Below are 144,179 nucleotides of genomic sequence, written 5' to 3'. Positions count from 1 at the left end.
TACCTAGCAAGTTGTCAAACAAAAAATTCAATTCAATTTGAAATACAATATATTCAATTTTAAACATCTAATTCAAAATAATATATTCAAATCTAAAAATATATAATTAGTTTACTCAACATTTAGTTATACACCTAGTTAATCACTCACATTGTCCTAATCACTAATTAATATGAGCAATGTTCCTGTATAGGCCAAATTTATTTAATTTTAAATATATTTTTTTTAATATACAATTTTCTTATTGAAAATAAATAAACTAAAATTACATTTGTATACCTAGCAAAATCATGTAGTTGATCAAAAAAAATTCAATTCAATTTGAAATACAATATATTCAATTTTAAACATCTAATTCAAAATAATATATTCAAATCTAAAAATATATAATTAGTTTACTCAACATTTAGTTATATACCTAGTTAATCACTCACATTGTCCTAATCACTAATTAATATGAGCAATGTTCCTGCTCAAATTCATTGTACCAAACATTAATAGTAAAATTAACTTTAAATTTAAAAATAATAGTAAATTAATATTAATGCATACCTAGCTTGTCTTTATCAAGATTGGAAAAGTTTGCTATGATTCTAAACTTAGGTCTTGATCCAACTCATGCTTAAGTTGCTCTAGTTTTCAATCAATTTATGGATCAAAAACATGATCTTAAATTTTAAATATTTAATTCAAGATACTAATTAATTCAACATGATCTAAACATAAAATTAATTTACTTAAATATATACATAGGAAATGCTCAGGAACTATCTCAATCACTAATTAATAGGAGCAATTTCTTTCATCCATTTTACACCTAACATTAAATAATAAAGTTATGAATAGTGGTGAAAAATGTCATTAAATTTAAAAGTAATATTAGATTTGGATGATAAATGGCCTAGTATTTGAGATTTTACTGGGTCATCTTTGAGATTTTATTTTATTGTACGCTGATGATGTTATAAATGTTTGGATTTATGTATTTTATTAAATGAAGTTATGGTATCCTTGGTTGAATTGAGTGGGTTTTTAGCATTCACGATATTACTTACTAATAAGTGCTTTGGCAATGATCTAAAACATCCAAAATAATCCAATCTAACACGATCAAACTGACTTGAGTAATACATAATTCTTCCTGTGGTTTGATGTCTAATTTTCTTGATCCTAAAAAATTTGAGATAGAACAATTATTACCAAGAAGACTACCACTACGGCATCACCTCATAATCTATCAAATGAAAACAAGGCCTCTCCAATTTTGCCAACCCCTTTGCAAAAAAATTGCCTGCCTGATCCATTCTAACACACCATGCTTAAACTGTATGATCTTAATTTTCGTTGTCAATTAGATGGTCATGGAGTTGTTGGGATGACAGATTCCACCTTTTGCTGTAGAGATCTGTATAAGCCCATTAATTTGAATAATATTTTTTTTCTTAATATATATTTTTTTAGTGAAAATAAGTATACTTAATACATAAAAAACACTAAAATTACATATCCAATGCAATACCTAGTACAATTTTACAAGTTTTTCAAAATAAACTAAGTTCAATTAAAGTTTACACAACATTTTATTAGTTTTTGGTTGAAGATAACTATACTAAAGTTATATGGTTAATGCATACCTTGACTAAAATTAAAGATAACATTTCAATGTATACCTAACAAAAAAATTCAATCCACAATATATTCAATTTTAAAAATCTAATTCAAAATAATATATTCAAATCTAAAGATATATAATTAGAAATTTTTAAAGGTCAATAGAAAACAGTAGCGAAGGGTGTAACTAAATTTAAAATAACATTTCATGCACAACTATCATATAAAGGTCAATAGAAAAATTGATCGAATTAAAACCAATTTAGTATAATAATGGCCTATTAGCTCAGTTGGTTAGAGCGTCGTGCTAATAACGCGAAGGTCACAGGTTCGAGACCTGTATAGGCCAAATTTATTAATGTGTATTTTTTTAACATACAATTTTCTTATTAAAAATAAGTATACTAAAATTACATCTCAATGTATACCTAGCAAAAACATGTAGTTGATCAACAAAAAACTCAATCCAATTTGAAATACAATATATTCAATTTTAAACATCTAATTCAAAATAATATATTCAAATCTTACTCAATATTTAATTATATACACAGTTAATCATTCATATTATCCTAATCATTGATTAATATGAGCAATGTCCCTGCTCAAATTCATTGTACCTAACATTAATAGTACTTAAAGATTAGCTTTAAATTTAAAAATAATAGTAAATTAATATTAATGCATACCTAGCTTGTCTTTATCAAGATTGGAAAAGTTTGCTGTGATTCTAAACTTAGGTCTTGATCCAACTCAAAACTTAAGTTGCTCTAGTTTTCAATCAATTTATGGATCAAAAACATGATCTTAAAGTTTAAATATTTAATTCAAGATACTAATTAATTCAAATGATCCAAACATATAATTAATTTACTTAATTATATACATAGGAAAGTGCTCAGGGACTATCTCAATCACTAATTAATAGGAGCAATTTCTTTCATCCATTTTACACCTAACATGAAATAATAAAGATATGAATAGTAGTGAAAAGTGCCATTAGATTTAAAAGTAATATTACATTTGGATGATAAATGGCCTAGTTTTTGAGATTTTATTTTATTGTACGCTTATGATGTTATCATTTGTTTGGATTTATGTATTTTATTAAGTGAATTTATGGTATCCTTAGTTGAATTGAGTGGATTATTAGCATTCACGATATTACTTACTAATAAGTGCTTTGGCTATGATCTAAAACATCCAAATTAATCCAATCTAACACGATCAGACTGACTTGAGTAATACATAATTCTTCCTGTGGTTTGAAGTCTTATTTTCTTGATCCTAAAAAAATTTGAGATAGAACAATTATTACCAAGAAGACAACCACTACGACATCACATCATAATCTATCAAATGAAAACCAGGCCTCTCCAATTTTGCCAATCCCTTTGCAAAAAAATTATCGAAACTGTTATTGATCTTCTTCAACCTATCAGCCTCAATTAGTCTCTATTCTCTCTTCGAAATCACAGTCACAGTATCGATTCTAAGCAACGCCTGCCTGATCCATTCTAACACGAGCACACCATGCTTAAACTGTATGATCTTCAATTTTCGTTGTCATTTCTTAGCATGATCAAGCAATCAAATCAAAGAGTACTCAAATAGAAGAAACCAGAGATTAGAAGACAGTACTAAGATCAGATCCAAGCTGAGTATACTAAAGAGGCACAGAAGAGCATCTCATCTAAATCACACTCACAGATACATTCTAAGCAATACCTGATCCATTCTAATATGAGTACGCATGATTAAATTCTGAGATCTTCAATTTTCGTTGTCATTTCTTAGGGTGATCGAGCAACAAAAACAAAGAGTACTCATATAAGAAAGTAGAAAGAACAGATCCAAGGGGTTATACTGAAGAGGCAGAGAAGGTCATGTCATCTATAAGATCTAAAGGATAGTTACTCACCTATTAAAATTTTCCGCCGATCTAAGCAACATCTACATCTTCTCTTCCATCAGATCGCCGGTGCCAACTCTAGGAATCTGCAACTCCACCATCATCACCGTCGCCACGCATTCCTCCTCGAGCAGTGTCGGCATCAGGAAATCGATCAGAAATGGGAAAGACTTGCGGAAGTGTCCTTTCAAATTCGAATGGGTAAAAAAGGGGAAGGCGAAAGGCGGCAAATGAAAAATGCAGTGGGAACGTTTAATTAAGTGGGCCAGCCATTCTATTGGCCCACCAGTATTGGATGGGCTCTTTTTTGGGCTTTATTCAATTCTATTTCGGCCGATAGAATTGTTGAATCATTATGAATTAATTAGTATCTTGAATTAAATATTTAAACTTTAAGATCATGTTTTTGATCCATAAATTGATTGAAAACTAGAGCAACTTAAGTTTTGAGTTGGATGAAGACCTAAGTTAAGAATCCTAGCAAACTTTTTTCCAATCTTGATAAAGACAAGCTAGGTATGCATTAATATTAATTAACTATTATTTTTAAATTTAAAGCTAATCTTTAAGTACTATTAATGTTAGGTACAATGAATTTGACCAGGGGTATTGTTCATATTAATCAATGATTAGGACAATATGAATGATTAACTGAGTATATAATTAAATATTAAGTAAGATTTGAATATATTATTTTGAATTAGATGTTTAAAATTGAATATATTGTATTTCAAATTGGATTGAATTTTTTGTTGATCAACTACATGTTTTTGCTAGGTATACATTGAGAAGTAATTTTAGTATACTTATTTTTAATAAGAAAATTGTATGTTAGAAAAACACATATTTAAAATTAAATAAATTTGGCCTATACAGGTCTTGAACCTGTGACCTTCGCGTTATTAGCACGACACTCTAACTAACTGAGCTAATAGGCCATTATTATACTTTGTTTAAATTTGTTTTAATTCGATCAATTTCTATATTTATTAATTCTTTTCTAAGTCATTGACTGAAGAGTCATTTTAAGGGCATGTGAAATCGTTGAAACTTTGTAAAATGTAATATATTATAAACACAATTGGATATTGAGAGATGTTTGATTATGGAATGTCATAGACAATCATCACTTGTTAAGTGTAAATAGAGATAAGATAATTACTTATAGGACAATTAATGAAATATATGAATGGAGACATATATGTAAGTTGAGGTCGCCTTGACAGTAGTATCAAGATGAGATCAATTGTAAATTGATAAATTATCGAAGTAAATATATCCACCATTTACTAAATTTACTGGAATCCAAATAAGAATTTATAAGTTGAATTGAGGATTAGATATTGGATATGTCTAGATCAAAATGTATATGATATTAAATCTATGAAAAATATATATGTGTTTTTTAATTAATAAAGAAAATAACATCGTAACATGTAATTCACAATGCATATGCTATAGCGACTATAAGGATAGTAGAGATTGAATCTCTGCTTATCTACTATGTGAAAGCCTTAATAATTTTAATTTTATCATTAGTGACTTTTTAGTTGTCTATTTGAAATTTTATCAATGTATGTTACTTTATCATGTATCTTAATAATTATAATTAATTTAATTTATAGAGCATGATTAAAAAATAACTAATTAAAATGAATAGATTCTAGAGTTAGAAAGGAAGATTAAAATTGATTTATATCTTTTTATATTTACTTATTGATCGACCAATTATATTTTTTATTTTGTACTAAAAATATGATTATAAATAATTATAATAATTGAAAATATTGAATATGTTCTTGATTTAATAGTCATTAGGAGGAATTAGAAATGTTCATATTGATGTAAATGATTTAATCTAGTGTAAATGCAATATATTGACGTCTCTAATTTGTCTTAAAGATTGGTTATATGTAAAGTGTGATAACTTTGTTAGTATTAATCATTCAGTATCTTTGTTGTCACACGAACTTATTTTTTTTGTATGAATTTAATGTTCTTATATGGTCTTTGTAACTTGACTTGGACGAGTGAGAAATATTGACAGTGGATGGCAATTGTAATGCAATTGGATGGTAACTGCACTTGCAATTGGAAAAACTGCCCACTTACACATTATAAAATGCGTCTAAGTAAAATAGAGAAAAAAGAAAACTCTATTCTTTACAAGAAGAAGAACATCTAAAGCAAGAGGGATTTGGCTCATGGTTGACAAAGGGTTGTTCAATTCGTGGTAATCGTCCTTTGTACGACAAGCAAAAATATCAATTCTTGAAGCATCAATTTGCAAGTGTTTGTATTGCACTGTTCATATATTTTTATAATCAACAATGGTCATGGCACAATAACTCAATTAGTAGAAGGTGAGTTTGATAGAGACAAGTTTAAAGTGACTATAGTTTGATTGGGCTATTAGTTTTGGTAATTGGATTCAATTAGGGAGTAGAGCACTCAGGGCAAGATGAATTTTATCTAAGGTGAACTTCTTTATCGAGAGGAGACTAGAACATATGCAACGTACCATGGTGGCTTATCCATCGGAGTTGTATGAATTACTCATTACTTGGAGCCCACTAGGGTTGTAAATAAATTAAATATTTTTAAGAGCTTATGTATATTTGTTTAACATACACAAGACCAATTGAATGAATATTTGAATAATTTATTAAAATAAATAAATATGTTTAAATATATATGTATTTAGTTTGTTAATATTTATGAATAGAGATTGTGAAATATTCATAAATAATGTTCATGAATAAAATTTATAAAAAAAATTTATCAACAAAACTCTTACTAAACTTATAAATAAATAAATAAAAACTTTCATATGAATAAATAAACTTATAATATCAAGCTCATTAACCAACTAAAATAAGTTTAACAAATATAAAAATTTTAAACACTCAAATAAATTTAAATTAAAAGTTCGATAACATCTAAATAAATCAAGATTAAGCTCGTAAAAAATAAATTATAAGTAAAATTTAAATAACTATTTTAATAACTTAGTTAATTTTATAGTGAATGTTATGGGTATTATGTTCTGGCCCATGAAGACCAATCTTAGATCGAGACACGTCAGACAAACGAAAGGAGGTGTCTGAACACGTGGCGCAGATGGAGCGAGACTTGGTGGTTACGGTTGACTGACCAGTTGACTGGACTTAATCAAATACGATCAGCTCATTCATAACCCCTACTCGATCACGCCCTGACTCGTCTTGTCTTATTTAATGATCACAATCTCTCAGGAGGTCCAATCTCTTTTTGCCCGCCAAATTTCTCAGAAGGTCACAATCAAATCCAACCCATCATATCATCGCCGCTAAGGACAATAAATGCGGGATTATGACGGTGAGGGGATATATCGTCCGTAATGATCGCGGATAATCCTAGCAGGATATTCTCCATACCCTGACACAATATCTTCTCTGACAAAGATAATATTCTCCTTAATGGCTGAAAGATGACTCCTGACAAAATCTACTGGGCAGATATTCTCCCTACAATAAGGAGGTATAATTCTCTCCCTTCTCCGTCTATATAAACCCCCTGAGATTACATCCATAGGTACGCAATACCAAACGCAATTACTTCTTCCTTCCTGCAGCGGTCGAGCCAGGGACACCCCTGGTCTTCCTTCTCACTGTGTTGGTGTTCGTAGGTCCCGGAGTTTGTCATCTTCTTCCTCTCCACGACGTCGACCGTGGTGATGCGTGGCGGGTGACACATCCACCAGGCGATCTCAACAGGAACAGTGAACTTGGATTAACTTGGTTATCTTATCCAAAAAAACTTGAATAAGTTTAATTAGATTGGACTTGTTTATGGCTCTAGAGCCCACTGATCATGACCGATGCTAAGACTTAAGATGTCTTATGAGTTCTCTAGTTCTACAGTCAATGAAGTTGCACGAAATAAAATTTCTTCACAAAGAAATATTATATTGAACAAGAGCTTATTTATATTTATTTAGTATATATACAACATCAATTAAATTAATAAATTTAAACAATTTATTAAAATAAATAAATACGTTTGAATATATATATATATATATATATATATATATATATATATATATATATATATATATATATACGAGTTTGATATCCTGCGCGAACGAAAAAACGCGCCCCGTGCGCACACGATCCCGGCCGTTCATCGCGAAAAATCCAGGCCGTTTATAAAAAAAATCACTGTAGCTTCTCTGCGTCGTCGGCGTTCTCGCCGCTACCGCTCCCCCGTCCGGCCACCGTACCGGCGGCGATGGATGCGCAACTCACCGGCGCCGGACTGGTGGCCAGATTCCGGCCGAAATCGGTCGGATTCCGGCCAAATCACGGTCAGAGACCGGCCGCGGTCGACGCGCCCGGTGCCGGCACGTCGACCGCGGCCAGAATCGGCTAACAGCGTCTGTTGGCCGATTCCGGCCGCGATTCGGCCGGAATCCGACTGATTTCCGGCCGACAGTAGCCGTTGGGCACTGTCCTGTTTCCGGCCGGATTCCGGCCGGAATCCGATGCCGGAATGTGCGCCGACGAGTTGCGCATCCAACGGTCCGAGTCCGGTGGCCGGCGGTGATCGGACGGCGGCGCGACGGCGGCAGAAGTGGGCAGGGGTCGGCAGTCGCGCACGGATCGCGTAGGGATGAGTCGCGCACGGAATATATATATATATTCAATTTATTAATATTTATAAATAGGTATTCAGGTTCATTAATAAAAATTTTGTTAAATTTATAAATAAATAAATAAATTTATAATATCAAACTAAAAAATATAAAAATTTTAAATAATCAAATAAATTTAATTTAAAAAGTTAGATAAGACTTAACGCCTTACAAGTTATCAGTTCCGCAGCATGATTAAACAAAGTTTCTCGGCAAAAAGCATTAAGTTATGGGCTCAGTCAAACAACTCTATCTACAACTGCCAAACTGCTTGGCTGCATGATGAGCTCAGTACATCATAATGGTCCTTATAGTCTAGTTTATTGCCATAACTTGCTACGGCGGCTTTCTTTCAAATCTGCTCGATCAACGATATTCATCAGCTCGAACTTTTCAAAGAATCGAAGTCGAGGTGGCGACACGTACGTTTTTCACTCTCTTCCAGTATCCTTTAACCTCTATATTTTTCATTTCTTAAGAACCTTGATGCAGGTGTCATAGAGGACGCGGCTCTCTCCAGAGTAAGGATCAAGAGTCAAGTGAAGGTCAAGGTCCAAATCGATGTGGCAAAATAGGTCAATATGATCCGGGCTGATATAGCAAGATGGATCAACATGGACCCGATTCCATTAGAGTGAGATATATGTCACCTCAGGCTCAAACTGTATTTCAGGTTCAGCATGGGCTCAGTCCTGACCCTCACTTGGGCCCCTGGAGCTATCTCGTCTTGATCATCTCGGCCCCACACTTTGTCTTGACTATTTTTGTCGTCTTTTCCCAGTCAGCCTCGTCTCGGCGTCCCGATCGTCTTGTTTCGATCAACCTCATCTCAGCGTTTCGGTCATCTCATCTCGGCCTGCCTCGTCTCAGCGTCTCAGAGGTCTCGTCTCGGCCAGCCTCATCTCGACCATTTCAGTCGTTTCATCTCGGTCAATCTCGCATCGACCATCTCAGTTGTCTCATCTCCTCTAGCCTCGTCTCGGTAGCTTGATTGTCTCGGTCATCTCGACCTCAAGTCTCATCTCGGTCACTCCGTCTCGACTGACTCCATCTTGGGCTCCACCTTCCTGTCTTATGTGAACTATTATCTTACATGACCTACTAAAGGGAAACATGAATATTCTCACGGGCATACGACAATTCGAAAATGAACAGGCGGTTACAAGATTATCAAATCCGATCCCTTTGGATATTTCTTTTTCTGCATATAAGGCCAAAAGGAAATAATTATCGAATCTAGTCCCCTTTGCAGGTTGCTATAAGGGCTCTATTCCGTCCGACGTGGAGATGCCTTGAATATGCTATAAAATGCTTAACCCACAGTCTTATTCCAAATTCGGCTCTGAAAATCCTCCTAGTATTATTTTCTTTCTTATTTATATTTCATCATTTTCCACAAAACTCTAACTTAAGCATCGATCCTTGATGTATGTTTCAGGTTCTGATCGTCTCCTGCATCTTAGCTCATCTAAGAAATCGCACACGTCAAACAGTCCGTTGACTGATGGTTTGACTATATGTGATATGATATTTGACCGGAATAAACCTCATGCATGTTTTCAATTTTTTTTTTTTTTTTTGATTTTTTATGACCTCTTATTTTCCCCCTCTTTTTCTTTATTGTTCGAGTCTAATTATGTATACGAAGCCTAACTTCACGAGTTCCCCAACTCCGCTTGTCGTCTTCAACACGTTATTGACTTTGAACATCGGCACCAGCCATACATTTCCAGTCCAACTTCATCCGGTTTAAACCTTTAAATAGATCGCAATGTAGTTCGGTCCAAATTCAAAAGGACACCTTCTTATTGGCATCACGAAAAAGAGTAGGAATGAGGAGGCTCTTTTAGAATCTTTCATCGATGGCCATCCACTCTCAATCTACAAACCTAGCTAGCAACAGTGGACACTACCAGAGACGATTATACATCACACATCACCTCATCCCCTCCTTTACCTCATCATCACTAACTCTCCATCACCCAAAAGCAAGTGCAGAAACAATAAAGAAAAAGAAGAAATCACATTAGGTAAGACTGGAAAACGACCAGTACTTGATCCCACCTTAAAGCCAAAGCCAGGCTCGGCACTCAGTCAATTCTCCTTCTTTTTTTTTTATCATTTCTTCTCAATTGCCTCGGTTCCTATCCATATGCAGATTCCCAGAACATTCCCGCGCTGGCTGTCGAGAATCCACTTGCTGCAATTATCGTTACCCTCGACGAGCCGGCTCAAACTCCCACCCACCTCGTGCTCTCCAACTCCGCTACCCCTTAATTGGACCGCTGGCGGGGTGGGGACCACTCCGGTCTTAAACTATTGTGCGCGCGACGTCACCCGATTGGGAAAATTGAGGGTGTCGTCATCAAAGCGAGACTAGCGTCTTAAACTATTGCGTAATTAGATGGATAAGATCGGTGGCTTTTGTTTAAGTATCAACTAAAACAACCTAAAAAACTGCCTATTATTCATGTCACGATGCACTAGGTTCCTCAAAGAGGAAGAACGCGACGTAATGCAAATTATTAAATTTTGAAATTTTATTATTATTATTTTTAAATCATAAAAAAGAAAATTTTGAATAAAAAGGTATAGTTTATTTTTGGCACGCAACGATTATAATTTCTCGTGTCTTCTTTTACCCTCTCTAAAGAAAATTTTGACGCTATAAAATTCCTGGGTTTGAGGCCTTCCCTTTTTCACATGTCACGGATCACCAACTCCTCTGCTTCCTCTTCCCCTTCGCCTTGCTCCGCCTCATGTCGTCTTCGTCTTCGCTCATGGCTTCACACGGCGTCGCCCTCGCCACCGCCGTCGCCGTCTCGGGGACCATGATCCTCCTCGCCCTCTGCCGGACCAAGCCCTTCTCCTTCCCCGCCGCCTCAGCTGCCGTCCACCGCGATTCCGCCCTTCCGTGCCCCCGTGCCCTGCATCGCCTCCGCCGGTAAGCCCCCGCGCCTCTCCCCTCTTTGAATCCTCCTTCGATTTCCCCCAAATTGACTCCTCGTGCTGCGCGATAGAGGACGGGAAGAAGGCGAGGGCGAGGACGGTGTTGAAGAAAAAGAACAAGAAGAAGAAGAGGGTCCAGTTCGCCTCCGAGGTGGTCGAGTTCTACGTCTCCGCCAGCAATGAGGCAGCGGAGGCGGAGGAAACGGAGGATCGGCTGCCGGCGCGGCGCATGCCGGCTAACAGGGAGGCCTTGTACAAGGGGATCCTCCGCGATCGGGGGATGCACCGGATGGCCTGCTGCTATTGATCCGATCCGCCAACTCTTCTTCTTCCTCTCTCGATCTTTTCCTTTTCTGGAAGTTTTTTTTTCTTTTCTTTTCAGGTGATCTCTGAGTTGTTGCTTTGGAATTGGAAGAACAGCAGAATCACTGCCTCCATTGTTGGTAATTAGATCTGTCTAACTTTGTAATTAGCCATGAATTTGGTTTGTGAAAACGAAGATTAATTCTAGGTTTGCGATTTGAGGGTTGATTGTAAACATGGTTTGTTTTTGTGGTCAGTGTGTAGTTAGAAATTAGAAAATTAAAATAATAGGAAGGTGGTTGGCAGTTGTGTCTGCGTTTTTTCGTCATCATGTGACTGTGAGGGATCTTTTTTTACTTTCCCACCCTACAAATTTCGATATATTGTAAAAAATTAATACAAATGGGTAATTTTTAAAATGGCATACGTTTAATGATTTTAAGAATTTTATAATACGTGAATAATTTGGTTGATATGTCAGAAGGATAAAATAGATAAAAATATTAAGGGGTATTTTAATTTATTATAAAAAATTATTAAACCTTAAGGTTATTTACTCTGTTATATATCGGAAGATTTTTAAAAATTGAAGATGATGGTATAATTAAGTTTCAAAGTATCCATCCATGTGATAGGTTACGTAGCTGCTTTTAAAGTATGATGTCACATGAGACAGGGTGGGATGTCTAAAATAGGGATGTAAATAAATTGAGCATTCATAAATAAATTTAAATAATTTATTAAATTAAATAATTAATAAATTTAAATATATATAAATAATATTTATGAATCATATTCATCAATAAAATTTTTATAAACATGCTAAATAAATAAATAAATTTATATTATCAAACCCAATAATCAACCAAACAAGTTTAAAATATAAAAGTTTCAAATAATCGAATAAGTTTGAATTGAGAACTTGATAACATCTAAACGAATCGAGTTCAAACTCATAAACAAGTGTTCCTGTCTGGGACCACCTTAAGATGAATCATCGAACACTAGGTTTCTGCGTTGACGGAGTTACTCGAACCTCATGTGTAGTTGAGCTAAGACGGTGGTCCTTATATTTTTATTTTATTTTAAATATTTTTTTACATTTTATTGTTAATTCGAAGATTTTTTTGATGTTTAACTGATTAAATCAGTTGATAAACAAAAGAATCCAGGAGATATACTTCCTATTGCTTTGGGTTTAAAAAATATTTTATATGTTTAATAAACTTGTCAAAATATAATAATAAATCAAATAATTAAACCATTGAGTGCAGAAAATGACAGTAAAATATATATAAACTATATCTTTATAGGTATAAAATTTGATGATAAAACAATTTTTTTTAAAAAAAAGCATCTTAAATTTTTTATATGAATATATATGTTAGTTTATCAAATAGTTTTGATAAAATTGTTTGATGTTAAAACCAGCTAACAATAAAATATAATTCTTATGTTCCTTCTTATCTCAAAATCACAAAATTAAATTAAATTCAAACATTTTACACATCAGAAAATACATATTTGATCTTATTTTATTATTTGAAATAGTTTTATTCCAAACTTTTTGATGAAAATACTTAAAATAAGTCGAGTTTGAACTTCTTATACCTATATATATATTTTCATAAACATATACTTATTTTTTTTATCAGTAAATATAAATTCATGAATAAAATACACATACTATCACACAGATGGTATCTTTTGCATTGATCCTTATTTTTATTAGAAATTGATTTAATCTACTAAATATTTTTTGATGAAGCCAAGAAGCTATTTAACAAGGGTATTTCAATATTTATATAGATGGAAATGCATCTTTTGGAAAAATCAAAAACTTAAAAGGTGTACACCTTTTAATTATTTTTTTCAAAAAAGTTAAAAATTAGATGAGAGGACTCTCTCATTTTCGCTCTTGTCGTCTCTACCGCATCATCTACCGAAACATATCTATCAAAATTTGGATGAAGGAAAAGGAAAACTTTATCAATTTTTTTTCCCTTTTCCCTTCTCATCCTCTAAACTTGGCCATGTGCATGCTCCGAGAAAACAGTGATCAGCTGCCAATCAATATCAAACAACAGCCAAGATATCGATCGATCGATATCAATCGATCAATCGAATTGGCATTCACTATGCCATTGAATTGACATCCAAAATAGCCAACAATGAGATGGTGAGTTGCACCAGATTGTCTATGACATTTGAGTTGGACAAGTAGTTTGTATCCTATACATTTATATTACCCAAATCCAAATCGCAATCCTCATACAAATGTGGGACACAATGCCCTCAAATCTCGGCCATTATATTATACATATCACCCACATTTGTAGAGAATAAACAAACATTGCCATTAATGAGTGGTCCAACAAAGTGATAATATATATATACATTCATGAATATTTATCTACAAATTCAGTTCTTCTATGAACAATACTGATTCTACTTTGAAAGGGTCTTGCGAAGACTGCAGGAGTCTCTCATTTCTGAAACTTACTGTTGGAGATCAATGGAAAACAGGCCCACCTCTTGGCTCCTTTTCTCATCCAGTTGCAGCACGCTGCCAAACCCTGCAGGTCCACCCTGCAGCTCCAGTCGGCACAAAACGACGAGTGCCCCACAGATTGCGTATCCAATTTTCACATGTATTTTCTCTTCTTTTTCTTTCCTTTTAATTAATCTGGTGAGCAAAGAAAGCACTCAAGTCGCGACGTCAAGTCGTACCGTACAAAGTGAGCACCTGTCGCCTGAGCAATGGCTGCGAGTGCAGCGAGAGCGAGCAAATCGACTGGCCTGGGTGAGAAATAAAGACTGTGACAGTTGAGTTTTTCTGGAATTGGAGCATCAGTGTCAGAGAGTACCTGAGGTTTCAGAAAAAAGATAAGTCAATAGCATGCAGCGGTTGTAGGGTACCTTTGTTTTCCTTTGTCCATTTCTAATTTGGATTACAACAACTAATTCATTTCATAGCTGTTGGAGCATTTAGATACTCAGAAGAACTTTGTGGAACAGTTGTATGTTTGTCCACAACCGAGAAGAACTTTGCATGATGGTCAGAAGATAATGCAGAATAACAGAGCAATTAATGATGCTACTTAATGCGTACCAACCTTGACCTGTGTGATCGAGAAGATGAATCAGTGAAGAGCGCGATGAAATTGAACTTAGGCATGCGCCGTGGAGACCTCCAATTAGCAGTTAAAGCATTGTGGATTTGTATGTGTGTTCTTCAAAGAGCCAGGACAAGTTTTCCACTTGTGGGACCTTGATGTCTCTATCATTGACGATGCAGAACGAGAGTGAGTCCGACTAGCAATCAAGTAGAGCTGCCAAAAGCAACGTCGAGATTGAAGTTCGTCGGGACGTCAGAGATGGATCAGCATCAGCTTTCTAACATCAATCGAGCTTAATAACTAAGGAGCTTTGAACAAATGAAAGTCAGCATGCTCTTGCTAAACAAATATGGAAGACAAGATTTGGAGAAAAAAACAAAGGGCGTTTTACCTCAACACATAGCCGTGGATTTTTGAACAAGTGCTGGATAAAAGTCTGAGCCACTGAACAAGGTTTTACGGGCCTACTGAAAGTTGTGAGGACCAGAACGTACGTTGTTGTGTAGCCGAATCGTTGCCAGGCCCCTCCGGAATCTAGTTTCCTAGACAAAATCTCAAACAATACACATGGGGGATAGCAGAAGAGACACAAACCCCTTGACCCAACCATATACTTTGAGATAAAGTTGTGCACACCATAAAGATTTGTCAGTTTTTGCTTTATAGAGAAGAATCTTTTACATAATGAACACATATAATGAAAGTAGGTGCAACTTGCTCAATATCTGCAGTTCTTGGACTCAGAATTGAGATTACAGTACAGTAGCTCCACCGCTGATTGAATTTCAAAAGCACAGTAGTCAGTAGCTTCAAGGCACTAGCACTACCAAAACGTAATTAAATCTTAGATGTCTTGCTTCAACAGCCAAGATTTGGCCAATTTCAGCTTCAATCGGCTCAGTGTGATTTGGTGAAGCAGTGTTGCTTGCAGCTTCATGCTGCACATAAGCAGGGGTGGCTGCCCATTTGCCAGCAAGAGCAGAGACCATCATCTCATACATCTTGCTACTTAATTCCGTAGGGTTCTCAGGCTGCAAGATTAAGTGGCCAAGTTAGAAGAAAGCAGTAATGACGAAAATTATAAATCAAACTTGAATGGAGAGTCATCGCCATCGTTTTGTTGTCGCCTAAAGATCAAAACAAACACCTTTATGGCAGGATGATCTTCTGTAGGAATTAGGGCGACAACAACCATAATTTTCTTTGAAAGAAGTCTCGACACCTGTTTTTTTTGTAAGGGCAATTAGTCATCGAGCTCAATGCAGGAATAAAATTTATGTCAAGTGAAAGTAGTTGGCACAAACATGGATGGATGATTGTGAATTAACAATTAAGTCTTAAAACCACATGAATCAGTAGCTACATTATCAGAGAAAAATGCCTGATTGATTTAAGACAGAGATTTGTGCATATTTTTACATGCTTTATTGCAATTAAGATGACTTAGAATGGATGATATATACTAATTCTGATCATACACACTACATAAGCACCTCAGTCTTGTTGCAATTAGCCAGCCATATTAATGTTTCATTGCACCTGAAGAAGCAGATCGAGCTGTCAAAAATTAGCCATTCAAACATTATCAGCTGTGGAGAATGTAGAAGAAGCCTGGATGGTGCATTGTGTGATCAGTCTCAGTTTTCTGAAGAAAAAAAAATCAGAAGGAAATTCAGCTACATTACTCCTACTTTTACTTTCCTTGGAAATTCAAGTGCTTGGATATATACAGGATTAAACTGCAAGTAAAAGATACCTCACAACATCATGTATAAATTAAGAATCTAACATGAAACTTACAAATTCAACTATATTCTGTAGTGAATTTTGAATAATGTTACAATAAGTTGATAGAAATATCAGAATGAAAGAAAAAAGAATCTTACAATTAATTTTGACAACTACAAACGATTTTGATGTGAGAATTGCTATTGCGCCTCGAAATGAGTGGAAATTATATATGTTGGAAAATCCATGCCTATTGAAGGCCAGCCACTGAATTCACGCAAACGGCCTCATCTAATGTGCCCACCGAGGAAATGAATGAAATAATAATAATAATAATAATAATAATAATAATAATAATAATAATAATAAATTTCGCGCTTGGGGAGACGCAGCGGGAACCTGCGGCGCCAAACCGCGAGCGCCGGCGGACCGTACCACCGACGCCACTTGTCGCCTCGAAGCGCCTAGGCGAGTCGTACTTGATCTACGTGGCAAGAAGGAAGCCATGAAATAATTTTTGACTTTTTTTAATCAAACGGAATTATTTTTGACAAAAATAAAAAAAAAACACCCTAACGAGTAACGAAGCATTCGTCCATGGATGTGAGTGAATGTATCCGATGGATCGAATTGAAATAAAAATATTATAAAAAATTTCAAACGAATCTAAATTCAATTTAAAATTTCTAAATACGAATTTGAATTCATATAATCTGTCAAACTCAAATAAATTATTTATTATTATTATTTTGATAATTTTTTATTTTTATTTTAATATTTCATAATTATCATACTAATAATATTACATAACAATAACTTAATTTTTAAAATAAAAGTTAATTTAATCAAAAAAACTCTTAAATCTTAAATTTAAATCAATCCAAATCAACTCAGGTTAACTTGAACCCGATCCGAACTCAATTTAATTCAAAATCCTAAACTCGATAATTTTCGGATCAACTCAGAATTTGAAAACCCCTTTTAACACCTCTACATTCATTTTTGAGAGAAAAAATAAATAAAAATGATCAAAGGAGTGTCTCATTCTATCGGAATCATCTAAGGACGTTCTTTTTATTTTTTAATCAAAAAGACATTCAATCCATCCGTCTCTTTATAAAATAATATAATTATCTTCCAATTTATTATTTGATATTATTATCTCATGTCATCTAGTTCTATCAATAATTATATGAACAAGATAAATCTGTATTATAATAATTATAAAATTATAATTGTTATAATATAAATATTAAATAATAAATTAAATTTATATTATAATATTTATAAAATCATAACTGCTATAACGTAAATATTTTTTAATAGATTAAGTATGCATTGTAGCAATTATAATTTCATAACTGTTACAATGTAACTTATTTTATTCATATAATTAATTAATCGATTTAGAATTTAATATATATAATAGAAAAATTAAATGTCCTACAACTGTGGAATTTTATATGAGGAAACGCCCTTTTATAAAAAAAAAAATCAAAAAAGGCATCCATTTCAAAATATTTTTAATTTAACTTATTATAAAAGTCACATAGCTATCTACATCGTAATTACTATAATATATTAAAATATTTTTTAATTTCACAATTATATAATTTATATTTTGGTTATTGTTATAATATTATAATAGCCACCATAAAATTGTGATCTTATTAAAGTGATTTTAAAAAATTTAAATAGTTTTAATTAAATTATATAAAAAGTATTTAACTATTCAAATCAATTAATTCTGAAGATAATCAATTGAGCCCGGATAAATTTTTTTGTCAATCATAAAATAAATCTAGAAGCATAAAAATATTACCGTAGTTGAAAATCAAACAGTAATCGTTCAAAAGACTGCATGAGTACTCACTGCTACACCGTAGCCCCTAGAGATTATAAAAAATATTTTATATAGTATATATAATAAGTCAAAATAATTTATTAAGTAAGTATTAAACAACTTTGAAATAAAAATATTTTCAGAATTAAAAATATATTAACATTTTATTTTTAAAAAATTCTCTTGATCATTTTTATAATAAGGGCACTCTTTTAAATTTTGCCCATTATTTTTCAAGTTGATTGACTAATTTTTTTTACTAAAAACAATCAAAATATTACACTATAGCATTAGTGATATGTATCTACTAATATACAAAATAAAATTAATCAAATATCAAATAATATTACAATTAATAATATGTATTAACAATTTAATTAAATTTCAATTATATATACAATTCACATATTCGTTTAAAAACATATAAGACGTACTAGTATTAGTCTGATACATTAGATCTTAATAATATGTATTTCATAAATATAAAAGTAAGTTAGTTTAATTTAATTCGATTGTCTGCACCCTTAATGTAATTATTTCAGTTTGGTTTAACTTTTCAGATTAATCAAAGGTCTTGAAATGCATTTATCCTTTTAGATTGAAAATTATATTTTTTTATCTATAAATTTATCTTAACTTAAACTAATTAAGTTAATTTCAAAATTTTAGTCTATTATGAATTCAATTTATATATTAACTTATCCGGAGGTAAGTAAGGATGCACATGGCAAGTCCTTAACTAGGCCAATATAGAAGCCATATGGTAAGGTCAAGGTTCGATCAATACAAAGACCATGTGGTGGGCTCCAAAACTCGATAAACATAGCCTCCACATGGTGTATCAACAACCTCCAACTGGTTGAGCTGAGCTGACCTCCCAATTTGTTGAGTCAAATTGACCAATCGAGTTAATACAACGAGCTTAGTTGACCTCACGACTTGTCAAGCCGATGGCCGAGCTGATACGACGAGTCGAGCCGATCCCACTGATCAAATTATCAATCTCCCAAGTTGTTGATCTCCCGAGTTGCCAACTCCCCAAGCTGTCAATCTCCCGACTTCTCGAGTTGTCAACTCATTGAGTTAGTGCGACTCGCCGATCTCTCGACAATTCGACCTACCAACCTCCCGACCTTCTGAACTCTCGATATGCTGCAGTTACTAACATTAATTAAAAGACACAATGGTTACGATAATTAAAGATGCGACGGTTACAACTTTAATGAAGTGAGGGGATGACCTTCTAGGTATATTATCTATATGACTATCATCTATTCTATTCTAGGCTATCATCTATTTTACTACATTTCGTGTCAATTTTTTATTTACTCTATTATTTAAGGCTCTATGATAACTTAGATATTGGAGAAGATGAGGAGAACTCCAAGGAAGTCCTATAATACGTGTTATTCTCCATAGAAATTGAATACATCACAAGGAGAAAAATCACCCGAAATTGATTTGACAAAGTTGGCTAGACTCATGATCGTCAACAATCTCCGATGTTCTATGAGATTTGACTTATCCCACATTCTCGGACCGGAACATTAGCTAACGCCAATTTCATCTCATAGACATTATTACTAGTAATATACCTAAAAAATGTGAAAAAATTTGAAGATTAAGCTATTTTGAAATTTAAGCTACAAAGATAAAACTTTGGAAGAAAATAAATATTTTGCATATACGAAGAAAAATCTAGTGTCAAACGATAAATTAAAATTTTCCACAAGAAATTCAAAGAAAGAAGAAACTACTCAACTAGATGCATGCACATATACATTCTAACAAAATACATCCTCCTCCTCCATGGAACTAGAATCCCATCCAAACCTCAGAAAACAGCAATATCTACAGCAAATGTGTACAAGGTATGAACAAATAGATCAACAAGTAGTAGCAAAAATTTGTGTAGGTGGCTTCGTCTTCTACCTCGGCCCCGACAGCCGGACGGCCGAAAGGAACGCATCGCTGTTACAGTCAGACGGCCCTGAACCCGAATACGTTCCCTCTTCGCTGATAGATTTGAACGCGTTTGCGTATAGCCGAAAGCCCAGCTGCGACGACACCGGAGGCCGAGGCACCTCCTGCAATCCTTCCAGCATTTGGACTACCTTCATCATCGAAGGTCTCAAATGCAAGTCCTCCTGAATACACCACAAGGCAACTTTAATGGCGACATCCATTCTCGCATCCCTGTCGCTGTCTCTCAACTTCGCGTCGAAAACTTCCATTAACTTCCCCTCCTCCATCTTCTTGAAAGCATACGAAGGGAAATGAGCTTTCTCGGAGCCCTCCGCCGGGTCGAAGTTCTTCCTCCCTCCGATTATCTCGAGCAAGACCATGCCGTAGCTGTACACGTCGCTTTTCTCAGATATGGCGTAGTTCATGATCCATTCTGGTGCGAGGTATCCCCTCGTGCCTCTGAGGGTCGTGAAGACGTGACTTTGTTCTCTCGTCATGAGCTTCGCGAGCCCGAAATCCGACACCTTGGCGAGGAAATTGTCGTCCAGGAGCACATTTTCAGGCTTGATGTCGCAGTGAATTATCTTCGATTCACAGTCTTCGTGGAGATAGGCTAGCCCCTTCGCTGTGCCGAGAGCAATGTTGTACCTCTTATCCCAGTCCAGAACGAGCTCATCCTCGTTGCTTTTGAAGATCCATCGATCCAAAGACCCCTTCGCCATGTACTCGTACGCGAGAAGCCTGTGTGCGCCTTCGGCGCAGAAGCCTCGGAGTTTAACCAGATGGATGTGATGAATGCTGCCGATTATGGTCACTTCGGAACGGAATTCTTTCTTTCCCTGGCCGATGCCTTCCAGCTTCTTCACCGCCACTCTGGTGTTGTCGGGGAGCTTCCCCAGGTAGACCGAGCCAAAGCCTCCTTCGCCGAGCTTCACAGAGAAGTTTTCTGTAGCTTGTTGAAGCTCTCTGTAACTGAACCTGACTGGCATCCCTGAGATGCTCTCCAGAAAGTTGTCTTCCTCCGATGATCCTTGAGAAGGCTCGGGTATTTTATTCCTCCTCCGATGAATCCGCAAGGCGAGAAAGATGAGAGCTACTATCACGCAGACAGTCAGCACGGAGATGACGACGACGATGATCACCGTCTTATTAGCGCTGCTTCCTTGTCCATTTGAGCCATTGCCCCCATCTGCATTGCTCTGCACCTTGATGTAAGTAGAACTAGACGAATTGCCCTGAATCTGTTTGAAGCTACCTATCTGATCAAAATGAAAGCAATTCCCTGAGCTCCCGTCGTGGATCAAAGCAACGCATGAGCAGTTGTTCAAGCAAGCATCTCTGCATCCAGTTAAGTTCGAAACCAGAGTAGGCGAAATGAAATCCGTGGCGAAGTACCCGACTCCATTGCCGACCTTGACAAGATCCACCGATGCGCTCATGTCACAGGAAGAGGCCAAGCCGGGATCACAGGTGGGAGACGAACTAAGAACGGTCGGGCACTGGCAACCGCCGCCGGAGGAGCAAATGAAGTATGGATGGCAGTGCTCGGGCGCATTGCAAGGATCCTTCGGAATCCTGGCAGGCAAGGAGTTGGGTTGGCCGGAGCTGGGGAGTGATGAGAACATGATGAAGCCTGATTTGTCCAGAACGGCGGCCAGTGTGTCATTTCCAGAGGAATCTGAATTCACGATGATTTGGCAGATTAGGGTTTGGTTTTTGTCGTAGAAGTTCCATGAGTTGGAGTTGAGCACCGCGGTGTGGATGCCACCGCCGACCTTGTTCTCGATCCGCATCGGGTCGCTGCTCAAGAGCCAGTAGGGCTGCGGAGATTGGAACTGAGCGAAGAGCTTGGCATCGCCCGACTCGATCCGGAGCTGGTACTTCAACCCCTGGTCAAGAGGATCGCTCTCCAGCGACATTCCCTCCGCGAAGCTCTGGTCGGAGAGTAGCGTATCGGTCGGGTGATCGAAGCTCTGCCATATGGGGCCGGATGCTCCGCCGTCGCCGATGAACACCAGGTTCCCGGAGTCAAGGAGCTCGATCCGAGTCACACCCTTGCCGTGGGTATCAGTGGACCAGATCCTGGCATCTCCAGACTGGAGATAGGCGTTTCCGTCCTTGTCGAAGACGAAGTCGTCGGCGTTGGAGACCGGCTTGCCGCGATTGGCGCTCCAGACGACCGTAGTACTGCTTCCCTGGTGGACCACCGAGAGGAGGAAGGCGGTGGAGTCGTCTCCGAAGCGAGTGAAGCCGAAGGCGAAGGTGGAGCTATTGGACAAGAGGAACAACCCATTGTTGTCGATATACTCCATTTCCGAGCAGCGGAAGCCGCGGGCGAGCTCTCTTCGCTGCGTGCTGCCATCGGCCGATCTCGAGAGAAGCCACATCTGGATCAAGAACACAAAGAGCGCCTTCATCACCACCTCCAGATCCGCCCACACAACAAGTCCGTCTCGGCGACTGGAACACGACCGGAATTGAACAAAAACCGAACTTTTCTTTCTCAAAACCCTGCAGAATTCCACAGAAACAAGAACAGAGAGCGGTGGGGAAGGGATGGATCTGACCTTGGAAGAATGGGGATTGATGGAGAAAGAGAGATCTGGGTGAGAATTAATGATTCGAGTTGGTGAGGAGATGGAATTGGAGGAGGAGGAAGGAGGAGCTGCCGCCCGAAGAGCATTTAATGGGAGGCAAAGGAGAGCTCGATAGCCGGATAGGTAGGGAGGGAAGAGTCAAGGCTGAAGGGCTTGGCCATCGGTTGGATATTTATAATTTTACTGTTTATTCAATTCAAAAAATATATAAATATCTTACTGTTTATTCAATTCAAAATATATATATATATATATATATATATATATATATATATATATATATATATATTCAGGAAGGGGCTAGTGAAATATTTCAGTGTCGAACCAATCACATAATAATGACTTGTTCTTACCCTTTCAACTATGGAATAGTGGTATAACTACTACATAGTTGGGTTACCATCACCAATGATTATTTTAAAAGTTTAAATCTCATTCCACTAAATATTTGCTTGACTAAGTCTCATCGAAAGATCCTTTGTCAAGGAATCTGCTAGGTTCTTATTAGTTGTAACATAGACCATATTGACAACACCATCTGTTATATATTGTTTCACATATTCGTGTCTCAAACTAATATGCCTAGACTTTCCATTATATATTTTATTGTAAGCTCTAGATAACATATATAGCTTCACTATCACAATATAAATAAATAGATGACATCGCTTGTGGCCAGAACTCAATATCATATGACATATTTCTCGGTCATTTTGCTCTTTTGCCTACACCAACAAGTGTTATAAACTCACTTTCCATAGTCGAGTGAGTTATGCATGTTTGTTTCTTAGAAGCCTAAAAAACAACACCCCCAACAATTGTAAAAATCAAACCAGTTATGGATTTATTTTCATGGACATTGGTTGTCCAACTAGCATCTGAGTATCCTTCTAGTATAGAAAAATTATTATAAGATAAACCCAGATTTATGAATCTTTTAAGATAACCAAGTATTCTCTCAATTGCATTCCAATGTTCAATACTTGGATTACTTGTAAATCTTGACATTTTGCATACTACAAATGCTATATTTGACCTTATGCAATGTATAGCATACATAATACTACCAATCACACTACCATATTCTAGTTGTGCTACTGCTCTATCAGAATTTTCTAGTAATTTAATACTAGTATCATATGGTATATTAGCTTCTTTAAATTTCAAATGATTGAATTTAAGAAGCATCTTCTCAATATAATGAGATTGACACAATGAGTAACCCCCACTATTTTTCATGACTTTTATATCTAAGATAGTATCTACTTCACCAAGATTTTTCATCTTAAATTGTGAAATTAGATACTTCTTAGTATCATTTATACCTTGCATATTTGTTCCAAAAATAAGTAAGTCATCAACATATAAGCATAAAATAACTCCAAAATTATTTGTGAATTTTGAATATATGCATTTATCAACATTATTATGTTTAAAATCATGAGATAAAATAACACAATCAAACTTCTCATGCCATTGTTTAGGAGCTTATTTTAATCCATAAAGCGATTTGACCAACTTGCAAACCTTCTTTTCATTTCCAAGTAATACAAACCCTTCAGATTGTTCCATATAAATTTCTTCATTTAAATCACCATTTAGAAAGGTTGTCTTTACATCCATTTGATGTACATGCAATTTATAAATTGAAGCAATAACAAATAACACTCTTATGGATGTTAATCTAGCTACTGGAGAATATGTATTGAAAATAATCTATACCACGTATTTGTTTAAAACCTTTCGCTACCAATCTAGCCTTGAAAGTTTGTATAGACTCCATCACAATTGTACTTTTTTTCTAAACACTCATTTATTGCTTATCGGTTTAGATCCCAAAGGGAGGTCAACCAAAATCCAAGTTTGGTTAGATATTATTGAATCTATTTCATCATTCACGACCTCTCTCCAAAAGGAGGCATCCCTTGATGACATCGCTTCCGTAAATGTTTTTGGATCTTCCTCTATATTAAGCAATAAAGGTAATTTATTAAGTATACCATTTCTATCTCCTTCAACCAAAAAGGTTAAAACTTGAGATGAAATAAATTCTGGTGCTAATTTCTTTTCTTTCCTTTTACGTTGACTTCTCTTTGGTTCAAAAGATGTCATAGACTCTTTTCTTTTGTTTTGAGTGAAGGCACTAGGAGTAGGTTCACATAGTTGATTATTACTAGATTTCAAACTATCAGTAGAATCAAAATTGAATTTATTTTTGATAAATTCAACATCTCTTGATTCCACAATTACATTAAAATCTAGGTTCAACAATCTATATGCTTTGGAATTTTTAGCATAACCAACAAATACACTTTTAATTCCCCTTGCACCTAACTTTGATGATTTAGGATCATGTACTCTATAGAAGGCTAAACAACCTCATACTCTTAAATACATCAAGTTTGATTTTCTTCCTTTCCATACTTCATAAGGAGAAACATGTGTTTTTATAGAAGTAATTCTATTATGAACATGACAGGCAGTAAGTAAAGCTTCTCCCCATAAGTTATTTGGCAATTTAGCATTAAGAAGCATTGAATTAATCATATCCATATAAATTCTATTTTTCCTTTTAACCAAACCATTTTGTTGAGGAGTAAATGGTGCTGACTTTTGGTGAATAATACCATGCTCTTCACAGAAAGGCATCAAACTCATTCGAAAGATATTCACCACCTCTATCACTTCGAACCATTTTGATCTTTTTATCTTTTTGATTCTCAACTTCAGCCTTGAAAAGTTTAAACTTTTCAAATGCTTCATCTTTTGTTCTAATCAAATATACATAGGTATATCTAGAACAATCATCAATGAAAGTGATAAAGTATCTTTTTCCTCCTCTAGTCAAAACACCATTATACTCATAAATATCAGTATGAATGATATCTAATATTTGTGTGTTTTTTTGACTTTTGGAAATGACTTCTTAGTCATTTTTGCTTGTATGCAAATTTCACACTTATCATATTTTGTATCTTTACAATTAATCAAACCATGTTTAGACATATATTTTAAAGATCTAAAATTTAAGTGTGCTAAACGAGCATGCCAAACATCAAAGGAGTCAACAAGATAAACAGAATTCATATTCTTTATTATCATTAACACTTATCTTATACATGCCTTCGCATAAATAATCTTTCCTACAAAGGATCCATTCTTTGATACAATACATGTATTACCCTCAAGTACAACCTTAAGCCCATTCTTACACATAAGACTAGCAGATACAAGATTTTTTCTAATGTTAGGAACATGGTAGACATTTCTCAAAGTCATTTTCTTCCTGGAGGAAAATTCAATATGCACTATTCCTTTTCCAGCAACCACCACTGCATTATAATTCCCCATGAGAACAGTTTGTTCTTGCTTTTCAATTTGATATGAGGAGAATAATTTCTTGTCATTGCAAACATGAATGGTAGCACCAAAATCAAGCCACCAATCATTAGACTTTGTTGTAGTCATGTTGGTTTCGATTATCATGTTAATTTCCATTTCTGAGACCATTGCACAGATTTCTTCATGTTAGTTTTTCAACAACATTGGCATTATTGACATTGATTTCTTTCTTGTACCTATAGTCATTTTTGTGATGACCTTTCTTGCCACAATTGAAACATTTATCAAGAAACTTTTTTTGGCCATTTTTGGACTTCTTGAACTTTCTGTCATTATTGACCTTGAAGTTCTTTTTAAACTTGCTTGCTTCAACAACATTAACTTTAGAGGATTCATTGCTATTGAACTTGGGATTGTGAGACATAGTCTCCTCTTCAATCCTCAAATATTTTTGCAAGTCCTTCAAGGTTAAATCATCTCTGTTATGCAAAAGTTTCTTTCTGTAACCATTCAAACTTTGGGGGCAATTTAGCAATAATTGTACCCACTTGGAATGATTTAGAAATGTCCACTTTTAATTTACAAAGCTTGGTAACAATGAGTTATAGTTCATGTATTTGATCAAGAACAGACTTGGTATCAATCATGACAAATTCAAGATACTTCAAGATAAGGAATTTGTCCATACCTTCTTTTTCGGATTTGTATTTGTATTCAAGTGCATTCCATATCTCTACTGGAGATTCAATTGAGTTGTAGAGATCATAGAGCCTATCGGAGAGAGTGTTGAGAATATGACCACGACATATCACCATGTCTTCTTTATGCTTCTTTCGTGCAACCTTGACCGTATCAAAATCATCATCCTTTGGTTTTGGAAATGGCTCCAACTTTGGATCAAGAACATATGCAACCTTGAGAACAGTAAATAGGAAGAATAATTTTCCTTTCCAACGATAAAATTGATGTCATCGAATCGATCGAGTTGAATATTTGGATTGAGAAAAGATGTCATATTCTTTTTGGTTTCTATTGCAGAATTAAAACCTTAAAAATTGAAGGAGGATTGGATTTGTGGCATATCGAAATGCTTAAGTTGAGATGTATCGAAATACTATCTTTTAAGATTTTATTTGCCCTCACTACTCTTCTGCAAAAGGTGGAATCCGTCACCCCAGCAACCCACATGGTCGACCCCACGACCATCTGTGAGGAAATCAATAAACTGCAGTTGGTCACGATGAAATTACAGTTGATCATGACAAAGGCCAGGGTAAACTTTTTATAGTGTCCGGCCCCACCGTCGAAACGATTGTCAGAAAACTCCCTAAGAAATTTTTTAGAGGCACGATACCACTTATGTCCTTCAATCAATAGTTATATATTGCTATACTCGAACCCGAAACCTCAAATATACGTCTCCATGTTTATCACTTGAGCTACTTGCCCTCACTACTCAAAATTTGCTAATGAATTTTATGGACAAATTACTCCCAAGATACAACAACCTTTCAACCAAATATCTAGTAAAAATATTAAGTGGTCAAAACATATTTAAAATCTTATAAAGAGTTTGATATCTTTTCATAAATAAATATATTTTTAATCAAATAATGCAGCCATCATGATACATTAGTCCAACAATTAAAATGAAATGATACAATAGAGACACATTGATTCAAACTTACATGCGTTACAATCTTTTATGCGTACGGCACCACTTCAGTGCCCTTGTTGCCATCAGAACTACGCACTCCGCTCTCCATCTCTACCTGTGACGCATCGGACTTGTCCACAAATGTCACCGCGGTATCCCTTCGGATCGTCAAGTAGATGACGGCCAGTACGTAGGCCGCCATGAACGGGAACACGACGATGCCAAGGAAGACTGTGGCAGCCTTCGGAAGGCTGCTATGGATAAGCCATTTCACGAAGCTTGTGCTCAGGAAGTAGATGTTGATTCCTATGATTCCAAAACCGAGGATCGACGAGACCACGATCACCTGCGTTATGCATGAGTTTTGCTTTTACAATGGACTATAAATAGTTTGTTAGTTCTATGTGCTATATCTTTCAGATAGACGACTCACAGAAATTGAGTTCTTGTGAGGCCCCATCTTCGTGCTGCTGCTGCTGAACTTGAGAAGAGGGATGAGAGCAAAAGGCAGCTCAAAGGAAAGTATCATCTGCAGGATTTGACAGTCGGTCACACTTGATCATTCGGTTTAATTTCAGATGAGCATGATACGCAGAATGGAAAAAGAGAATGCTTTTTCATTTGTACCGATGCGATAATTATAAGCCTTCCGGCTCCAGCAGAACCTCCTATAATCGCGACGATGAGGCTTGGACCGATCGCGATGCATCGAGTCATCAGGTTCTGAACCCACATCCTCATCTTGATGTCTAAGAAGCCCTGCATTTACAGTGTTGAAGGTGAATGAGAAACAAAATTGCTTTAAAAAGGCATTGATCTTGGCCATCTGAGACTCTGAGTTATACCTGCATGATATATTGGCCGGCGTATGTGCCTGTTATTGCAGAGCTTTGTCCAGAGGCCAGCAATGCAATCCCGTAGACTATTGAGCTAGATTTTCCCAGGACATTCTGAGTACAGATGTTTAAGTAGCAGCACTGGTTAGTGGGATCCTCCTGATGATCTTGAAAAAGTTTAGAATTTTTATGGGACGACAAAAGACCTTGAGCAAGAATGATGCTGAATTGAGAGTTAAATCGTCGCATCTATCAGCATCATCAGCAGAGAGGTTATCAGCAGCACAGACAGACCCAGAGACAGAAACCACAGCAATGTTTATCAGCAATGCAACAAACAGCGCGAAGCCGCTCTCAAGGAAGAAGAATCTGCATGCATCCTACAGGAGGGAGACGAAACATAAGAGCCTAATAGGTGTGGTCACGCCATTAAGCAGTATATTTCCTACATTGACGCCTTTGACAGAGGGGGGAGTCTTCCTTGAGAGCACCAAAGCTGAATGCAGGAACAGATTGTGCCTACATGAATCAAGAAGATATATATACTTCTTCAGTGCAATTCAATGGAGGAAGCAATTCCGAGATGGATCGACTACTTACGGCATGACGAGGGCGCCCAGGAGAGCTATCGCATCACTGGTAGCACTGTCGCCGCCGAGCCGAGGCACAAAGAGCCCCTTCATCACCTCAGCGGCTGGGGGTTTTACATAGCTCAGCTCTCCAAAGTAGCAGGCGGCCAAGATTAACACCAGCACTGCCATTAGAAGCTCAAACTTCCGGACCTGCAAGCTATTAGTCAGATTTGACACAAAATTTTCTTCAGAAAGATTATAATTTTAATTTGAGTTTCAAAATTACCCCATATCTCTGAAGGCCGAGGAGCAACAGGGTGCTCAGCCCTGTGATAAGCACACCTACCCACAGTGGGATATGGAACAAGATGTTGAGCGCAAAGGCAGTTCCTATCACTGCATTAAAAAGAAACCATTAATAAGTTAAACATCATTCAAGAAGAATTAAACTCGAGGAAGAACCTTCAGGTATATCAGCAGCAATCACAGCTAACTCTGCCACCCCCCAAAGACAGTACTTAACGTACTTGGGGTATTCTGCTTTGCACAGCTCCGCAAGGTGCTTTCCTATTGTAATTATCATACACAAGAATTAGTAAAATAAAGTTTAAATAACTAATTAATAAGCTTCAATCCGTTCTTGAAAGTTATCATATACCTGTAGACACGCCGAGATTGGCCGACAATGATTGTATAATCAGTGCGAAAACTAGACCAATCAGTATCACCCACAAGAGCTGTTTCCATAATTTTGGCATCAGTATCAGTCAGTTGAACTGAGTGAAATACAACATGTAAAAGAAACGAAGTCATGACTATCTACCTCGTACTTGTGATCTGCTCCTGCTTGTAGGCCGGTTTCCACTGTCAAAAAATCCACGTAAAGTTCACATGAAACTTTCAACTACTAACCACACAAGATTTAGGAAGAAAGAGGTTTGTCATACGGTTCCCCGGATCAAGGTAAGCAATCGACACCAGGAATCCTGGTCCAACGTGAGCAAGGAGCTTCTCCCATCCAGATTTCTGTACTCATGAAGAAGAAGGAATTCATTCATAAGACACAGAGTGAAGAAGAAGGAATTCATTCATAAGTCGATATGTATGTGACCTGGTGTTGCTGCTGCTCGTCAACTTGCTTGCATGACCCCTCCTTGTTCACGTTAACGTTTTCACCATGCTCTCCTTGAACACATGCAACTCTGTCACTGCCTCTTTCATGAGCACTCTCTCTTGTGATCTCTGTCGCTGCTTCCATGGATACTGATCAATGCCTTCCTACACCAGTAAGCCACCTCCTGTCAGCTGATTTATAGACCTCGTCCGGCTGATTAACATAACCATATGGCCAGAACTATCTTGTTTCCCTCCCATTTGGAGTGCTATGAGATGTTGCAGCGCAGTGCAGTGCTATCTGATTTTACATCTAGAAAAAAAAATTATGCCCCCACGGGCATGGTGCATAGGTTAAACGTCAAGGTGGGTTCCTAAGCACCATGAATCAATGCTTCGGTGGGCGTATCCAAGAAGGGCCCTCCACCTCTTTTTATTTTCTTTTTTTCTTTTTTTCTTTTTTTCTTTTTTTTTTTTTTTTAAGGAAAAAAATTGTTAAAGAAAGGTGTGTGTTGTAAATTTTAAAACTCGCTGGACTTTTTCACAAAAGTGCGATTAAAATGTCCACATATGATCCACGTGCTTGTTGTCTAAAGGATGTTACAAAATCGAACAACCCTCTAAATTCCACGAACTAAATTCCTCTCTCTTCATCTTCGTCATCCCACTTCGCTTGGATGCACCCTTTTAATATAAGGGAGAATAGGGTGATAAGTCATGAGGTAAGTGAGCAGTTTTGGTAACTACCCATATCTCCTACTACTACCACTATCAACATTTTCCACACATCCAAGTCAAGTCACAAAGACTAAATAGAACATCCAATTCATACATAAAAAAAATAATTCGTGTGATAGCTAACATTCTAAGCGATTAATTTTAAGAAGGTTGTTACACCTTATGTAGCCGCTCTTCTAAACAAATTAGAGACATCAACATCTTGCATTTATCTTAAATTAAATTATTTACATCAATATGAACATTTTAATCTCTCATAATGACTATTATGTCGAAAACTATTCAGTATCTTCAATCAATACACTTTATTCACAATCATATTTTTATATACTTAAAATAATCTAATTGATCGACCATTGAATAAATATCAAAGATGTAAATCTATTTTAATATTTCTTTTTAGCTAAAATCCATTCATTTTAACTCATCACTTTTCTAGTCATGTTCCACATACCGAATCATCCATAGTCAATAGGATACATACTAAAATAACAGATCCTGATTAAAATTTTAAGTAAATAATTAAATAGTCATTTAGGATAAAATCAAGATTAACTCATAATCTCAAAGGTCTCACATAGTAGAGAAGCATAGATCTATTCTTTTAATATCTTTATTGTCTTATAACACATGTGGTATGAATCACATGTTACAATACTATTTTCTTTACTAATAAAAAGTACATGTTATTCTTAAATATCATACATATTTTGATCTAGACATTCTTTAATACTTAATCCTGAATTCAACTCATGAATTCTAATTTAATTTAGCTTTTTATAATTGTTCTCACTATTGGCAGCTTCCCAGTGCCTTAAATACAGTTCCAGACCAATTGCCAAGTACTGTTCACCATTCCCAAGGATCTTCATAGAATTGGTCGAGCTTTCGACAATCATCATTCGCCCACCTAGGCCGGCAACAGACATACTTGAGATTCACTGTAGACCTGACTAATTGTCGATCCAATTCACCGCAAACCCGAACAATCATCGATTCAATTCATCACAAACTCGAATAACCGCCGACCCAATTCGCCGCAAACTCGACTAATCGCCGAACAAATAAGGAGCCGACCCGACAAGGAGGTCCTCAGTCATCAACAATCAGGCCCGTGCCCAACCTATTCATGGTGCTCTGCTTGTATGATTTGAGGAGTCAACCTATTTCTTGATCTCTCAACTAGATCATTCCCCAAGATTTGAAGAAGAGATTTAAGATATTCTTTTTTTATTTCTTTCTTTTTTTTTTTTTTTTTTTTTACTTTCTATCTTTTTTCCTAGTGCTACAAACACAATCTAACTTGAAAAAAAAATATGCGAGAGCACGAAGGAACAACAACAAAAATTGAGAAATAAAGAGTGAAAGGGATGAATCACCAGTGCACAGTTATCAACGTCTTGACGAATCTAAGATTGTTGAACCTCGGTGCATACTTGTCCTTGGTGCTTTGTCTTGATCTAGATCTCAAAGTCTTTCTTCAATTATCTTGATTCCCCTCTAACCAAGGGAGAGGGAGTGACCACGACAGCTAAAGCAACAAAGGAGGTGGTTGCTAGAAAAGAAAGGAAAAAAAAGGTTGTTCTTAATGGCAGCTATTAATGACTGGAAGAAGAAGGACATTTGTTGGTACGGTTGGATTTCTTGAGAGAAGAAAGAAGAAGATAGGAAGGAGAAGAAGAGAGGGCAGGAAGAAAGGAAGAGGGAGGAGCTGTAGAGCAACCTGTTGTTGTTGGTTCTAGGAGAAGAATAAGTAGGGATAGGTGTTGGGTAGTGAAGCCAATGCGTGGACCATGCAAGAAATTTAAAACAAAAAAAAAATAGTGAAAAAGGGTTTTGGAGAAGGAGAAGAAGAAAGAAAGTGCCGTTGGAAAAGAAATTGCTTTGCAAGATCAAAGGAAACTAGAGAAAGTGGTGGGTCAAGAGTCTCACGGTTCTAATTTCATATTGAAATGTAGGGAATTAAGCAAACAGGAAAGAGAAATAATTGTTTTCTTTATTGATAATTATAGTAGGCTATCAAATTTATTTATACATATTATCAAGATAATATATGAAAAATATTATGATAAATATGATAATAATAAATATATCATATAAGATCTCAATCATTATAGAAATAATCTATTTGTATCGCCATTAATGTGTAGGAAATTAAGAAATTGAATGGATGTAGATGAAATCCGTCATCCCAAGAAAGAGTTCAAGCTATGCTCGACCCCACAACCATCTGTGAGGAGGTAAATCGGTCACGACAATGAGGATATTGCTCGACTTTGTCGAGATTGAACCCTTGCCCTCTTCTGCAAGTCTGTTTCATCGTAATCAACTCAGCTATATCCCAGAAGCTTGATACTACCTACCATAGGAGAAGTAGATGTTGTGAAGGAATGGCAGCATTCCATCATAGATATATGAAGCTTGCTCCAATCTCTTATTATCATTTTGATTCGATTCGTAAGGAAGAACAAAGCTTCCTTTGAAATATAGTTAATCCAAAGCTTCTTCCCTACTACTTATTAGTCGAGTTGATCTAACAAAATAATGATGGGATAAAAAACTATCTTTAGAACAACGGATTATTTATGTGTATGGTTGTTTTTCTTTGCCACAATCCCTAAGGTAGAGATATGGATTCAGATATATTTTGGCATTACGCAAAATAAAATCATGTGTATTTGTAGATTTTATCATTACTCATATAAAACTATGGTCAGTTTTGTTAGAGAAAAATAAAGTTGTTGGCCAACATGATGCAACCCCCTTTCTAACTCATAGACGAGTTTCGTATGAGTCTTGCCATGTCCCTACACAACACACATATCAAATACATAACTAAATCTAACTTGAACTTGTTAACCAAAACATCAAAATTAATACCATGATCGAACATGACCATTTAGAGTCAGTGCACTAACAAGTTCTTCATCACGCCAATTTTTTATTTATTTAAATTTGTGTATTAGAAAAATGATATGCGTCATTGTTACTTGCATATTTGACGAAGACAATCGGCTATTTTAGGCCTAATGGTACCTTGTTCAAAATATAATTCATGGAGAGGATTACTTTTCCCACAAGTTCTAATAAAATATCAAACATATCAACATAGCATTCATCATCCCTTTTAGTGTGTGGTTCTAGTGGGATTCGAATGAAATCCACGTATATCTCCAAAATAGTATGATATTGTCCACTTTGGGTTCAACCTCTCATGATTTTATTTTTAAATTTTACTCAAAAGATGCTCATACCAATATAAATATCTCCATCTTATAACTCCAGGATTTTTTCATGTATTTCTAATGTGGATTTTGATTGTATCCTAATAATCTACCCCTTAAATAAAAAATCACTGGGAGTTCCTACCTAACGATCCCAACGGACCCCTTATTGGTTCAGGTCCCAACGGGCCCGCCCCCCTTAACGGTCCAACAGTTGTGACCCCTTTAACGGTCCCAACAGTTGGGACCCCAATCCGATGGAATCCACATATATCTCTCCAAAACGGTATGATATTGTTACTTTGGGCTCAAGTTCTCATGATTTTATTTTTAAACTTTACCCAAAAGGTCTCATACCAATATAAATATCTCCATTTTATAATCTCATAATCTTTTTTATATATTTTCAATATAGGACTTTGATTGCATCCCAATAATAATACCTTGTGTACACCTCCTCCATTATGGATGATCTTGATGGTTTTACTAAGTTGATTTTCAACCTCAGTATTTAAACACTTCAAGGGCTTTATCCTTGGTTCTTAGTAAATATATATTTTCAACCTCAGTGTTTAAACTCAACATCCTCGTTTTTGTTTTTCATGGTCATCATCTACACACTATGCATGTTGTATAGACCATTATCCATCCCCTTTAAGGATGTAGTTCTTGCATAATGCATAGAAAATCTCTCTTTTTCATGCGATCAACACTTCTTTTGCTTGAGGATCTTCGAATGTGTAGGGGACTTTTTTTGTTGTCATTATTTGAGGTCAGTTTTGTTGAATTTTTCTCCATCAACGATGGGGGACCATGCATATTGTCCTATAAGTATGAATATCGTCTTAAAATTATTGGAAGAGATACGTCAAAATCAATCCAATTGATTGATGAATGAGCACGTTATTAGTCAATTCAAACGAATGGGCATTGACATGATGGCATAGAGTATGTATCTTTAAAATTTTTAAGACACCGCCCTTTTAGTTATTGAGGTACCCTTTAGTGGATTGACTTATCTCTTTGTGGCAATCATCACCAAGTATATCGTCAATCATTCAAATACCACTTTAGGTTTGATGGGTGCACCCCTTTTGGTATGAGGGTCACTTCAAAGATGTCAAACACACTCTTTCGAATTGTCTTATACCTTAGATAAGTGATTTTGAAGTCGAGATGAGAGTTGAATCCTTTCTTTTTTAAGATAACATGTCATGCCTAAGTGCTTATGTTTTACCAAGTTGTTCCACATACTAACATGGCAGAAAACAACTCAACTGCTTTCCTAGATGTAGTGGCAAATTATGCTATTTGAGTTGCCACATGATCTAGGGCCGACGCACATGTCGAAGTGTTTGGGCATAGCTTTGTTAATGAATCAAATGTTCATGAGAAAGCCATGATTTTCAACTTAGTAAAAGTCTATTTATGTTGGTCTAATATATACACAAAGTATGTTTGAACATAGTTTATTCCAATTCAACACAAGACCCTATTTATAGTTAGTATATGCTATTTAAGAAATATCTATAAAAAATAACAGATATTTCTCAACAGATAATTAACAGATATTTATAACCAACACTCCCCCTCAAGTTGATATATCCACATTACAAAGATTCACACACAGACTGTGTCATAGCCCTGTATTCTGATTCTGCACTCGATCGTGACACAACCTTTTGCTTTTTTACTCTTCCATGATACTAAATTTCCTCCAACAAAGATACAATAACCTCCAAGTAGACCTCCTATCCATTTTCAGAACCTGCCCAATCTGCATCTGAAAAACATTCAATACGAGTGTGCCCATGATTTTTATATACAATACCTCGTCCGGGTGCACCCTTCAAATAACACAAAATTTGTTCTAATGCTGCCCAATGATGAACCGTTGGAGATGACATATACTGACTAACAACACTAACCGAATATGCAATATCTGGACGAGTCAAGGTAAGATAATTCAACTTTCCAACCAACCTTCGATATCTCTCTGGATGTTCACCTAAGAAATACTTTAATACCCCTAAATCTTTTGTATGAAATTGAGTGAGAATGAAAGATTTGAGAGATGAAATTCCCGTAGTATCACTACCAGTAATCACAATATCATCCACATACACAACTAACAGAATAATACCAGCTCCTGACTGCTTGTAGAACACAGAATGATCAGACTTGCTTTTCTTCATACCAAACTTTTCAATAACCTGACTAAATTTTCCAAACCAAGCACGAGGACTTTGTTTCAAACCATACAAAGTCTTTCGAAGACGACAGACTCGCCCTATCTCCCCCTGAGCAACGAAACCAGGAGGTTGCTCCATATACACCTCCTCTTGAAGATTACCATGAAGAAAAGCATTCTTGATATCAAGTTGATGTAAAGGCCAATGATGAGTAGCAGCAAGAGAAATAAATAACCGAACAGATGTCAACTTTGCAACAGGAGAAAAAGTATCAGAATAATCCACACCATATGTTTGAGCATAACCCTTAGCAACAAGACGAGCTTTTAGTCTGGCAACTGATCCATCTGGATTGACTTTAACATTAAATATCCATTTGCATCCAATAGCTTGTTTTCCTGGAGGTAGATCAACCAAGTCCCATGTATCATTATCATCCAAGGCTTTCATTTCCTCTATCATTGCATCTCTCCAACCATGATGAGATAAGGCCTCACGGACAGTTTTAGGAATAGAAATAGAGTCAAGTGAAGCAATAAAAGAACAGGAGGAGGATGACAAGCCATTATTAGACACAAACGAAGAGATAGGATAAGTACACTGGCGTTTACCTTTTCGTAATGCAATAGGAAGATCATCATTCGAAATTGGATCTGATGACGAAGTAGTAGGTGCAGGACATGAATCAGGAGGTCGACGCCTGGAGTATATTTCAATAATAGGAGGCTTGACAAGAGCCGGTTCTGAGACAGGTGTAGAGGATGTAACAGAATATACCAATAAATCATCATCTTCCTTTTGAGAAGTCGAGATATGTGAGGATGAAAAATAAGGTTTGTCTTCCATGAAAGTAACATCGATTGAAACAAGATATTTATTAATACTAGGACAATAACACCTATAACCCTTTTGAAGACGAGGATAACCAAGGAAAATACATTTCAAAGATTTGGGGTCTAATTTAGTAACTTGTGGACGAACATCCCGAACAAAACAAGTGCTACCAAATATTCTAGGATTAATAGGAAACAATGACTTGTTAGGAAACAAAATTTTGTAAGGAATCTCACCATGAAGAACAGAGGATGGCATACGGTTAATAAGAAAACATGCAGTAGAAACCGCGTCTGCCCAAAAAGACTTAGGAACATTCATTTGAAATAAAAGAGCTCGTGCTGTTTCAAGAAGATGTCTATTCTTCCGTTCAGCCACACCATTCTGGGATGGAGTATCAACACAAGAGGTTTCATGAAGTATACCATTCTGACTCATATAAGATTGAAATAGACTGGATGTATATTCTTTGGCATTGTCACTTCGTAAAGTACGGATGGACATATTGAACTGAGTTTTGATTTCAGCACAAAAAGCAGAAAATAGAGAAAATAACTCAGAACGATTTTTCATTAAGTATAACCAAGTTACACGAGAATAATCATCCACAAAAGTGACAAAATACCTAAAACCAGGTTTAGACAGAATAGGACAAGGACCCCAAATATCAGAATGAACTAACTCAAAAGGACTAATAGCACGCTTATTTATCCTTGGACTTGAACTAAGACGGTGATGCTTTGCAAACTGACATGACTCACAATTTAATGAAGATATGCTACTATATTGTGGACAGAGTTTCTTGAGTGATAGAAGAGATGGATGTCCTAACCTACAATGAGCCTCAAAAGGAGAATTTTCACCTGAACAAACGAGAGATCTTGGGGAAGGTGAATCAAGAATGTAGAGACCTCCATTTTCATGTCCTTTACCAATAATCTTCTTTGTCAAAAGATCTTGAACTAAACAATGATCGGGAAAAAATGTGATGCAACAGTTAAGATTGCGAGTTAATTGACTAACAGAGAGCAAATTAAAGGATAAATTAGGTAAATGTAAGACAGAGGATAAGGAAAGCAAAGGAGTGGGATTGACAGTGCCAGACCCACGAACGCAAGATGAAGACCCATCAGCTAAGGTAACAATCGGAGTGTTGGATTTGTGTGTGAAAGTAGAAAAGAGATTAGAATTACCTGTCATATGATCCGTGGCACCAGAATCAATGACCCATTTAGAGGATGAGGAAAGAAGACATGTATTGTGGTTACCTGAATCAGCAATAGCAGTGATAGAGGAAGATGAAGACTTAAGTGATTCCTGATATTGAGAGAACTTGGCAAATTCTTCTGCAGAGACAAGCATCATATCCATCACGACAGAATGAAGTCCAAAAATATGCAACTCCAAAAGATCGAACTTAGTGTTGTTGTGTGACCAAGAACAACAATGTTCTAAATTTCAAGAAAATGTCTGTATCAAGGTGACCACGAGCGCGTTCGCAGCGAAGCAGGGCGCGGCGCGGAGGGGAAAAGTCGATGAACTGAACCAAGAAAACCTAGCACTGGAGGCGAAGAAGGTTAATTAGGGGAGGAAAACCTGGAATTGTCGATCGGCGTCTTCTCCACGCAGCTAGCTAGGGCAGAGGACGGGCGGTGAAGACGCGACGGAGGAATGCTGGTCTTCACGCAGCATGACGATGGCAGGGCGGCGACAAGCAGAGGAAGAAGGCGACGGAGAAGACGTCGCAGCGATGACGGTGCCCACAGTTTGACGAGAGGGAGCCGCTTGATTTGATGCTTTCCGCCGGTGATAGGCGAGCGCAGCGAGCGGCGAGAAAAGTCGGAGCGAAAGCGAACTCGGAGCGGCGTTTGAAGCCGGGAAGAAAGTCGCGAAAGAGGAAATCGCGAGTTAGGGAGAAAAGTCGGCGCGAAGGCGCAAAAGAAAAAAAAACCTAATTTTCTAAGGCTCTGATACCATGTTACTAAAATAACTTAAGAAATCTTATTCCAATTGCAACATATAAGACCCTATTTATAGTTAGAGTATATGGTCTATTCTAGAAAATATCTATAAAAAAATAACAGATATTTAACAGATAATTAACAGATATTTATAACCAACAATAGTTTATCAATGTTCATGAACAAATATTGTGAACTATTTATGAGTAATGTTTATGAATAATATCTACAATAAAATTTATGAATCAGGTTCATCAATAAAAATTTTATCAAATTTATAAATAATGAATAAATAAATTTTTAATATCAAACTCATTAATTAAAAAATTAAAAATGTAAAATATTAAACAAGTTCAAATTGAGAGTTTGATAATATCTTAACAACAAACTTGAATCAATCTCAAGTTTATACTATTTCCCAAGTCAAACAATATTAATATTTCTACGAGAATTTTAGTATTCATTCATTCTCCTCCTGAATCATGCTGCTTTAATTTTCAAATTAATATCCTTATCTGATCAAACTAATCTAACTCTTCTTCTCTCATTCACTCGATAAATTAATTTACTATAACACTAGAGTTGTTTGCTATCCATAACTATCAACCATAACTATCAACTAAATTAATTTACTATAACACTAGAGTTGTTTGCTATCCATAACTATCAAACCATAACTATCAACCTCATTAATTCTAATCAGCCACTTGTGTTCTCTTAAACCATCCTTGAACAACCACATGCCTGCAGCATTAAACATACGTGCAATGTACAGTTTAGTTGATGTCTCCTGTGTGATTAATCAAAAAATTAACTAGTTCAACCTAATCACATTTCCTTGTTAATTAATTAATTTAGTTAATTAAACTGTTTAACCTAACAAGACAATTGAGCTATTCACCCCTAACAATGATAAAGATGGCAAATTTCCACAGCTAAAACCTTTAAATGTCTACTTGAGTAGTCTGTTCATGTGGTCCTTTGTGGATTGCATACATGTTGCATTCCCTAACATTGAAGTGAAAGCTTGTATGACTTTGAGGAGCAAACAAAATATTGATGTTTCATTGCAAATCAAAGCTATTTATTATGAGATTTATTCATATGAAAATAAAAATCAGGAGATATATATATATATCTATATATATATGACACATCAAAGTTAATTACTTGTGTCACATTGATGTTCTATATATTCTTTATTTGTAAAATTAAATAACACTACAAAAGTTAAGCCATCTCTACAATTAATGAACATTAATTTTAATGGACAAAATTGTTGTTGTTATATGTGATTAGTATTGCATTAATCAAATTAAAGGATACATCTTAGAAAATAATGCAATACTAATCAATGTTGTTGTTGATGGCCAAGCAGAGGACTTTAACAATTAATAGTTTATAGAAGATTTTTTGTATTAAGAGTAAGGGGCATAGTTAATTAAGGTTATATAATCCACTCTCCAAGAGCATTTTCTAAAACTAGGAGTGATGAGTATAATTAATTAAGTTGATCCCTATATGTGATTGTTTATTTACTCTTCATTAATTGTCTCCAAGGTTATTTAAAACTTTTACTTGAAAATAATAAAAAATTCTATTAATTAGTACAAGATCATATGCTAATGAAGTGGGCAATTAATTTACTTTTCTCGTATTATAATTTTTTATTTTGTATAATTGTGTTAAACTACGGGAGATGATTAATAAACTTACTATTGTAGGGCAATTGCTCTTAATCTTCCAAGATTAAGAAAAAAAATATTATAACTAGTTGTACAAATGTGGATATGTCTTTTACAAATGATCAGTCTTTAAGTCGGCTAATTAACTTAGTCTCTAATGATTTGACTAATTTTTTTTAAAAAAATATTTCTAATGGTGGTATTTCTTAAAAATTTAGTCAATCTAGAAATCTATCTAGCAATTCATTTACAAGAAGTTTGACCTCATTATGGTCTGCAAAGTAATTGCTCTTAGGTTTATTACTCTTTTTTTCTTCTATTGAAAATTAAAATTATATTAACTCTTAAAAACCTTGTTTCTAATATATAGGATCCAACTCTCGAGACACGCTGTGATGATAAGCGGTAGGATGGACTCTCATGCAATGAGGATTCGATTTTCACACAGGCATCTGTTATGACGTTGGATCATTTGTTATGATCTATTGATTCTTTTTGGATTTACGTACTTTGGTGGTTAATGAAAAATTTATGTAAGATTAGATCGATCACTTTAAAATTAATCAACTCAAAAAACTCGATATTTGAATTATCAAAAAATATAATAATAATAATATATGATCCTAAATAACTCCTTTGATTTATGATTTATTTTTCATACCAATTTTTTTAATAAAATTAAATAGACTTACTCTAAATACTAAATTGACTTTTTTAAAATAATAATAAAAACTCTATTTCAAATCAACAATTCATAAGAAAATTCTTACTTTTGCCATTTTTTTCACTGGGTACCCAAGTGTAAACCTGATTAATTTTAGGATGGACAATCCGATCTCACAGACCATCCCACCTAATAAATCCAAAAAGTAAAGATGGATCTTGGGAAGGGCACAGTAGCACGAATAATTGGAACACCATGGTTGCATAGTTTATTTTGTTCTTCCACTAGCCATCTCACTCAGAACCTAAGGTCTACTCTATTTAATTTTTAATCATAGAAGTTAATATATATTACATTATAATTAATTTATAGAAAATGATGTAGGATCAATTTTTTAGGAATTAAATTAAATTTACAAGGTGTAGATTTATGAGTAAGCTATATTTTTCTCTTTTCTTCATCTTCATCGTGATCAACTATAATTTTTTGATTTACCTTTTCATAAATGATTATATCGACTGACTACTGAAATGAGTAAGCGATTGAATTCGGATTCCACCTATCATTCGGAGAGTTAAACACAATAATTTTTTCTAATTCTAAAAACTAATTAATGTCACGTTATCCTTGTCGCATAGCTCGTTAATGCTTGACCACCACATAAATTGTGGTGGGGACGTGACTATTACTGTAAATGAAAGTGGTAGGGCGGTCCTTTAGTCGAAGAAGACAGGGGGGTATTATAGGGGCTGAGAACGAAAGAGATAAGCATCCCGATTAGATAATTAATTTCGAATTTCAATACAAATAAATATTTTAGAATTAAGTCGACTTGTGCATGAGATGTGTTGTAAATTTATCCGACAGAAGAATCTATTTTCAAAATTAAATTAGATGAAATCCAAATATATGAATTACCAAAAACACGTAGAGACAAGAATCCAAACGATAGTGTAGGTCACAATGTGATTGACCACAAGCGGCAACAATGGCATCAATGATCAACGGCAACAGTGATGGAGGTCGCGTCGGAAGAAGTCGTAAAGAGGAGGGAGACAACTCGACGTACGTTGTGGCGACAGCGACGTGGTATCTACCCTGTGGCATCACCGACGGTGGGACTGAGGTATTAATTGATATTTTATAAATCAGTCCAAATATTTTGGAAAAATATAATTAAATCCCTGTTTACTAAAAAACAAAAAAAACACACACAAAAGTTTGTGCCCAAAATTATGAAAGGAACACAAAGAAGAAGATGAGACTCTAGTCGATGGAGAACTGATATCCTGCGTACGTGATTTATCCTGCGTACTGTCGTTGTCGCGACACGTTTCGATGTCGTTGTCGTTGTCACCGCTCTCGTCGTGTCCGTTTCGTCGACCATCACCTCGGGCCCGATCGACGCGCTGCTCGTCGGCGCTCCGTCCGATGATGGATTCCGGTCGAATAATGACCGTCGGACAGTTTCGGACGATGAATCTGTTGACACTTTCGGCTACTGTCGTTGTCGCCGATTGCGTCGTCCGACTATTCAGGCCTCGGGCCCGATCGACGCGCTGTTCGCCGGCGCTCCGTTCGGGTGGATTCCGATCGGATAGTGGTCGGAATTTGACGAATTTACCGGAAACGCTATCGATAGTTTCGGAGCATCGGATTTCGACGAAATCGCGATCGTATTCCATGACCAAATCGCGGTCAGAGACCGGTCGAGAAAGGATTGGCGTGCGACGCGGATCCTTCCTCGGCCGGTCTCTTCGATTTGGCCGGAATCTGCCTGATTTGGTCGGAATCCGACGCCCGACACTGTCGGCGAAATCGCGGCTGGATTCCGGCCAAAATTTGATTTGGAATCCGGCCACGATTTCGTCGGAATCCGGTGCGAGCCACTGCCGACCGCGTTTCCGATCAAATTCGTCGGATTCCGACCACTACCCGATCGGAATCCGGCATCGGACGGAGCGCCGGAGAGGTGCGCGTCGATCGCGCACGAGGCGGCGCCCAACGGTGGTCGGATGGCGGCGGCAGCGGCGACAGTGGTGATGGATCAGAGGTGTCGCGTAGGGTCGCGCAAGATACGTCGCGCAGTATATCAAATTTCCTAGTCGATGACATTAATGCTCGTGGCTGCATATATACTTGGCTTTTGAAATGCAGACCTGAGGAGCCATGATCGGCAATTTTACAGTCCAAGTTCAGCTTGTTTCCTTGATCAGTGCTTGCTATTTACTAGCTGCCGGATTGTCTTTTTCTAAGCCCTGATGATGACGATGACGATGGTGAAGATGATCTTCTGGCCATGGAACTTCGGTGAGCTGGGCTGGGATGGGCTGACATACTGCAGATCCAGCAGGCCTTCAAGATCTGATCTCCTCCCGTATCAGCCATCATTATTTTTAAATTTCAGTAATCATGAAGGCGGGATTACTTCGTTTAATAAAATTGAAAATAATGGTGAAATAAATATAACCAACTTCATTCTTCTTTCTTCTTGTTCAAGCCTCTGTTCTTCTCAAGTTTATTAATTCATGCCGAAGGTTTTTTTAAATTTATTGAATTAAAGATACTTTAGATGATTAATAGCTAGGCAAATAAATCGCTTTAAGTTTGTTCCATAAAAAAAGAAAAGAAAATAAAATAAAACAAACAGTGTATAGTCGTATAGATCATACTCATATAATGATTACATTCTACGATTGAACAGACTCCCCAGTCCTATTTAATATGGTTCGTATTATGTTCTCCAATGATCGCATATAAACAATCCTATCAAAAGCAACATGATTCGTAATTAAGCAACACATTGATTGGTTGCAGAAGCGTTCCAAAGCCTTAGCATGCGAACCAAGTTAAATAATATTTTCTTAATTATTTAAATAATTGATATGGTGAAAAAGGAGAACTATGTCTGATATAATCCAGTTAAAAGTCAAATATAGATAAAAGTCAAAGCAGCCACCCGACTCTTCCATCAATTCAAGTCACTCGATTCCTCTATCAACTCAGTCATCCGACTCCTTCATCGCTCAGGCTAGCTCCTTGACTCCCTTAGTTCAGTCCACCAACTCTAGAGTACTTAGACTCCTTGACTCTATCATCTTTGTCATCCTATAAGAGCTTACTGCAAGTTACTACGAATATTCTTGAATATGTCACTATGGATGAATGGACGAACAATCATATAGTCATCAGACTTAGTCCACTCGATACTCTCCTACGTACATGTGATATTCAACGATTGGAGAAGTGGGACTGTTAAATCTGATTTTCTATTATTGCTGCAGAAGAGATATTCTTTTAGAAACTATATAAACTCTAAAAGAGGCTCGCGCAAAGAGGCATGAAAATGAACACATTCAACTTTTTCTCTTTCCATAGTTCTACTGTTTTCATTTTCTCTCAGCCCCTGTGCTAACTTGAGCATTGGAGTGGCTACATCGAGCCCCCTCAGCGCTCATTCTAACTTTTGCTTGAGTGTTGCAGACATTTCAGTGTCTTCCTCGTTCTCAATCCGTCATCAAAGTTTACAATTTTGCCTCCTCAGTAGTCGCCTTCCATTAATTCTTCAGATCTCGAATAGGAACAAATTGGTGTTATCTTTGGGAATCGCCTGAACTAAGGTGTGAAGATGGTAAGACGTGAAGGTGATGAATACTGGAAGAATTGTTGAGGGCCCTACTTCTAGATCAGATGCGGCCTGTGGTGACACTGTCACCATGGCCAAGGATGAACTCCAAGTATTGATTGATCAACAACAAGTTTTACAACAACTCCCTTCGATACATCCCACTCTTGAAGAAGTGCCCAACGCCTGGACTAAAGTACCACCTATTCCCACTCGGGTGCCAAGAGGGCTAGTGGGATCTCCCCCTGCCGTCAAACAATGGACAGTAAAGTTGTGGCTCCCCTAAGGGATCAAAAGAAGGAGAGACGCCTCCAAATCAAAACAAGGGCAAAGAACCCTTGATTGGTAAAATGCCTATCCAGAGCACACCTTTCTCAGCCACTGTCTCACGTGACGAGCTACCTCGCAATCTTCGTACACCTCAACTTAATGAATATGTTGGATCAATCGACCCCAAAGCCCATTTGGGTCAATTCGAGAATGTTGCTCTGTTACATCAATATTTAGATTATGTCAATTGTGTCAATCTTCCTAACGACCCTCTCCGGCTCCGTCCAACGATGGTTCAACCAACTACTTGTTGGGATCGTCTTGGTGCAATGCGCATGTTTACACGTTTCGTAAACGTGTGCAGCGGAAATAGAATAATAATTAAAATTAATTATCATAACACACGCATACAAATACAAGCAATAACAGGTACAAGGCATAGCTGAAAATTTAAAATTTTACAGCATAATAAATTATTCTAGACGTACCTGATGGATGATGTTGAGCGGGGTTAGCATCAATCAAGCGGCCCTTGTCGAAGTTCTGCCTCTACTAGTGATCCACGCCAAGCTTTCGTCTAGATGGCTTCTGAAGCCACGAGTCACATCACCGTCTTCAGTACTAGCCGATGATCGACAACGATCGATACAAGAGAAAAATATAATTCTAAAAAGTATGCAACAACGTTTGTCACAATCATTTTCCAGGATATTTTAACTATCATCGGCAATCGTATTTTCGGTGTAATTTTTGATAGTCAACCTTTGACTGCCAATTTAGGATAAATGGTCAGAACCTTTCTGACATTGATGGAACGTTCTCCGAAAACTTCACAAGCTTCTACAAAAACGATTGATGGTCATCGGACAACTAGAGATGATTGACAACGATTGGATAACTCTTCACAAGAGTTATCAATGATGTTTCTTCTCCGACATTAGTTATCCTCGATGAACGTTTCACCAACAGATGACAACCCTTCACAAGAACTCCAACGGCTGGACAGTGATTCCTCGATGTAGAATCTTACTGTCAATAATGAGAAGAAGAGTAAAAATGCACGCTGACCCGAATGACGTCTCACGATCGAAACCCCTAAATTGCGAAGGGGAGATTCATGATTCTCAAGAGAAAAGAGGGCAACACGGTTCTCCTTTCACACGATCGACCATCAGCGAAGAAGGGGAGATTCGCGATTGGAATCCGGCAACGCTAGCATCCCGGCTCATCCTCCACTCCCGCGGCCGGCGCTAGGGCTCCTGATTGCGGTTGATAACGCAAAGGAGGAGGCGACGGTTGATCTCTCACGGTCGAAGAAAAATAGTGGTGTGCGAGAGAGATCGATCAAGAGAGGCAATCGCGTGCTTCTTCCTTGGCTGACCAAGCTTGCAAGAAATGGCGCTCCGACCGATGATGTGCTCAGGAAAATAGGGGTGGCGTCGTGGCAACCGCAAGGTAGAGAGGGCACTCGCAAGGAAGAAGGGATCAGCCACGCTTAAGCTAGGGTTTCTCTGTCTTCTTTGTGATGCTCCTCGCTACCCCCGCCTTCCTTAAATCATGATCGTTGCGATTTATCCGCTGGCGGACGCGGGATCGCTCGATCGCGATCGTGTTCCGACAAATGCGAACTCGCGTGATCGCACGTGGCGACTTGGCCCGAGCAGCACGAATCAACAGAAGAAAATGGGAGAGAACCAGATCGGATTTAAGTTTTTAAGGTTTACTATAGCAAACCGAGTTTAATTTGGTGCAAAACTAAATCGCTTAGTTCACTAACCAAACAACCTCCGATTTGATCCAAATCAATTTTGTCTATTTCATCTTCACAAGACGAAGCCCATCATTATATCTGTTTTACCAAAATATCTTTCATCATGAACCAAACTAAGTTAGTTTAATTTTTGAATCATTTAGTTTAATAATCAAACCACCTTCGATTTGAATCAAATCAATTTTGTTTATTTTGTCTGCATAAAACGAAGCTCATCATTTTGCCTTTGTCTAGGCCAATCAGACTTTATTTCCCTCGATATGAAAATCTAATTCTCAAACTCGTTTTAAGTCATTCGGAGAACTTGTAGTGTGTGTGACCCAATATGTTCCCAGTTATGTTGGCTATTCGTAATTAACCATTAATTACGGAACGATCATAAGTGGCACCTAGTAGTACATCATGATCCCCAATTGATCAAAAAATTAATGATTAATTTCAGAATAATTTTTAAATCTTTCAATAGCTAAAATGAAACGTGCCTCATTCCTTTCACCGTCTTATACCCGCTTGGTTCGAGACATAGTCTATTTGTGTCAGTCCCCACTATGCTGACTACGTCACACCTAGCCCAAGCTTACTTTCTTATCCTGTGGATTCAAGTTACTTGTACATGTGTCTAAGAGTGTCATACTCTTGACATGTGATGCTTTGGCCAAAGACTTTCAGTAACAATCCTAACAAGCAACCGTAGGGTATACATCTCCTTTTTCAAGGAGCGGTGAATCCTCTGTGGATTATTCAAACACATTCGGGTACTTCAATTTATACTCAATCATCTTGGATCCACATCTCCTCAGAGATGTTTACTTAAGATGTCAAAGTATAAGTCTCTATGACCAATGTGATTTGATCGTAAATCCAAAGAAATCCGCACTTAAACTGCACTGAGATCTTCATTGACATATGTATAGAACCATATGAAGTCTCATGGCAGATCACTTCAATGAACTGGTTACCTTTAACTAGTATCCACGTTTAACTCTCAACATCCAATGTCTCCAGCCAGTGAGAACAACTACTTGGCAAACCAAGGAGTTTAAATATGCTAGTCTCAACAAAATTAATGATGTTCATGCTCATCAATTCCTCGACTAGGGATAATTTCAATACATTCATAATTGCATATGTAGAGATGCTCACTAATTATGATCCAATCATAAATTTTCTCATGCTATGAATCGTATTACGAATATTCAGTAAATGAGTTTAAGATCCAATCAAACATATAAAAAATGTGCACTTAAATAGTGAATTATTATTTATCCAATAAATAGTATAACCGTAAGGTGATTGTCTTACGACACCTCTCAAATATAACAGAAAATTAGGCTAGGATCGTCGATTTTTAAAAAATCGAGGAGAGTAAACAAAGGAGTCATCAGAATAAAGTAAATTAAACTTTTAATTTTAGAGACTCATTTGTAACATATGCGGGAGACTCAATCAATATTGATGAGCATACACGCAAATTGATAAATTTTTTATAAACATTAAGTTACTAATTGATTTTAAACTATTACATTATTTCTAACAATATATTTTTAGGCTAAGAAAATAGGGAATGAGTCACTATTTATAAACACTTTTACCTGCATATTTCAAAAGAAAGTTAAGACTGGGAGCAGGGATAGAGCTAGAGCTATTAAGGTTTGGATCTTTGGAATTTCTTACTTAATTAGATTCTATTAGTTATGTACCTACTCTATCTAACTTATTAAATGTGTTTGTATTACAATACAGGAAAAATATGATCAACTAAAGTTAACACAGAGAAGTTCAAGTGCTAGTGATAACAATGATGAATCTAAGCCCTCTGTTGGGAATGATTTGAATATCTAACTGGAGGCAAGTGAGGGATCCAAGGGGGAAGGATATTGGGAATATATTCTTTGAGCAGAACTCATTGAATTGTTGGCACATCTTCTTCCACTCCACCAGCAGTAAGGGCACAAATAGAAAGTTTAATTGAAGAAGTTACCAATTTGAAGGGCATAATTTTGCAAAGGGATGAAAAAATGAGAGAAATGCACTGACAACAGGATTTCATAATGCGACATCTTCAGTTAGGCTCCGGTCTGAGTTAGATTCCTCCTAATTTTGGTGATGACGGTGATGATGATGATTCTTCATAAGCATAGTTATGTATAATTTTGATTTTTCTCACAATTAGTATTGCTCCACATTTTTTATTTCATTTGTAAACCCTTTATTTTTTGTTATTATTGATTAATACTATTATTTTATTTCGAACAGGATTGGTGAGACTAAGGATAGTGGTGAAGTAAGTATTTATATATTATAATTAATTTGTACAAATTAAAATGATACTTTTTATGTTTTATTTTTCGATGTAGGAAATAAGAAGAAGTATGGATGGATCAAAAAGTGAAGCAGAAAGTACCTTTCGAGGACGATGTCGTGGACGATGATACTTTTTGTTTCTGATCGTTTTGAGACTTTGTTATTTGTTATTTTGATTTGGATATTTGATGTGTTATTGGATATATGTTGATTTGGATATGTTGATGTCATATGTTTAATATGTTGATGTTTTAAGACTTGTTTGTTTATAATGATGTTGTAATGACTTGTTTGTTTAGATTGATGTTTAACACAATGTTGTAATGATTTGTTTGTTTAGAATGGAATTGGATATGTTGAATGTTAAATGTTGAAATTAGTTGTTTGTATTGAATAATGTTTTTGTTAAGTATTATGTTGAATTGGATATTATACAAATACATCTACCTTCTTACACTTTGCGTAAGTAATTGCAGTGGGAGATTCATCATTTTATATCAACTTGGACGATGATGGTATTTTAACATCCGTTTTATCAATAAAAAATTAATTATTTTCCAACTTACTCTTGTACTATTTAAGAGGAGTTACTTTGAATACAATAAAAAAAATTATAGTCCAATGATCACATATAAACAAACTTATCACAAAATAATCACCATCAAAAGCAACATGATTCACAAAGCAACACATTGATTGGAAGCAAGTTCCAAATAGAAAGAAAGCCTTGGCATGGGAGCCAAGTTATGAGGTGCCAACAAGTCGATTGATCACCTCCGATCCTGTTTTCTTTCTTTCTTTCTTTCTTTTCCTTGTCCTTCCCCTGCACTACTACAAATACCCACTCAAACTCACCTCCTTCCTTCATTCCACACTACAAATTAATTACAAGCAGCCTTCAATTCCTTCCAAACTTATCCATGGCCTTCCCATGTCCTCCTTTTAATTATCCATTCTGTCCTCCGCCTCCTCCTGCCAGCCGTAGCCCCCCTCCACCTCCAACTGTAACCCCACCACCTCGGCCACCTCGCACGAGTCCCCCGCCTCCCTCTCCAATTGTGATCACACCACCTCCACCACCACGTCCGACTCCCCCTCCTCCCTCGCCAATTGTGACTCCACCACCTCCGCCACCGGCACCGCGCCGAAGTCCCCCGCCTCCCTCTCCAATTGTGACCCCACCACCTCCGCCACCGAGCCGAAGTCCCCCGCCTCCGTCACCTTCAACTGTACCCCCACCACCCCCACCCTCGAGGCAACCACCACTGCCACCGACGCCTATCCGCCCGCCGCCAGCCCCAGTCGCACCACTGGCTCCGCCTCCACCGAACCCAAGCAACAATGTCGTCATCGTTGTGGTCGTCTCCTTGGGCGGCCTCTTCTTCCTCGCGTTCCTTGCTGCCGCCATATTCTGTTTCCTGAAGAAGAAGAAGAGGAAGCAGAAGATGGCAGCGAAAGAAGAGTTACTGGAGGTGGAGGATCATGTGCGCGTGCACGAGATGGTGGTTCCGGGGCAGCAACTGGCTGCTGTCATCGTCGACGAGGACGTCGTGGTCCGCGAGAGGTTGAAGAAGGGGGAGGCGACCAAGGCTTCGCGCGGGGCCCTCGTGGACCCGACTGCGGGCTCCACTGCCGGAACCAGTCGCCCGGCCAATTAACAGAAAAAGGTCGACGGTGGGCCTACCTCAAAGCTGTGTGCGATTGGTTGATTCTTCAATAACTTATATAATTGTGTGATTGGAATTTCATAAGAATAATTGTGTTTATATTGCTCGAGAATTGATTGTATTCATTTGGAAAGAAAAAAAATAATAATATTCATTTTGAATTTCTAATGGTGCATTACTATTCATTAATAATAAATTTAAGAGTGAATTGATCAAATCTACATAATGAATAATAGTATGTTAAATGAATTAGACATATCAAATGAGTTACGTTGATAAGTAGAATGAATCCAACAAATTGAGATATTCATGTAGAATGGATAAACTATCTATGATGAAATAAGTAAGTCTACCAATTAATTTAATTAATAATAGAACTAATCATAATTCTATTGTATTTTTTATTCTCATATATATTTTATTTCGTACTAATTCTTTTATCAAATATGATTTGATAATTTGATAAATAAAAAATGTTATTTATAGAATTTGAGATTACCTATCTATTATTCTTCATTATACCCCAAATATATTTACTCTAATAGAAATTTTAATAAAAAAGAACTATTTAATAAAAATTAATTATTAGATTAGATATTTTTTCTTTTATAGTATGTCAATTGACTGTTTCTTTATTAATTTATCAATTGATTAAGAACTTTAATATTTCTATAAATTATATCCCTCATGGACAATCAATTAATTAAGAAATTTTATTTTCATATCTTTTCTCTCCTTTAATTAAGTTACCTTTTTTAACATAGTGTTTCGGCTCGATGCCGACGATAATCAAGCCATCAGTTAATAAAATGTCATGTCAACCTTCGTTAACTCGTCGACGAGAAGAACCTGAGGAAGAAAGAACTGAACAAACGGATTATCAAAGTGTTGGGGGTTCCCGGCGAGGCCACTCCGACGCTCAAGTCAAAAAGGGAGAAAAGAGTATCAGTAGTAGTATGTGTATAGAATTCAAGCCGGTTGTCTGTCATACCTACGGGGTTTATATAGATAGAGCGGGGACGTGATCATTGGATAACCTTGATTCTAATTTGTTGGAGCAATGTCATCAACGATTAGTTTTATGACGGTTTCTACACATTTGACGGAGCAGTGGTGTAGACTATCTCCATTCGATGGTTGGGATTGTCAAGGACCAAGCACAGGACTCGGTCTCTGTCCTTATCCGTTTAGATAAGTTGATAAATTTGGTGAAGAAGTCAGCATGATTATCCGTTGATGGATGACTTGCTAATTGAGGTCGGAATATGTGTGACAGCTGATTTGTATAAGTGGTCGGGCTGTGTGAGCATTGTCTAAGCTTATATAGCCGAACTGAACTAAATACGCATCCGAGCTCTCTACGTACGCCAGAGCTGACCGAAGTGATTTGTCGAGCTCTCCTATACGTGTATCTGCGCATTAAACTAAGCGTATGATTGAGCTCTTATAAGATACCAAGCTGTCTGAAGCGGATGACCGAGCTTATGGTGCGATACTAGGATTAAGTCATGAGGTCTATTGATGAGGACCAAGTCATGAGGTCGGTATGTGATGCATGTACCTTGCTAAGATTGTGGTAAAAGATCGGGGTCTGTATACGCTAGGAAGAGCTCGGTCTAGGCACGTGCCGACCTCATAAAGAGGTTGGCCGATAATGCGCGTACTCTGTTAAGATTATTGTAAAAGATTAGGGCATACAGACGCTAGGAAGAGCTCGGCCTAGGTATCAAGGCACGTGCCGATCTCATAATGAGGTCGGCGGTTTCTTTGGGCCGAGGGTATTGAAACCAAGAATGAGAAAGATTGGGGCTTTCCTCATGGGTGTTTTACCTATCTTCCATTGCTCCCCTCTTACTCGTTGTGACGTTGTCCAAATCATTGCTAAATATCTGTACCGGATCAGTGGTATTTAGCTAGGATTCGGGATACATTGGATAAAGGTTATGAAGACATCGGTACTTGTGTTAAGGAATGCGCCGCCCTCCACATGAGGTCGGCCTCTGATTAATAACGGATATATGAACTAGAAGTAGGGAGGTCAGGATTTTCTGAATGGGTATTGTACCCATTTTTTCCTATCTCCTTTCTCAGTTCTTATCCACGTCATCACTACATATTCTCGCCGGATCATATAGTATGAGAGTTATTATTCGTCTAAAAATTTTCCCCCTCCATAATGGTTTTCCTTTTGTTCCCCTTTTGCTTCTATATTTTAAATATCGAATACTCGAAGTAAATGTTAAATTTATCTTAGAATTAGACATATTGGTACTCAATATCCTAGACAATTTGATATAAATTTTTTAAGTAATTCTACAATTTTAAGACAATCAATTGCTAAATCAAATAAAATTATCCTTGATAAATTTAGACAGAAAACTAAGGTTATCAACGGTAATCCTTAACCCAAAACGCAGCTCTTTATTTTTTATTTTGAATTATGTTGCAATTGTACACTTCAGCTCTTGCATTTTTGTACGTTTCTATATACGTACACTTACATATTTGTTGGCTTTGATTAGTTAGTTGTTATTAATTTTTAAAAAGTTCTTTGCAAAGTTTACTAATTCCAGTCAAAGGTAAAAAAAAATAAAATAAAATCCAATCAGTTTCATGAACTCAATTTCGATCAATCCAAATGTTCAGCATCTTTTGATTGCATTCTTCATTTGTTTCTACAAATATACCATAGTTGAGGATCGAATCGCCAGTCACAAGGTTTTTTTTGACATTTTTTAAAACTTTATTAAAGTGAAGATAATTTGGATTATTGATAGTTAGGTAAATAAGTTGCTTTAAGTCTGCTACATCAAACAATCCAAAAAAACAGAACAAAACAAGATCTAACTTTTTGTCAGCAAAGTCATAAGTTTTGCAAATTTGGTATTAAAGATTAAATAAAATAAAAAGGTCGCTTAATATCACATTTACAGTCCAAGTTAATAATCATTCATTTTGAAAGGATTTGAACGTGGTCGGCAGGATTCGAACCTGCGCGGGCAGAGCCCACATGATTTCTAGTCATGCCCGATAACCACTCCGGCACGACCACAGGTGCACATTGAGTGTTGGTAAATATTCTTATCTATTATATTTCTATCCTACTCTGTGCCACCTTCCCCCAAATTCGCCGACTCAATGGCTTCTTGGCATCGCTGCACGCCTGGTCATAGGCATTACAATTGGGAGCGATGAGAAAATCGGTAGCTTCTCCCAACCTAGTCTTCTACTATCTTATCCGCTACCACCAGTCATCAATGTTGTAGGTTTGTTGGTGTGTTTAGCATTTGGGAACAGTGAGAATAAGCATCAGTTTTTACGCCACAGCTCGTCGAGCATTTTACCTCGATTGACGCAAACTTAGTAGCAGCTCATGCGACGTCGGCACCTCAACCCAAGACTGAGACCAGTCTCATACTGAAACTTAATAAGCAAGCCACAGTCCTTGTTTTGTTTTAAAAAGAAAATTAGTAGTTAAGTTTGCTCAATCTTCAGTAGATTGAAAAGAAAATTAAACCAGTTGAAACAGGGCAATCACACAGCAGAAAAAGACACTGTTGAAGTTTAAATGTCATCTCCAATCGATCCTAGCAATTTTTTTCCCAACATCCAAGTAATCTACCATAAACAAAATGGAATTAGGGGGCAGTCATCGACAGTATAAGATAGTCTCGAAACTAAATACGCGCCTCCAGGTTGGGCATCTCAGGAGTATCGAATACAAATTGCAATGAGATTTTTTTTTTTTTTTTTGGTGTTCTCTGATGAATTGGTCATCGAGCTTTAGGTTTGTTCATGGTCTGGCCCTTTTATTGCTGCAGCCTGGGCACTTGTATTGCTTGATATGCTCAGCCTTCGCAGGTGTGATCCTGACGCACTTTCCGTGGAACCACTTCTCGCAGAGATCGCAGCATATCCAGAACTCATCATTCGCATAGTTGTCACCACATGCACCACACAAGGTATTCTCGTGCTCCTCTTCCTCATCCTCGTTGTCTTCATCTTTGGGAGTTTGCATCTTTAGTAACTTCAGTGACTCTGCGAGTTTTGGCTGTCCAGAGGTTCAATGGCGTGAGATAGTCAAACAATAGCATAAACACAAGGAAAGGACAGCAATAATAGTAATAAATTTAAAAGAATAAATGGGCAGATTTGACTATGCCTTCTTTGAACTAGATTTGTTGCTCTTACTACTGCCGTTGGAGGTCTTTTCTCGGGACTGCTTTTTGGCAGTTCCAGTTACAACTTCATATATAGTAGGGAGACTGTTGATCATATTGTGTAACCGCATCCTGCAGGGTTATTTGGGGAGACCGAAAACCATAAGAGGATTGATTTTTTAAAGTTAACTTTTTAGCATTAAAAATCAAATTCATATCCAGATGATGCAGCTCAATCCCAACTACAGAAAATTAGCAGTCAATACTTGTATCTATAGAGGCTAACAGTGTAGAGAATGAAACACTTGGCACTCTATCTCCAGAATGTGAATCATAAAGATGGCACATTGTTCACAGAAAAAAAGTATGTTCATTGTTTGGACTTAAGTTCTAATACAAAGTAGAAAGATCAAATTAATCAAACTTAAATACAATAAGGAATGTTTAAGCAGTCATACAAGCAAGGGGACGACAAAAAGATTGTCTTATAGTCATTTTTAATTGCATGCAATGCATAAATACAATGAACTAGAATCTGCAAGTGGTTGATATATGGAAAAGCAAAGAAATAACAAATGAACTAATCCTAGAAGAAATGAATATTTTCTAAAAAAATGACTATCAGCACAAATAACTGAATCAGGCAAGTTTAGAGCTAGGTGGCCTAAGAATGACAACTTCTATTTTTTATTCATGTCTTCTAATTAAAAAAAAAAAACTAGCCGTTTATCACTAGTTCACTTACACTGTTTGCAATCCTATGATCAAGAACCTGAAGAACATGCGCATAACAAAACTTAGGATGATGACAATGACAAGCCTTGTATCTCAGGTATTTGGTATGGGTTCATGAACCTTATGTCCCATCTTTGAGCTCTTTGTGAAGAACAACTCGGTTATGACTGCTTGACAATAAAATTATCAAACCCTAGTAAATTTGCATGTGGAGTTTTATACCCGTCAACAAAATTACACAAAATTTGGTTTTCATGTAACATAAAGATGTATGAAACTTCCTTTATCGGTACAATGAAATGCTAAAGCAGATTAAATTGCATTCATAGCCCTTCAAACTTCAGAGATTTTCAAAATGAAGAAGATTTGGTCGACCTTCAAGACCATTTTGATTTATAAATTTAAATTTATAAATAGCTAAAACGTTCAAGGAGTAACTAGGAATCATATTCTCATTTTCTCCCCACATTGTTTCAATTTTTTTCTGGACATCCATACAAGAAAATCCAGGCAACTTGAAGAAAAGAAAATGATACTCCACATAAATTTTCGATTTCACTAAACACTCTTTCTACACATCATTTCAATGACCACCCTTCCCCCATCTTTTCCAATAAAGATGTTACACGGTCATGTGACAATTTCGCAATAACATCAATTGAAAACACCAGAAGACTTGAAGCACTGTCATCGATAATGAAAAGTACATAATAAATAAAATCTCAACTAGTTATTTTATTTGTTCAAACATAAAAATGAGTTAAATCAGCCGTGAGAAACCAAAAGAATCATGATGTGTGTATGCATATAGACAAAAATGAAGTTGAGTTTAACTAGTTAGACTACAAAGAAACACACACAAATAATATTTACCAGAGGTCAAAGGCAAAAAAAATCTCACTGGAGAACAGAGTAAGCAGGCATGCTGTCTCCATGAATAAGCAAGGAAATTTCAATGATAAATACAGAATAAATCATGATAAGTTTCTCACAACCCCTTTGTTAGTCAATTAAGAAAGCTATTAAAATGTGTATAATGAAAATCAAAAACCAAATTGCAACCACCGGACTTTTCCTTTTAATCCCAATCATATTAACTTGCATATGCATGAGGCAAACATTCTAGCAAAATTAATGATATATAGAATCATATACTCAAGGGTATCAACAAGTGGTTCAGATGTGCATTAAAATATTAATGATATAGAATCATATACTCAAGTTTACAATCATTTATTTTAATCATATTTCACATTATAACACATAATAAAAAACACTAAACACGTAACAATAAAGAATATAAAATATTTCACATTGCAACTAATAAAAACAAAAAACATTTAAAAAATAATAAAACCGCATTGCAAAAATTAGTGTCATCATACTCTAATATCAAAATATAAAGAAACATAACTAGTGTCATGCACTCATGTTTGCAATAAAGTAAATTCATAACTAATAAATAACAATCAAGTCTAGTTCTCTCAAGGAATAGGAGAAAAACTATATAAAAATCCACATTAAATTTCTTCTCCTAATCACCCTCCTTATTTCCTTCCTTAAATTAATCTCTTGTTAAGACCAACCAGTGTAGACCTTCTCCTACTTGAGAATGTTCATTACCTCACAAGTCTGTAACTATATCCCATGTCAAGCATAATTCAAGAACTACTTCTACATCTTCATTTATTCATTCTCTAGCACTAGTGGCATCCTTAGACTTCAAAGGATGTTTTCCTTTCTCATTATTCCACCATACATAAATCCCATTGTTGGCTTTTTATCTGCATCAACAATACTTAATGTCTTCACTAATGGCAAAAAAAATAGAATTCACACCTAACCAAATGTGTGTGTGCATCACAATAGTGTTTGATTTGTTGCCTTTAACACTTATAAACCATTTGTAATACACCCGCTCACCTAAAGAAATCATCTTCATTAACTTTCTTAACTTTTCGCTCACATCTCTTAGAGCTTACAATGAAATTAAATTACAATTAATTTAAGCTCATACAAAAGCCCTTCTTTTTAGTCAAGTGGCACATCATACACAAAGTCTTATTATCATTGTATATGAAACCAGTGAGAGCTCTTGCCTTTTCAACTATATCTTAGTCTGTTTTTTTACTACCAATCTCCTCAAGTATTAAATCAATAGTGTAGGTTGCATAAGGGCACCAGAATGTGTGTGAGCATTCCTCTTTTATCAGCATCTGAATAGCTAATTTTTTGTAGCATTATTTTGTCCATATGTGCAACACACTCTTCCCCAACCTCTATGCATTCATCAACAATATTAAAAATATATTTCTAGGAGTTCATAGATACATCAATGAACTTCAAGAAACATATGCTTAATTCATAATTTAAGCACAAATTCATAATACTTCTGCCCTTCGAATATGTCTACGCATCGATCATACTAGTGCAATCAATTTTATTCCAAGCATCCCTATGAGCTTGAAAATCTTCTACGATATTTGCCACTTCTTTCTCAAATAAAGGTTCACCAACCTCATAAAGAGTTGGACCTCTATAGCCCATACTAGTAACTAATTGTCTCTACCATAGTGTTGAAAGAAAACCACCTAGCAACATAGTGGTTGACTCTCTCCCTATCTTCCTTAGCTAATTTATCTTTGATATTATTTTGCTTTAATAAAACTTGTGATGCCACAAGCATTTCTAGATCACTAGCGGTGGATCCATCCATTGGTCCTTGGCCTTTTACTACTTACTTCTTGGATTTCTTCATCCCTTTTGTTGTTTCTTCTTTGAGCAATTTTGCATAGCCATTCTTGTTTTTCATTGACTCCATGTACACAAGGACCATTTTCTCAGCTTTAAATGTTATCTTTTGACAATATGCAACACAAAATTTTCACACAGCAGTTTTGAATTCCTGTTAGGAAGATATTCATAATTCTAGGTCGGATCAATCAACCCAATTAGTTTATGACAACCAAAACTATTATCTTATATCGAGATGTTTTATACTTTAATTCACTAAACAATACACAAAATACAACAAAAAATAGAGTGATTTAGATTTAAAATGGGAAATAAAACAAGTGAAATAAGATATTATGGAAAGTGGAGCCTAGCTACTAATCAAAAGCCAAGCAAGAAAAAAAAATAACTTGTTGCAAGAATGTAGAGGTTGGCTAGTACTATGGAGGTTGGTCAGCTGGTGACAAGAATCAAAAGGAGGCATCGCGTGTATGCAACGATCGAACAGTAACAGAGGCAATGACGCATGCGGTGGATAGCCAATGATGAAAAAGAATCTTGGCAGATATAGAGGTGTTGGGTGCGGACTTGCAACGATAATGTGTGCAGTGTATGAAGTTGACTAAGTATCGCTTACGGCTGACACGATCATGTGCAATCAATGACCACGAGTTGTTAACAACGTAAAGCATGCAGCCTATAACAACATGTGCGCCCTACAACATCACATGTAGCCTCCCAAGTAGAGAAGTCAACATGTACGATCAAAATCGTACACTTAAAACATTTAAAATGGAAAGTAAAAAAAAACTACACTAGAGACTAGCTACCAACAACATCGTGTGTGACCTACGACATCACGTGTGGCCTCCCAAGGGGAGAAGTCAAATTTCAACGTGTAGAGTCAAAATCATACACTTAAATGTTTAAAATGGTTAGTAAAACAAGAAAAAAAATATATGTTACTCCAGATACTAGCTATTGTGGAGAGTGAAACCTAGCTATTGATCCAAAGTCCAAAAGTAAAAAAAACTAACCAGATGTCGCAGGGATATAGAGGTTGGTTGGTGTTTGGAGATTGGGCAGTTGCCATCAAGAAAAGAGAGGAATCAATGATGTATAATTTGGAGGCATTGCAATATCCGACGACTGAAGAGTATCGAAGCCTGGAGGCATTGCATGTGGCATCACAACGACAATGATGCATGCAATGGGGCAAGTGGCTAGTGAGAGGGGAGTCTTAGCATATATAGAGGTGTCACACGTGGACTTGCAATGACAGTGATGTGTATGGCATATGAAGTCAATCTCAGTGTCGCTTGTTGTAGCCCAGCAAAGAAGTCATATTTCAGTGAGTGTGCCAACTTTTTAAATCAAATGCTTAACGAGGGCCACTTACCTCATAGGCAAAGCAGCCCCCCTACCATAAATGCCTAGGTGACCACCTAGGACAATTTTTGTAACATTCATATTATCTACAAATTATTAGAACCAGAACACCCATCAAATAATGGTTTCAAGACTCATCACCCATCTTGCAACCATTTTTTTCCTCATAGATGATTGAAGAAAGTATTGAAAATCGAGTAAACGTGCAGATAAATGAGCTAAGCTACTGCTGAATGCAAATCCCTGCCCTTAGGTGATACATGGCAAAGGCGATGGCAGTTCAGAAGAATATCAGATTTACATATGATGGATGATTAGTTATTTAAACAACAAAAAGATGTGAGAATTCCAACAATTTGGGTCAGATGTATGGATCTTATCCCAGTTGAACTCTAAGAGAATATTGTTACTAATAGTCAAATATTCTAAATCGCCTTCAATTATGTTAACTAGTATCTTCTTTGCCATTTTTATACAAGTAATATTATTCAATAGAATAAGGATTTTAATATACAGTATGTCGGCTTTAGTGGCAACACATTGCCAACTATGTTGCAGCATAATATGATGTCCCACTGTTAGTAGGAAATATTAGAGCTTGGACAACAGCAGCAACATGGAACAAAAGGAACCCTTCATATTCCCAACATTAGATCTCTCAATGCAGACTTGTTGTAACTCAATCCAACAGTGCCAAAAACTTGCCTAAAACCCATGTAAGAAATGGCTAAAATTGTCACTAGACAAGACAAGAACCATTTATAAATTAAGCAATTGTGAATCTGATGCTTCCATTGGATTCACAGGTTTCTAACAAGTCTTGACTAATATGGGTTGTAGCAGTTTCAAGATCAATTCACAGGTTTCTAACAAGTCTTGACTAATATGGGTTGTAGCAGTTTCAAGATCAACTCAATGGGAATTAGCAGAAGAAACATGCCTAAGAATTTGCTACTCTTTGAATGTATTAATTGCTAAACAATTGATTGATTGACCACCGCTCATCTTTAAGTCGGTCTGTAAGAGCTCTATCTACACATTTGTTTTTGTTTTTTTTTTAATAGCCCCATCAATATCAAACCAACTTAGGCTTGAACAACAATAACTGCAAGAGAGTGCAAGCCTCAGCAAAAAACATTATCTGAAAATATGCCCACATATCACACATGGACGATTGGAAAAAGGGTGAAACCTCTAAAGCATAGCATGGATTCAGTTTGCAAAACTGTGGCCTATGCTATGGTACCATGTTAAAAAAATAGAACAGAGATATCTAATCCAAAAGACTCAAGCTAAAAACCTTTGTTTGGAGTATTTGATACATCTCCTTTCAATTGGCACAACAGATACAAGTAACCAGTAATCTCAACCATTCAAAAGGAAAATCACAAAGAAGGAAAGTACCGGTAACTAAAAAAACTTTCACATGCTCTGAGTAAAATAATTATATAGTTCTTTGACAGCTAACAAGTTAATATCAAAGGTATAAAAGTTGAATAAGAAATCATAACAAATAACTGTCAGATGAAAGAAAATTTTCATTATGTAGCAATGACTCAATGGAAAATAATACCTTGACTCTTTGTTAAAACCAAAGCGTGCTCCAAAGTAGAAAGCAACAGCTAGTAACCACGCATCACTATGAACTGCAACAAGTGCAAGCCAATCACTTTCTTCCATCCCATCTCTAGCAAAATTGATGCCTAAAGCTGGTTCAGGGAGCTCTGGAGGAACTTCCTCAGCAGGCAAATTGACTTCCCAAGTCTCATTTGGAAATCCATAAAGGCATAGGTTCTCTTTTTCTGCAAATTTTCCATATTGTCACCAAATATGTTCACTACTTTCCTTGAGTGGATCATAATCATGCCACTTTACAATAATTATAGAAAACATGATGCATACTGTGCTAATCAAGTTTATCTGCTTGAGGTAAAAAGAGATCTCTTGAAAAGAAGATAATAATTATCTAATAAAGATGAAGACTATGAATCAGGTATAGCTTAAAATTACAAACCAATCTTTTTAAGTTTTTTTTCTATAGAAAAAGTGAATTCTCAACTAAATAAAAACAACAAAAAATACAACATTATGTGCGTCAAAATAAAAGAAAGGAACACCATGGTGAGTAATTGGCCAGGCGAAATAAAATATAACTTGTACAGCACGGAAATCGGAACCAAAAAGTTAGTCATATTTTCTCCAGCTTAAATCTTCAATTTTCTTATTTTGTTTGCAGATAACCCTAACCACAGCCTAACATTAGGCGCTAATGAACGGTAGAAATCAACGACCAAACAAATGCAGCAGCACAAACACAAAGCCAACGAAAATAGAAGAATAATTTAGAAGATAAAACACTTCAGAAATTAATCTAATCTCACAAAGCTGAACTGTCATCGCAACATCAAATGCTGCAAAAATCGCAAGGCTATAGAACTGAAAGCTTATAGACGAAACTGCCGTAACCTTCCCGAAGAAACCAGAAAAAGGCACATCACCTGGGTCACACTGTCCATAGAACTTCTCCACCTCTGCAATACCACCAAAGAAACGAAAATCAACAAACGCAACGCAAAATCAAACAAAAATCAGACAACTATACCAGTAGTGAGGGCCTTAATAATGCCGGCACGGCGGCCTCTGAAGTCGCGGAAGACCTCCTCGTGCGAGCGTGAAACGCGAGGTACCTCGTCCCCGTCCATCTTTGATCTTCCACCAGACCGGAGGAGCGATGCCGAAGGTAACTCAAGCACCGTACATCCGGCGGAGGATCCTCCGGTAACAACACGAGTGACGGCGGAGCGCAGGAAGAGAGACCGAGAGAAGGGAAAGGGGTTAGGGTTTTCGCCGGTGAGATGCGAGCAAGCGAGAAAGAAAGCTATAGATAAAGGTACTGTACGAGCTGCTCTTTTTTTTCCCGGCTCGGCCGGTTCGGGTTCGAATCGGATCGATTGACTGGGCCGTCTTTACCCGCTGGGCCAAAAGGTCACCCTATCTGTACATAAATAAATCAGTAAATTAAAACAGACATTCACGTCAAAGGAGAACTGAGTATTCGATTAAAATCGCCCCCGGAGCATAGGTGAGTTGGTTACGACGCAGGGCCAAGCCATGGCGAAGCCAGGCAATACCCTCCTGCGTCGTAACCAACTGCACTTTCTCGATTTACCTCCTCACAGATGGTCGTGGGGCCGATTCGGATTAAAATATTCGATTAAAATCGAATCGAATTAAATTAATTAAAAATTAAATAAAATCATTTTTTTAATCAATCAAATTGATTAAATTTTTCAATAAAAATCGAACAAATCGAGCTAATATTTTATCGATTAATTCAATTTTCGATCAAATTAATCAAATTTTTTAAATATTATAAAAATTTTAGTAATTAATTAGATATTTATAAATTTATTTACTTAAAATTTATAAATTATTTTTTTAATTTGATTAATTTAGTCTATTCGATTTAATCGAATAAGAAATTTTAAAATTGAAATCGAACCGAATTAACCGAATTAATCGATTTTTTTAAAAAAAATAATCAAAATTTTAAAATAATCGAACTAAATTTTTTAATTCGATCAGTTCGATCAGTTTATTCGATTTAATTAAATTTTTACTCACCCCTATATATGATCACGTACGGAGAATACAAGTAAAAGATCTTTATTTAATAATTTTATCATATGATGATCAACTCGATTATAACACGGAATTAGCATCTTTACATGCCAACTGTAATTTCTTAATTTATCTCTTCATAGATAATCATAAAATCGATCTTGTGAAATCGTTAGGATGATAAATTTTACCTTTAATTGCTAGGGTTGATTCATGCTTTATTGTTTACATGTGAGTGGCCGAAAGAGGAAGAAAGCAAAATTCAAATTGAGACTTAGGAGTGAAGGAGGGAAAAGAAAGAGTAAAGAATTTGTTTGATGTGTTTACCTCAATCTAGGAAACAAGACAAGACAAAAGCATAAGAAACGACATTACCTGGTCTCATCTTATTAATGATAGTGTCACGGAAACACTATAAGTTTAATTATATATTTATTAATATTTTTTATTTATCGAAAAATCTAAAATAGTATATTATAATGGATCTACTTTAATGTGAAATGATGTTAAAGAAGGAAAGGATATTCCTTATGATTTGCCTTATGGTTAGGTCTAACTATGAAATTTTAATAATTTGGTAATGTGATTTAAATTGGTCATTTATATTTTATAATTTACATCAAATTATAAAGGCTTGTCTATTATAGAAATTGAGATGAAGCACCTTGGATGATGGACTTACCATAAAGCCTTGAGGACCTTCAAACTTGTGGATGATCATCGAGTTTAAGAAAAGAACAAGACACATGGGATGTGTTGTTGTAACTATAGGTTTATTTTTGGGTAGATCAATTATAATAATATTTTGATAGTCAATAGAGGTTAGATCATTTAGAGTTTGTTTCCTTTTTGATCCAATATATCACATTAGGACCTTGAACTTTCTCAAGCAAAGCACACTAATCCAAATGCTCAAACAATTCGCAAATAAAATCTTATTCCTTCAATCAAAATGAGACGTTTCTTAAGAACAGTAGTAATTTTGCAAAGCAAATGAGTACTAAGAGAGATTGAGATGTCGCGAAACAGATGAGTACTAAGAGTGATTGAGATCTTTTAGAGTGACTACTCCTTGCTCCTCTATCCTCTCTCAAGATCCATCTAAACTCTGTGAACCCTTTGCCCCCTTGAGAGAATAACATGAAAGACAGTTTCAGAAAATTTTGAGTTAAATTCAAGGATATAACCTTGAAGGAGTAATCTCATGACTTACCATCCTTATCCACTATTTAGCACAAGACATACCTTGTCACAAATTCACAATCACCAAACCTACAACATACCATGACCTTTGTGAACACACGCCAAGGCAATCCTAAATAGGCAAGTTGAAGAACTCTTAAACAAAACAACAGGAGCACAACTAAGTACAAAATTTTCATATATAAACTCACTCAGTGGACATCACCAAACTAGAAGGGAAAAAAAAAAAGTTTGATAACATGTAGGAATTAACCCTGTGACACAGTTGCCTAATATGTCAGTGCAATATCTCATTTCATATCATTGCCCCTACCATTAACAGGTCTTCCATTAGAACACATGAGACATAAATCCATCTCATAGAGACATGATCAACACTGTTTGAACCTGTACATCAACATTACTTATGAGCCAGATAGCCGAATACCGGGATAAAGTAGATGTGCATCTTAGGAGATGGTAGAGCCAACTTCCCATCTGTAATTTTATATGATCTAGATTTCTCTATATACTTATATAGAACACCTTAATTATCCACAAAAATATGTTACATAGTCACTACATCGTACTAACAAAAATATATATAACTGGCTAACCTGGCTTCTAGACTATGTCCTGATGCACCAACAGGCTTCTAACTGGCAGTGGCACAAGGCCGAGGCATCTCACTTGGGACAATATGCCAATTAACTCTCTTCATCAGAGCTTTCAGGTCTTAATGCATGTAATCTTGGGAATACTAGAGGGAGATTTGAGTTGATTGGCACAGAATGTTGCCTGACTGAGTTGACAAAGTTGTGATCATTACCAACACCTTTGCAGACCTGATCTAGAATGGCCAGGAAATCTCTAACTACCATGAAAACTCTAAAAGGATGAGCTTCTTCTTTGGCCGAGTCCCCATGGAAATACTCCGTCAGTTCCCTGACCAGAGACAGTACAACACTCTCTTGACCTTGCAGTTTTATGATCTCATTCTCTGCCTTCTTCAGGAATTCATTCATGGCATCATTGAACCTAGGATGGTGCTCACATTGATGTAATGCTTCATTCAATCTTAGAGCCTCGGTGACCTTTCCGACTCCTCCGGCAAGTTTTGAGACATAGCTACTGAGCACATCAGAGTCCATGGCAGCAGCTTTCTTCACATTGCTTAGCTCATCTCCCAGGCCAGCAACAACTTGGAGGCCGAGTTTGTTGCATTCAAGGTCAGAATGAAGAGTAATTGTCTTGCTTTTGACTGTGGAAGTTTTGGTGCCATAAAGACGAGAACCTTCTGCTCTTATGATTTCCTGGACAACAAAGTGTAAGAGTGTGGTCTTTCCATCTGTGCCTTTGATGTCCACTAGCTTGAGAAGTGTGTCCAGCTTGAAGGCATGTGCATCTCCACGGTTTGTTCCAACATTCATGCGGTTCCCAGTTTTCAGGACAGCCTCTAGAAGCTTGAGAAACAACCTGCTAGACTTCAGCTCTTCACAGGCTGCCTGATGAATGCAGTGGGGTGAAGAGAACAAAATTTAGTCAGTAACCCAAGAAAATACAAACAATTTCAATTGAACTACCAAATTCAAACATTAATGTTGCTATGTTGTACAATCAAAATCAAAACGTAATAGGCTAATCATGCACTCCACATATGACTTGTTTCCTTGTATCAAATAACTGAGAAAAAGGAAATAAACCTGAAGTGAAGAATATGCTCGAAGCAAACGGGAAGATGTAACACCTGGAAACTAACATTACTGCTCATACATGAAATTGAATAAAAAATATTCTGGAAAGAAGAGAGATTGTTTATATTCCTCTATGAAATAATATAAAAATATCAAAAAAAACCCCTTAAAATTTTGTGATGAAATTTCTTGGAGTTCACCTTGAATTTGATTTATTGCCTAAAAATTATTGGTTTAAATTTATGAATGCCAAAAAATTTAGCATATTTACCCTGTAACTTTAGTTGGATAAAAAATGATTCCACAAGTTGACAGTGCTCCATTTTCAGTGACAAAACCAATTTTGGAACCAATCTAACCAAGAAGGTCTTCATGCAATTGTTATAAACAAATTAAATAACAAATGAAAAAAATGAAATTTCATGCAGCTAGTTAGCCAAAAAGCAGCAGATCAACCCCCCTTTGCATGATTGCTAATTTTCAGTATCCAAAATCAGAAGGAAAAAAACGATCACTGGCACATATTTTGAAAAGAAAATTTGTTCCACATTATGTTTCAGCTAATGAGCATGTATTGAGAGTTTCCACAACTAGAGCATTATACTGAACCGCCACCAGACAATGGCATTAAGAAAAATTAAATCCCTTTTAAATCTATGAACTAGTATTTCATCATCTCATTCATTTGATGCAAGAATACTACGAACAAGCACAGTGTAGTTTAAGGAACTCAACAACCAGCCAGACTTACTCCTTAGAAATAGCAATTCTTTTCTTCACATCTGTTGTTATATATTTTGATTGAATTTCTTACCTAATTTTTGTGTGTGTTTCTTTAATCCATTATAACCCCGCGCAATATTTACATGGTCAACCTTGCCTAATATTTACGTGAATATTTTGAACCAAATGCTGTGTAGGCCCAAACATTATGGGTTTGCATTATTAGTGGAACTAGAACCCTATTTTACAAACTCAGTTGACGTCTAACTTTTTGATTCAAAATATAATCTGAAAAATCTAAAATTAGTCATGTCAATACTCGAATGGGTTACCAGTCCCATTGTTATTTTTGAATAGTAAAAAAAGGACGCTCTGAAGGAACATAAATATCCACACAAAATGGAAAAAAAAAAACTGAAGATTGAGATTTATGTGGTTCAACCCCTAATCTAAGAAGAAATGGCATCTCATATCCATAAGATGATAGAGTGCCAACCTTTGTCGTATTTTCTGGGGGAGGCTTGAATTAGAGTTGAGGAGAAAATCAGAAGAAAAGAAGAAAATCAGAAGAAGAAGAAGTACCAGCTTGGGAATAGATATAATCATTTACCACTTTAATTTCAAAATTGTAACTCAAAAGTAACCTCCTAGGCATAGTAACATGGTTAATGTTTTCATAGGACAAAGAATTGACTCTGATGAGCAACTTCTCAGTCATGAGTATAAGGATCGTAAGACAATAAAACACTAAAAGTCCAAAGGAACCATTAAAACACTACTTTGCCAGCAGCACGTCTCAGGTACAACCAGCTAGTAGTTTGGCTGGTCCAAGTTTACACTAGTTAGAGCAATTCTAGTTGAATTTGTACATAAAATTGTAATACAAAAAATTTTTAAACGCAGTTATATAATGAATGTCATTGAAATGAATGGCACACACTGAAGAACCATTGCATCATGCAATTGGCAAAAAAAAAAAAAAAGCTACTGCTATCCAGTTAGCAACCTTATCCCCCAATATGTAGGCATGTAGAACACTGATATTAAATGATAAAGAAAGAATTGCAAGAAAAAGCCATCCATTTACCTCGAGGGTTTCAAAAGATTTCCTCAGATATTTGACCTCTGAATCAAAATTGGCAATATAAAGCATTGCATCCACCCTCTTAAATGCAAACGGAATGTCAAGCACTGCTTTAAGGAACTTTTCTGCTGGACCAAGCTTAATAACTGATTCATCTTTGTATTCTTTCAATTTGTACTCTTCTTCTTTGCTAGGAGCCATCTTCAGTAAGGTTTCAAGAAATTCAATTCCCAAGCTATCTGCATTACCTGCATAGTAATGACCAACTTGTAACTCATCTAAAAGATATCACACGAGGACTGCAATACCATATACATAAAAATTCCAGCAGATAATCAGACCCGACTAGAAAAATTTTAAGGTTGACAGTACTTCTCAGAGATAGTTAAGTAGTTATCCATCCAAAAAAATAGAGGATGAATCATGAACTTTTACCCTTATATACCTTACTCCAAGATTTGCAAGTAATTAGTAACTCGCAATATAATTTGTTTGAACTATTAAATTAGGAGAAAGGAAAATATTATATACCATTCTAAAGGGATAATTACATGTAAATATAGGACAAAATATAGAAACCCTAAACCTAAAAAATCAGTATAGAAATAAATCAATTACACCAGTGACTATAGTAAACTTGAGCTCAAATTGGTTCATTTATACTATCTATATACAACTTGTTAAATAAACTCTTATCACTAAGTGGAGTTTTGGAAATCCTTGATGGAGCACAGAGAGAAGAAAATTGTTACTCTGTCAGAGAAAGAACCGAGGCAATGAAGCAGCTAGACTTAAAGGAGAAGCTTTGTAGAGAAAGGGGTCTTCAATAACAGAATAATAGCATGGTACATAGGGAGATTAAACAGTGTGCATTGCAACTGGGAAGATCACTTATGGCCAAGTAAAGGGCTTCCACCTGTTCGGATATTGCCACTAGAACTGTCTGCCAAGGGCATTTAGGACTAGACTTAGTACATTTTTAAGACATGGTGGCTGGTGGCTTAATGTATATTATGGAGAATACATTATGAATGAGCTTGTTGGAGGAAATCTAGGGTCAATGGATGTGATTAAGCAATCGTCTTCCTAGGAGGATGGGCTCCCTGATGATGAGAGAACTGAGAAGTATTGTCTCTAAAAGCTTCAATAGATGATGATGGTCAGCGGAGAGGAATCAAGAGGGCACATAGGATCCCAAAGCAATGGGGCTTCATGATCATTGTTGGATCACACTGCTAGGACAAGATGGTGGACCAGGCAGAGGTTTGACGATACATTGATGATCGCGGACACGGCTAGCATAGCAGCTCATGCAAGTGGTGCTTTATCTTCAACTTTACAAAATGCCCGAGGCAACATCAACCTTCCTCGTAGACTAATGCACAATGCTGACCTGTCCGCCTCTTAATGACATGCATTGATCTTCCACCACAAACTGTGGATCTCTTTTCCTCTCAAAGTCACAAGTAATACTCACCCAAATCTAGATCTAGATCTAGATCCATTCTCCATCACCTGCAACCAATCTTGCTCGTCTTTCTATCCAAAGAATTCCCAAGTGGGAACTGATGAAATCAGCAAAATAAGCAATTTCATTCTAATTTGACAGATTTCTACCACTCTCAACCAATTTTGACTCATTCATCATAAAATTTTACCAATCTCCCCTTGATTATTGAATTTTCATAGTTTCTCGAAGAAGTGTCCAAGAAATAACTCAAAATTGAATCGGGATTTGCCAACCATGATTTCATTCTCAAAGGCTGATAACGGTGTGTTGCATGACAATAGCCATTGTGGATGCACATGATGCTTAGGGATCAAGCAGATGTGTGGAGCTTGCGACTAATCTAGATGAGCATATTTGAACAGGGTACATATTCATCTCCCGTTAGGCAAAGCAGAACGGAAAGAGAAGAAAAAGGATGATAATACATCCTTGGCCTCCCCTAAACTAACTTCAGATTTCCATTATGGCAATAATCAGGTTTTTCAAAGTAAGAATTCGAAGTTAGTTTAAACATAGATATATATATATATATAAACTGAAACAACCAAATGATTAGAGGTAGAAGTGTTTGATATCTTTGAAACCGCATATTAATCTGGGATTGATACCTTTGAAAATGCTTATTAATCAAGAAATGCACACTTGATATAATATGCTATTCTATGGAGCTCCTCTATTTTCCCTCATTTGCTTGCTAATGTTCATGCCTATTTCCACATTTTCATGATCAATTGCTGAAAATACAATCAACTACTACAAGAATACTGCATGCAAGGGAACAATAGGGACTTCCAATAATTTGATTAGAAGCTCTACATTCTTGAGGACAAGAAGATCTCATATGACAAACTTATAAAAAAGCATCCTACACAGAACTTCTATACAGAGTGGCACAATGGTAAAAGACAAGTGTGCATGATCTATGAACAAGTGCACATGTTAAATGAAACTGGTGCACGTGAATTTGGGAGAAACCTGTATATATGTTATACAAATTGGGTGCACATGAATCTGGGAGAAGCCTATGCATATGGTCTAAAAAATGGGCACACACGAGGCACGAGGTTGAGAGAAAAGTTTGAACATGATATACAGAAAGGATGTATACGGCATAACATAATAGAAGGAATGGGTGCCTATACACACCTTACAAAGGGATTTCCCTACAAGGACGTCACACCCTGCACAGGGAGTTCCTTTGCAAGGACCTGCACAGAAGTTTTGCTTATCCTAGCTGGTAAACTGGGAAGACTGTTAGCAAGTATGCTTGGATTGCTTAAGCTTTCAGATAAGAGTTGAAAGAAAATATACATGTTGTCATCATTAAGATATAGAGGAACCTTTTCAGGCCACATGCGCATCTCAAATTTCTTTAAACTGTTAGAATTTTGCAGCAATGGAGGAAAAACACCAAAGTTGCCGGCTCCAAAAGGTCAGACTAAGCAATATACTGTTTGTTATGGTTGTTAATGATGATGTGGCCAACAAAAAATCGTTAATTAGCAACTTGTATAATCTCTTTTTTTCCATATATGAACAATATTTCAGTTAGCAATGTAGAACCAAAACACTTAAACTTGTTGATTGTGAAGAAAACCAATTCAAGAAGAGTCCATTAAATCTAGCAAGAAACTAACAAATTACAAGAAAGAGTTTAGAAATTCCAGAGTTCTAAGCAGAAATTAAACAGACCTTCAAACAGTGCTTCACAGACTTCCTCCTTGGTCACACTCAACGCCCTAAGAAGAATAGCAATGTTTTGAGACTTCTTCGGATCAAGGACTCTGTTCTCTTGACTCAGAGGGGGAAGGACTTGCGCCTTGTTCATTGGTGCAGTGCTTGTCGCGTTGCGAACAAATAGTGTCTCCATCATCTCCTCATTCACTCTGAATCCATCAGCGTTTGCAAAAGGAATAGAGAACAAGCAAAGTCATGCTAAATATTCGATGTAGTCATGTAGAACAGTAGAAATCAATTCAAAGATCTTACTGAAATGAGCTCGATTTCAGCTGATCCCACACCATTGCTCGATCCGAGCTCGCCCGGACCTTGTCCCATAACAAAGGCTTCAACTTTGGTCGAGGGGTCTCCTCGTCCTTTTCCTCATTCTTCGACGACTCTTCCGATTCTAAGGGATTGATCACGGCTCCCGGCTTGTGCAACACACCGTTTGGTGACTGCAAGTCCACCGATTTCCTGGCCGTGCCATGCCAAAAACCATATCGTGGCGGCGGCGGTGGCGGTGGTGGAGATGGCGCTTGCATTGGTCCCATTGAATTCCGATAAGAGCGATCAAACGTTCCTAGTTTACCATCGATCTCCTTCGCAGGAGAAATTGGCGGGGAAAGAGACGGGTGCTTGCGCTTCGGAGGTGAAGGTGTCATCGGTCGGGGAGGAGGCGGAGGAGGTAATGGGGTATCTTGAAATCCAACGCCTACCTTGACTAAGATTCTTCCGGTTATGGACTTGAGCGATCTAGCACCCGAATTCGACGGGCTCAGCCAGGTGGGCGGCGACGGAATCGTAGGCGGCGACGGAATCGTCGGCGACGACGGAGAAGGCAATGCCGCCGAATTCGAGGACGGGTACGACAATGTCGACTTCTGAGACCCGCATTTCCCAATCGCAACCGGAGGAGACTCATTCCGAGGGCTCGAAGGCTCCGTCGACGAGTGGATTTCTTCCGCAGGCGAACTGCCTCCTTCAGTATTCCTGGACCACCGAAGGATCCGACGAGAGAGAGGCGGGAGCGGACGGAGCTCCGGCGACGACCCAAGCTGCGATGGCGGAGGCGAGGACAGAACCTGCACGCTCGCGTCATCGACGGCGGGAGCGAAAGAGGCGTTTTGCTGGGCGCGGGAATCGACGAGGTAGACGAACTCGGAGGAAGCGTGCGGCTTGCGGTCGGAGACGGCAGATCCGGGGGGGAAGAGGCGGAGCGAGTCGGATCGCGCGTCGAGTGCCGGTTTTGGGCGGAGGCGTCGGCGGAGGAAGAATGCGGCCGCGGAGAGGAGCGCGGCAAGGGCGAGGAGGGGGAGGAGGAGCGCGGGGAGGAGGCGGGTGGCCGTGGCCTGGCGCGGCGGCGCGGAGCGGGAGGTGGGAAAGATAAGGGAGGAGAGGTTGGCGGGGAAGGTCGGCAGCGTGGGCGGCGGAGGGGCGATGTAGGAGGGGAAGAAGTTCGGCTGTGACTGCGAAGCCGAGGAGGAGGAGGAAGAAGAAGAAGAAGAAGAAGAGGGAAATTTAGGGAAAGGGGAAGCGTAAGGAGACGGGGCGGAAGGAGGGGAGGGGAAGAAAGGGACGTGGAGAGATCGCCGGTTGCGAAACGCCGACGGCATTGTGTCGGTGGCGGGAAGAAGCGCGGTCCGTGAGGCGGTGGACTATCAACTATGCGGAAGCAAAGTCGCGAGGGAGGGAGAAGGTAAAAGGGCAGCAGTAGTACGAGACTATGAAAAAGGACGAGCGTGAGTTGGATTGCACGGGACTACAGTCATGCAAACTGTACGGTTCGTTGCGTGCGTGATTGAGAGCGAGGAGACCGTTGCAGCCAATATTAAAGGCTAAAGTAAGCGGCCAGCAGTGTGTAAGGTGACGACGACTTACTTCAGTGTTCGAAGACTGCACCGACGTTGGCGAATGTCAAACACACAGCAATTTCTAAATCAAAAATGATAAATCCGTCTAAGAAAATTCGTAGAAATATGTCGTAATTAGGAATCAAATCGTAAATCCCTGGGTCATACTTCGGATATCCTATCATTGCACCATTGCCCGGAGACAGCAATTTCTAATCCTTATAATTGTGCAGTTGTAAAAGTTATTAAATTTTAAAGAAATGATATACTGCGCTACGTGACTCATGAGCGACACTATCGATTTATCGCTGCTGTCGTCACCTTTGCCACGTCGTCCGGCTACCGCCTTCGGCTACGTCGGGCACTGGTCATCGCCTCGGGCGCGATCGACGTGTCGCTCATCGGCGCTTCGTCCGATGTCGGATTTCGACCAGATTGTGATCGGAATCCGACGTAATTTGGTCAGAAACAACTAAATCACGTGTCCGACAGTAGCGCGGTCACAATCCGATCAAATCTGATCAAATCGTGGTCGGAGACCAATCGAGGAAGGACTGGCATGCGACGTCGGCCCATCCTCAGCCTGATTCCGACCAAATCACGGTCGGAATCAGGCTGAGGATGGGTCGGCATCGCACGTCAGTCCTTCCTCGGCCGATTTTCGATCGCGATTTGGTCGGAATCCAGCTCGATCGTGGTCGACAGTGGCGCGCGCCACTGTCGACCGTCATCGAATCAAATTTCGGCTAAATTACATCGGATTTCAATCACAATCCAGTCAGAATCTGACGTCAGACGAAACGCCGATGAACAGCATGTCAATCGAGTCCGAGGCGGTGGCAGTGACGATGAATCAGTGGTGTCGCACACGAGTAGCGCATTTCTCATCGTGCAATATATATATGATATATCATTTCTATAAAATTCTAATTACTATAAAAGGAACGATCCGTGATTTGCTACAGGCTTGTTTGGTGCACCGACAGCTGCACATCCGCAAGCCTACAAAAGAGTGAAAGTGGGGCATCGCGGCGGGGCATTGGCGCTCTGTATTATGCAGTGTCTTTCAATCTCCCATTCTCGCACACTAGAATAAAAAGAAACATAAACAGTAATAGTAATAATATTAGTAATAGTAATAATATGATGGTAATAGGGGATCTGGCTGCGTCACACTGCTGCCGACGTCGACGTGACAGGGAGTGTCTGCCACATGAGCCAACTCACCGTCGCACCGTCAAAGATAATTAAATAATGCATAAAAGAATGTTTTATTTTAAATTAATCATTAAAATAATATTTTATTTTTTATTTAAATTATCCCTTGTTACAATATTAGTAAGGTGTTGAAAACCTTAAATAAAATCGTTAGAAAAGAAGGGTAAAATAATACACCACTAAATATAAAATTAAATTAAATTAAATTTTCTCTTATTGTGTTTTCAATATATAATAAATAAATATTAATTAATGATGAATAAATAAATTAACACAAACGTGTTAAAAGAATACCATGATTCATATCTTTAGGTTGCTACATCTGCGGCATATATGCATATGAAGTTATGGAGAAATCTTTTACAAGCATCAATTACAGCGACAAGGAATAAGTATTATATGAATAATAGTAATAAGGGCTTGAGAGGAATAATGAATATTCTTGTGTGTGGGTGTGTTTGTTTTTTTTTTTACCTTAAGCCTCTAGTCTCTTTTATAGACTATCTATACCAAGTGTTTTGGTCTCTCTAAATTATTGATGTGTCAACGGTCTAATCTATCTAAGGCTCTTTTTCTAATTGACTAAATGACTTCGACTTGTTTCCTCAATTTCATCCTGAAAGTGTCTCATTATTCATTAATTAAAGTTGACTTAGCATATTTTTATTAATTAATTTATGATAATCTTTGGTTGACTCGTCCATATCTAATATATATCAGGCTATTGATTGAGTTAACATAGTTACAATCGACTAGAAGTCTTTTTCGATAGATTGATTCTCTAGTAAAGTAAGATCTTTGACTACCTCGTCCGAATTTGATTTGGATAGATTTAGTCATCCGTTCATTCAGTTATTTTCTTCCTCAGATTCTTCTCGTTGGTGGGACCAACAAAGGTTGAGACGGCATATCATTGACTGATGGCTTGACCGTCAACGACATCCAGCGGGAACAACATGTTTACCAAAGATACATCTTCTACATCAATCATCTGAAAAAAAAAACAATTATAGTCGATTGGAATTTCAATCGATCCGATAACTCTTCCTTTTGTTTGAAACTTTGACTTCAACCTATTAAGATCTATTTCATCTAAATTGAAGTTTTACTATTCACCAAAGTACATATTACTCAACTCATCTTACAATAGTTTACTTGTGTAGACTTTCATTGGACTTCTTATTTCGTCACTTGCATTTTTTGATGCATCGAGTCCTCTAACTTAATCCCCACCATTCTTTGGCTTCCTACGTCCCTCGGATGCATAGAACATCTTGGCTCCCTTTCCATATCATCCTTCTCACTCGCTTGCATTTTTGCTTTAAATATCCTTGATATTCCTAGTCCTCCAATCCCTTGGATATCACATACCCCTTCTTTGAGCTATCCAAGAAGGGGGATCCTTTGGGTATGAAAAATAAAATGAGACGTCCTTTTTATAATTAATAAAAAAAGAAGTGTTTTGATTTTAATAGCATTCTCATTTCAATTATATTATATTTTAATAGCTATAGTTAGAGAGCACTAGCTACCATAATAATTATAATAAATATTGAAGCTATTTGAGGAAGCTATTATAATACGTAATCACTATCATAATTGAAATACATAGTTAAATTTTAGTTAGATTTAAGTATACTTGATAAGTTAGTAAAGGTTATTTTAAATATTTTTATTTTTATAATAATATTTTCATATAATAACTATTTAAATAAAAAAATAGAGCAGTGTTTTGTTTTTAAACTATTTTTTTTATTTTTGCCTTCAAATAATTATCCCATATCAGGAAAGCAGACCCACGATCCACCCGCTCGTAATTAACCCACCACTCGAGTTAATTAAAATATAATTAAAGAGTTGCATTATGAGGCCTCGAAGGAGCGAGCAAGGAAGCTGGACTCCGTTGGCTTGGAATCCGTTTGGCATGCAATTAACGCCCAAAAAGTTTCCTTGGAGCGCAGAGGAGAAGAATTCAGTTTCCGATCGCTTCCGGATTCACTGCGATCTGCGCATTCCAGTGGAGCGATGCGATCGACCTTTAATTAGGGCGTTTTTGGATTCTTTTCGGTACGACATACGGATATAGGACGGTGATTTCGGTGTTTATCGAACTTTTTCAGCGGAAAAGATAGAGATCAATCGGTTCTGGGAGGGTTGGAGAGAAGGTATGTTGATCTGAGAGTGTTGTTTGTGTTCGTCGATTGGCTTATGAGTTGCAGCGAGGGAGGTTGCTTGTCGGTCGGATTTCGCCTTCGTCATGCTTCTCTAATCGCCAGCATCAGATTTGGTAGATCCAAGCAGCGGCTATCTGGAAAAGGTGATTCCTGGAACGTAAAATCTCCTCCTACTTTTTTGTTCTACGATTTGTTTTGTGCTTTGATACACCTATGAAACAGCAAATTCGCATGGATCTTTTTTCGAATTAGATGTCAAACTATTGTCTGTTGAAATTTTCTCTCAATTCTCGCAGAGTTATGTGCTTTAGGATTTCCGTAAATGGCATCCTTAGTCCCTGGCGTCCTTATCAAGCTCCTGCAGCATATGAACACCGATGTGAAGATTGCCGGCGAGCATCGTTCTTCCCTTCTTCAAGTTGTGAGTATTGTCCCTGCCCTTGCTGGAAGTGATCTCTTCACTAACCGAGGGTTTTATCTCAAGGTCTCCGATTCTTCCCATGCAACATTTGTCTCCCTGGCCGATGAGCATAATGACCTTATCTTAAGCGATAAGCTCCAACTCGGTCAGTTCATTCATGTCGATCGCCTTGAGGCCGGCTCCCCGGTTCCCATTCTGAAGGGTGTGAGACCACTTCCTGGTCGTCACCCCTGTGTTGGGAACCCTGAGGATCTCGTTGTCACCAGTTCTCTTTGTTTTCTCAACGCGGATAAACTCAACACATCCTCAGAAAACGCAAAGGGAAAATTGGTGATATCCAAGTTAACTACAAAAACGCAGAAGGCAGAAAGGAAAAGGATTCAGCTTTCTAAGTCTAGCTCTCTGCTCTCAAAACGACCAGTTAATGGCAAATTGAGCAAGAAGGACATGAGTTTGGGATCAAGATCAATGAACTCAAGGTCAATACCTTCATCTCCAAGTAGTGTGTATTCTTTGCCTGCATCTTTTGAGAAATTCTCTAGTGAGGTTAAGAAGAATGCAAGAGCAAAAGGAGTAGAAAAGCCGGCATTGCCAAGAGTGAGTCTCTTGAAAGGCAGCTTCCATGTTGAAAGTAACATCTGCCGGTAGGAAGCCTACTGCTGGAAATTTCTTGGCGAATTTGGCGCCCACCATTGAATTAAGGCCAAAAGCTTTGAGAAAGAGCTGGGAAGGGAATCTGGACACTAGGGGAAGACATACTTCTACCTCAAAAAATGGCAAACCGACATCAAAATCTGAATCCAGAAGTGCTTCTGTGAGTTCGATATCTAACTTGATCATCTTGTGTGTACCTTGAGCTGTTGTCATTCACTATGACTACTATTTCAATCTAGTCTAATATCAGGATTTATACTTTTATCATGGATATTTCTGTGCTTGTGCTGAAGTTATTGGCAGAAATATTAAATTGGTAGTCTCAAGCTCTACAGATAGGTAATCTTGTGTAGTATATACTTACTGAATTGGTCCAACAGAAGACCTGAAACAATAAGGACAGATACATTAATGAAGATCAATTGAAGTTGTATTTCAGAAAATGAATAATGAATAGTTTTGACTGAAAGTGAAATTAGCATTAGTTTTTCTGGTTTGCAGACTCCTGGACAGAAATCATCAACAAAGGAGAAATCATCAGCTAAGGAGGATAGCAAGCTTCAAACTCCTGCAAACAAAGTGATTGCAAATGGTCCTGGAGAGGATTCTGACAAAGCAGCTAAACAGAGTCGTGTTTCAAAAAAGCCTTCAGAGACTAGTAACAGTCTGAGTAACTTGGTGAAGGTTGAAACAACTAAAAGTAAGTGGACAGACGGAAGTGTCTCATGGCAGTCACTTCCATCGTCTCTAGCAAAACTGGGGAAGGTATGACGATAATTTATATTAGCTTCTAAGCAGTAAAGGAACATGAATAATCGTGATTCTCCTCAGGAGCTTTTGAAGTATAGGGATGTAGCACAACAGGCTGCCGTAGAGGCTATCCAAGAAGCTTCTGCTGCTGAGAGCTTGATTCGTTGCTTAAGGTAAATGGCTCGTATTTGAAATATAAAATGAATTTTAAAATAGGACAATAAATTAGATTTTTTTTTCTTTTTGCTCAATTATCTATATGTTTGTCAATGTGAATGTTCATGTCTTGGGATATAATTGAGTTGGTTACGATGAAACAAAATTATTGAAATGGATAAAGATCGAATTTCAATGAAGTGAAATAATACTTTCCTTTTTCGATTTACTTTTTCTAATTTTCTGATTTATTTCTTCATATATGATCTTGAGATCGATAGTATGAATTTGTTGGGACGATCAATTCCACTTTTGTTGTTGAAGTCAATATGAATGTTCATATTGTTTGTAATTGCTACTCATATGTGTTTGTTGCTTCTTGCTTCACACATGCAGCGTGTACGCGGAGCTGAGTGCCAGTGCCAGGGAAGAGAACCCGCAGGCGGCCGTCGAGCAGTTCCTCGCCTTCCAGTCCTCCCTCTCCCGTGCCGCGGCCGTTGCGGGCTCTCTCTCCAAGTCCTGGTCTCAATCCGTAGCCGCAGCTTCGTCAGGCGGATCCCATGATACAATCCCAGAAGAAGTACTGAAAATCTCCAGCAGCAATCGCCGCCGCGCCGGCTCCTGGGTCAGCGCAGCACTCGCCACCGAGCTGTCCCCTTTCTCCCTCTACAACCGCAAGAACCTCTCCGCGGCCTCCCCGACGGCGGCTGTGGTACTCGAGGGTCCGTCGAAGGCTTCCCCTGCAGCGGCGGCGGCGGCGGCGACATCCAAGGCCTCGGTTTCGTCAAAATCCAGGTCATCCGCCGCGGCGTCGGGCAATGGGAAGACGAGGGGGCCGGCGCCACCGTCGCCGCTGCCGGAATGGGAGCGTGGAGGAGGGCTGGAAGGGGGAGCCGAGTTGGCACGGGCGCTGAGGGAGGACGCGCAGTCGTGGTTCCTAGCGTTCGTGGAGAAGTTCCTCGACTCGGACGCGGCCACGCTAGAGCCGTCCGACCGGGAGCAGGTGGCCGCGATGCTGTCACAGCTCAAGAAGGTGAACGACTGGCTGGAGGCGGTCAGCCGACGAAAGAGGGAAGGTGAGACCGAGTTGCAAGAGGACGCGGAGGCCGGCGAGGGTCCAACCGGCGTACCGCCTGAGACGGTGGAACGTCTGAGGAAGAAAATCTACGAGTACCTCCTCGCCCACGTCGAATCCGCAGCGGTCGCACTTGGCGGTGGCGTCCCGACCGCCGCGCCGTCCCAGCCTGCGGCGGGGAGCGGCGGGCGGCCGAGCCGGAAGGGGTGACAGCGGCTTGTGGCTCCACGATTCGCGATGCAGGTGAGAGCCCTCCCCCTCTCTCTCCACGTGTTCTGTCTTGTCATGGTGTGTTTACACGTCCAAATCTTATTGCTGGATACCGCTGTTGCGTGGTCCAATTTATACGAGGATTGCGTCTGATCTCCGACGCAGGGCATCCCAAGCTCATATAGCGATATAGAACCCATTCTCAATTTACCCATTTCGGCCATCTCCCATTTCCTTTTCATCTCAAACTTATATATATATATATAGAACAATGAGTGGCACTAAGAGAGATTTATTGAGATCTTGTAGCTTCTCTAAACACACAAAAGATATCAATATCGTTTCAAAACCCAGAGAATTAAGGAGTGGTTCCATTGGATGGTATGTGTCAACTACATTTTGTGGTACAACCTCAATTTCTTTTTTCTATATTTTGTGTGTGTGTTTGTCTGTATCATGGAGGAGTATAGTGTTCTTTTCTAATGAATTCATTGGTGTTTTGATGTTGAATTATTCTTGCTTATTCATTTGAAATCAATAGCTCAGGCTTGTTTCAAGTAGTCTAGCAAGTTGCTTGTTTCAATTGTAGCAATTGATTGTCTCGGAATACATAATTGTTTTTTTTCTAGGATTTAATTTGACCCCATCAATATAATTAGGCTCAGTGATATGATCTTTCACTCTTTTGCGACTTGTATTGTCAATAAACCAAGTCATTAGATTTCATATGTAGAAGTGTTGCTTTAGCAGTTAGAATTGTGTTTGTCTGTAAAAAAGAAGAGGTCTCTTTGTATTGGATGGGGAGTGGCTATTTAGTAGCTGTGTGATTTCACTCCTCCCAAACGATCAAGTTTTGTCAGTTTCACAGCGAGATACATGCAGGTAAATTAGATACCGAGCAAGCTTCCAAGTGGGAAGGCATTCTGTGGCTGACAACTTCGCGATTCGACCCTTGCCCAATGGTGCAAATCTATCATATGAGGATCAACTTGGTTATGCCTTGCATGTTCAAATAAAAAAAAAAAATCTAGCCCATTCTAGGGAAGCAAAAGGTGATTTCACTCACCTCAAACAGTCCAGTATTGTCGGCTCCATAGTGAGATACAGGAAGGTAAATTAGGTACACAATAGATCCCCAAGAGAGAAGGCATCCCGTGGCTGTCAACCTCTCGATTTGAACTCGTGCCCAAGGAAGTAAATCTATCTCCTAGGAACCAACTGGGCTACGTCTCGGGGGCAAAAAAATATCACCCACTCTAGTTATTATAGAAACTTGCCTACATTCTTTTGTTTGGTCGTGTTGTGTAGTTTGCCCTCGTTGAAATTTGTTTTGTGCCATTAGATCTCTTAAATTGCACCAATTTGTAGTATTGATTCACTTAAATTTGTTGGTCTAATAAGTCGCACCTCAATGTTACTCATGACAAAGTGACATGTCTCATCTTCACTGGCAATTTTCAAATGGGATGGAAACCGAGAGGATTAAATTTTAATTAGTATCTTCTAAACACAAATAAACAACTAATATTAGCAGGTGAGTGACTTCTTCATACGTGTATTTATATCAGAAGAATTTGAAAGTTAGTTGGTGGCACATGAAACCTAGCTACTGATCCTTGGGACTGACTCACCGTTGGCTCTTGCAACTTTGTGCTCATGAACAAAAAAAACACAATTGCATGCTTCATTTGATCCATTACGATCGCGTAAAAGTTTGGCTCCGATGAGGTCTCACTTGGCCTCACCTTCTTCCTCTCCTCCGACGCCTCCTTCTCCGCTTCCGATCAGCATAGCACCCGGCAACCATAAGTATCCGTTCTCACCTTCCCCGTCCCAATCACCGCCCTTCTCACCTGATCACTCATCGCCCGATGGCTCACCCCTCTTGCTTAACCGGCGACGACCAACACAAATGACGCTTCAAGAGCCTTCTTCATTTTCTTTGGATGGTCTGTTCACGGAGGAGGAATCATCTTTCCCACGAAGAAAATGGAGCGACCAGTTAACAAAGTGGTAAGACGGTGTGGATTTTAGTTTTATAAAATAAAATGGAATTTCTAATGGAATTTTTAAAATTTTAGGTTCCAGTGGCTTTTCGTGAGTTGTTGTTGCTGTTGCTGCTCCAATTGCTTTTAGGGAATTCCATTTCATGCATGTGTTTGGTAGTCAATGCCATCACACCTAATAATTATGAATGCCAACCAATTCTTTTTGAAAAAAGAACATTTCTTCGATAATTTTCGAGTTGTATGGCTAACTTATTTGTAGGATTGGAGTTGAAATGTATGCGTATGATCGAGAGATCCACTTTCGTGTTGAACGGTTATTATAGATAAGCTTTTGTGAGGAATAATAATCATTTTTATTTTGCTAATTATTATATCTCTTTTAAGATTTTGAAATATATATATCGTAAATAAGTAAAGAGGGCAGGATGATCTAAATGAGATAGACGAGCCTATCGGATCTATCAAGGTAGGTAAATCGATTGAACTAGTGAATTTATTGAATTATAAGTTGCATTGATTGGTCTAATTGGGTTGAGCCAATTGAGTTAGACACACTAGACGAGTTGTAAACTAATTGTGTTCGATATGAATTGAGCTATGAGTTAGACGCGCTTGATGAAAATAATTGCCTCTTTAATTGTAAACTATTAGCTAGTTAGTTTTAATTTTCCTATAAAATTAAAGCCTTTTTCATAAATCTCAAAAAAAGACATTTTAAAAATAATTTGTAAGATGAATTTGTACAAAATATGTATAAAATGAAATATATTTCCACCTTTATTGCTAATCTATACTTAGTCTTTATGATTTGCTAAACCCAAAACCTCTAATAATTAATTGAAAGAGGCATCCTTTTCCGGTCAAATCACTAGGGTTGTAAATGAATCGAATGTTAATGAGCAAGTTTAGTGTTCTGTTTGGTAAGATCTTGTTATGTTCTTTCAATACACACAAAATTAATTAAATGAACAAGTTTGAACAATTTGTTAAGCTAAACGAACAAAATTAAACATATACGTATTCAGTTCGTTAATATTCGTGAATAACATTTGTAAATAATATTCGTGAACAACGTTTGTAAATTATATTCATCAATAAAACTCTTAGCAATATGCTAAATAAAAAACTTTTAAAATGAATAAATAAGTTTGTATTATCAAATTCAATAACCAACCAAATAAATTTAAAATATAAAAGTTTCAAACAATCAAATAAACATGAATTGAAAGCTTGATAACATTTAAACGAATCAAGGTAAAGTTAAACTTGAATCAATCTTAAATTCATAAAAAAGAAATCAAATTAAATTTGAACCGTTTAATTTATTTTAGATTTGATTCGACTTAACTCGATTATTTAATAATCAAATAGACTTAAATATCATAAAATTTAACTAGACTTAGATTTATTTATCGCCTATGAATCATTTGAAAGGGCACTAAATTGTGGATTGATTAAGTTACACGTCTCTATAAAATAGTTATTAAAAGACACAAATAATAAAATAATCTTTTTAATGGAATCAACATATCTCCTAGGGTGCATTTGGTTGAGCGTCATCGTTGATTACCTTGGTTATCCATCCAAAATTATCAACCAAAACCTTATTTAGTTTAGGTAATCGATGATTCCCAAGTAATGCTTCATGCCCGATACGTCAGCAAAAGAGGGCATCCAATCCAGAATTGAAAAACCAAAGAAAACTTAGGTTTTTTTTAATTTCAGGGTTAAGGAAATTTTTTTTTACAAAATCACCCCGCGAGCCTACGTCCACGATCGCGAAACCCTCCGCGAGCGAAACCATCCGCTCTCGGAGCCAGGGTTTCCCCTTGCCGCTCCAATGGAGGAGGCTTACTGGTCCCGAGTGAAGATCGTGGCAAAGACCCTCGACGTTGTCGCCGCCGAGGTCGTGCTGGTTCCACCAATGCTCCACCCCCTTAACCTCGTCGGCGAAGACGAGTAGGAAAGGGGGCAGCGAGCCGAGCCCGTAGATCTGCGCCTCGCGCTTCTGAACCTCCATCCAGGACTCCAGCTTCTGTGTGTAATCGCCGGGGCGCCAGCTGTCGAGGTCCATGACCATGACCCCGGTGTTGAAGTAGCATGGTGGGTGGCTGCGACCGGAGAAGTCACGGGGAAAGATCGGATCAGACCAGAAGCAAATTAATTCGACTGATTAGGGTAATCAGTCTACTGATCAGGGCAATCAGTCGACTGATCAGGGCAATCAGTCGACTGATGTTGTTTCAGAAGTATATAGAAATGAATCGATTCGATTGATATTTGAAAAATTAATAAAATCAGACAGATTTCAGAAGGTTCAGAAGTCGTTATTTGATCGCTGACCAAATCAAATGATTGGTAGAGGATATCAGTCGACTGATAGGCAGAAATCAACCCTACCAACAATTGTATAAGTAGAATTTTATTTGAAGGAGAAGGGGTCCGTTCTTGGGGGTTTGAGGATGAAGTGCTGTTATATTTTCATACCAACAAGAGGCTATTTTAAGCAATAAGAAATCATCCAAAGCAAGATCTCATTTTGTAAATGTGTTTTTGCTTTCATTTGTATTTATATTCTTATTTTTTGTTGTATTGCTGTGTTTTTATAAGAACAAACTTGTGAGAGACTTCTCCGCCTTCAGAAGGTATCTGAAAAGGAGGAATTCATAGTGGATATAGATAGCTCAGAGTGGATCCTTGGATTAATCACCTCAAGGAAATGGATACTAAGTAAATTTTTGAAGTTGTGCATGTGGAGTCACATTTGAATCAAGGTTTCCACTGCGTATTAATTTGACGAGCATAAAATTAAGACAAGAAACAATCGGAGCTCTATTCACCCCTTTTAATTCACACGAATTCTAACAATCTCTCAATTCAACTAATCGTACGAGGTTAATCCTTTTTGATGTATTTTATGAGTCACTAGTTGCTAAATAAATATATCATAATAATTTTAAGTCCTTTCTTACTTTCTCTAATAGCAAAAGATTATACATTTATTAGTTTTAGAAGGATTTAGTAAATTTGTAAATATGTAAATATTTTAAAGTATTTAGCCATGAATATTTAATACATTTCACGTAATTTAGTAATTTTACCGGCTAAAATTAACTAAAATATTTTCGAAATCAATCATTTTATTTTTTAAAAAAATGTATTTTAATATTTTTTATTATTATTGTTATTACAATTAAGTGATATATTATTCCTATACTCACTTAGTATGAGAAATGCTATTATGAGCGCCGGCTTCCTACGCGCCCGTGTGCACCGACCGCCGACCTCCACTCGCTTCCGCCGTCCGTTCATCGCCGTCCGACCACCGACGACTGCCGGACCGGATCCGTTGGAACCACAACTCGCCGGCGCACATTCCGGCATCGAATTCCGGTCGGATTGGGCCGGAATTCCGGCTGAAACAAGGCAACAGTGCCTGGCGCCACTGTCGGCCGGATTTCGGCCGAAATCGCCGCCAGACACTGGCGGCCGATTTCGGCCGAAATTCGGCCGGATTCCGGCCGAATCGGGGCCGGACTCCGGCCACCGCCGGACCGCCTGCGAGTTGCGGTTCCAACGGGTCCGGTCCGACGGCCGACGGTGGTCGGACGGCGATGAACGGGCGGCGAGAAGCGGCGAAGATCCGAGGAGAAACACTGTGCAATCGGACGGCTCACGTTTATCGCGATCGCGGGCGGACGACCGAGATCTAGGCGCTCACGAGACGCGCACTGGGTGTCGCTCAGAATAGCAAGATTGCACTTAGTATAGGGGTCAAGTTTTTATCACTTTAGTAAAAAGTAAAATCTACTCGATTCCACGAGAATTTTTATCCCTACTTTAGCATGTGATTCAAAATAGCTATGATGGTAAATAAATTGAATGCTCATAAACAAATTAATATAATATTTATATAAATATAATATTTTCTTTTATGGAATGATAAATTTAGAATATTGAATTATTTAGACCATAAAATGAGTACTTTTTAATTTATCGATGAAAATTTTATATGGTTTATGGGTTGTCCTCGTGATATTTGATAATAACTATAAAAAATAAAAAATATAACATTTAATTTAATAAAATTTAGTTATATTTATTTAATAAAATTAGTAAATTTGAAGAATTATATATATATATATATATATATATATATATATATATATATATATATATATATACAGAACCTCTATGCTGAGCACCGCTCCTGCGCACCCCGTGAGCACCGCTGACGTGGCTTTTCCACGTGGATTTTCCGCCTGCGCGTCTTCGCCTCTTTCTTCGCGTGCGTGGACAAAATCCGAGATTTTCAACTCCGCGCGCTGCCGAAGCCGAACCTAGGGTTTCTCTCCCACGATCGCCGATTTTCTTCTCTAGGGTTTCCTCTCCCCTCTGCGCCGCGAGGCTGTTCCAGATCTCCACTCCCCTCAGATCTCCACTCCCATTTTCAACTCCGCGCGCTGCCAAAGCTCTCCGCGAAGCCGAACCTAGGGTTTCTCTCCCACGATCGCCGATTTTCTTCTCTAGGGTTTCCTCTCCCCTCTGCGCCGCGAGGCTGTTCCAGATCTCCACTCCCCTCAGATCTCCACTCCCATTTTCAACTCCGCGCGCTGCCGAAGCTCTCCGCGAAGCCGAACCTAGGGTTTCTCTCCCACGATCGCCGATTTTCTTCTCTAGGGTTTCCTCTCCCCTCTGCGCCGCGAGCTGGGGGCCGAAACTCTGCGGCGAGGCTCCTTGAGCTCGGGGCTGAAACTCTGTGGCGAGGGACCTTGGGCGAAGGAAGAAGAGAGGCGCGGCGAAACCCTAGATCACAGTGGTGATGGCGCGGCGGCTGGGCGAGAGGCGCGGCGAAACCCTAGATCACAGTGGCGAGGGGGCGACGGCTGGGCGAGAGGCGCGCGGAGAGAAGCCTAAGCGAAGGAGAGGGTGATAAAGCTTCGGCTAGCAGAGGGGGGAGTGGGAGAGAAACCCTAGTTTCGGCGAAGGATTCTGTATATATATATATATATATAATCAAGAGCATCATCGACTTGCAAAAAAAAAATTTAATCAAAAACCCCAAATTTGAATGGTTCATATTTGAGTGGTTTCAACACTCAACCATGGCTCTTCACTTTCCTCCACCGCCGTCCGATGTCTCCCGCGCAATCATCGCGTCCTCTCCTTTTCGCGCCATCATTGTCCTTCCGCCTACTCCCAGTTGGGCCTCCAACTCCAACTCTGCGTGCCTGCCTATAAAAGCTCACTCTCTCCGACGGTCGCGACAAAGATCCGACCTTTTTGTTTATTTATTTATTTATTCGCGCGAGGAGGAGACGACGGCGGTGGGTGGGCCGAAAAGGAAGGAAAATGGCGCCGCTCTTTCTCTCCGAGGCCTCCCGCAACTCGATTCGCGAGGTGTGGAACATGGTGTGGACGAGGCAGGCTCTCATGGGACTGTTGCTGGGGCAATTCGTTTCGCTTCTCATCACCTCCACCGGCTTCTCCTCGTCCGAGCTCGCCAGACGAGGTTTGCTCTCTTTTCTTGCTTCGTTTTACTTGGCGCTGCGGCGATTGACGTTGAATAGATGATAAAGGTGCGATTTTTATTTTGGGGGGAGGGTGTCTGGTGGATAATCTGGTTTTTCAATGATTTTCTTGGAATGGTTGTAGGAGTGAACGCTCCCACGTCGCAGTCGTTCTTGAATTATCTTCTCCTCGCTATAGTTTACGGTTCTATTGTCATCTACAAGAGGAGACCGCTCCAGGTGCTGTGATAACTCCTTGCCCTTGCATTTTTTTTCGGGTTTATTTGATATGTCCCGAGCACATTTTAGTTTTCCTTTCAGATTGTTAGGGGTTTGTCTTCTCTATATGGATTGAATTAAAGTTAGGTCAAAAATTGTCTGCCCCTCTATTACTTAACCAGAGTTGAAAAGAAAAAAATTGGAATTTGCAGCAGTCCAAATCTCGACAGAGACAGAGCACATCGACTGACCTTTAAGTTAACTAATGTTTACTAAAATGCTTTCCTGGTTAGAGTTTTATGGGAGTAGCTTTCTCAATACATGACTAACTTTTCCAGAATTATTCCCTCCTCTTAATGATATATGTGCGTTCTCCAATCATCTTAGAGCAGTAAACAATGACTTTATACTGTGTCTTTATAGAAAGAATATTTCCTCAGAATAGTTGTTTTTTTCTTCCTCAGAAAAAGTTGTTGCTAGTTAATACTTTACTAATTTTTGACACTTGCTGTAATTATAATAGATTTCTCGATTAATCTTTCTTTTATTTATAGAGAAGGATTGATTCAAACTTGCTTTTCTTTTGCACAGATAAGTTGGTACTATTATCTGATGCTTGCTATTGTTGATGTGGAAGCCAATTTCATTGGTCAGTACTTCTTTGTGATATTTACACTTTGCAACCATAGGATGTCTAAATAACATGTCCTTTTGAAGATGATAGTGCTTGATCAAAATTTATGAATTTATTAGTTATATTTCTATAACAATCAAGAATCGATATATGTGCTGCAATAAGGTGGAAAATTAATCTCCACTTCTTGTAATATTATTAAATCAATGATAAATCATGCTTGACAAGATCCCACCAGCTACCCAAACTGAATTTAGTATATCCATCAATGAATTTGATTATTGAGTTCTGCATCACCAAGCACCAGTATAACCAAAGATGCATTAGGCTTATCATCATCCTTGAAAATTTGAACTTGATGAGCCAAAACATTTGGTGCTAGTTAATGTTTACAAGTAATTCTATGGTTTGATATATCATCAGAACAATGAAGTAGATGAACGGAGAATAAATAAATGAGTAGAAGAATTAAAATTAGTGACCTGGATTCAAAGTTTTCTATTATATCCTGCTCAATGACATTGGCATTTCGGGATTTCATTATATCCATATTGTAATGACACTAATATCTATATTTTTGCTCTTAACCATCAAGAATATGCTGCTATCATTTAGCTAGCATACTTCTGTTATGCCAATGAAACACCTATTTTTGTCCAATCGTATTCCTTTCTAACTGCAATATTAACAATTTTCTTTCGCTAGTAACGAAATTGAGAGAATTTTACTGGATTATTGTGATTGAACTTTTCTTTTTCTAATTTTACATGTGGGTCTAGGTTGAGTAGTTGCACATACCTGAGTCTATACTGTTGGATCTCATTAATAAAATACTATAATTGATGTATCTCATGCCATTTAGCTGAATTAAATTTCCAATTTCATCTAGTCTCATATTAGTGTTTGCCAGTTGTACTTATATATTGATGCAATTTATAATATGTATTTCTTCTTAAAGTTTGGGTTACTGCTTCTTACCTGTTAAAATTGATTCATTGACTTTGTTTTTTTTTTGTAGTTGTCAAGTCTTACCAGTACACGTCTTTGACAAGTGTCATGCTCCTGGATTGTTGGGCAATTCCATGTGTTATACTTTTCACTTGGCTGTTTCTGGATACAAAATATGGGTTCAGGAAGTTTGCTGGTGTTGCTATTTGTGTTGCTGGCCTTGTTATGGTAGTATTTTCCGATGTTCATGCTAGTGACCGTGCACAGGGTCAGTTGATACTTATTGAACTTGTACAATTCTGTTTTTTAATTTCTCTATTAATACCAATGTCTTTGACAGATACTTTTATATTGTTATGCTGATAATTGTAGTATAGTTTCAATAAATGCACCATCCAGGATTGTTTAAGTTTGGATTTGGCTTAATTGGCACACACTTTAACCCATTTGAATAGGTACATGAAGTAATTTTTGTTCCAAAATAAAATTACCGAAGTGGGTAAATCCAATCGATCCATCAAATTAATTTGATGAAGGCAGAAGAAAGATGAATGATATACCCAAACAGCATTATTGTTTTAAGTCAATTTTTAATTCATTTACTAGTTTTGCAGCCAAACTTGGGCTATTAGAAAATAGTCTTAAGTTGAACAACAAGTTAATGAACTGAGGGGAATTTGTTTGGCCCATTACATGTCAGTCGGCATTCATAATGCCAGATTAGTAATCACATTCAATTGGTCCATGGGCACTTATAATGCCAATGAAATTAGATCAGTGTGCATTCATTCTATCCCTTCGGAAATAACAAAAATAAGAGAATTTAATTTCTGTTGCATTTTCAAATCTTTATAGTTCATGCAATGTGAACATCTGATCAATCTTTATAGGCACCTTTGTCTTGGACGATAATCCAGCAGCTATGTGGAATTTGTGCAACATTTGATTAATTGACTTACCCTTACTCCTTTTCCTATTTCATTGTTACAGGAGGACCTAATCCTGTGAAAGGTGATTTGTTAGTCTTTGCTGGCTCTACACTCTATGCAGTTAGCAACGTTAGTGAGGTGTGCTTCACTTCTTCATACCCCCACTATATTTTTATCTACTAATTTTATAATTTCTTACTTTATTTTGTTGCTATTTGGACTCTCAAGGAAATAATGGCATATTAAATGATTATTTTTCCCTCTTTCATAAAACATGTCTAGTGAAGTCAATAATCTGATAATTCAACTACTTTCTGTTTAATGTAAGTCTTTAGGTATTGATTTTCTAAGGCAGGGACTTCATCTATCCTGTTGATTTGTTATGTTTAGTAGTGTGTAAGAAGAAAAGACGTATAAAAGTATGATTAATTGGAAGAAAAAAATAGAGATCTTTGGTTCTTAGTCTCTAGTATGGTCTCATCAATACTAATGCACGAGCATCTGTGTTTGTGCAACCATGTGGTTTTGTGGAGAAAGGTTGCAAGAAGTCTCCTTGCTTTACCTCTTTCTCTTTTTGTCAAGGATTTAAGAAAATGGATTGGGCCTTTCCTGATAGCTTAAGCATTTAGGTAATTATTTATCCACTTGACTAAACATGAAAGATTATGAGCTCAAAACCTCTCATCTTCTATTTCTCTATGTATTCTATTATGCTTTGCTTACAGTGAAGCTTGGTTTGAGAGCAATGGTATTTGATTCTTTGATTATTGTTCTTACATCTCTGAGATCAGAAAAATAAAACTTAAACCATTTCCTAATAGCTTAGTTTTGGAGTCATGGTCATCTAAAACTTAATATGGTACTAGACCAGAATCAAAGTTGTCTAGTCAGAGTTCAAACCATGCAAGACAGTTTTGGTTATTACTTACAGTTAGTTCAGTTTGACTGTCCAAAACCTAAGGGGAGAATAAACAATATAATACTGGGTCAAGACATTTCCTGACATCTTAAACTTTTGGGATAGTCATTTGCTTCTTTTTATTTTATTATTATTATTTTTAAGAATACTGGGAGGTGCATTTACACTTTTCAGCCATTAATAATCTTGACATATGAGCCAGATTAGATAAATCTCCATACGGTTGTTTATTAAGTAATTGCAAATTGGAAGCACAACTCTTTATTGTTGTTTATGAATCATGATAGCATAACCTTGGGTGAGAAATACCGAGGTCATCGAAGGACATAATCTATTCACTGAAGAAAATTTCTTCATTCATTTTCCCTTCTAGTCTTTTCTGTCTATAGCATCTTCCATGGCTTATCTTATTTCAATCTTGATTGCCATTGGATTATTTATTTATTTTTTTTCTGAAAGATCTCTTTGTTGACCAAGATCGACTTGAGTCAATATGTAGCAACAGTCATACCTGGTTGACATTTGGTTGATGAACAACTTCAGAAGCTCCCTCTAAAACAGCCTTCTTATTTTTCAGTAGCCTTGCATAGGTCGCCCCACATAGTGGAGGTTTTTTATAGGCTTATTTTTTAGATTTTTAAGCTATTCTTGTAGAAAGAAATCACATATTGGAAATGTTGACATTGAATGTATTCTTTTAGAAGAAAAAAAATGTGAAAATGGAGTAATATCATTTTCTTCTTGATATATGTGCAACTGATCTTATCATTTTTTTTATAAACTTTGTCTAGTCTTGCATACCTTTCTTGCTTCAACACAACTTTAACAAAAGTGATTCATTCTCAACTAAGGAAATTCTTTTCGTGTTGTTTTTTTGCAAATGTTCAGGAATTCATCGTCAAGAGGTCAAGTAGAATTGAATTGATGGCAATGCTTGGAGCATTTGGAGCTGTTGTTAGTGCTATTCAAATGTATCCTTGTTCATTTTGTGATGGATATATATTGCAAACTTTAAATGGCAAGCTTCTGCCTTACTTTCATGAAGTTTGATAAAATAATAGATAGCTATTCACCACAAGAGTGTTTATGTTTCTTGCTTTCTAATTTAATCAACAGCATTTTATGCGGTTTTTCCTACTAGATGTAGCATACTGAGTGGTCCCACATGCTGTAGACATATGCTATAGTTCTCAGGTCTACATTTTTTGTTGGCCATCTCAATATGTTCACAAAAGATAGTAAATGAATTTCTCAAGTAATCAAGTGCAAAAATATATTAGATCTTTGATTCAACCAATTTTATTCTCTTATTGGTTTCGAACATTGATTGTTCGTTTAATTTTCTTTTCCTCAATTATTCATAGAGGCATTCTCGAGCGGAATGAGCTTCAAAATGTCAATTGGACGGCTGGAGCAGTAAGTCTATTCTCTATGTTTGTGCAAACCATACATGCATGCAAATACACAACAAGCACTTAAGCTTAATACACAACAAGGACTGCAGTTGGGAGCTAAAACAAAAAGATTGTGCAATAACCATCAAGATATACAATAATACTATCATCGTGGTCCGTCAAGAAGATTATGCAATGTAGAAATTGTAGGTCAATCTAATATGTACTCACAAAAACAAATAATTTAGAACCTCATTCATGGATGTCTGATGTAACGAGGTGACTATTTGATTGCTATTATGAACTCAATAACCTAGGAACTTATTGGTTGCTTCCTAAAAGTGAGCATTTTTAATATGAAAGTAAAATCTTCACATTTTGAAACTACATCTATATGTTCCCAGGATATAATCAGAATCGAAAGAAATTTGAAGACTGTCTTCCTATTCCTTGCATCTAAGATGTTGTCCTGTAACTTCTTTGTCTATTCTATATCAGATATCTGGTTACGTGTAGTCTAAGGTAAGTCTATTTGGCCATGTATAAGATAGCAACATTCTGACTGAATTTAAATATCTAATGATCTCTCTGATTATTGTTCTGATAGTCTGAGATTGTTTTCTTTTCCACTAAAACAAGGGAAAGCCTTCGACTTAGTTTGCTTCTGTTCCCCAATTTAGTAATTTGTATGAACTTACATGATACTCATTATCAAGTTTCTTTTAAATTAGTTTTGAACACGACTGAGAACTATAAAACTTTTCGGTAGCCTTCCAAAGCTTTTCAGTTCTCTCTCTCTTTTGAATACTAAATAACTTTGTTTTCCCCCTTCGTCTATCCTAATTTCATTTTCTGAATATGTAATTTCAGGTACTTCCATTTCTTGGGTTTGCATTGGCAATGTTCTTATTTTATTCTACTGTCCCTATAATTCTCAAGGTAGGCTCAATATGCTAAGAGATTTATGATTTGTTACTTATTGTCAAATAGATAGCTGAAGATATAAGACTAAAGAAGTGTCTGTATATCGAGATTTACAATTTTGATTTTAGCTCCTAATTTTTTTCTCTTCTCTTAAAAATCAACCACAAACATGCAAAACATGGAACAACTATTATCTATCTTGTTCTTAGAACATGCTTATAGGTATATTTTAAAAGAGCATCGAGTTGGCATTATGTCAGCTACCTGCCATTGTTTTTACATTATTTCTTGTGATTGTTGTAGCTGTTCCAGTAATCGTTCTACCTTATTTGGATACAAAATCATCTGTTTGTTTCATCATCATCCAGATATGTGGAGCCACACTGCTTAACCTTTCACTACTGACCTCAGACATGTGGGCTGTTCTAATCCGTATCTTTTCCTACCACGAGAAGGTTAATCACTTTGCCGCGACAAAAGATCGAATCGTAAAAGCTAAAAGGCTAGAGATAAATCTCTTTTGGTTCCTTGCAGGTGGACTGGATGTATTTCATAGCTTTTGCAGCTGTCGCGATTGGACTCATGGTTTATTCGTGGTATTTCTTAGTCGTCATTGAGTTCTTCATCGCTCTGTCGTAGAAGATTGACTGTGATCATTCTGTTTTTCCGGTCGACTGAACAACCTTTCTCGTGTCGATTTGTGCAGGAGCAGGAAGGATAAGAGTTCTCAGGTTGCAGAGGACATTGAGGCTGCAGGGGACTGTAATGTGAGTCTGAACGGCAGTTGAGGCTGTCAATCCACAAGCTTCATCTATCACAAGTTTGCTACCATAGAAATCCAAGCAAATCCACAGGGAATTGCTTATTCAATTGTTTGAGTGATTTTTCGATGGAACATACAAAAGCACAGCAGGATCAGATGCGAATTGTGTCGTGGAACGATACGACTCATGTCCTTTGAGAACATGTACAAGAGTATCTGCTTGATCAGTCGACTGTTTATCTATTTTAAATACTGTTAGTTGCGAGGGCATGCTAAGAATGTCCTCACGACTTTATCATCTAAATAATTCAAATTAGCTGAAAGTAAAAAAAAATCTTGAAAAATGATAGATGTTGATCTTATGAATCTGATTATACTTTAATTTCTCATGATAAAGTTTTGTGAAGCTCAAAAGATAAATAAATTAGAGAGAAAAGGTTAGTAATTTTCTGGTAAAAGAAAATTTTCGCATTCTTCATAGCTATAAATCAGAAAATAGGGTTCTAAAAGTGTGAACATTTTATAAAATTATTTTATCTATGACATTGTTCAGTTGCATAAATGTTCCATTTGGTTTATGATTTTTTAGGTGCAATAAGAAATTATGGGCAGTAAAAAATTATTGGAGAATGAAAAAAATCTTTTGATAATAGTTTTTTAAGAAACATGTGTTTAGTTAAAAATGTCAAAATTATTATTTTTTAATAGAAAAATATAAATTCATTCATCAAATTAAAATTCATATCCTATCAAATTTAATCAATATTATTACAAATTAACATCCTATATGATCTGTCATTATTATATTAACTAGTTATATTATTTTCATAATTACTCTCACACCCCATCAAAGTCTTCTATAACCTATAGTCTTTATCTTATTTATTTAAAATGATTAATTGTTGGCTCTCGAGACACAGTATAATGGTAAGTGGTAGGACGGTATATACCTATGCAATAAAAGTTTATTTCTTTTGTATAACATATCAAACGCTTGCAGTGCTCAAATTACTCATGATATTGGCCTGTCCATCAGGATCCATCTACATTTTTAAATTTATCTTAGTGGTTAATTTACGAGGCCAATTCGTTCACATTCAAAGATTAATAAGATCATAAGTGTTGGATATCTGAGTTAATAAAAAAATGATTAATAGCTGATTTGGTTGAAAAAGTAGAAAAGGTAGATGTTAACCATATATTCATATAATAAATAGTAACTTATTTCTTTAGATTTTCGATGAATAAGTTATTTTTTAAATAAATGATAGGAAGAAATTATCCCTAACGTCATATCTTCTATTATGCTCCCTCATATGTAAATATAAAGTCAAGATAACGAGGGTTTAAATTTTACCTAGGACTTATTATATTGGTACAGAAAGAGATTCGTAGATTGTAGATGAGAGGAATGAATAGTGACCTTATAATAATAATCAATTTTTTTTTAATTAATTAATAAGGACACACATATTAATTGAAAATTAATTTAAATATAAAAAATGAAGAGGCACAAAATTTATTTTGTTACAACTCTTGAATTGTTAGTCCAAGACTATGAACAACTCTATTAAGATCTCCTTCTTCAAAAATGACCCAGAAGGCAGAGAAACCTTTTGCAATAGTTGAGCAAAGATTATAACAAACAGAAGACAATTAAAATTGAGTGTGTCTTTTCTTCTTTGAGGTTCAATCTATTTATAGCCTTTGTCTAATCTGATGGTTGTAACACTGCTTATTTGGAAGCCTTCCAGGACGTTAAATTTGTCGAACCTAATCCACTCTAGCAACAGTCTGATAATGGCTCTGGATGACTTCTTGCAATACGAGCGCCTGTAAGAGATCTATTGAACTACTAATGTGAACTCCATCTTGATTCGTCTTGACAACAATCGCACTGAGCTAGATTAGGTATCTAATCACCTGGAATGGATCCGAACACCTAGAATATGGGGCGCTCGAAATGGATTTTGGCGCTTGGAGTCTAAGCACTTGGAATAGCTCTAGGGGCCTATGTTGACTATTTTCCTCCTCCGTTTTGTCTTGATCGTCTTGCATAAATCTTCCTTTTGACTTTCGTCCCTCGGATGCATTGAGCCTTCCAACTCACTTTTGTGTGTTATTCTCGCTCTACCAGAGTACTCTTTCATAGCTCTTTGTATCTCTGATGCATCGAGCCCCTCGGTTTCTTTCCTATGTCATCATTCTCACTCGCTTGCGTCTTCTATCAATAATCGTCATTTGGAACACGTGTGTTCTCCTAAGTTCCTGTATACTTAAACACATGCATTAAATATAACTCTGATATAATTTCAGACTTATTTGATCACACATCAAAATTTCATTGGGGTACTAACATATTATACTTGGGGAATTTGAAAAACTTATGATGTTAGACCGTCTGTCAAGACCTATCTTCCATCTATACTTCTTGATTTACTCTGATGGCTAGTAAAATTTTTTTTGTTGACTGAGCGGTCACCTCCAGAATGAGTGGGATCCTAATAATTACATACTTGATTACAAAATAAAAAGGAGATAAATTTCAGCTCTCACAAAATAATTCATGCTTTGGACCAGGCCGTGTTCCCATTTGGGCCCGGCCCATTCAATCGGCCCTTTCGTGGGCCCACTACGACATTGGTATTCCAAGAAGCGGCCGGCGAAGAACTGAACCCATCGACCGGCTTTTGGGCTGCCTCTCGTTCCGAGTCTCGTGGGGTTCAGTTTCAATCGGGAGAGTCTGCGATCGGCGAGGGGCAGAGCACGGCGATGGAATCGGTTGAGGTGCTGGTGGCGCACATCCAGGGCTTGTCCAGGAGTCCCGACGAGGTTTCGCACCTCCACTCCCTTCTCAGGCAATCCGAGGACGCTCTCCGCTCCCATGCAGCTCGACTCGCCCCCTTCCTCTCCCAGCTCGACCCATCCATCCACACCCTAGGCTACCTTTTCCTTCTGTAAGTGAACGCCGACCCTCTTTTGTCCTTCGCTTTATTTCCTCCGCTGATACCTACGCTCTTGTTCTTCCGTCTCTAGCTTCTGTTTTGTATGCTTTTGATTTTTTTTTGAAAGTGCATGTTTGATCATGCCTTTTGAAGTTCTTCTCTGGCGCAAGAATTGCGCTGACAACCATTGTTGAGAAATTTATCCCCCTCCCATCATGTTTTTTCTAATACGAGATTATGAATACACAGACTGTACCAAAAAAAGAGTCTGGGTGGCTTCAGAAAGTCCCGGAGTTGTGAGAATATGCTAAAAAAATGAAAGAACTGTGAGATCGAAATAGAGGTAGTGTGTTATGTTTAGAAACAATTGTGTTACTTAGGTTCATGAATTTAGAAACTGCTGTCGCATTGTGGCTTTAAATTGATTAGTGCAAAGAGGATTGAAAGTATTCTAATCTTCAAACATTATAGTTATCCAGTTTGACAAATATTTACGCAGTTCTGCCTACTACCAGTCAAATAAATTATATATGCGTAGGACATAAAATTCTAGCAAATATGTACCAACCAACCATTATTCAGTTCATGTACCTCCACGTGCATCTGAAGGGTTCTTCCTGAATCAACTGAATAAGTTATAAATAGAGTCGGTGTTTTTTCTTTTACTGGTCATCCATTCATTATGTACCATATGAGCTGGAAATGAAATCCTTTTTCTTTCAACTGTAGCATTGGGGTTATCCTTTATATCTTTTTGCTGATCAGTGTCAGGTGTCTTTTTCTGAAGTTATTTTATTGTCGAACTGCACTTAAGAGTGTCAATTTGTATCGAGACAATTTCTTGCTGTATAAGTTTGCCTGTTGTCACTCTCTCTTTACTTGTAAACATGGTTCATGCCTGATTTTAATGTGCTTGTCTCAAAGGGAAGCATATTCATCTGGGTCAATCTCAAGGGAGGAGGCTTCCGGTTTTCTTTTGACTGTAGTGGAATTTATCAACTCATGCTCAGCAGAACAGATACACCTTGCACCAGAAAAATGTATGATTTTTGACCTGCAAATAAGAACTAGTTTCTATGTTGTAAATATTATTTGTCTGAGGTAAGAATTGTATTTTCTATGCAGTCATTTCTGTTTGTAAGAATTTCAAGGATCAGGTTATGCAGCTTGGGGTTCCCATGCAAGGAATAGCTCCCTTGTGGATGGCTATCCGTAAACTCCAAACTTCCACAGAGCAATTAACTACCTTACACTCAGATTATCTTCTTCTGTGTCTTCTAGCTAAGTGCTATAAAGCTGGACTAAGCATTCTGGATGATGACATCTTTGAGGTTGATCACCCGAGAGATCATTTCCTCTATTGCTACTACGGGTTAGTCATTCATTATGGTTTCATTGGCTGTGCCATTATTTTGTTGAGAATTATAATAAATATTGAAAGTTATGCCCTCTTTATCCATCTTATATAACACAAAATAAATCATGTTTTTCTTGATCTACAATCAAATTTTCTGAAATTTATATTTTAAAGGGAATATGATCTGGAGGTTCACATTCTGAAGCAATAGAATGTTAGAATTCAACAAGCAATGGAAGACAATTTATAGGATGTCCTTGTTGTCTTATGTGGTAGCCCTCCACTTTCTACACATTCTTTATATTACTATTTTAGTTTCACCTTGAAAATGTCATGATGTTATGTGGTATTTTGCTCACACAATAAGATCTGAGCAGCTGTAAAGATAGAGGATGAAGATCAAAGAACAGACTGGAAAATGTGACCTGTATTCAAGAAATATGCTTGTTTTGGTAAAATAGGTTCAGGAAATTGTTTAAGTATATTGAGTTGCACTCATCCCTTTTTTTCAAACTCAAACCAGATGTTGAACCTGTCAACCTGATGATTGCAGTTTTTTTGGTTCAACAAATTTAAAATTCAATTCAGTCAGGGTGCTGCAATTATTTTAACTGTACCTGGTTGGCCTCTAGTTAGACATGACACCTAATAGTTATGGTATAGTCTACAAGATAAAACTATTGGTTACTGTTAATGGGAATACATTCTTGTCCATTTGATAAAAATTCATAATTCTTTTAGGATTGTGTCAATAGCTAGATTAGTCATCTCAATAAAATAGCAAATTGCTTTTGCGGATTCACATGTTTTCCAAAACCTAATCCCTAATATTTCCCATCACCTGCATAATGGTGGAAAATTGTCAATTTTCTAAGATTGGATGAAAAAAGTTGACGGTTGCATTAGCCCTGGACAACCAACATTAAAATTGTCTAAACTTGTTATAATGATTGTGGCATTCACCACTTTTTAGTAAGTTTAGATCATCACTTTTGAGTGCCTTAGGGGCGTTCACCACTTGGATACCTCAATATGCACGAATTAGGCTTGGAGATCCCCTAAAACAGGCACATCATATCAATTCTTGGATTTGATGTAAAAATAAGCAAGAGTTATCTTATTATTATAGGCCAAGATGGGTAAAGAAACTAATCAATAACTATAGGATAAGGTTAGTAGATGACATCATTAGCAGAAAAATAAATATAATATGCTTCCACGAAAAGCTTGAGAAGTAGGTAATACAAGTTTTAAACTTTGGTATATAGGAAAAATAAAAATAAAAATGTATCATTACCAAAAAGAGTAAGGTTTTAAAAAGTTAAGAAATTTGGTAATAAAACTATTGTGCTATAGTTCACTTTAGGTAATGAGATTCCAAGTGTTAATGCTTATGCCCCTCAAGTAGGATTGAAAGATCAAATAAAAAATGAAGTTTTAGAGAAGAAAGATGCATTGTTCATGGTATATTTATAATTGATAACAAGGATTAAGGTGTTAAGATGTGTTGGTTGACATAGGTGGAATTTATCATTTTGCTCGTCGACTAATATTGAAACGCTTTGGCATCAACATTGGAGTAGCAACTTGCAATGGAAATAGAGAAGGTGAGAAGATAGAGAGAAGAATATCTTGGAGAGAGACGGGGGGGGGGGGGGGGGGGGGGGTGGCGGTGAGTTCCACGTGTTTAATGATGGGCGGCTAGTTGAGATAGATAGGGGGAAAGTGATCGCGAAGAGAAGGGGAGGTGAGTGCATGGAGAGAGAACAAGAATGAAATATAATTTCTAACCTTTTAAAAATACTAAATTGAATCTATCATATATATAAATTTAGTTTAATTTTAAAGTAGTTTAACTTAATTAATTATTTATTTTTAAAAATTTAAATGGTCTAATCTTTGAGAGAGAGAGAGTGAACAAGCGATAGAAAAAATAGAGTTCAATGGAATCGCATCGAGCTTCTCTCCTCTTCCTTTGGTTCGAATGTCAAGGAACAACTATTTTTTGATACGACACATTAATTACATAAAATTTATTTATTTAAGTTAAATTATTTTTAATTCAATTTATTGGAGTATTATTGAACATATATGATGATTGCAATATGTGTGCGTTGTCTAATTATTTATTTTTTAAAAAACTCTATCCGATCTAATTTGAAGGGATTTTTTTAATTTTAATTTTATTAAAAAATAAATAATCCAGAATTTTTTAAATTTTTAATTAGATAATTCTTTGAGTTTTATTTTTAAAAAAAGATTTTATACTTTTAAACTTAAATACATTTAATTACAAAATTTAAAATTTTCAGATCTCTTTATTTTTTTCACTATAGTAATTTTAGTCTGGTATTTGAATTATTTCACTAAATCCAAGAGTTTTATTTAGGTTTATGAAATAAAATACAAAAAAGCGATGTTTATATATAGAATGTTCATGAACAAATTTCATATAAAATAACATAAACTTATAAAAATATACATTTAAAAAAAATAAAATTACTTTCTTAACAATGAAAGGCTCTTGGTGATGCAACACAACTAACGAGCAAGACACAATCCTCACCTAGAGAAGAAAAGTAAAAAATTATGATTGAAATACAAGACTTGGTACTCCATTTTATAGATGTGATTCAACAGTAAACATGAAACTAACTAAATGAGAAATATGATAATTTTAGTAGGGATTATAATTAATATCTATCTATTGCCTTAATAGAAAATACTAATTACTAAATAATAAACAAATTAAATCTTTAATTTATTGCAATCACTTTATTCCAGTTTGTTTTCTTTTATTGTTGAAGTGCCAATATGGAATATCTTCAATTTCTTTTCTTCAATTATTGTTTTTTTAATGCTAATTTATTCGCATTACTTGAACCTTCAAATTTGATATTGCTTTAATATTGTAGAATTCAAAAGCAAATCAAGATTATAGAGGCCCGGGGAAAGTCAGATCTCCTTATTACTCATTCTAGCATTCTACCTACAAAAGTTGATTAGATTATAAATTTAAATATTCTGAAATGAAAAAATTACAATGTACATGTGATTAAAGCTAAAAATTATTAGTTACAAACATTTTTAAGTCTAAAGACCAAGGTGATCAAATTAATCAACAAATATAAACAGAAGAACAAACATAAATTATATATTAGCAATTTAATAATTATTAAGTTACAATTATATTAAGTAAAATTAATCACGTTATCATTAATAATTTAATTAAATAAGTATTGAAAGTATACTGACACAAACAATATGGTATTGAAACCATATCATTTATTGTCAGAGATAAATTTGGTGCAATTTGAAATTTAAACCTTGATTATAAATTTATATTTTAGAGAAGATTTAAATAGACATGTAGGGAGAGTCTGTGAGGAATAGCAAGTGTATATAGATTCTTTAGATTTAGTGAAAGAAATGAAGAGAGTAGTATAATTTTTATCTTGTGATTTTATGAGTGTATACTTTGAGTAGAGAGAGAAACATTTTGTTACTTTAAGAGTGTGGCAATAGTCGTACTTAAGTATAATTTTTCCTGGAAGGTAAATTTAATTATGGTTAAAAATTATAAGCTAATACTTGGAGATAATGACGTGAAAATCGGTCTATTGAGCCTGGCACGATGTAGGTCCAATCAATCCATTTTCATGTTATGCCAAATCAGGCATGACATAGTCAGTTGTCGAACATGTGACTAGACCGAGCTATGCTTGGCCCAAGCTTGGAATTGCTAAACTTTTTTAAAATAAAATAATAAAATTTTAAAATGCATAAAATAAAAAAGAATAAAATTTAGAAAAAATCATATAAAAAATGGAAAATGAATTATAGAAATATAAAAATCAAAATAATTTTTAAATAAAAATTTAAAATAATTTTTTAGAACTATCTTTTCTATTTTTTAAAAATTGATTTTATTCTGTTTTAAACTTTTTGAGCAAAGCTTAGGTCTATGTTATGCCTAGCATAGTCTGTGGCTAGCCCAGATCTGTGCTGTGCCCAATCTCACCCATGCGCTAAGCCACCATGCTCAATATAACAAAAAATTATTTATTGATTTGAATAGTAGAGGTGATATAGCGTACATAAAGCTCAAAGCAGAAAGAAGATTAATATAGTCAAACTGTAGATAGTTAGGACAACCACTATTTCATGATGTTGATGTCACAGTTTGAAAGCTTATTTTGACTCTAGTTTCAATTCTCAGTAGTAACAAGATTCGTCAATTGTGCCAAATGTGCTCAGCACTAACTTAGGTGGAGGAGAAGCAAGCAAGATAGAGGGAGGAGAAGCAAGCAAGATAGAGGAAGAGGAGAACAAAGCATAGGAATAGAGGAGAACTGGGCGAATAAGGCGGAGAAGAGGAGAATTGAGGTGGTTGAATGAAGAAAGAGGATAACGAGGTGGTGGAAGAGGAGTTAGTCATGTACCATGAACAAGCTTTGTCGCATTGAGAATATGTCGTTGTTGGATTTGTTTTATTAGGGTACCTTGCTGAAACCTAGATTTGTTTAGTGAAGGACTCAACGTGGCCTTCATCTAACTTGAAATGTGTTGTGAAAGCTTCACCAATCTTGGACAACATTACAAAAGCTGACTGACATCATACGTCTTGCAGAATCTTTGCTGACCTCATACCACATCACAAAATCTTCATCGACCTCAGAGGAAGCCTCTAAATCCATTGGATGTAATGTTCCTATGACTCTGGTAGTTCTATGTGTTAGTTTGCCAGTGGAACACGTTGTTTTCAGTTCCTCTAAATGCATTCATTTAGTGAGATTCTAATCCATGGTGCTGACTTTATAATGGTGGACTTATGAATTAGGTATTGTGAGGTGGGAGCAAATTAAGGATCTCAGGGACAAACACACATACAGTGACTAATGGGGTCAAAAGCCAAGAAGTGACTATACCAAACATTCTTCTTGAGGCTAATTCGATCTCTTCATTTTAGTGGAAAGGAAAAAAAGAAGATTTTTTTACTTTCCTTTAAAAAAAATCCTATTCTCTAGATCTCAATGGAATTATGTTAAAAAAAGGTTTGAATTGTACACTATGTATGTCGCTTTAAAATGATAGGAGTGGTCTCATAGTTCTTGGTGTGTGAAGTGGTGCTTCAGTTTCTAGGTTGTACCTAAACTTGTCTTTGAGGCGTGGGGTGGTGGGAGCAATATGAGGATTTGGGACAAGTGCATGAGATTTTTTTCCACCAATAATTTTGTTCTTGTTTAGTCTAAGCACTTAGGGCTGTGGTTGTTGCTACCGTAACCTTTCCCCTTCTACCTATAATTTGCCTCAGTAGAACTAATCAAATCCTGTTAATTAACTTGAATGATGCTAACTAAAGTTTAGATTCCATCTGAAGTTTTTAGAAAGCCTATTGAGGCGTTATATGGCTGAACATATCGCATATATAGTATGTGGCCTAAACACTACATAACACATGTTTTATCCAGATTCATATACAGTCCGTATTTTTTTAAAAAAATATTAATTATATTGAAATATTGTACAATTTTTAAAAATGTATAAACTTGCCTTTATAATATATCAAATTAATCAACCTAATCAATTATTGTAAAGAATATTTACATCTATCTCTTTATAGTTAAATTAATCACCTTGAGTAATCCAGTCTCTTTTAAGATATTTTGTATAAGAATCTGAGCAATACAAATGTGACATATAACACAACATATAATAAATTAGGCTAATCAGTAATCACATTTCAACAAAAAGAGTTACTATTCACATAACAAAACAATTATTTATTTAGCTAAGCTATGCATATGAATTCCTTCTTTTTTTTTTTGTTTATTTGGCAAAATTAGTTTAATCTAATCAATATGAACATTACTTGGATTTTAGCAAGCTAGGATTTGTATAGCCTGTATGACCCTTTTGTGGGTTCTTGATGCATAAGGTTATGTGGCTGCCTTAGCGGCTTAGGAGGAGTCCTTATAAAATAAATGATTCCACTGCATTGCTGCATGCGGTTGCATATATATGCTGATTCTGTCACTTTCTTCTGGTTGGATTTTTTGACATGTTATACAAGTTATGATTATTTAAATTTATTGCAACAGGGGAATGATAAACATTGGATTAAAGCGTTTTGAGAAAGCATTAGCATGTCTTCATAATGTGCGTAAATGGTATAAGCAATCTGATATCTAACTGATTAAATGTAATTTATGGAGCAATGGGCATATTTGTCAGGTTGTTACTGCACCAATGACTACTCTAAATGCAATATGTGTTGAAGCATACAAAAAGTATATTTTGGTTTCACTCATCCTGAATGGACAGGTATGCTGTGTATTTTTTTTAACCCCTTACCATGTTTTCTTGAATTACAATGCACATCTGGCCCAATGAACCTTTGTGAAGTATATAAGATTGTGGTAGATTACAAAACAATTTTTTAATCCTTAGCAAACATCTAGCATTTTGCCTAAATCTTGAGTATTAGATTGTTACTGGAACAAAAAGAAAGTGCTTGATATAGGTTTCAGAAGAATAACTCTTGAAACCTCTTGCATTATTTGTTGAATGCTTGCTAGCATAGGTTGTTTGTTTTTCTGTAGTCATACATCTTTCTTTAATACCATAAGAAATGCCATAGTTAATTCTTATTTAGCTTCTATGCAAAATTTTAGTATGTTCATTTTAAATTGAGTTCAAAACTGGGCAGGTTCCATCATTCCCAAAGTATACATCTTCAGCTGCTCATAGGAATCTGAAGAATTATACTCAGGTTTGCATTAACTTCATAAGCTATAAAAAAATGAAACTACATTTCTTCTATATTATTTCCTAAAGCTTATATGTGCAGTAGCAACTAGTTGAATCACTATTGTTGAGGACAGTATTGTTCTATATCATTGTTTTTGTTCTACAGTAGATATCTCATCAGAACTTAATTCATTTTCTGCATAATACAACCTTTAGTTAGTCTCTTTCAATTACAACTCCTTGTCACAAGTTGGAATTTTTGGCCTCTTTTGTTTGTGTGGATCGAGATACAAAAGAAAGAAAAAGGAGAGAAGAAAAGAGGATTGCTGTGTATTTGTGGAGATGAAGTTTGATGGAGGAGAAGAGGCAATAGAAGGCAAGGGGTGAATGCATTTGCTGAGATGTGGAAGCTCAAAGAAAGGAGGTCCTACTAGGGCTGGCTACAATTGTAAGTGAGGCTCTGGTGCTTGTTGCAAAAGTAAGGACGAAAGGCAAAAGGCATTGAGCTTGTGGTAGCAAGGTGAATGCGTGATCATTGAGTTTGTGGTGAATCTCAAGCTATGACAAGACTAAGCAATGACAAAGTTTCTCTTTCTCCTAGATAAGTGCTTTAAGAATTATGTTGGGATAAGTGGGAAGGCTAGATCTGTTGAGTTTTTCAGTTATCCTAATTTCACCAAAAATTATGTCCAGTTTCTCAATTTGACCAAATTCAATTGATTCCATTAATTTCATAATAAAGTCTAATTATTTCTTTGAATCTCTAATCTTTCCCTACGTAGTTGATCATTGCGAGATGTTGATTTATCAGAAATCGGATCAACCTTTGCCAATGCTAATTCAATTCAAGTGATTCATATCAGCATCCATGGATTTTCCAACCATGGCAGCTCTTAGTTGTGTGAGTCAGAGCGGGTGCATTTGCGACAAGCACCTGTGCCTCACTAGCAATTGTAGCTGGCTCATGTAGAATCTCCTTCTTTGAGCTTCGTCATCTTAGCAAAATGCGTTTGTTCCTAGCCTTCTGTTGCAACTTCCTTTGAATCCCTTTACTACATGATAAATCTTGCCCTTTTTTTCAGATCCATGACCTGCATATGAACAAAAAACTTCACACACACTCCACTTTAATTATTTATTGGTGGTGCTCTCATTCATTTTTTAAAAAAAAGATACATGTAAATGGTGCATTCCATCCTTTTGAGTGTGCATACTTGAGTGGAGGAAGAGGAAAGAAAGGAAAAAAACTAGGGAGGAGGGAGTGGAAGGGAGAGGAGAGAACTTTTTCTTGTTTTGTCCTTGAAAATAGAGGAAAGAAGAGAAAATGCCAAATTAGACCTTTAATTTTGTTGTTCTTGAGAGTTATGTGGTTAAAGTAGTCCTTTCTCATCTAGTTGGAACCAAAACTAGGAAAGGAAGGCAAAATTGTTCTCTTCTTCCTCCTTCCTTTTTCTTAGCACCAAAATAGGCAAGGGATTCTTACTCCTTTCCTCTTCTTTTCTCTCTTGCTTGTGCTTCAACCCTCGCATGTAGATGTGCCTTTGAAGTTTTATTGGGGACTCAATGCTAGAAGAGGCTATTGTCTATGAAAGTGGAACGAAGAAAGATTTAGTGCATAATTTATTTAAAAATTACAATAGAAAGAAAAAGGAATATTGAAAGTACAATCACCTAATTGATCCATTAAAACCTAAACCTTGTGGCAATTTCAATAACCGACTAGGTTCACATAATCCTTGTACTATCATCTCTTTAGAAAGTTACTTTTTTTTAAACAAAAAAAAATTAGCAGTTACTTTTAGTTTTTTGGTATTTCATTAGTTTTTCTCTATAAAACCCTAAATACAAATATATATATATATATATATATATATTTATATTGTGGTACATCCTAGTCCCTTCTTCATAAGCATTATTAATTGCTAATATACTTAAATTGACACAATATATTCTACCACTGAGTATAACCAAATACTTAATGAGTTTAGACTCATGAGAACTAACTTGAACAATTGAGAGAAAGTCATAGATAATATGTTGATAAGTGGATACAACAACAACAATAACCAATCCTTTATCCCACTAAGTGGGGTTGACTATATGAATCTTCCTACGTCATTGGACTTGATCCTCTACTATATCATCATTTATGTTTAAATAAATTTTATCCTGCTGCATCATTGCTAACCAAGTCTTCTTTAATTTTTCTTTTTCTCTATTAATGTGCGTATTTGTCATCGCCTCACATCGCCTAATTGAAATATTTATTAAACCCCTAAGTACATGCTTATACCATCTTAAGTGTGTCTTTTGAACTTTTTCCATAATAGGTGCAACCTTAACTTTTTTTAATGTTGATAAGTGGATAAAGAAAAATATTTCTATATGGTTTGCAAAATGAGGATTAACTTGAACAATTAAGAAAGTCATAAATAAGTGGCAAAAGAAAAATTATATAGTTGGAATAATTGTGTGGTACACGATTTATATCATAAGATACGCTACAATTCAAATGTAAAATGATAGTGCTATTGTATGTGAACTAGAAAGAAAAAGAATATTCAATTCAATAGGATTTCATATTAATCTTATTTTATATGATTTAAACTAAAAAACTACTTAAAAGTTTAGTCTAATCAACTAAATATATATCTAACTCGTTAGTAAATTAGAGTAAACCTAATATATTAAGCTAGAAGAAGGGAAAATGATGAATCTTATATTATATGATAAGTATGAAGGCCGAACAAAGTGGAATCTCGAAGTTAACAATGACAAAGTAGGAAAAAATCTTGCCATGTGGAGTTAGAAAGTTGAAGATAGCCAAGGTTGTCAGGATTGAAATCCTGTCAAAGACAAAGAATGAGAAGAGGTCTCTAGGTCTTAAAATTTAATTAAAATATTTTAGGTACCCTTGTTCCCTAGCTTTATGAATATTATTATTTGCCTTACGCTTACTTTGGCATAGTAAAAGGATACACTCCTATTGCTATATAATATATGAGAGATGACGTAGATATTAACAATGAGAACCTTAAAATCAAATCCTCTTATATGAGAACCCACTTAGGCTCATGATAACTAACTTTAACAATTAAGAAAGTCATAAAAAATACGTTTATAAATTGACAAAAGAAAAATATTTCCTATACATATATCATCAATCCCTTGTAATATTATCCTAGCTTGCATCATTGTCCATAACACAATTTATCATCTTATGTCTAGAGGAAAATCATGCTCCTTTTATGAATACCACATTGATTAGGATATCACATGTTAGACCCTATTAAATTTGGTAAAGTTGATTGGTTAACTATTAATTCCTAAATCTGATATTATTTTTATTTTGCTCTCATACCATTTTAAGTTTTAAGATGATTTCTAACCACTTATCCCAAAAGCTGGGGATATTAGAAAAGAGTCCAATTATATATTTATACTATTAATGGATCTGAAGAACTTAATTTTAGTGACTAATCAAATCCAAGTCATTCTTTAATTGGTTATGTGACCAAGAAGATTATTTTATTATGACATCACCAACCACCGACACAAATATGTTTTTCTAAAACAATAATTACAGAGTCACTAATAAATTTGATAAAGTGTTCGAATAAAATTAGAATGAATTAGGTAAGAAACTATTAAATTTTGGTCGAATATGAGTGTAGAGTTATAGAGGAATAACCTAAGATTGATGCCAATTTTAAAAATTGCAAAAGCATTGAAACACTAAGGAATGACCTAGATCGACCCTTATTTAATTGATCAATGAACTTGCATTAAAAAGTTATAGCGACGTTGCACTATTTTCATTTGCCTCTATTGAGGAAACCTATCATATTGCCACGAGGTGTGAATACAAGCTTAACTACAACAAATTTTATCATAAAGAGAGAATGAATATTAAAGCACAGAATCCATCAAACCCAAAACACAAACCCAAGTTGAAAAGAAGGATAGGATCGAAATGTAACATCAACTTTAGCACTTTATAAGACCACCGAAAGCTACTTACTGATGTCTCTAAAATCCTAAGAATGGGCTACACAACTTAACTCCCAAAGAGTTCCTTGATGGTTTTGTCCCCTTGAGAAGCATCCTCATCAACCATAAGACAATTAGTATTACTATCTAACCTAATGGTTATTCTCTTTATTATAAAGAACATCTAGGTTGTCCTTACTACACATAAGGGACAGAAGAGCAGGAGGAAGGGAGAGATGAACAGAGGAGGGGGAAGAGGACAAGCAAAAATGATGGAAGAATCAAACTGACAATATTAAGTATCTTCCTCACTTTCCTTGCACTCATATATCACTGTGCATGATCACCCCCCCTTCCTTAATTCCTGTTTGAGCCCTTATCGACCTTGCTTGAGAGCATTTGTTGATCTGCCCTGCTTGCACTTGTGCCTCATTGAAGCTATCGTGACCTACCTAAGAACCTTGTCAACATTTTTCTAAGTTCTTGTTGACCTCCACTACCATGCCTTAGCCATCGTTAATCTCCCTCATTGTGGCACCTAAGCCTTTGTCAAACTCCCTCGTCAATACTTGCAAAAGAATGAAAATGATGAAATTACTTGTCTTCCTTGCTCACCTTGCCCTTACATGTCACTTGCAGGCCGTCAACTACCCTCCCTCCCATGCCCGTCGCTCAAGCTCACATCTACCTCGCACGAATCCTTGTCAACCTCATCCATATGCACTTGAGCCTTATCAACCTTGCATGGGCCCTTGTCTTATGCTCGCTCTGAAGCTCCCATCAACCTCGCCTCACACTCATGCTCACATCCCCTGGAAATTGTTTCCTAGAAGTATGATGGCACTGTTTTATTTTAGCAAGGCAAATAGAGGAGAGGAACTTCAAATTAGTGATCTCCTCTCTTACTCTCTCCTATCTGTAGGACGAAACACAACCTTAATATAGAACCCAAACCTTAATAGAGTCCAAAATTTGACTTTTAATATGTCTCGTAGTTTGTTTTCTTGTCTATTGATGTCCATTAGACAGATAGTTCTATTGAGCATATATATTGGAGACATGTTGATATATTGATTATTATAAAGTACATGTTGATGCAGTATACTATAGTATTGAGTTCATAAAACCAAGTAATCACATAAAAACTCTGATGTTTGTTGTCTTCTTTATTAAGTCATATTAGCTGAAAATAAAAACTGGTTTTAATACTTATTTATTAAACCTATCAATTACTTAAACAATAGTTTAATTTTCAACATGGACAATATCTATCTTATGGGGAGAAATTTTGAAGCATATTTTAAACTCTATCTTTGCATGTTGACTTCTACTAATTGTAAGCCCATGTATTCCCAGTATGCTGTTTATTAATACATGGACTTGCAATTGTTGATGCTGATACAATGGCTCTTAGGAAGCTGTTTGTTGTACTCTTGGATTTAGTTTGTAAAAGTTTGGTTGAATCTCAACAACTGTGAATTTATTTTTGCAGCCTTACGTTGATCTTGCTAATTTCTATGCCAGTGGAAAATTTTCTGAATTAGAGGCCTGCATCCAAACGAACCAGGAGAAATTTCAATCTGTAAGTAACTTAAGTATTTATGTTGTTGTGTTTGAAACTGATAATTTTATATTACCGTGTAACTCATGCTTGTGTATAATATAGTTATGCACATATTTCAAACTTTATTTGTTTGTTCATTTTCTATAGGCATGAAATAAATTAATTTCATTTACACTAGTAATGCTTGATAACAAGGTAATAATTAAAAGTTATTTTACAATATGTTTAAATTAATATCTTATTTTTCAGGACAGCAATCTAGGTTTAGTAAAACAAGTATTATCTTCCCTGTACAAGCGCAACATCCAGAGACTGACACAGACTTACTTGACCTTGTCACTTGAAGATATAGCAAATGTTGCTCAATTGAACAACCCTAAAGAAGCTGAGATGCACGTACTCCAGATGGTAAGTTTGGGCCTAGTTGTTCCTATCATAAGTTGATGTGTCAGTTACCAGTTAATAATGACAAAACCTTGCACATGACATCAGATCCAGGACGGAGAGATATTTGCTACCATTAACCAAAAGGATGGAATGGTGAGCTTTCATGAGGATCCTGAGCAATACAAAAGTTGTGAAATGACAGAGCACATTGATTTTTCAATCCAAAGGTATACTTCCGTGAACTTCCACTTCATATTTGACTTGTTTCAACTTCCAAATTTCATGACCACTATTCTGACCAGTGCCTTTTATAACGTGCTTTAGAACCTCTGACTCCTTTGCTTCTGTTATTGATTTCCACTATTCTGTTGCTATTGTACCTTGAAATTTTTTACTGGGATTTCAGTTTTCGTCTTCTATGCCTTATTCTCTCTGAAAGCAGCTGAACAAAAACCTATTAAGGTTGACAAAAGTCAGCAGAAACAGGGTAATGAGAAATGAAATAATCTGAAACTGAAATGAGTGATAAAAATATAAAATATAGTAAGTCTAAGACATACCTATTCTTATGCCTGGATTTCAAATAAAATTAGGTGTCTTAACAGAATTAGTAACATTTTCTGTAAGTCTATAAATACATGTAATTATCTTTATGAAATACATTGCAAAATGATATTTTGTTTCCACATTATATCTGAGCCACTTTTCTAGATTAGGTTTTCTCAAAGTGGTATTCCTCTTAGGGGAGTCCCATATTAGTTACACATTTTTTCTATTTTTCTTTTCTCATATCCAGCCATGTATATGCATTGCATGGAGTAGAACACTGCTATGACTAACACGTGCTTGCAGAAGTCATTTCCCATGCCATACCAACCACACGTTGCTGATGTGTTACCAATCACACATGCATGACAATGTTGAGAGAGATTATTGCTATTTTTAATTTCTTGTTCTACGTTAATTGCTCCAATGTTGGAGGAATTTTCATGTACTTCTCAGTCAAGCAGGGAAATTGATTGATATCGTTGTCTGAAGCGCCTTTAGTAGTTGATCTTTCATCAAGCAGAAAAAACAATCAACATTGATCAGCTAAAGTGCTTCCATTTCCATTCTTTTGGTGTCCTTTTGATATAACTTTCAAATACTATATTTCTGTTGAGATCTTTTTCCTTGTTCGTGTAACAAGCTAAACATAGGTATTATTTATGCTCTAACTTGAGGAAGCAGAAGTGTTAGATAATAATTATTATAATCTTAGGTATATCTATTCTTATGCCTATGTTTTAGGTAAAATTAGTTATCTTAATAGAATCAGTAATGTTTAAAGATTTTATGGAGTCTATAAATACATGGACTTGTCCTTAATGAAAGACATTGCAATGCAATATTTATTTCCACACACTTTCTATAATTAGGTCCTGGATCATGAGTTGATGGTTTTGCATCATTAGTTTGCTTTGAATTCATAGGGAAGTGACCTAATGCATATGTGCATGATTAGCGATAGAAAATATTGAGGACCTAGCAATGAATCGTTGGTTTTGCTGGAATTGAGAAGCTAGTAGTTACCACTGGTTTTCATGGTTAAGGACATTAGTTTGGACAGGTGGATAGTGCACATCACATGATGCATATAGTGGTAAAGTAACTAAAGTCTAACAAAATGGCAAATGAGATACTTTTCCCCTGCCTATTACAACATGTTAGTCCAACCTATTCTTTGTTTTGTCAATGCTCTCTCATATAGCCATGGCAATCAGTTTGTGTTTCTTGTGTATCCATTGAATGTGTCCATTACTACTGGTGATTACAGAGCCTCTGATGACTCTAATGAGTGAATGTGTTATGTAAAAATGCATTGGCAGGGGAGCATTGCTTTAGAGTGAAACATCCAAAATGCATTGGCAGGGAGCAAAGGCACCCACACAAGCAGGTGTGGATGAAGTAGATTCATTAGAAAACCTTTAAAGCTGTGTATGGTAACAAAAAAGAGGAGAATTTCTATTGTCTACATTTCCTTTTTATTAGGTTGATGCGACCTCATCCAAGTATACTCATGTTGACATTTGCATCTCATTCTGACATATATTGCACAAACTGATGTGAATGTTTAGGATTGAGTCATGTAAGGTGACCTTGTATATTCTGTTATTTTTAGGATATTTCCTTAAATAAAGTCAATAAAATACTATTCAAGTTAAACAAGTCTTTTTTATCCTCTCTGTCAACATAACTGCAAATTTGAGATTCTTGGAAAAGGTAAGATTTTGCTATAATTTTCATATTTAGGTACATCCAAGTTATCAATCAATTGAATTAATTGGAACCAATTGGTGAACCATGTTGGATCACATGTGTAACAGTGGCATTCAAAGTTTGTTTGGATCAAAGACTATTATACTGTTGGACTTAGATATACATCAAATTCTTTCAGCAGGAATTAGAATTTGAGCACTAAAACAATAAAAGGTTCCCTATGTTTCATCATTTACCTACTACAGAAGCAATATCATTCAGTAAAAAATATGAATCAATCGAAGTGCAATGTCAAACTTGGCTCGTAGATGACATAATATATTAATTTGTATTAAATTTGATTAATTAATTATATTATGGACTAATAAGAAAATTTTAGTAAAGAAAATGGTATGCACATGGAGTTATTGATCAAGTATAAACTTCTAGAAGCAGGGTGTTATATTTAATTTACCTTTTAAAAACTTATTGTGTTATTGCCAGAGGTTGGATTGTTGAGCCTAATGAAGTTGGTCAGGTAGTTCTCTCAATCTGTACAGCTTGTTACACATTATGACATGATAAAGCATGAAAACATCTTCTTAGGTTATTTTTCCCTAAAAAGTTTTGTTTCTTTGAATGCCTTGTCGGGTGCTTCCTTTGTTTTAACCACACTATGAGTTTAAACTTAAACCATCCTAATATGCACAGTTTTTCAAACTGCTTAGTTGTGAGTTGGCTCCTCCCACATGAGGTGGTGTTCATTTAGTACGATCTTTGTGGTTGTATTTCCTACACTGGAAGGGCCATCAGAGGGAAATGCGCATGGGGAAAGGCTTGCCCAAGTGCTGTTTATTGCCATTTCCTTATTCCCTCAGTGGAAACAATATTTGGCATGATATTGACAGGAAATTCTGGTCAAATTCTGCAGCATTTTTTTTTTGGGTTTTCTGAAACATAGAGGATCCTTTTTTTAAATTTTTTTTTAATGTTTTTGAACAATTAATTTTGAAAATTAATCCATTATTGCTATTTTTTTCTGCTTACTGCTGCTATTCCCTTCTCCACAGGGAACTGCCAATTGGGATTTCTGGGCCATAATGTCAAAATATCATATTTATGGCTAGAATTTTTAACTTCCCTAGCAATTTATTTGGACATGCAACTTCTCCCTAGAATGACTTATTTGCAACATAGTTATTGATAACTTTGTTACGAAAGAGTGACAATTTAGTATTAAGATTATTGGTAAAGAAGTAATTTAGTATCATCATTTTTTTTTCATTCTTGACAGAGCAAACATAAAACATCTTTAAATGAAAACTTCTTAACTTGTGTTGTTTGTGAATCAAATTTCCACTTCATATTGTAAACCTTTTTTTTTTTCATTGTGTATCACGTCCCTGGTATTATACTACAATGGTTCATATATGCACAAACTAAACTAAGTTACCCTTTATTGTTTATCTTACATTTGCATTTTTGCTCACTTTCTTCTGTAATTCAGTAAATGACCATTTTGTATCTCCATGTCTCTGACGTGGTTTCGGTGCCTCCTCTTTATCATCTTGTTCCCCACTACCACCATTTTCCACGCAGTTTCTGTGGTACCTTTTCGCTATCACTGTCGCCAGACATCCTGATTCATTTTCTTGAATTGCAGGTTAATGGCATTGTCAAAGAAGTTGAGCTCCTTGGATGAACATCTTTCATGTGATCCCCAATACTTGTCAAAGGTGAGTTAAATGAATATGTTCCCTTTCATCACTAATCCATTAAAGCTAATCAAAACTCCATGATAATGCAGGTTGGGAAAGAACGGCAGAAGTTTGAATTCGATGAGTTCGATTCTGTTTCTCACAAATTTATTTGAACCTCAGCTGCAGGATCAATGGCAGGGAAGTTTTTCTGTAGCCAATGTTTTATCTGGTCCAGTAGGAATCATCTTTTCTAAGCCTTCTTATCCAAAGGACAAGTTACTTTTATAGTTTTCAGAGGACAAGTTACTTTTATAGTTTTCGATTGATGATTTCTCGATAGTTGTTTTGTTTCGACAAATACAGTGATCATTCGAGAATGATTTGTTATGAACTGGTAAAAATGTTATTGCAAACAGTTGTGCATTGCCACAGTTTTTGTAGTCTTTGAACATGATCTGATGCCGTCACAGGGGAATTTATGAACATCACAGACATTCTTTTCAGTAGAACTATCATCACAAGTCACTATAGCGTCCATTAAAGAACAAGTATAAAAGTAATCATTGGTTCCTAGGAATATTTTTGACAAGGGTAGGATAATCAACATGTATATAATTTTATTAAAAATATCTTGATGACGCATTTTGAGAATGTAAAAAAAAAAAGATTGTACTTGATTTAAGAAAAATTAAGTAGAATGCATGATTTTGAAACTAAATAAATAGCAGACATGTCATTTTTAAAAGTCCCTTTTGTTCTTGGTGTAGTAGCAAAAAGAACTCACACAAAACTTGTACCAATCATTTAAAGGAGGTCAATAAAAATATTTTAAATTTGTAAAGTAACATATAATCACATATAATAAAACTTAGGACGACATGATCATACACATATAAAAAGGTAACTGGGCATGATTGCTTTTCAGATTTTGTTGCAGATATCTACAATATCATTACTATGATGTTTCAACTATTTGAGAAGAGAGAAACATTATTTCTCACAAACATTGTGCCAAGGATGTCAATGGTTAACGAAGTAAATCGAGAGTGGGAGGCTGGCCATCAAATTAAATTCGAAAAGTGCTCATGTTGAGGTAATTGATAGTCGATTTTCATGATTTTATCCATCATTGTAGATCATATTCTATCAAATGGTAGTTCGATCAGCTTAAATAATTATATTTCATATTATTTTTTATAATTTTTTTCCATCAAATAAAGAATATGTATATTCTAATCGAGAATCAAACTATAATGTTTTGGAGAATCCATCAACCTATACCATATCTCGAGGGGCCATGTACATGTAAGACTGAGTTAGAGCAATGGATTGAAGGATGCCCATGTATACAAGTTGAATTCATAAGAACTTCATACCCGTCAAGTGATTGAGTTTTTGAACAACTAGTATATGTGATCACTACAAGTTGATGATAAAAATTAATCAATAATTATTTTATTTTATTTTTTACTTAATTTATTTTGCCAATGTTATTTTTAATTATCATTGTGATGCTAAACAACTAAACTAAATGAGCTTCTCCCGGCGCACTTTAACCGAGTCCCGTGTGGCTTACGATAGCACCTCCGTTGGTCCACAAATACGATGAACCCTAGTGCCTTTTCGTCTCTCTGATTCTTCTCCCGCGTTCTCGATCAAAACCTATTTCCAGCTCAATGTCCAAGGCATGGGGCGGCGTCGGCGCATGGGCGCTCGACGCCGAGCAAGCAGAGGCCGAGGAGCGCGAGCGGATGGCCGCGGATATGCCTCCGCCCAACTCCCTCCTCGCCGGCGAGTCCGTACAGAGCTTCCCCAGCCTCAAGGAAGCGGCTACCTCCTCCAAGCAGAAGAAGAAAAAGGGCGTCACCATCCCCCTCGCGCAGTTCAACGCCGGCAGCTTAGTCGCCGGCACGGGCGGGCGTCGAGAGCCCTTCGAGCCGAAGGGACTCACCCCTTCCGAGATGAGCCTCCTCCCTACTGGCCCGAGGGAGCGATCCCAGGAGGAGCTAGAACATAGCCGCTTCGGCGGCGGATTCCGAGGGTATGGTGGTGGAGGTGGCGCCCGTGGGGGTTTTCCTAACCGTAGGTCTGACGAGGCAGATGGTTCGTGGGGCGGCGACGGAGGTGGAAGGAGGGGCTACGGTGGGTTCAATGAGGATCAGCGGAGGGGGCCTACTAGGGCTTCGGATTTTGACCAGCCGTCTAGGGCTGACGAGGTCGACAACTGGGGTTCAGGAAAGAAGGCATTTGTTCCTCAACTGGCCGATGGCGGGAGGCGGGATTCGTATAGCTTTGTGGGCGGTGGCAGTTCATCTAGGGCTGATGAAGTAGATAACTGGGCTACCACAAAGAAGACACCGGCATCTAATTACCCTAGCTCTGGATCTAGGTATGGGGATTCTCGTGCCTTCTCTGATTCTGATCGATGGGGTAGGGATAGAGTAGGATCAATACCGAACGATCAGGGAAGACAAAAGCTTATTTTAGATCCGCCAAAGAGGGATGTTACTGCATCGAGTGAGCCTCCAAGAACACGACCAAGCCCGTTTGGGGCTGCGCGTCCGAGAGAGGAGATTTTAGCAGAGAAAGGCGTGGACTGGAAGAGGTTGGACTCTGATATTGAGATAAAGAAGACCAGCAGGCCTACTAGTTCACATTCAAGCAGACCTTCTAGTGCACAATCAAACAGGGCCGGAAGTCCACGATCACAATCAGTATCTGCTGCAGCAGAAGGGACAGTGAAGTCTAGACCAAAGACGAATCCTTTTGGGGATGCAAAGCCTCGAGAGATTCTCTTGCATGAGAAAGGTATAGATTGGAGGAAAATTGACAAGGATCTGGAACACCGCAGTGTGGAAAGGTTAGGACTCGTTCCTTCGTTTAACTTGTTCCTGACTCTAAGTAGAATTTGTGACTATTGAGTCTTTTTGTTTACTTTTTTTTTTCATTATTTGTGTGACATGACTTTGTTACTTTTTTTTAGCCTTTTGGTTGCATCAATCTAATTGAAAATTGCTTCCGGAGTCAACTCGCGTAGCAGCATTGAGATGTGTTTTTTATGCTAAGTTATATTGCTTGTATTTTCCACCTCTATTATTTTTGTGGGATTCGTATGATTTGACAATACAAATATAACTTGAATGGCCTAGCTCACTGTTCTTGACTTAAAAAAAAAATATTCACTGTACTTAATTTTCCAACATATGTTACGTATGTCACTGTGCTTATTAAATTGTCCTAGCACTGTGTTAGACTAGGCGTTTTTGCTTTGGAGATAACAAATGCTTCGAAACAATTCCTACTCCCTTGCTTTTTATTGGTTGTCATTTAGCTCAAAACTCTGAACTTCTGAATTTAGTAATTGCACTCCTGGTCTTTATTACTACTCGGAACTTTGAAACTTGAAGAAATAGAGGAGAAAATGATCAACACGACTTGGAAATAAACAATTATTGGATTCTTTCACAGTCATCTTTTCTTATCTTTACACTCATTATTTAAAGGCTAACTGCAAGGATGCAAATGTAGATAATTAAATAGTTAATGTTGGATCACTTTTCAACTTGATCCAACCATCTTGCTTCATTGTAATCTGCTACTTTGCTTTAGATGTGACTCTAATATCTAACAATTACATTAAATCTGCATCTGCTTGTATTCTAATCCATGCAGCTGGTAGTAGCTCCCTTTGTTGAGAGGAAGCAAGATTTATAAAAAAAAATAGTGGTTTTTAGGTTATTCTATGAACACATAATGCATGTATGCTATGCCTGCACAATTATAAATTCTTTTTTAAATATGATCATTTAACCGTGGGTGCCCGATGTATTTGGTGTTGGCTATTTTATTCCTTCATTGAATTCTATGCAAAGAATATGATATTGTAGTACTTGGACAAAGACTTCTTACATTACTGATGGGTTATATTATAGCTTTATTACAAAATATGGTTTAAGACCAGCTTAGACACTTCTAATGACAAATTGTTTCTCATCCTTTTTAGAACTGATAATATTAAACTCTATTCAACCTAAAATACAATTAAAGAGACAAACCTCAAAAGTGATATTATATGACCCAAATGTATAAAATTAATAGCTTTTATATTCTATAAGTCAATTCTTTAGAGAGTTAAGTTAATCTTACATCTCATTACATATTTTTTTTAAATTTAAATTATTTTTATATTATCTCGTATAGTTTTTGTTGATCGAATAACATGATCCCTTTATGACATGATTAAGATGACATGAATTGTTATCCATAATCCTTTTTCATTCTGGCTTATATCTGGGCTTGAGATTGACATGAGAGGTTTCTTCAAGAGATATAATGTTATTTTATGAAAATATAAAAAAAAAACTATTCTAACCACTTCATAGAGGGTGATGTTATTGGTTTTGAGTAACTCAAACTAAATTTGATCTCAAAATATTAAAATAGTAGTCTATTGTTTTACATTAATCACGGGTTTATCCTATTGAAGAAGTATTCTATATATGTGAAAAGTTGCATATAACCTTTCACATAGACAATGAAATACTTGGATGTCTTAGATCTTGCTAATCAAGTAACTTCAAGCTAGCACTACCTAAGGTAGTGGTTCACAAGTTATTCCTGGTTGTCCTGGTCTTGGACTGATAGGAAACAAATACTTCATCAACCTCTTTTGAAAGCTAGAACTTTGGTGGCTTAGTTGACAAGCTGTGGCATTAAAACCTAAATGCAACAGCCTATTTGTTTCATTTTTATTTATTCTGACATAATTGCCACGATTAATGAAGAAACTATTAGGCTATTTTCCTCCACATAGTCTCTTCTATCTATGATTATTATTCTTTAATTTAAAATTACACCCTACACCTATATTATTATCATTGGTATTTACACTATGTCCCTAGCATTACGATTGGGTCTCTAATGCTCTTCTTCAAGATGATGATGGATATATTCAATTCTAGGATCTCTTAAAGACTTAATTAGCAATTTCACGAGCTGATCATTGATGCTTCATGATAAAGGATGTGGCAACTTCATTAAATTGCACTTTCTCTATGATGAAGTGACAATTATGCAATTTATTTATCCTCTTATAGAATATTGGATCAAAGGATGTGCATAATATCTTAATTGTCATAATACAATTCCGTTGATTCTTTAGGTGCATGCTTTAATTTGGTCATCGACTGTTTAATCCTAATAAGCTAGCATGTAGCTAGGATAGTAGCCTATCCCACCTCTTCACTTGATTTAGCTATAATAATTTGCTTCTTGTTCTTCTAAGAAATCAAATTACCTCCTAGAATATATAATAGCTGGATTTGGATATTCTATGGTGAGACATCCTACCTAATAAGAATTTACCTAATCAACATTAATGTACCCTATAATCTAATGTTTGCCTCGATCCTAATATCGAATTTTTCTCTTGGATTATTCTTTAGGCACTTTAGAATTTTCAGTACTACCTCTAAATGATCATGACATAGGGCCTTAGGAAATTGATTGATAACACAGATTATGAATGGTATGTTTGGTTTTGTACTCGCTAGGTATAATGTGTTGCCCATATAGATGATAAGAATAATATACTTTTTTAGATGGAGAGGTAACATGAAATACTAAGTGATTAGAGATACTTTTGATCCTAAACTATGCTCTAGGGGATCACATTAGATTATATATATACTTTCAATGTGCATACTAGATTACTCTTCTCCTGAGTAACATACCTTGGATATTGCTCCATTGACACTTCTTTCATGAGGTTTAGCATGGAGCATGGCATTCTCAATATTCAATCAGTGAAGGAGCCATGCAAAGATTACCTAAGTGAGGTCTATATCTACTTGACCATGGCGTACTTCACCTGTATGTGAAATTGCCTCTAAAATGGTCTTAGCAATAGAATGTGAAATCAACGAAGAAATAAAGGTAGAATAGAATTATATGAGTTTGGGTAGCATTATACAAAAGTACAGTTGTTAGAATTATACAATTCACAATTCGTATCATATCATATGATTTAAATATAATTGATATGATTCTTTTATATTAATCAAAAGTGAAAGGAATCGTGATGATTTAAGCCAATTTATTATGATTTGATATGAATCTCATTTTATATGCTTCTAAGCATAAGAACAAAATAAATTAAAAGTCAAATTTAATCGCTAAGACTTACACAAGATATTCTTTGAGCTAGAAAAACCACATAATAGAATTCTGAGAGAAATTATGTTGAGAATTATAGAAAAGAATTATGTATGAGGATATGTACGTGGATCTAATGATAAGAGTGAAGATTTTAGACGGGTTAACTAAAATGTTTTCTATAAAGATAGAGGTATATCAATGATCAATTTTAAGTCCTTATCTTTTTACACTGGTCATGGATGAACTAGTTGAAGACGTCCAAAACACATTACTATGGTGCATGTTATTTGCAAATGACATTATTTTGGTCGATGAGACATGTAAAAAAGTAAATACTAAGCTCAAATTTTCAGGGGAAAGACTAGAAGTAAAATGTTTTAGACTTAATAAAGCAAAAATAAAATATATGGAATTTAAGTTTAGTCATATTAGAATATAAACTGAGAGTTTTAAGTCTAGGATTTTTTTGTAAAAAGATGGAGACATCAATAGAGATGTTTTACATAAAATACAAGAAGGATGATTGAATTGGAGAGTGTCACATGCTCTTTGTAATCATAAGGTACCTTCAAATCTTAAAGGGAAGGTTTACAACACAACGGTTAAACTTGCTATGTTATTTGAAGTTGGATGTTGGAGTATGCATTGAGCACACGAATAAAAGATGAGAGTTGCAAAGATACGAGAATGGATAGATAAGAAATGAGAATATCAGAGAGAAAGTCAGGGTTGCACATATTGAGGGAAACTCTGAGAGACACGTTTAGGATAATATGGGTGTGTGCTTAAGCACCCAATAAATGCCCCTGTTAAGCGATGTGAGTCTATGACAAATACACACATCAATCGAGAAAGAGGGAGATCAAAAAGATTTGGACAAATAAGAAATGAGAATATAAGATAAAAAATCAGAGTTGTGTTTATTGAGGGAAAACTTTGAGACACACATTTAAAATAATATGAACATGTACTTAGGCGGTCAATAAATGCTCTAGTTAGGTGATGTGAGACTGACAAATACACACATCAATCGAGGAAGACGGAGATAAAAAAGATATGGTTAGCAATGAGATAGACAAATAAGAAATGAGAACATTAGAGAGAAAGTTAGGATTGCGTCTATTAAGGGAAAACTCTGAGAGACACATTTAAGATTATATGAATATGTACTTAGGCAGTCAATAAATGTCTTAGTTAGGCGATGTGAGAGTATGACAAATACATACATCAATTGAGGAAGAGGGAAATCAAAAACATTTGGTTAGCAATGATAAAACATGATAAAATTTATTTAAATATAGATGAGCATATAGTAGGGGATTGAGTCCAATGATGTAAGAGGATCCATATAGTTAATCACACTTATTGGGATAAAGGTTTGGTTGTTGTTTAAATCTAACTGCTAAGAAATTAAATTAAGCCCCAATATTAGACACATTAAATCTAAATTTATTATAAAAAATAAAAAAAAAATATTTTGTACAATAGAATCATAATGATTACAAGAGTGACTTGTCAAAGTTTACATAGGCAAAGTAGGGAAAAAATTATCAAGCAGAGATAGAGTGAGTTTGAGATAGTCAGTTTCAACTCAACACCTAATAATAGAGAAGAATAAAATCTTGTCACATTGATATATAAAATGACAATAAGGATGAAATCAATAGTGACTTAGGTGTCATGTCATGTCTAAGATGCCTTCGTTTCTATCATAAAAGCAGTTGACAAGTTATTTCTTTCTCTTTTCATTTCAATTCTTAATGGAGTGAACTAAATAATATGCATTGTCATTAATGTAGGATACAATATTAAACTTACTCGATAATAGAAATATGTAGTTAAAGGAAATATTATATTATTTTAAATACTTTTATATATCACAAATTATTAAAAATGAAATAGAATTATTTTAACATATTTTAAAATTTTTTATTTGAATCTTATAATTCCTGGTTGAATATGATTCACGGTTCAATAATGTATCAAAATGACTCACAATATGAATCTTGATTTGAGAACCTAGTGCAGTAGCACATTGTATTGTCATTGTTGGTAAACATACATCCAACCAACTTGTTTTCCCAACTAATAAGATTCTCATTTAAGACTTTTAATAAGCTAGATACCATCTTCCCAAGATTAGGAAGACTCTGGCGACCAACACATTTATAAATGTACAGAGGAAGCTTAGAGGGCTCAACCATGAATAGTTGAAGGTGGTGCAAATGGTCTACCAATTTTGAGATTCATACTCCATTTTAATCACCTTCCTTGCTTGTGAATCTTAAATGGAAACAATGTTACCAATATATATGGCAATTTAAAAATTTAGCGAGTTTAGTAATTGTTGACGAATTCAGAAGGAAATGAAAGTACATTAAGTACAAAGGAACGTAGTATATATGGAGAAACAGCAATTTACCAATATCTTTTGCAAGAATCATAAGTAAATATGGCAATAGTAAGTGAACGATTAAAGATAGAGAATGAGTAGATGTTATAAGACACATTTAGAGGCACTTAAATCAAGGATCAAGTAGAAGAGCAGTGGAATGCATCATAAATGCAATATAAGTGCTTTCAAGAGATAAGTCAATCTTGAATGTGGATATATGTGGATATGTCGCAATCTAAAACTATAGAAGATGAGTGTACTCAATATGAACTAGGATAGTGGAGCTAGATCTCAAGGGGATTGTAGCAATGAACCATCTTGAGTGACTATTTTGACTGAGCCATGTGCAGTTTCTAAAGGATATTGTGTCCACTGGTATGAACTCCATGGCTTCTCTGGTGACCTCTGCTGTCACAAAACCATCTTGATGATGAGTGATTGAAGCAAATTTGTCTACTTGAGGGATCAAATGATGTTATAGATATAGTAGATGTCCTCAACATCCCCATATAAATATTGATAGGGGGAAATTGAGATGCCTCCTAAGATGTGAGCCATCGCTGGCTCTAGTACAGGTCAGATTGTGTGACAAAATATAATGGTAAGGAGCTTTTCGAAATGATCCTGTATAACCTTAATATCCGTATATTTGATGCGATTAAGATATTTCTAAGATTAGCAACAATGACTTGGAATCAGCCGATATGTGTGGTTGTCTGTGTTAGACTGCCACAGCTGAAAGAGACTGCTGATTGCATAGTAGGTCGAGAGATATGACCCTTGTACTAATCCTTATCTTTGTCTAGGTATCTAATAACAAGATAAGTAGCAACTATGCTTTAAGATTGAGATTAATGGATTACCAGGAGGCAAGCAACTAAGTGTCAATCCACTCCCATGAGGTTCTTGCAGGCTTAGGAATTTTGGCTACTTGGGCGGAGAGGTGTGTTCCAGTTGATCTTGGCTCATGAACTAGATTTGGATTGCAGTGACCATGGAACATAGCTCTCTATTCAACTTTTTTTGTAGTAATATTTATGGAGCCAAAAAGCTAGGAGCACTAGTAGCGGGAGGAAATCGTGAAGTGGTCGTGGAAAGTAACATCATTTGGGATTGAAGATATCCAAAACATAAGTGAAGATTACAACTTTTGCAGAAGAAGAATTGCTATATATAATTCTACATTGTGTATTGAATGAAAACAGGTGTTCTTCATAATGATTGAAAAAGATGTGGAATTTGAATAAACAGGATGGCCTTCAGTCAACTCTGTTTTGCTTAGTGATGGTTTGACGACTGTTTGCATAGGGTTTGTAAATTGTTTTGTGTGGTGGCTTGTTAACTAGGCATGAAATGGAAATCCTCAAGTCTTGAGGTGATGAGGTGAGGTAGTGCATGCATTAACTATGATATTGCTAATTGGAAAGATGTTAAAGAGTTGTCTTTACCTAAGTAGTCCCTCTACCTATGTCTTAAAATTATATCTTGTTGCTTGTACTGAATGGTATTACAACTAGGTCCCTAGTGCTTACAATTAGGTCCCTAACAATAATGTTAATAACAATGTTTTAGAAGGTATGGTTTGAATGCATAGATGATACTGGCTTTCAATGTCACTAACATCATTTTTACGAATGTTGAAAGGAAAGAAAAGAATCTGAGAGAATGGAAGGAGTGGTATCATGGAAGGAAGGGAGAGACAGAAAATATGGTAAAACCTTGATATTTTTTATTGTGGAAAAGTCCTCTGCCCATTTCACCCCAAGTAATGATTTTTTTCTTGGATTCACTGTAAGTGGATACCTTCTCTCGGAAACCAACAAAATCATCACAAGTAAACAAGGCCCAAGTGTTCTCTTATCTTCCTTACCATAGAGTTTCTTGCAGGTTGCCCCTTGAGTCTCCTCCATTCCTTATCCTATTTTAATTTCTATCTAATCTTGTTTTCAATTATAATATGTTGCATATTTTCTAGTGTTACTGCCTCACTCTTGCCTCTTTCTTAATTGTGTTTCCTTTTGTTCTCACCAACATCGTTTGAGATTGAATATCTCATGCTTCTTTCTACCTCACTTCCCTTGTACCTCTGTATTTTCTCCCTTTCTTCCCACTACAATAACTCTTGCATAATTCATTCTGTCTTTGTCCTTTTGTTTTAGAGGTCCGTCAAGAGATAGAATCATGGAATGATTATACTTGTCAACTTGCTCTTGAATCTGTGTTTTCATTCTGCTTTTATTTTAAGAACATTACTGTTACATGAAAAGAAAGAAAGACAATTAAAATTAATAACTTTTAAAGATATACATGCCTTGCTTTTGCTGGACAAGCCATAGACTAGCACATAATTCCTCAGATAATAGCACGCTTGAAGCTTCAAGCTTATGTTTCGATGTTGTGTTGTACCCTTTCAGGTGTGGTTTGAGCATGGTTATCAAGTGTTGTTCTTACGTTTATGTTTCTTATTTACAAGCTTTTTTTTAAACTGATTCTCAGACCTCAGACTGATGAAGAAAAGGTGCTGAAAGTAGAAATTGATAATCTGAAGGCATTGACTAAAGAAGCTGAGTTAGGCATTAATAGTAAGGTTGTAAAACTATCTTCTGAAGAACTTTCTAGGCTCCACGAAGAGATAGCCAACAAGGAAAGCGATCTTGAACTTCTAGCATGTCAGTTGGATGATAAGGTTCGGTTTGGCCAAAAGGTCACAGCAAATTCTAGACCAGGATCTGCAGCTGGAAGGAGTGATACATCATCTACGAGACCACCATCTCGGTCTGGCATGTCTGAAAGTTCTAAGAGTGTTGAGTTTGTCGATGCACCACAGTCAAGAAGTGGGACAGAGGATGCTCTGAGAAATCCAATGAATGATAGGCGAGGGCTTTACGGCCGGAGAGATAGAGGGTTCTTTGACAGCAGGAATGGGAACAGGTGCATCATATACCCCTATGATTGTTTTTTCTTGCTCTTTTGGATGGTATTGTTCTTTACCTCTTTGGGAAATCATGTCTTAGTAGCTGTTTGTTGCTCCGTTTCACAACCATTTATGATTCTTGGGTTAAATTATTATTATTGATTTCTTAGTGGCTGTTTGTTGCTCCGTTTCACAACCATTTATGATTCTTGGGTTAAATTATTATTATTGATTAGTTTTACCACATTTTGTTATCTTCATGAAATTATCTTCCTTTTCTGTTGATGATTTAGGTTTTAAAGTATACCTAATGCTTTAGGGTTTGCCATTCAATAAATTATGCTTTAGGGTTTGCCATTCAATAAATTTAATTTAAGTTAGTGGATTTGTTTCTTTGGTTAACTTTTGAAGTTTTGAGTTATTGATTTAGCTTGAGATTGGAAGTGTAAAACATGAATACAGAGTTCATTTTTTGAGTTGGCCAATTTTGATGGTTTAGTCTTAATTAGTGTTTGTCATACTAAATCAAATTGGATTAGGAGTTATTTGGTTTCCTCCAAAATTGGAAGTAGCTTTAGCATTCAGGAATTGTTTGATTTCTTCAAGATTTGGAAGTGTGGCTTTGGCAGTAAAAAATTGCAGTTAGTAGAATAATTATTTTGCAAATGTTTGGTTTATTGCTATCTAAGCTGCAATTTTATATATAATTAAGCCGTACAAACTGCACTTGTTATTTCATTATCATCCATGTTTATCCCAACTATTTAGGGTTAATTATATGAATCTAATGTCTCCATTTATTTCTTATTGAAAATAATATCACTAGTGATATTCAAATTTGTTAATTTTTTTTTGTATTACGTAATGTTTTATTTGATGATTTGTAAGTAATTGCATTTTGTGATTGCCACCTGCAAGTGATATTTAAACAAATTTTTTGAAAAATGAAAATGTTCGATATGTCATCATAGATATAGACTTAACAGATTATTTGATACCAATCCATTTCTTTGTATATATGTAGAAATAGAAAATTATCAGATATCTCAAATAGTTTTGGTTAGAGTCTAGCACTATTAGTGCATGATTTTATATTTTTTATCATAAAATATAAAGAAAATAAAGAATTAGATTATATTTCTTTGACTAGGTTTAAAGATACAAAATCAACATGGTGTTATAACTTTGTAAAATTGATATAGACAAAAAAAGTCTGATAATAAGTTTGCTTTTTAATTTCATTAACATAAGAATGTCTAGTTAAAAAACATTACCTTGCTTATTTTCGAACAAGTGTTTATATTTTTGTATAAAATTGAACTTCTAGAGCTTGTTGTAGTGAAGTATTGGAATATTTTTATCATCTTTACAGAAGTATTATTGCATTGGTCGTCATTACTACAATTGCAACAAGGGTAGGGTGTTTGTAAGCAACCAATCGAACAACATTGCTGCAATTTCATTAGCACAATTTGCACTTGCCTTGATTAATTCTTTAGGCATTACTTATTCCAAGCACCAAACTTGCCCTTTCTAGGTTTCCTCCCATTTTCTCTGGCTTGTAGACTGATAAAGTAGTTTTCTGCTGCAAATACTTATCCTTTGACTAGCTGTGAAACTTAAATGTTCTAAGAAAACCTCTTGTTTGAGCTGGAGTGTGATTTTGGGCTATCGTTAATTTTAAACTTGTCTATGCAACTACAATTACTGAGAACATAAAAGTGCTAGTTTTTTAGTTGGTTCAATTGTCTTTGATTTCAAAGAGAATATATTTTCACTCCTACAAACTGTGGCGAAGGGTGACTGACCTCTCAAATTATTTAAACAAGTCACGTTTACTTTTTTATCAGATGGATTACTCTTGCAACTTATTTCTTCGTGATCGGTTTTTGACTGTTTCATTTTCATTCTTTCTCAGATTGTTTTCTGTTTTTGTACTTTTTTTTTTTCAGGTCCAGTGCTAGGGAGGGTTGGTGAAGTGATGTTGTGTGTCAATTCATTGGCTTCAGACAGCAAAAACCAGCAACGGTGTCAATTCATTAACCCTTCCATCTTGTTTCATTTTTGGCCTGCAGTTGGTGACGAGACTTGAATGGCGATGGGGACTTTTTCATCGCCTAATTTATTGCTGCATTTGTGCGGTGCAAACTTTTATTTTTCAATCATGCCGAGGCAAAACATGTCCTATTTTTACCAACTGTTGGATCTCTTCATCATCATTTTACTTTGTTTCTATAAAACTGCAACTGGTCCTCATGAACATGAGTTAAAACACTTGTCTTGCATGCTATCGTGTAAGGATGTTTTGTTTTATACATTTGTAGTTAAGATTATGGACGAATTTAAACAAAAAAGTTGCATTTGTTAAAAGGATGTGAATCTCTGAGAAACATATGGGAAGGGGTTCTTGCGGATGATTTGCATGTTTGATGAACGTAATATTGGTTTGCATGGAAGCCTGTGTCTGTTACGATATAATCAAGTACATTGTAGTACGTATGGTTTGGCAATGGTAATTGCAGCTAGAAATTTCTAATAGTTTGGAATGATCATTAGGATAATTTTGAGCAGTTTAGGCTTTCAATCATTGACTATCATGCAAATTTTTGTTGGAAAACATTTCTATTGCTGCACAAAATGTTAAATTTCCATGAGAACCGATTTCTAACAATGATCGACTACTAACTGGGTTTATATTGTGACGAGTTATTTGGGTCTCAACTAGTAAGATTCGCTGGCCTTATTGATTTATATCTATAAGTTTTTTTTAAAATAATTTTTAATACATTAATCACTTAACGCATTTACACTTTCTAACTGCATTATTCAAACTCTTTTTGTAATTAAAAATATTTTCTCACTTTTTTTAGATTAAATATATTTTATTTCAAATGACTTAATAGTATTCAAGTATGGGGCGTTAAATATTTACTTTCAAAATGGAAATGGCTAAGTTTGCTTTCTGATCTAAATGTACTTGAATTTAATTAAGATAATTGAGTGCTAAAATCAATGGGGATGTAGCTCAGATGGTAGAGCGCTCGCTTAGCATGCGAGAGGTACGGGGATCGATACCCCGCATCTCCATTCATATTTTTTATTTTTATTTTTTTGCCAATGGGCCATTCCTCCCCCTCCTTTGTGGATCATTTTGTTCCTTCCTATTTAGCCTCTCCAATATCTCCTCGTGTAACATTGCATCACTATGCCCTGTCTCATCCTCCATTGGAGCCTCGAGTTGGAGATTTCAAAGCAGCATGTTGAGTGGCTGGCATCACCTTAGAACTGTCCTCAAGGCCGCTGTTCAATCAAGATTGAAGCAAGATTGATATTATTTTCTGGCGGTTGTCCCAAATTAGGATTGTCCTCAAGGGCAAGGTCGATATTCAATCAAGCTTGAAGCATAATCGGTCCTACTTTCTCATTCTCCCAAATTAGGTTTTCCTCGAAAGCTATTCTTTTGCAAAAGAGTCAGGCTTGATGGATATACTTTTTGTACTGTGCAAGTTGAGATCCATGGACTGTTGATAGATTGATTTGCATGAACGAATAATTATATATTATAAAAGTAATTAAACACTGTGATTTCTTATCGATCTTGTTCTTCACGTTTGTCGTCAAAAGAACGTTATAAATCGAACAACCCTTTATTATTTATGAATCAAATCCTTATCGACAATGAATATTCCTTCTCCGAAGAGATTTTCACAAGACACAACTTTCGAAAAAAATTCAACGGTCCTTTTTTGGAACTTGGGCGCACCCTTAAATAAAGAGAGAGTAGTGGGGTAAGTGTGACACGTGGGCAATTTTGATAACTACCCATATCCTCTACTATCAACATCTCTCACTCGTCCAAGTCAAGTCACAAAGACCAATAGAACATCCAATTGATACGTAAGAAAAAATGATTCGTGCAACAACAAATATTCTGGCGATTAACATTAAAAACTTGTTACACCTTACATAGCCATTTTTTAAATAAATTGGAGACATCAACATCTTACATTTATCCCAGATTAAATAATTTACATTAATATGAACACTTCTAATTTTCATAATGAGTATTATGTCAAGGGCATGTTCAATCTATCAATTAAATACAATTATTCATAATCATATTTTATGTACTTAACTAAAAAATATAATTGGTCGACCAGTGAATTAATGTCCAAGATGTAAATATATTTGAATCTTCTTTTTATTAACTAAAATTCATTCATTTTAATTAGTCATTTTCCTAGTCATGTTCCATGGACTAAATCATACATAGTTAATAGAATACATATTAAAGTAGCAGTCCCTGATTAAAACTTTAGGTTGACAGCTAAATAGTCACTTATGATAAAATCAAGATTAACTTATAATCTCAAAGGTCTCACATAGTAGAAAAGCAGAGATCCATTCTGCTATTACTTTTATTATCGTTATTGCATATGTAGCATGAATCAGATGCTATGATATTATTGTCTTTACTAATAAAGAACGCATATTATTCTCAAACATCGTACATATTTCAATCTAGATATTTCCAATGCCTAATCTTAAATTCAACTCATGAATTCTAATTTGGCTTCTTATAGGTCTAGTAAATGTTGAGTTCATTTACTCTGATCATTATTGATTCATAAATGATTTCAACTTGATACAACTATCAAGGTGATTCCAACTTACATGTGTGTTTTCATTTACAACTTCATTAATTGTCCAATAATTAATAATCTTACCTCTTTTAAAGCTAAGAAATAGAGATGATTATGTTGGGATCGGTGCGTTCGCTAGAGGGGGGTGAATAATGATTTTTTTCGATCTTGCCTGCGAAAATGTTAGAGGAAGCAAAATAAAACAAGAAAGAAAATTCCAATCGCTAACCCGTTTGATTTACTTGGTATCCACCTCAACGAGGTGACTAATCCAAGGATCCACACACACAGCTGACGATTCCACTATGAAGAATTCTCCTTCTCAAAGCAAGCTTCGAAGGCAGAGAAACTTTTACAAACGATTCCTTCCTCGTACAAGGTTTGTAATGAAGTTTTAGGAGGAAGAGAAAGAGTTTTTATAGTATCAGAGAGCTGTTAGAAAGATGAAAGAATCAAGAGTTAATGTCTTCGACGTTGACTGCTCTTTTTATAAAATTTTGTACATCAGTTGATTGCTCCTAAAGCCAGTCGACTGATGGACTTCAATAAATGTACTTAGGCGGTCAATAAATGTCTCAGTTAGGCGATGTGAGAGTATGACAAATACACACATCAATTGAGGAAGAGGGAAATCAAAAACGAAATCAAAAACATTTGGTTAGCAATGATAAAACATAATAAAATTTATTTAAATATAGATGAACATATAGTAGGGGATTGAGTCCAATGATGTAGGAGGATCCATATAGTTAATCCCACTTATTGGGATAAAGGTTTGGTTGTTGTTTAAATCAACCGTTAAGAAATTAAATTAAGCCCCAATATTAGACACATTAAATCTAAATTTATTATAAAAAATAAAAAAAATTTATATTTTGTACAATAGAATCATAATGATTACAAGAGTGACTTGTCAAAGTTTACATAGGCAAAGTAGGGAAAAATTATCAAGCAGAGATAGAGTGAGTTTGAGATAGTCAGTTTCAACTCAACACCTAAAAATAGAGAAGAATAAAATCTTGTCACATTGATATATAAAATGACAATAAGGATGAAATCAATAGTGACTTAGGTGTCATGTCATGTCTAAGATGCCTTCATTTCTATCATAAAAGCAGTTGACAAGTTATTTCTTTCTCTTTTCATTTCAATTCTTAATGGAGTGAACTAAATAATATGCATTGTCATTAATGTAGGATACAATATTAAACTTACTCGATAATAGAATTATGTAGTTAAAGGAAATATTATATTATTTTAAATACTTTTAGATATCACAAATTATTAAAAATGAAATAGAATTATTTTAACATATTTTAAAATTTTTTATTTGAATCTTATAATTCCTGGTTGAATATGATTCACGGTTCAATAATGTATCAAAATGACTCACGATATGAATCTTAATTTGAGAACCTAGTGCAGTAGCACATTGTATTGTCATTGTTGGTAAACATACATCCAACCAACTTGTTTTCCCAACTAATAAGATTCTCATTTAAGACTTTTAATAAGCTAGATACCATCTTCCCAAGATTAGGAAGACTCTGGCGACCAACACATTTATAAATGTACAGAGGAAGCTTAGAGGGCTCAACCATGAATAGTTGAAGGTGGTGCAAATGGTCTACCAATTTTGAGATTCATACTCCATTTTAATCACCTTTCTTGCTTGCTTGTGAATCTTAAATGGAAACAATGTTACCAATATATATGGCAATTTAAAAATTTAGCGAGTTTAGTAATTGTTGACGAATTCAGAAGGAAATGAAAGTACATTAAGTACAAAGGAACGTAGTATATATGGAGCAACAGCAATTTACCAATATCTTTTGCAAGAATCATAAGTAAATATGGCAATAGTAAGTGAACGATTAAAGATAGAGAATGAGTAGATGTTATAAGACACATTTAGAGGCACTTAAATCAAGGATCAAGTAGAAGAGCAGTGGAATGCATCATAAATGCAATATAAGTGCTTTGAAGAGATAAGTCAATCTTGAATGTGGATATATGTGGATATGTCGCAATCTAAAACTATAGAAGATGAGTGTACTCAATATGAACTAGGATAGTGGACCTAGATCTCAAGGGGATTGTAGCAATGAACCATCTTGAGTGACTATTTTGACTGAGCCATGTGCAGTTTCTAAAGGATATTGTGTCCACTGGTATGATCTCCATGGCTTCTCTGGTGACCTCTGCTATCACAAAACCATCTTGATGATGAGTGATTGAAGCAAATTTGTCTACTTGAGGGATCAAATGATGTTATAGATATAGTAGATGTCCTCAACATCCCCATATAAATATTGATAGGGGGAAATTGAGATGCCTCCTAAGATGTGAGCCATCGCTGGCTCTAGTACAGGTCAGATTGTGTGACAAAATATAATGGTAAGGAGCTTTTCGAAATGATCCTGTATAACCTTAATATCCGTATATTTGATGCGATTAAGAAGATATTTCTAAGATTAGCAACAATGACTTGGAATCAGCCGATATGTGTGGTTGTCTGTGTTAGACTGCCACAGCTGAAAGAGACTGCTGATTGCATAGTAGGTCGAGAGATATGACCCTTGTACTAATCCTTATCTTTGTCTAGGTATCTAATAACAAGATAAGTAGCAACTATGCTTATAAGATTGAGATTAATGGATTACCAGGAGGCAAGCAACTAAGTGTCAATCCACTCCCATGAGGTTCTTGCAGGCTTAGGAATTTTGGCTACTGTGGGCGGAGAGGTGTGTTCCAGTTGATCTTGGCTCATGAACTAGATTTGGATTCCAGTGACCATGGAACATAGCTCTCTATTCAACTTTTTTCGTAGTAATATTTATGGAGCCAAAAAGCTAGGAGCACTAGTAGCGGGAGGAAATCGTGAAGTGGTCGTGGAAAGTAACATCATTTGGGATTGAAGATATCCAAAACATAAGTGAAGATTACAACTTTTGCAGAAGAAGAATTGCTATATATAATTCTACATTGTGTATTGAATGAAAACAGGTGTTCTTCATAATGATTGAAAAAGATGTGGAATTTGAATAAACAGGATGGCCTTCAGTCAACTCTGTTTTGCTTAGTGATGGTTTGACGACTGTTTGCATAGGCTTTGTAAATTGTTTTGTGTGGTGGCTTGTTAACTAGGCATGAAATGGAAATCCTCAAGTCTTGAGGTGAGGTAGTGCATGCGTTAACTATGATATTGCTAATTGGAAAGATGTTAAAGAGTTGTCTTTACCTAAGTAGTCCCTCTACCTATGTCTTAAAATTATATCTTGTTGCTTGTACTGAATGGTATTACAACTAGGTCCCTAGTACTTACAATTAGGTCCCTAACAATAATGTTAATAACAATGTTTTAGAAGGTATGGTTCGAATGCATAGATGATACTGGCTTTCAATGTCACTAACATCATTTTTACGAATGTTGAAAGGAAAGAAAAGAATCTGAGAGAATGGAAGGAGTGGTATCATGGAAGGAAGGGAGAGACAGAAAATATTGATATTTTTTATTGTGGAAAAGTCCTCTGCCCATTTCACCCCAAGTAATGATTTTTTTCTTGGATTCACTGTAAGTGGATACCTTCTCTCGGAAACCAACAAAATCATCACAAGTAAACAAGGCCCAAGTGTTCTCTTATCTTCCTTACCATAGAGTTTCTTGCAGGTTGCCCCTTGAGTCTCCTCCATTCCTTATCCTATTTTAATTTCTCTCTAATCTTGTTTTCAATTATAATATGTTGCATATTTTCTAGTGTTACTGCCTCACTCTTGCCTCTTTCTTAATTGTGTTTCCTTTTGTTCTCACCAACATCGTTTGAGATTGAATATCTCATGCTTCTTTCTACCTCACTTCCCTTGTACCTCTGTATTTTCTCCCTTTCTTCCCACTACAATAACTCTTGCATAATTCATTCTGTCTTTGTCCTTTTGTTTTAGAGGTCCGTCAAGAGATAGAATCATGGAATGATTATACTTGTCAACTTGCTCTTGAATCTGTGTTTTCATTCTGCTTTTATTTTAAGAACATTACTGTTACATGAAAAGAAAGAAAGACAATTAAAATTAATAACTTTTAAAGATATACATGCCTTGCTTTTGCTGGACAAGCCATAGACTAGCACATAATTCCTCAGATAATAGCACGCTTGAAGCTTCAAGCTTATGTTTCGATGTTGTGTTGTACCCTTTCAGGTGTGGTTTGAGCATGGTTATCAAGTGTTGTTCTTACGTTTATGTTTCTTATTTACAAGCTTTTCTTTTAACTGATTCTCAGACCTCAGACTGATGAAGAAAAGGTGCTGAAAGTAGAAATTGATAATCTGAAGGCATTGACTAAAGAAGCTGAGTTAGGCATTAATAGTAAGGTTGTAAAACTATCTTCTGAAGAACTTTCTAGGCTCCACGAAGAGATAGCCAACAAGGAAAGCGATCTTGAACTTCTAGCATGTCAGTTGGATGATAAGGTTCGGTTTGGCCAAAAGGTCACAGCAAATTCTAGACCAGGATCTGCAGCTGGAAGGAGTGATACATCATCTACGAGACCACCATCTCGGTCTGGCATGTCTGAAAGTTCTAAGAGTGTTGAGTTTGTCGATGCACCACAGTCAAGAAGTGGGACAGAGGATGCTCTGAGAAATCCAATGAATGATAGGCGAGGGCTTCACGGCCGGAGAGATAGAGGGTTCTTTGACAGCAGGAATGGGAACAGGTGCATCATATATCCCTTTGATTGTTTTTTCTTGCTCTTTTGGATGGTATTGTTCTTTACCTCTTTGGGACCTCTTTGGGAAATCATGTCTTAGTGGCTGTTTGTTGCTCCGTTTCACAACCATTTATGATTCTTGGGTTAAATTATTATTATTGATTAGTTTTACCACATTTTGTTATCTTCATGAAATTATCTTCCTTTTCTGTTGATGATTTAGGTTTTAAAGTATACCTAATGCTTTAGGGTTTGCCATTCAATAAATTATGCTTTAGGGTTTGCCATTCAATAAATTTAATTTAAGTTAGTGGATTTGTTTCTTTGGTTAACTTTTGAAGTTTTGAGTTATTGATTTAGCTTGAGATTGGAAGTGTAAAACATGAATACAGAGTTCATTTTTTGAGTTGGCCAATTTTGATGGTTTAGTCTTAATTAGTGTTTGTCATACTAAATCAAATTGGATTAGGAGTTATTTGGTTTCCTCCAAAATTGGAAGTAGCTTTAGCATTCAGGAATTGTTTGATTTCTTCAAGATTTGGAAGTGTGGCTTTGGCAGTAAAAAATTGCAGTTAGTAGAATAATTATTTTGCAAATGTTTGGTTTATTGCTATCTAAGCTGCAATTTTATATATAATTAAGCCGTACAAACTGCACTTGTTATTTCATTATCATCCATGTTTATCCCAACTATTTTGGGTTAATTATATGAATCTAATGTCTCCATTTATTTCTTATTGAAAATAATATCACTAGTGATATTCAAATTTGTTAATTTTTTTTTGTATTACGTAATGTTTTATTTGATGATTTGTAAGTAATTGCATTTTGTGATTGCCACCTGCAAGTGATATTTAAACAAATTTTTTGAAAAATGAAAATGTTCGATATGTCATCATAGATATAGACTTAACAGATTATTTGATACCAATCCATTTCTTTGTATATATGTAGAAATAGAAAATTATCAGATATCTCAAATAGTTTTGGTTAGAGTCTAGCACTATTAGTGCATGATTTTATATTTTTTATCATAAAATATAAAGAAAATAAAGAATTAGATTATATTTCTTTGACTAGGTTTAAAGATACAAAATCAACATGGTGTTATAACTTTGTAAAATTGATATAGACAAAAAAAGTCTGATAATAAGTTTGCTTTTTAATTTCATAGACATAAGAATTTCTAGTTAAAAAAACATTACCTTGCTTATTTTCGAACAAGTGTTTATATTCTTGTATAAAATTGAACTTCTAGAGCTTGTTGTAGTGAAGTATTGGAATATTTTGATCATCTTTACAGAAGTATTATTGCATTGGTCGTCATTACTACAATTGCAACAAGGGTAGGGTGTTTGTAAGCAACCAATCAAACAACATTGCTGCAATTTCATTAGCACAATTTGCACTTGCCTTGATTAATTCTTTAGGCATTACTTATTCCAAGCACCAAACTTGCCCTTTCTAGGTTTCCTCCCATGTTCTCTGGCTTGTAGACTGATAAAGTAGTTTTCTGCTGCAAATACTTATCCTTTGACTAGCTGTGAAACTTAAATGTTCTAAGAAAACCTCTTGTTAGAGCTGGAATGTGATTTTGGGCTATCGTTAATTTTAAACTTGTCGATGCAACTACAATTACTGAGAACATAAAAGTGCTAGTTTTTTAATTGGTTCAATTGTCTTTGATTTCAAAGAGAATATATTTTCACTCCTACAAACTGTAATTTTTTAAACAAGTCACGTTTACTTTTTTATCAGATGGATTACTCTTACAACTTATTTCTTCGTGATCGGTTTTTGACTGTTTCATTTTCATTCTTTCTCAGATTGTTTTCTGTTTTTTTTTTTTTTTTTTTTCCAGGTCCAGTGCTAGGGAGGGTTGGTGAAGTGATGTTGTGTGTCAATTCATTGGCTTCAGACAGCAGAAACCAGCAACGGTGTCAATTCATTAACCCTTCCAGCTTGTTTCATTTTTGGCCTGCAGTTGGTGATGAGACTTGAATGGCGATGGGGACTTTTTCATCGCCTAATTTATTGCTGCATTTGTGCGGTGCAAACTTTTATTTTTCAATCATGCCGAGGCAAAACATGTCCTATTTTTACCAACTGTTGGATCTCTTCATCATCATTTTACTTTGTTTCTATAAAACTGCAACTGGTCCTCATGAACATGAGTTAAACACTTGTCTTGCATGCTGTCGTGTAAGGATGTTTTGTTTTATACATTTGTAGTTAAGATTATGGACGAATTTAAACAAAAATAGTTGCATTTGTTAAAAAGATGTGAATCTCTGAGAAACATATGGGAAGGGCTGATTTGCATGTTTGATGAACGTAATATTGGTTTGCATGGAAGCCTGTGTCTGTTACGATATAATCAAGTACATTGTAGTACGTATGGTTTGGCAATTGTAATTGCAGCTAGAAATTTCTAATAGTTTGGAATGATCATTAGGATATTTAATCATTGACACTCATGCAAATTTTTGTTGGAAAACATCTATTTCTGATAAAACTTTCTCAAATCTATTGCTGCACAAAATGTTAAATTTCCATACGAACCGATTTCTAACAATAATCGACTACTAACTTGGTTTATATTATGACGAGTTATTTGGGTAATTGGGTCTCAACTAGTAAGATTGGCTGGCCTTATTGATTTATGTCTATAATTTTTTTAATAATTTTAATACATTAATCAATTAACGCATTTACACTTTCTAACTGCATTATTCAAACTCTTTCTGTAATTAAAAATATTTTCTCACTTTTTTTAGATTAAATATATTTATTTCAAATGACTTAAGAGTATTAAAGTATGGGGCGTTAAATATTTACTTTCAAAATGGCTAGGTGCGTTTTCAGATCTAAATGTACTTGAATTTAAATAGGATAATTGAGAGCTAAAATCAATGGGGATGTAGCTCAGATGGTAGAGCGCTCGCTTAGCATGCGAGAGGTACGGGGATCGATACCCCGCATCTCCATTTATAATTTTTATTTTTATTTTTTTGCCAATGGGCCATTCCTCCCCTCCTCTGTGGATCTTTTTGTTCTTTCCTGTTTAGCCTTCCCTAATATCTCCTTGTTTTCAGATCGACAAAGTATAACATTGCATCACTATGCCCCGTCTCATCCTCCACTGGGGCCTCGAGTTGGAGATTTCAAAGCAGCATGATGAGTGACTGGCATCACCTTAAAACTGTCCTCAAGGTCGTTGTTCAATCAAGCTTGAAGCAAGATTGATATTATTTTCTAGCGATTGTCCCAAATTAGGATTGTCCTCAAGGGCAAGGTCGATATTCAATCAAGCTTGAAGCATAATCTGTCCTACTTTCTCATTCTCCCAAATTAGGTTTTCCTCGAAAGCTATTCTTCTGCAAAGAGTCAGGCTTGATGGGTATACTTTTTGTACTGTGCAAGTTGAGATCCATGGCCTTTTTGTACCCCGCATCTCCATTTATATTTTTTATTTTTATTTTTTTGCCAATGGGCCATTCTTCTCCTCCTCTATGGATCTTTTTGTTCCTTCCTATTTAGCCTTCCCCAATATCTCCTCGTTTTCAGGCCGACAAAGTATAACATTGCATCACTATGCCTTGTCTCATCCTCCACTGGGGCCTCGAGTTGGAGATTTCAAAGCAGCATGATTATTAACTGGCATCACCTTAGAACTGTCCTCAAGGCCGTTGTTCAATCAAGCTTGAAGCAAGATTGATATTATTTTCTAGCGGTTGTCCCAAATTAGGATTGTCCTCAAGGGTAAGGTCGATATTCAATCAAGCTTGAAGCATAATCTGTCCTACATTCTCATTCTCCCAAATTTGGTTTTCCTCGAAAGCTATTCTTTTGCAAAGAGTCAGGCTTGATGGATATACTTTTTGTACTATGCAAGTTGAGATCCATGGACTATTGATAGATTGATTTGCATGAACGAATAATTATATATTATAAAAGTAATTAAACACTTAAGTGATTTCTTGTCGATCTTGTTCTTCGTGTTTGTCGTCAGAAGAATGTTACAAATCGAACAACCCTTTATTATTCACGAATCAAATCCTTATCGACAATGAATGTTTCTCCTCCGAAGAGATTTTCACAAGACAAAGCTTTCGAAAAAAAAAATTTAGCAGTCCTTTTTTGGAACTTGGATGCACCCTTAAATAAAGAGAGAGTAGTGGGGTAAGTGTGACACGTGGGCAGTTTTGATAACTACCCATATCTTCTACTATCAACATCTCCCACTCGCCTAAGTCAAGTCACAAAGACCAATAGAACATCCAATTGATACTTAAGAAAAAATGATTCGTGCAACAACAAATATTCTGACAATTAATGCTAAAAACTTGTTACACCTTACATAGCCATTTTTTTAAATAAATTGGAGACATCGACATCTTACATTTATCCCAGATTAAATTATTTATATTAATATGAACACCTCTAATCTTCATAATGAGTATTATGTCAAGAACATGTTCAATCTATCAATTTAATACAATTATTCATAATCATATTTTATGTACTTAACAAAAAATTATAATTGGTCGATCAATGAATAAATGTCCAAGATGTAAATATATTTTTATCTTTTTTTTATTAACTTGAATCCATTCATTTTAATTAGTCATTTTCCTAATCATGTTCCATGGACTAAATCATACATAGTCAATAGAATACATATTAAAGTAGCAGTCCCTGATTAAACTTTAGGTAGACAGCTAAATAGTTACTTATGATAAAATCAAGATTAACTTATAATCTCAAAGGTCTCACATAGTAGAAAAGCATAGATCCATTCTGCTATTACTTTTATTATCGTTATTGCATATGTGGTATGAATCAGATGCTATGATATTATTTTCTTTACTAATAAAGAACGTATATTATTCTCAAACATCGTACATATTTCAATCTAGATATTCCCAATGCCTAATCTTAAATTCAACTTATGAATTCTAATTTGGCTTCTTATAGGTTTAGTAAATGGTGAGTTCATTTACTCTGATCATTATTAATTCATAAATGATTTCAACTTGATACAACTATCAAGGTGATTCCAACTTACAAGTATGTTTTCATTTATAACTTCATTAATTGTCCAATAAGTAATAATCTTACCTCTTTTTATAGCTAAGAAATAGAGATGATTATCCATGTGAGAGGACCAATCTCAACCTGTCAACATGCTCACTAAGATTTTATCCAAATGTAATAAAGACATATATACTGATCAGATCATGACATTTCATAAATAATCATCTTACATTATCTCCGAAGTCCCAAAGACTTTACATGTCCTTGAAATGGTTCTCTAGTCAATGGTTTTGTAAAAGAATCTGCAAGCATAGCATGTGTAGGGATATACTCAAGAAATATTTTTCTTTTTGCAATTATATCCCTTATAAAGTTATACTTTATAGTTATGTGCTTACCTTTGCTATGATATTTGGGATCCTTAGAAAAAAACTATAGCAGTTTGATTGTCACAGTACATTGTAATAGAATTCACACAATTCTCAGCAATCTTCAGATGCTTTAGGAACCTTCTTAATTAGACAGCTTATTGCACAACCTTCTTAACAAGTCACACACTCTGCTTTCATTGTCGACAATACTATACAACCATGTTTCTTGTTATTCCATGAGATGATGTCACCATTCAGTAAGAAGATATAGTCCGATATGGATTTTCTATCATCAAGGTCCCTTGTCTAATCTGCATCTGTGTAGCTCTTTAGGCTCATATTAAATTCTTGAAAATAGAAATAATAATCTATTGTCCTTTTAATATATCTGAATATCCTCTTCATCACTTTTCAATGTCTCGATCCTAGAATTTGACTGAAAATAACTAACTAAGCTAATAATATAGTTGATATCAAGATGTATACACAAGATAGTATACATCAAACTACGAATGACATTGACATATAGTTTTTTCTTCATCTCGACTATTTTTTTTGAAGTCTTGGGACACACACTCTTGCTCAGAATAATACCTTTTGCTATAAATGTCTATTTGATGTTATAATTCGATATGTGGAAATGATGTAGCATTTTAGTGATATAAGCCTCTTAAGACAAACACAAAAGCCTTTTTGATCGATCTCTTATTATATTTACGCCTAAGATGTACTCAACTTCTCCCATATTTATTGTGTCAAATTGTGATGAAAGCCACATTTTGACTTCTATCATAAATTTTATATAATTTCTTGCTATTATCATTAACGTATAATGATAAAATGACAAACTTTTGTTCTTTCTTTCTCAAGAAAACACAATGATCTTCATTGATCATTTCAAAACCATATGATAAAATGACTTTATTAAATCTTATGTCCATTGTCTTGATGCTTGCTTTAGACAACATATAGACTTTTTAAATCTACACACTTTATTTTCTTGGCCTTCAATAATATAATAACCTTCTAGCTGTGTCAGATAAATTTCTTTGTCAAACTCACCATTAAGAAAAGTTATTTTTACATCTATTTGACTTCAATCCTTATATTGTTTGCTATATCTATTTGTTGCCAGCCCGTACCCGACGATACTTCACGAATGTAGCTCGCTCATGAGCTACATGATTTGTTGCTCCCGAATTTATAATCCACAAAGGATAAAAATCAGTTAACAACAATATACTAACAACATAATACTTATGAATAAAAGATAAATATAAATATACCTTTTTTAGATCAGTACATTCCTGAGTAAAGTGACGTTTTTTATTATAATTAAAGCAAGTTAGTTTGCTTTTAGGTTTATTTCCATGTTTTTTCCTTTTGAATTGCTTCTTATTTGGGTCAACCCAACAACAACAACACCAACTTCATTTCTCTTTCTCTTCTTGGAATCATTTTTTCTTATTCTTTGATCCAAACGTTCTAATATAACCTTCAGCTACAAAAACTTATTCAGAAATCCTTGCAGATTCAATTCTCTCCGCCTCCACTTCAACATGGTGTGTGACATCATCAAAGGTGTTGATACATTTCACTGTGTATTAGATTATATTTCATCGTCTCCTAAGAATCAAGAAAGTAACATATTACTATTTGAAGCTGTTGTTCATTAGTTAACTCATGATCAACAATCTTTAGCTCTCAAATTATATTAGTCATTTCTCTCAAATGTTGGGTCATAGAGATATTCGAGCGCTTTTTGTGACAATCAAACTTAATTGTCAGCTGACGAAACTTACTAAAGCTTACTCCACTATTTTTTTTCTAAAGATAACATAGACAGTATGAGCATAGGGTAATGACTCATACTCATAAACCATGTCATCTACCTTTAAACTAATCAATATACCTTTAGCAGTAGAGTCATTTTTCTTCCATGTCTTATAGACATCAATATCATGTTTGTGCTATGATGTCGGACCATCAATAGATTCTTTCATAACATGATTGACAGTCTCTATAATTTCTTGTTCCTCAAGAATATGTTGTATCTTGAGATGTCATATTTTGTAATTCTCTCCATTTAATTTTTCTCCTTTATTGAGTTCAGCTATTATATTTTTAGTAGTCCTAACTACCATAAATAAACACTTTGCTATTCAGTGTAAATCATATGTATGCAATTTTCTATTGACTCAATGTAAATCTGAGTTGGTATATAAAATCAAGTGATGACTATGTTTTCACTCATCATTCATATGGTCCGATCTAACCAACATTAATTAATTATATTACACACATCCTCTCAAATAAATTAATTATTAAATAAACTAATCATTAAATGAACACATCATTAAATGAACTAAATAAATTTATCATTAAATATAAGATCGTTAACACATGTCATTCTTTTTATAAGTTTGTTAACATATAACATACTCTGCTAACTCATAACATATATAACTCTAAGAAATTAGATAGGCCACTACTGCTCCTATTATGATAGACACTAGCACAGTAGTAATGAACATAATTCCTATCTTTCTAGGCTTAA

General features: G+C 36.0%; 9 protein-coding genes, 5 non-coding genes and 2 pseudogenes across 14 annotated transcripts; 10 read left to right on the top strand and 6 right to left on the bottom strand.

Annotated features, from left to right (window-relative positions):
* Positions 1-1,886: 1,886 nt before the first annotated feature.
* On the top strand, positions 1,887-1,960 carry TRNAI-AAU (transfer RNA isoleucine (anticodon AAU)). Its single transcript has one exon. It is a non-coding gene; the product is annotated as a tRNA-Ile (tRNA).
* A 2,427-nt stretch (positions 1,961-4,387) lies between these two features.
* On the bottom strand, positions 4,388-4,461 carry TRNAI-AAU (transfer RNA isoleucine (anticodon AAU)). Its single transcript has one exon. It is a non-coding gene; the product is annotated as a tRNA-Ile (tRNA).
* Positions 4,462-10,870: 6,409 nt separating this feature from the next.
* LOC141846678 (uncharacterized) lies at positions 10,871-11,763 on the top strand (annotated as a pseudogene).
* An 8,113-nt stretch (positions 11,764-19,876) lies between these two features.
* LOC141846417 (G-type lectin S-receptor-like serine/threonine-protein kinase SD2-5) lies at positions 19,877-22,815 on the bottom strand. Its single transcript, XM_074734456.1, has one exon. The coding sequence runs from the start codon at positions 22,520-22,522 to the stop codon at positions 20,069-20,071; it is 2,454 nt and encodes an 817-aa protein (XP_074590557.1). The 5' UTR covers positions 22,523-22,815; the 3' UTR covers positions 19,877-20,068.
* Positions 22,816-27,669: 4,854 nt separating this feature from the next.
* On the bottom strand, positions 27,670-32,734 carry LOC141846079 (metal transporter Nramp7.2-like). The gene is made up of 14 exons (XM_074734060.1): positions 32,340-32,734; positions 30,221-30,387; positions 30,057-30,135; positions 29,933-29,973; positions 29,768-29,846; positions 29,572-29,676; positions 29,396-29,505; positions 29,138-29,319; positions 28,987-29,056; positions 28,744-28,917; positions 28,547-28,651; positions 28,329-28,460; positions 28,135-28,230; positions 27,670-28,047 (listed from the first exon to the last, which is right to left on the bottom strand). The coding sequence occupies exons 2-14, from the start codon at positions 30,365-30,367 to the stop codon at positions 27,748-27,750; spliced, it is 1,620 nt and encodes a 539-aa protein (XP_074590161.1). The 5' UTR covers positions 30,368-30,387; positions 32,340-32,734; the 3' UTR covers positions 27,670-27,747.
* A 17,676-nt stretch (positions 32,735-50,410) lies between these two features.
* Positions 50,411-51,152, top strand: LOC141845788 (uncharacterized). The gene has a single exon (XM_074733797.1). The coding sequence runs from the start codon at positions 50,411-50,413 to the stop codon at positions 51,146-51,148; it is 738 nt and encodes a 245-aa protein (XP_074589898.1). The 3' UTR covers positions 51,149-51,152.
* Positions 51,153-54,127: 2,975 nt separating this feature from the next.
* On the bottom strand, positions 54,128-54,209 carry TRNAS-AGA (transfer RNA serine (anticodon AGA)). The gene has a single exon. It is a non-coding gene; the product is annotated as a tRNA-Ser (tRNA).
* A 503-nt stretch (positions 54,210-54,712) lies between these two features.
* LOC141845845 (PHD finger protein ALFIN-LIKE 6-like) lies at positions 54,713-63,030 on the bottom strand. The gene is made up of 5 exons (XM_074733844.1): positions 62,777-63,030; positions 62,673-62,705; positions 61,748-61,976; positions 55,320-55,449; positions 54,713-55,208 (listed from the first exon to the last, which is right to left on the bottom strand). The coding sequence occupies exons 1-5, from the start codon at positions 62,874-62,876 to the stop codon at positions 54,951-54,953; spliced, it is 750 nt and encodes a 249-aa protein (XP_074589945.1). The 5' UTR covers positions 62,877-63,030; the 3' UTR covers positions 54,713-54,950.
* Positions 63,031-65,684: 2,654 nt separating this feature from the next.
* LOC141845843 (formin-like protein 1) lies at positions 65,685-73,323 on the bottom strand. The gene is made up of 4 exons (XM_074733843.1): positions 71,978-73,323; positions 71,681-71,874; positions 68,482-68,726; positions 65,685-66,482 (listed from the first exon to the last, which is right to left on the bottom strand). The coding sequence occupies exons 1-4, from the start codon at positions 73,321-73,323 to the stop codon at positions 65,685-65,687; spliced, it is 2,583 nt and encodes an 860-aa protein (XP_074589944.1).
* Positions 73,324-76,670: 3,347 nt separating this feature from the next.
* Positions 76,671-80,472, top strand: LOC141846285 (uncharacterized; annotated as a pseudogene).
* A 7,058-nt stretch (positions 80,473-87,530) lies between these two features.
* LOC141846160 (uncharacterized) lies at positions 87,531-94,719 on the top strand. The gene is made up of 11 exons (XM_074734159.1): positions 87,531-87,739; positions 87,883-87,977; positions 88,548-88,605; positions 89,609-89,806; positions 90,529-90,605; positions 92,275-92,357; positions 92,751-92,802; positions 93,651-93,719; positions 94,073-94,159; positions 94,239-94,300; positions 94,411-94,719. Exons 1-11 carry the CDS (start codon positions 87,580-87,582, stop codon positions 94,490-94,492), a joined length of 1,023 nt encoding a protein of 340 aa, XP_074590260.1. The 5' UTR covers positions 87,531-87,579; the 3' UTR covers positions 94,493-94,719.
* A 2,456-nt stretch (positions 94,720-97,175) lies between these two features.
* LOC141846269 (COP9 signalosome complex subunit 3-like) lies at positions 97,176-115,829 on the top strand. Its single transcript, XM_074734282.1, has 11 exons — positions 97,176-97,424; positions 98,337-98,452; positions 98,538-98,784; positions 104,871-104,928; positions 105,004-105,093; positions 105,479-105,541; positions 111,002-111,091; positions 111,323-111,481; positions 111,566-111,687; positions 115,362-115,434; positions 115,506-115,829. The coding sequence occupies exons 1-11, from the start codon at positions 97,240-97,242 to the stop codon at positions 115,569-115,571; spliced, it is 1,269 nt and encodes a 422-aa protein (XP_074590383.1). The 5' UTR covers positions 97,176-97,239; the 3' UTR covers positions 115,572-115,829.
* Positions 115,830-117,008: 1,179 nt separating this feature from the next.
* LOC141846519 (eukaryotic translation initiation factor 4B2-like) lies at positions 117,009-129,236 on the top strand. The gene is made up of 3 exons (XM_074734562.1): positions 117,009-118,258; positions 126,446-126,880; positions 128,816-129,236. The coding sequence occupies exons 1-3, from the start codon at positions 117,075-117,077 to the stop codon at positions 128,838-128,840; spliced, it is 1,644 nt and encodes a 547-aa protein (XP_074590663.1). The 5' UTR covers positions 117,009-117,074; the 3' UTR covers positions 128,841-129,236.
* Positions 129,237-129,877: 641 nt separating this feature from the next.
* TRNAA-AGC (transfer RNA alanine (anticodon AGC)) lies at positions 129,878-129,950 on the top strand. Its single transcript has one exon. It is a non-coding gene; the product is annotated as a tRNA-Ala (tRNA).
* Positions 129,951-135,596: 5,646 nt separating this feature from the next.
* Positions 135,597-138,502, top strand: LOC141845930 (eukaryotic translation initiation factor 4B2-like). The gene is made up of 3 exons (XM_074733927.1): positions 135,597-135,703; positions 135,786-136,220; positions 138,076-138,502. Exons 1-3 carry the CDS (start codon positions 135,597-135,599, stop codon positions 138,098-138,100), a joined length of 567 nt encoding a protein of 188 aa, XP_074590028.1. The 3' UTR covers positions 138,101-138,502.
* A 626-nt stretch (positions 138,503-139,128) lies between these two features.
* TRNAA-AGC (transfer RNA alanine (anticodon AGC)) lies at positions 139,129-139,201 on the top strand. The gene has a single exon. It is a non-coding gene; the product is annotated as a tRNA-Ala (tRNA).
* The last annotated feature ends 4,978 nt before the right edge of the window (positions 139,202-144,179 follow it).

This window comes from Curcuma longa, chromosome 15 (genome assembly GCF_044706935.1).
Source record: "Curcuma longa cultivar G26 ecotype Majalengka, Jawa Barat chromosome 15, ITB_CL_G26_1.1, whole genome shotgun sequence".
NCBI lineage: Eukaryota > Viridiplantae > Streptophyta > Magnoliopsida > Zingiberales > Zingiberaceae > Curcuma > Curcuma longa.
The sequence above is the reverse complement of the archived record's forward strand: the minus strand, read 5'-3'. Positions and strand labels throughout refer to the sequence as shown.

What these genes read in the sequence shown, in the direction of transcription:
- LOC141846417 (XM_074734456.1), bottom strand. Translation starts at nt 22,522, where the DNA reads ATGAAGGCGCTCTTTGTGTTCTTGATCCAGATGTGGCTTCTCTCGAGA.
- LOC141846079 (XM_074734060.1), bottom strand. Translation starts at nt 30,367, where the DNA reads ATGGAAGCAGCGACAGAGATCACAAGAGAGAGTGCTCATGAAAGAGGC. An exon ending in ACGAGCAGCAGCAACACCAG is followed by an intron (nt 30,136 to 30,220) that starts GTCACATACATA and finishes TCATGAGTACAG; the next exon opens with AAATCTGGATGGGAGAAGCT. An exon ending in TCGGCCTTCAGAGATATGGG is followed by an intron (nt 29,320 to 29,395) that starts GTAATTTTGAAA and finishes AATAGCTTGCAG; the next exon opens with GTCCGGAAGTTTGAGCTTCT.
- LOC141845788 (XM_074733797.1), top strand. Translation starts at nt 50,411, where the DNA reads ATGGCCTTCCCATGTCCTCCTTTTAATTATCCATTCTGTCCTCCGCCT.
- LOC141845845 (XM_074733844.1), bottom strand. Translation starts at nt 62,876, where the DNA reads ATGGACGGGGACGAGGTACCTCGCGTTTCACGCTCGCACGAGGAGGTC. An exon ending in TATTAAGGCCCTCACTACTG is followed by an intron (nt 62,706 to 62,776) that starts GTATAGTTGTCT and finishes GTGGTATTGCAG; the next exon opens with AGGTGGAGAAGTTCTATGGA. An exon ending in GGTTTTAACAAAGAGTCAAG is followed by an intron (nt 55,450 to 61,747) that starts GTATTATTTTCC and finishes ATAACCCTGCAG; the next exon opens with GATGCGGTTACACAATATGA.
- LOC141845843 (XM_074733843.1), bottom strand. Translation starts at nt 73,323, where the DNA reads ATGCCGTCGGCGTTTCGCAACCGGCGATCTCTCCACGTCCCTTTCTTC. An exon ending in CTGAAATCGAGCTCATTTCA is followed by an intron (nt 71,875 to 71,977) that starts GTAAGATCTTTG and finishes TGATGGATTCAG; the next exon opens with AGTGAATGAGGAGATGATGG. An exon ending in AATCTTTTGAAACCCTCGAG is followed by an intron (nt 66,483 to 68,481) that starts GTAAATGGATGG and finishes TGCATTCATCAG; the next exon opens with GCAGCCTGTGAAGAGCTGAA.
- LOC141846160 (XM_074734159.1), top strand. Translation starts at nt 87,580, where the DNA reads ATGGCGCCGCTCTTTCTCTCCGAGGCCTCCCGCAACTCGATTCGCGAG. An exon ending in GTCCGAGCTCGCCAGACGAG is followed by an intron (nt 87,740 to 87,882) that starts GTTTGCTCTCTT and finishes GAATGGTTGTAG; the next exon opens with GAGTGAACGCTCCCACGTCG. An exon ending in CTGTCCCTATAATTCTCAAG is followed by an intron (nt 93,720 to 94,072) that starts GTAGGCTCAATA and finishes ATCATCATCCAG; the next exon opens with ATATGTGGAGCCACACTGCT.
- LOC141846269 (XM_074734282.1), top strand. Translation starts at nt 97,240, where the DNA reads ATGGAATCGGTTGAGGTGCTGGTGGCGCACATCCAGGGCTTGTCCAGG. An exon ending in ACCAGGAGAAATTTCAATCT is followed by an intron (nt 111,092 to 111,322) that starts GTAAGTAACTTA and finishes CTTATTTTTCAG; the next exon opens with GACAGCAATCTAGGTTTAGT. An exon ending in ATTGATTTTTCAATCCAAAG is followed by an intron (nt 111,688 to 115,361) that starts GTATACTTCCGT and finishes CTTGAATTGCAG; the next exon opens with GTTAATGGCATTGTCAAAGA.
- LOC141846519 (XM_074734562.1), top strand. Translation starts at nt 117,075, where the DNA reads ATGTCCAAGGCATGGGGCGGCGTCGGCGCATGGGCGCTCGACGCCGAG. An exon ending in GAACACCGCAGTGTGGAAAG is followed by an intron (nt 118,259 to 126,445) that starts GTTAGGACTCGT and finishes ACTGATTCTCAG; the next exon opens with ACCTCAGACTGATGAAGAAA. An exon ending in GACAGCAGGAATGGGAACAG is followed by an intron (nt 126,881 to 128,815) that starts GTGCATCATATA and finishes TTTTTTTTTCAG; the next exon opens with GTCCAGTGCTAGGGAGGGTT.
- LOC141845930 (XM_074733927.1), top strand. Translation starts at nt 135,597, where the DNA reads ATGCCTTGCTTTTGCTGGACAAGCCATAGACTAGCACATAATTCCTCA. An exon ending in GTTGTGTTGTACCCTTTCAG is followed by an intron (nt 135,704 to 135,785) that starts GTGTGGTTTGAG and finishes ACTGATTCTCAG; the next exon opens with ACCTCAGACTGATGAAGAAA. An exon ending in GACAGCAGGAATGGGAACAG is followed by an intron (nt 136,221 to 138,075) that starts GTGCATCATATA and finishes TTTTTTTTCCAG; the next exon opens with GTCCAGTGCTAGGGAGGGTT.